The sequence below is a fragment of the Buteo buteo genome, chromosome 15, assembly GCF_964188355.1.
Source record: "Buteo buteo chromosome 15, bButBut1.hap1.1, whole genome shotgun sequence".
In the NCBI taxonomy this organism is placed as follows: Eukaryota; Metazoa; Chordata; class Aves; order Accipitriformes; family Accipitridae; genus Buteo; species Buteo buteo.
In genome coordinates this window covers 22,036,382-22,142,903 of record NC_134185.1, presented here as the reverse complement: position 1 = coordinate 22,142,903, position 106,522 = coordinate 22,036,382, and the positions used below count along the sequence as shown (strand labels likewise).

Sequence of the window (106,522 nt, the reverse complement as noted above, 5' to 3'; positions counted from 1 at the left end):
ATGTCTCCCATTGCAAGAGACATCCCATATTCCATAAGAAAGTGTACTGCATTGCATTTTAAAAAACAGCTCTAAAAGATTACCATTAGCATCATTTAACTGCAGTGAAAGCATCACAAAGCACTTAAGGCTACCCAGAAATGAGCACCATTTTATTTATCCAGTTCTGAACATAAGGATGAATTACTTCAGCCTGCATTATTAATACTACAATCATGAAGGAACACAGTGGACCAAATAGTGCAATGCTTGGTGAGAACACATCAGCATTGTTTGGAAAATACGTGCATGCACACGTATATACATGTAAATTCATGCATATAATATGGTGTATTAGGTAGAATGTACTACATTTTGAAAGGTTTGCACATGATTGAGAAAATGAAGCTGAAATGGTGTATCCAAATAAACTGGGGATCCAGTGGCTCCAGTGAGGGAAACAAGACAACGGTGGACTGCATCCACATCTTCAGGAACACAACAAAACCACGTTCTTAACTGTTGTCTGACTTGCAGCCCTGTGGAAAGAGTAGAGGTTGGCACGTATCTGGCACCCATTTTAAACCGTAACATATACTTCTCGGAAATAATACAAGGCAACTTGAATAGTGAGGAAGTTAGCATCGCCCTCCATCTCCCTTTCTGTCATGTTTGTCAGTGTCCGGGTTTTGGCTGGGATAAGGTTAATTTTCTTTCTAGTAGCTGATATAGCGTTATGTTTTGGATTCAGTATGAGAAGAATGTTGATAACACACTGATGGTTTCGGTTGTTGCTAAGTAGTGTTTAGACTAAGTCAAGGAATTTTCAGCTTCTCACGCCCAGCCAGCAAGAAGGCTGGAGGGGCACAAGAAGTTGGGAGGGGACATAGCCAGGGCAGCTGACCCAAACTGGCCAAAGGAATATTCCATACCATATGGTGTCATGCCCAGTATATAAACTGGGGGGAGTTGGCCTGGGTGGTGGGATTGCTGCTCGGTAACTAACTGGGCATCGGTCAGTGAGTGGTGAGCAATTGCATTGTGCATCACTTCTTTTGTATATTCCAATCCTTTTACTATTATTAGTATTGTCATTTTATTATTATTATCATCATTATTATTTTCTTTCTTTCTGTTCTATTAAACTGTTCTTATCTCAACCCATGAGTTTTACTTTTTTTTCCCCAATTCTCTCCCCCATCCCACTCTCAAGAGAAGTGAGTGAGCAGCTGCGTGGTGCTTAGTTGCTGTCTGGGGTTAAACCACGACAGTCAGGAGAGGATTTTAGCCTTCAGCCCCAAGAAGGTTGGGCTGGCACACTGCTTGAGCATTAGACTACACTAGTTCTCTTCATTTCCATTAAACTGAAAAAAAATACATAAAATAACTCCTGTAGAGCTCAGTACATGATCTTTTTAGTAGTCTAGTATCTAAGGATTCTCCCAAACTTGAATATCCCAGAGCAGAATGCAGTATAAAGGCCACTAATGAATTAGGTGTCAAATGCCCCCCAAAATATCTAAAAAAGTTCTTTGAGCAAAACCAAGAATACACTTGCCACAAAAGATGGGTGTCCATATTAGTACAATACAGGATCAGGCTTTTGTTTCCTCTCTGTCTCCAGCTCAATAGATCTTGTGTTAAATATTTAACTCACAGAAAATTGATTCTTTCAAATCACAAGAAGGTAGATGATTGGGGTTTGAAGCTACATGGAAAAAAAGTCCTTGAACACAGGTTTCCCACATCACAAATGAGTGCTTTTACTCAAATCCCAGTGTGGCTGCTGCTTTGGCCATGTTTCAGAATAAAGCAGTGACATTGCTGCTACCTTGCCTGTAGTGCCCTTCCTGGGAAGCATTTCCAGCGTGACCTGCTGAAACTTCCTTGGTTAGGTTAGGCATCTCAGGAACTGTTTTCAAAAGGGTGGGTTTGGATTCAGGTGCCTACTTTCTGCTGAAACTCACTGCAAGCACCTAAAATCTCATATACATTTGCCTATAAAGCACGGCTGAATTCTGAAGCAAAGGATGTAAGTTTAAAAGAATCATTAACAGGTTTTTATTCTTGCTTTAACATGAAGTTTATTGATAATTTTCTCATCAGTGCTGGTTCTGGTTAAGGGGAGAGGAACTTCACTCTTAACCAGGCCACAGAGACCAAGAAAATGACTTGGCAGCCCGAAGCCAACCTGCGACCAGGCAGAACGCAGGACATGGGCAGTGCTCCCCTGGGCTCCCACAGGAAATCTGTCCCACGGGTGTTTTCATAGCACGCTTTCCAACATGCACAGGCAGGCTTGACATCCATGCAAAATATAACTCAAAATGCAGCTAGAGGAGGCACAGAATGTCAGCCTTTTGACTGCTAACTCAGTGATGAAAACATTTGGGCAGGACCGGAGAGACCAGGATTCAGTCTCCTCCTCCAAACGTTACAGGAAGCAACTTTCAGATGGAAAATAGAACACTTCCCTCTTTCTCTCTACCTTTTCCTGGACATTAGATAACAAAATCCTAATCTTTTTCTGATCCAATAAATATCAAAATCCTCTCTGTGGGGGAACTAAGTGCAACTGGGAGAACTATGGCAGGAAAGCTGGAGAATACAGCTTCTTCCTACCACAGTCACACCACATCACTAATGATAACTGAGCTCTTGGAATAAAGAGATGAGTGAGCAAGTTTTGACTAGATCAGGTGGAGAAGGGAACTGAAACCCATCTCCCCCTTCTGCCATGGCTACTTCATTTCAATAAAAAGCAAAGAGAATAAAAACTGTTTGCTTGTGTATGGGAGGATAGGAAGGTGTAATATGTCTTCCAATAAATGACAAACCATTCTCAGTTCTTAAAAAAAATCAGTTATTCTCATAAGTGAGGTTCCTGGCAGTGAATTCAAGCTGACAAGACTTCTGCAAAATGACAAGCAAAATCATGGCTAAGGTTTGCCCGTGTATCCTATTTGCCTCAGAGGCAAGCTGGCTGTCACCTCAGGTACGGGTATTTTGGATTGCATTCAGTCCTAACTCTTCCTGGGCATTGGATAAAGAGCATAAATGTCTACCTCAGGACTCTGGGTTCTTCTGCAAAGGCGACTACTTAAAGGTTTGACATGCCGCCCAAGCTCTTAATTGGATCTAACCCTGTAATTTGTTCCATAATAGGATGAGCCAGCAAGATTATTTACAGCACAGCATGAAAGCAAATGCCAAAGAGACAATGCAGCAGTACAAAGTTGTTGTATTGATTGTATAAATTGCCTCATTCAACAGCCTTAGGCTGACTATGAATATTTCAGTGTTGTGCATCTCTTCAGTTTCACATCTAATGTGTTTCTTGAGTAAACAAGTGATGCTTGGAAAAGACTTCCTCCATTATAAACAAAATAAGACATGGATTTCCCAAGAAAGCTCAGCAGCAATCAGAGATTTTAAAATTAACTGAGGCATAAAACACATCTTCAAAATAATTCTGTAATACCTGATATGTTTATTCCACTGAATTTAAAGGAGGTAAATGTTCTCAAAATATAATGCTACTAGTACAAAAAAAAAAAGTTATTGAAAATCCTGTGATACTGAAAGAAAATGAAGCTTCAAAATGGCAGTGCTCAGACAGCACTGGGATCTTGTTGTGCTACTACTCTGCCCAAATGACCAAGAACTTAACAACAGGTTCCAGAAAACATGTGGAAGAGTGCTGCTGGATGTTTCAGCGTGTTACTCTGTCGCTTTTAATCTTGTGTAATGGTGTCACATAGTTTTGAGAGCCAATTACCAGCAAGGACCTCATTCACACGTTGTGACTGGGGATGAGACAAGCAGGTGTCCACCCTAACAGTGCACTGGAGGAACAAGGTCCTGCCTAGTAAACAGGCAAGACATGTAAAACATGACATCTATGTGTATAACAGCTGTGAGAGTGTGTCTGCCATCCAAGCAGATACCGTGGGTGCTGAAACTACTTTTTGAGCTGAAGGTTCAACCGTCTGTGCAAGGGGAGAGAAAAGGCTGTGAAGTCAGACACTGTTATATCATGTCACCAAGTACACACGTGCTGGAGATAGCCATCTGTAATGGGAAGACAATTTTCCTCATGGACTCTCTGGCTAATTTTTTTCCATTCTTGGTAAAAATGTTTATACAGGCAGTTAGACCTCTCAGAACTTAAGCACAAGTATCTGCATATTCAGATCAGCCTGAGGTATGCAATGTACAGAACTACTGGATAGCATGACCCTAGACAAAGAGTGACCCAGAGAAAATCATCAGGAGCGAAACATTTTAAAGTAACCTCTGTTTAAGTCTTGATTTGTGAGAGATGCAGAGAGCTTAGATCATACATCCCAATACTCAGAAACCAGCTCTGGAAATGTTTAACTGAAAAATTTCTATCTACCTCTATCCACAGAATGGGACTGACGATGCCTACAGAAAACCTTAAAACTTTGGATCACAAGCATGGTATATAAAAGCCAGCTTTTATCATGAGTACGTCTGAAGCTGGCTTGACACTGTGTGAATAGCAGATTACACGTTACCAAAAAAAAACCAACCACCTTACAAAGGAAACATTCAACTCGGTCAGGAAAAGAAACATGCTAGCTTCTTGCCACCTACAGGTGAAACGCTAAAATCCTCGTGGTCCAGCAGCTAACTACATCTCAGACTTTGGAGAGCAGATTGCCTCAGAACCAGAACTGACATTAAACATGAACAGAACTGGGATTCCAAACTTTGTGCAACTTATGGAATCTTTTCTGGTTTTATTTTAATGTTGAAGCATTTTAAATGCTTCATTTTTTATAATCAGTCCACTTGACAAGGCTTTGTTTGGTTGGTGGTTGGGTTTTTTATGAATAATAGCTGAAAGCTCTCCTTTTTTTTTTTTTTTTCCTAGTCCCACACCATGCTTCTGCTAATTACCATTGATTAGGAAACAGCTTGCCAATTAATCCTGACAGGGTAATCATCAGTTTGATAGCATTGCATGTCATCCAAAAGGTAGGGAGAATTTATTGTTAGTTTCAGACAATTAGCGAGGGGCTGGCAGAGTTCACAATTGCCTAAAAGCTAAATGTTCCAGAACTGCTGAGATAAATTATTGAATCAATTAAAACACATGATTGGATGTTTGTAAGTATATTTAAAGCTAGCAAACAAGCTTTTAGCTGTCATGGAGTAGAATAAAAAATTAGTGTGGGGGGGGAAAGACTAGCAGGCTTTTTTGGGGGTTGTGTTTGGGTTGGAGGTTTGTTTGGTGCTAGGTTTTTGTTAAGCTGTTGGGAGTTTGTTCTGTTCTAGTCTGCCATTAACATTAGTTAAATATAACTAAAAGCTAGTATTGACTTAAAGCAAAAGCATCTGGTAAAGAGTAAGACCTAAAATGACTTTCCTTCCAAAGTGGTTAACTTTTCTAAAAGGCAAAGAGGTTGTTGTTGCTAATGCTATAATTGCAATATTGACAATTGGTGGGCAGCAACTTTTCTCCTTTTTTACATTCAGCTGTCCCTGTCATGTTGGGCAGAACCTTATCTATGGGCTGGCTTTCCTAGGAGTTCCTGCACTGATCCTTCTGCTTGTTGGTTATGCCCTGAATAACCAGACTTGGAGGCTGGTCACAGGCAAAATTTCTCCTCTTCAGGAAGGGACTACGCCAAACCGGTTACTGCAATGCAAACTGACCTGCTTTGTCTTGTGCAGTATCACCGGGAGAGCTCTGGTTGCTCCAGTAACATGGCTAGCGGTCACCCTGATAAATGGCTCATATTATGTCTGTGCTATGAGCGAGTATGTCTCTGTGCATTATTATGGAGCTAATCCTAATGTTACTGCTAGTGAACGCAGAAGGATATTGGCTGAATTTCCATGCAGTCAGTTAGTTCCTCTGGAGCTGACCCGGGCGAGAGATGAAGTGATTCTCCTACTCCGATACCAGTCACAAGTGAGTAACTCATGTTGCTTATGTTGCCTGTGGATCTAATGATAACTGGAGTTAATTCAGTAGGCAAAGTGTTAGGATAAAACAGGATCAATATCTTCTGCCTTGAGTGCCAAATCTCTGTGAGTTCTGAAGCCCACTTTGTTCTTGTTTGTAAGTGGAACCGAACTCTAGGTGTGTAAATTACCATGCCTAGTTGCCCCATTTGTTACCTGCTACTGGAGGATATATTCTTCCTTGCGTGGTATCTTGAAAAGTGCTATCAAGTAAGACAAGTTCAAGAGCCAGGGAGGGTATGAAGTTTCTTCATTCAAGCATAGAAACGTGTGACTAAGGGGCCCAGGCTGTGAGCTCCACATGAACTAAATTAAAATCTTGGTTTAGTGTCAGACTCAACTCTAAAAGCTTACATACTGAGTTAAACAGGCTATAAGCTAATATAGGCTAGGAATTAGATGGCTTCTCTTCTCACACTAATAGGTGTGGAGGCAAAATCCTTAACAAATTATACAACAGAACGTCCTTAAATTTGACAGAAGCAACTTTACTACATGGCTACCTCCAGTAGACAGGGTTTGATGGCAACAGACCCTTACCAGGCTTATACCTTTTTAAACTTATTATTCAGGAAAAGCAAGTAAAGATCATCTTACAGATTTTCTGATGCTCGGGCATTACCACTGTGAGTATTTTTCAGCTGTAACAGGTTTTTTTTTTCCATTTTCTTTTTCTTCGTAAGGTGGCTGGCTGGCTTCTGATTGCTGTGGTAGTCATCACTGTCTTCCTGTCTTACTGCCTGGCAAGCTGTTTCTCCCCACTCAGCTTTCTACATTTCAGATACTGGAGCAGCTATGTCCATAATGAGCAGCAGCTCTTTGATGAAGCAACAGACCAGCACTCCAGGCTCTATGCTATGCAGCACGTAAAGAAGTTCTTTGGCTTTGTCCCAGGGAGTGAAAATGTAAAGGAAATCCGTATCCCATCTCTCAGAGAGTGGCAAGCCATTTCTGGACTGGCCTTTCTAAAACGGGTGGATGAGGAGCACTATGACTACAGCCTCCTCCATGACTGGGCACTCAGGGAGTCTGAGAATAGAAAATACCTGAAGATTGATGAAGACCCCGTGATCAGAACCCAGCTCTGAGGTCCAAGCCCCCACCAACACCTTGTACAAAAGCAGGAACATGTCTAGCTCCACATCAGACCTGAGCTGCTCTGAAACTTTCTGATGCCTTATGACATTGATATGTAAAGTATGCAAGCAAGTATATCTTGTTAATGTAGTCTTTTAGCACATGCCTATAAACACCTTTCCTGACGGTGCCTGACTCCTGTGGGATGTCTAGATTAGGGTGGGCTGTTTCAAGCTGCAGCTCTCTGCTTTCTAATACTTGTGGTAAAAGGATGAGTATGTACTGGGAGAAAAAGTTATTCCCAAATGCTTTTTCTTTCCTCGCATTAAAAAAATCTTTAAAAAATTTATAGCTAGACTTTGATTGGATCCTATATGTTGCTCCATTCTGTACAGAGCAAAAGCAGATATCCAGCTTTGTCTTAGTGACCCCCTAGCAGAAATGCCTTATTTCTCCCCTTCCACATCTTTTTTTTTTTGTATTATGTGACTAAAATGTACTGAGCTAACAACAAGCTAAGTCTGTGGCTACAGCAGCAGAGAAGAAACATATGGGGAAACTTCAGCAAGAAAGGCAGTATCTAGATCCAGTGATGAGAGAACTTCCAATTCTGGTATGGAGATAAAATGCCCACTGAGAGGCACAGGATGGAAGGGTGCAACATGTAGCAACTGTATGAACAAACACCTTCATGTGGAAAACAGTTCAAATGTATTCTGGCTGAAAGCAATAGCAAGGTATTTAGATATAGACTTCAAAATCTCTCAGGTGTTTGTGTGCATGCCTACTGCACCAATAGCAAATCAGGATGGGAAACAAATCTCACTCTGTGCAGTAAGGTTTGTTTTGCCTGGGACAAACTTACAATTTAGTCATACTAATGTGCCCATAAATATTACTGTGATTAAAAACTACTGAATTTAGTGAAAGAAGGCTTAATGATTTTTTGTCTGTTAATTCAGTGTGGTATGATGTGATGTTACTGCATCTCGTCTCCTCTCTAACTCCCTGTGCCGACGTTTCTAACTCTTAAGGGGGGGGAAATGTATACTGTAGCTTCTCCTAATGCTTCCTGTATTGCCTTGCCATGTACATGTGTGTGTTACAAAGCCATATGCTAGATTATAGGATGCTATCTGCTGTTAATAAATAACCCCAGACTGTTGAAGTGGAAAAATAGAATTATTTACTACATTTTACTAGAAAATGCAGGAGCTAGAAGTAAGCAGAATTGCAGATCTTAGTAAATGTGTTTGGTCCTGAAGGTTTAAACTTCTAAACAAAAGCAAGCACTTTAGCAAATGCAAACAATGTATGTGCTGAAAAACTGGAGAATGATGCGTATTTTACATCACTAAACAAATTCTTACAAATTCCCACATATGTATTTCATCTGAATCCTACACTTTCAGGTATGTGGTGGGTTGACCCTGGCTGGAGGCCGGGTGCCCACCAAAGCTGCTCTATCACTCCTCGCCTCAGCTGAACAGGGGAGAGAAAATATAACAAAATGCTCATGGGTCAAAATAAGGACAGGGAGAGATCACTCAACCAATTACTGGCACAGGCAAAACAGACTCAACTTGGGGAAAATTAGTTTAATTTATTACCAATCAAATCAGAGTAGGGTAATGAGAAATAAAACTAAATCTTAAAATACCTTCCCTCTACCTCTCCCTTTTTCCCAGGTTCAACCCCCTTCCCAAATTCTCTACCTCTTCCCCTCCAGCAGCACAGGGGCATAGGGAATGGGGGTTGGGGTCAGTTCATCCCATGTTGTCTCTGCTGCTCCTTCCTCCTCAGGGAAGGGCTCCTCACACTCTTCCCCTGCTTCAGCATGGGGTCCCTCCCACAGGAGACAGTCCTCCACGAAGTTCTCCAACATGGGTCCTTCCCATGGGCTGCAGTTCTTTGCGAACTCCTCCAGCATGGCATGCTTCCACGGGCTGCAGTCCTTCAGGGGCAGACTGCTCCAGCATGGGTCCCCCGCGGGGTCACAAGTCCTGCCAGCAAACCTGCTCCAGCGTGGGCTCCTCTCTCCACGGGGCCACAGGTCCTGCTATAAGCCTGCTCCAGTGTGGGCTTCCCACGGGGTCACACCCTCCTTTGGGCACCCACCTGCTCCAGCGTGGGGTCCTCCCCGGGCTGCAGGTGGAGATCTGCTCCACCGTGGACCTCCCTGGGCTGCAGGGGGACAGCCTGCCTCACCATGGTCTTTATCACCACGGGCTGCAGGGGAATCTCTGCTCCGGCGCCTGGAGCATCTCCTGCCCTCCTTCTGCACTGACCTGGGGGTCTACAGAGTTGTTTCTCACATATTGTCACTCCTCTCTCTGGCTGCAGTTCCCGGGTTTTTTCCCCCTTCTGAAATCTGTTCTCCCAGAGGCACTACCACGTCGCTGATGGTCTCGGCCTTGGCCCTTAGGGGGTCCATCTTAGAGCCAGCTGGTACTGGCTCTGTCAGACACAGGGAAAGCTCCTAGCAGCTTCTCACAGAAGCCACCCCTGTAGCCCCCCTGCTACCAAAACCTTGCTGTGCAAACCCAGTACAAGTTAATATAACTGCACTGTTTATATGAACTCCTTAGGAAGCAAAGTACCTCTGTTAGTAAACACAATCTCTAATTTAACTTTAAAAATCTTTATGGGTTTTTTATTTAAGTGAGATGGAACACTGTGTAATCTGGAATACATGCAACTGATTTGTGTATCAAAGTTTTGGCAAAAAAATCCCATACTGATGTCTGGATCCAAATGACAAAAAACTAACTGCTGTCTTTATTCTGTGTGGGTTCTTTCCACTTCTTCCCTTGTTTTACAGTACCACTATAAAATAACGCAATATTTGCGTGTGAGCTGCCAAATTCTTTTAACTTCTTGCTAAACTGATTTTTAAATTAAACCTCATGTTTTCCCTTTTTTTGGAAGTACTATTTGCCCTGTATTTTTTTATAGTTTATGATTTAAAATACTGAGTGGAAGTACTAGCTGTATCTGTCATTGTGAAGTCAGCCTGCCAATACACAAACAGGCTATCCCCCTGTTAGCATATATTAATCCTTAGTACTAAATACAGCTGTAGTACTATAAGTGATTTGGTGCATTTCCCTTCACTCTGCTTCCTGAAACATTTCATGGATTGGTAGTGAAGGCACAGCTTTCAAAAGAATTCATGATTACAGAAAAATCAATGAGTTGGTACTGAACAGCCTAACTGTGCCTGCTAAAACCTGAGTCATTTTACCCAAAATCAATTTAGAACTGCAGTTTGCTCACTTGAAGTGAAAATTATTCTCTTTATGTCCATGGTAAAAGTATTCTGCAACTCTGGGCTTGTAAAATGCACCTGTGGGAAAAGTGTTGGCCATACGCCCAGGAAACAGATGCACCTTCAAACTACCCTGTGTACCAAATATGCATCAGGGTCTGCTGTTGTTTAACCCTCAACAGTTTTAAATTCTTCCTTGCAGGTAGCCCTCAAGTACGGGAGCTCCCAGTATTGCAAGCCTTGACGACTCCTGTTCTGCACTTATAAGATGATGAAGCTTATGCGGTGCAACTTCTGAAATCACTGTGAACGCTTCCTGTAGAGTTTGCAGGACCTTTTTAACTCCAAGCTGTACCACCAACGCGTTTTTCCAGCTGCATCAAATGAACCTCCAATTTCAGGCTGAAACAGCATTCGGCTGCCTCCACGGCACCCTTATGCTATTCCTAGAGCAACAGTTTTGAAGCCGTTTGCTGACCCCTGCATATTTTCAAGGCAAGAATGCCTAACAGTGAATACCTGCCCACCAGCGATGCACTTTCTACTGGGACTCCGAAGCCTGCCTCTCCAGCTGGGAGCCCGCATACCTTCCCAAGCCCAAGTGACGGAGCCCGAGTACCTCAGCTACTCAAAACACCGCCCCTCCCGGCAGGGCTGGTGAGGCCAAAGACAGGATTTTTCTAGCGCGTCAGGTACAGGTGGGTAAACACGTCGAGTCCCTTCTGCCCAGAGCTGAACGCCACGCACCGAGTACTAGAATTAACCGACCAGAGGGCGCCCGCCCTCGCTCGCTCTTTGCGAAGGCAGCCGAAAAATCATTAGGGCTAATTAGCTGCTCCCTCACAGCCGCCCCTCAGCTCCAACCGCGACCGGCCGCCTCGGCCACGGGCGCGCGACCTTGCCCCGCCCTCCCCTCCAGCCCAAAGGCATCCACCGCCGATGGAGCGCTCGACCGGCGCCTAGGCATGCTTAGCCGATGCCGGAGGGGAGCGCGCATGCGCGGGCCGGCGGCTGAGCGGCGTGGGGCGGGGGTCGCTTCGCGGTGCGGGCGGCCCATGGCCGTTGGCGGCGGGGGGCGACGATGACCGACTACAGCGAGGAGCAGCGCAACGAGCTGGAGGCCCTGGAGTCCATCTACCCGGACTCGTTCACGGGTGAGACCGCGGCGGGGCCCGCGCCGAGCTCCGCCGCAGGGCCGCGGGCAGCCGGTCTGAGGGAGGAGCGGGAGGCCCCGCCGGGGAGAGCCGCCCCCCCGCGCCGTGCCTGCCCGGGCTGCCTCGCGGGTCTCCTCGCTTTTAGCTGCGGGGGCTGGGTTGGCTGGGTTTTTCGTCTTTTACCTTTTTTTTGTACCTGGAGAGGCTGGTTCCTCTGCGAGCGCGTTGCCAGTGGCCGCCTCGCTCCGTTGCGGCACCATTTGTGGTGGCGCAAAAGCAAGCTTTAATCTTGGGGTGCAGTCCGCCGTATTGCTAAAACTTTCATGTGATGGGTACACTGGTTCATCAGATTTTCAGGGCTTCCTAGTTACCGTCGAACAGTTACGAGTACCTACCGTGCTAGCTAATCCAACGTGTTTTATGGTGCTCGGTGTCCAAAGAATCTTAACGGTGAAAAAAACTGTGCATTTTCTGTTTCCTTCCTGCACAGTATCTACCCTGCCCAAAGTCTCACAGTATCTTACTTGGCAGTAACTTCATCACACTGACATTTGGCCATTGCTTTAATCTGAAAATCTTTTAGGTTCTTCACGTCTATGTTAAAGGGAAATGAATTGATCTCTGGTAGCTGGGCATGCTGAATCACTGATACTGATACAAAAGTAATATACTTTGATATAGGCTCTACTCTGATGCTTACTCTGAGTTATTGTTCATTCATGTAATGCTCATATGCCCGAAAGAAGAGGGAGGAAAAAAGATGGTAGTAGTAGTTGTAGTACATTAGCAGTTAGGCAAATTTCACTTAATGCTGTGAGAGCATATATACTAGATTGGACGTAGGTTATAACAGTGATACAGAGCAGCCCTTATTTGAGGATATGGTCTGCAACCCACAGTTGTGCAATGAGGTTTCTAGTCTGTGAAATTTTAGATCACAGGGCTTGCCTTTTGTGCGACTCTATAGAGCCACTTGTTGTCTGTCTTCTAGCTGCCTCATTCATGCAATTTCATTCTCTTACATTACTTGGGTAGCATGTGCTTGAAGGAAAGCACTATGTACTCCTTTTTTGTTTCAAGAAGCATTTGTTACATTAAGCTGTCCTAAATATAGAAATAGGTGCAGATATACTGTAAAAATAGTCCAGGGTCAAGAGCGCACTGGGTCCTCATCACGCATATCTAGTGCAATAAAGCAAATTAGCTTTGGGAGCTTTCTGCACACATTTAGTGTGCTAACATAAGTCATTTGATGGTAGGTAGACTTGCACTTTTTGGAAAAGTGAAACTTCCAAAGGGAAAACTTTACAAAAGAGAAACTTTTTTGTATTGTTGATATTATATGCTCTCATTCAAAAAGCACTCCAAACATCATATCATATGGAAAATAGCTTTTAATTGAAAAGTATTTATTAATAGGGTAAAAAGGCCCTTAACACTGTATCAAGAGCTTCCTTGCTTCATTAGTCCTTGAGAAGTTCAGTTTTAATGATATGAAGAAATAGTTGTCTGATTTAAGGATTCTCTCTGTCCCTTTGTTGTTTGTTTGTTTGTTTTGAACAGTATTGTCAGAAAAGCCAACGACTTTCACAATCACTGTGACATCTGAAGCGGGGGAAAATGATGAAAGTAAGTTGATCATGTCTTAAATAGGACAAGTTTCTGTGTAAGCCTAATTCTGTCGCCAATAGCTAGGTATACCTCCACTTAAGTCCTCTTAAGAGCCTGATCCAGCAAGCATTCCTCAGAAAATGTAGTTCAAGGATTCTGATGATCTGTGTTTAGTTTACAGAAATGTTGCACTGTCTCACTAGGGCTACTTTCTGACATACTGAATCTCAAATGCTTTGCAGCGTAGCTTCAAAAAGTATGGGTTGTCATCGTCCCCATAGGAGCTTACAGCCATATTGTGAGGTGATTATTTTATTTTTCCTAGCAACTGTGTGTATGCCAGCTACACAGGAGAGGTGAGTCTGTGTTGTGAATGTGCAGCCCTTAAGGAACAGTTCCAGAGCAATGAGCTGTGGGTCCCAAGTCTCTATGTATTTATTGGGAATCAGTGGTTGCATGGGCTTGTTGTAAGCAATCCTTGCTCCACGTAAGTTTGAGAGCTGCTGTTCTGGGTTACTGTACCAGAAGGAAGAAACTGGTGCTATCCCCTTCAGTTTTAGAGGGGTGAGTCTTGCTCGGACCAGGTGTCTGTGTTGAAGAGACTGCTGGGCTGCCAGAACTGTGAGTCTGGAACTGAAGGAAACCTCCTCCCTGGTATTCTGGCAGGATGCGTGAAAGGAACTTGATTCTCTTTTGCATTGTTTCTGTCTTATGCTAGCTCTGGGTGGCTTCAGGTTGAATGCATTCTCCTTAGGCAGTTCTCTGCTTAATGACTTCTACGGGACATTGTGTACTTGTCATATGATTTATGTGGAGCCCTGGTACTCAACACAAAGGTTGATACTCCAGCCAGGCAGACAAAATTTAAAGCATTAATATGCTGAGATTCTCCTAGATCTGTTGTTAGGACTCTTTCTCATTCTCTCCACCTTTAAGTGGAATATGAGGGGGGAAAAAAGATTACTGCTCTACTACCCACCATACCACAGAAGGTTTTCCAGTCTTTCTAAAGACCCTTCAGACATTAGTAGCCTGTGATAGTTTATGTAAGGGTAGACTTCGTCATCTTAATTTCTCTGTTTGTATGGTTTTAACATCTGTGTAAGATGACTGTTCCTTTAAGACAAGAATACCTATATTTTAAAATCTTTAGGCTGCTGATGCAATAGAAAAATATACAATTAAAGTTATATGGAGTTATCACCATAAGAATATGTGGTTTTTGTCTTGTAGCTGTCCAAACAACCCTTAAATTTACCTACAGAGAAAAATATCCTGATGAAACTCCACTTTATGAAATTGTCTCGCAGGAGAATCTTGACGATAATGATGTCACGGACATAATAAAACTGCTAGAACAACAGGTAAGGAAAATGGAATATCTGAATTCAGCTTGACATTACTTCACACTTTAGCCAGAATTTCTCTCTCTGAAGAGAGACGTACCTACTACTGATTTGAAACCTATTCCATACAGCAGGGACAGACTTTGAGGTTTGAGTTTGGTAAATGACATTGAGGTAAATTATATTAATGAGGTAAAATACAGGGCCATTTCAGTGTGCACAGGTATGATAATGAAATGGAAGTGCTCTAGGGCTTCTGCTCTTTTGCAGTTCTAGCGTAAGGTGAATTTGTTTAACTGTATATATAGTATTTGTGGAAATAAGCCACTTTTATTTGGAAAGATTAAAAAATGCTACATTGATTCTTGATTCTTTTTAATAACATAACTGCTGGGGGAGGGGGTGGGATCTCATCAACACTTGGGATCGGTGAGAGTGCATTGTGAAAGAATGAGAAGGAAACACTTCTTTGGTTTCAGGAATTCTTGACAAGTCCTCTCTGCCTTAAAATTGCCATAATATGTTCACTAGGCATTCTTTCTTTTCAGTTTACGTCATCTAACCTTCCTTCCATTGACTGGTGTTCTTTGTTTTTCCTGGGAAACTGTCCCACTTCAAAGGGGCATGTAATGGGATTAAGGAATAAGACATTTCAGGAGAGGAGTGGTTCGGAGTGACTGTTGTCTCTTATGATATTCAAACCTTGGAGTTGTATTCCTACTACAGGTTTTGTTTTATTGATGAAAAAGCCTTCCAGATGTCTAGAATATGTTGATAACCTGAACACAGGTGTTCATCACTGGTGTTTTGCTGTGTACCCATTTAGGGGTAACTTAACTGGATTAACTGGCCAATTGACTTGAATTTTACAGTGAGCTTTTGAGACTGGTGCAGAATGCCTCAGCTGTGTTATCTGCATTTGCACAGCATACTGCTTTCTAAACATATTTATGCATTCAGCTGCTGAAGGTTTGAGGTTCTCCTGTTTGAAGTTGCATTCTTTGTGTTGTAGGCAGAAGAAAATTTAGGAATGGTAATGATCTTCACTCTAGTCTCAGCAGTACAGGAGAAATTAAATGAAATAGTGGATCAAATAAAAACACGAAGAGAAGAGGAAAAGAAACAGAAAGAAAGAGAAGCAGAAGAAGAAGAGAAAGTATGTAAAATAATGTTTTCAACTAAAAATTTCCTGCTTTTTTTAAATGTGTGGGTTTGACGCAGGAGCAATTCTCATTTGCAGTAGGAGAGGAACATCTGTCCCGAAGTTGATGTAATTAAAGCTTAAGAACTAGAAGATTCTTTAGTGCACTTAAGTGATTTCCACCCCCCCTTTTTCTAAAGTAGTCTTTTCAGATAAGTATTGCATGTTCACAGTCCCTTCTAGCATTACTTCGTAGGCAGGGGCAGGGATTTTTCCCAAATGGAATCAAAGTTGCTGTAAGCTAGTTTTTTGCTTGAAGAGGCAAGAGGTGATGGGGAGTAAAAAAGGCTAGAACATGGCATGCTGCACACAGACTGTGTGGTCTGAGGAAGTCTCTCTTCCTTGGTAGACTGAGTGGGTAGGGTGGAAGCAGCAGGACCAGTCTTCAAGACTCGTTTGTCCTCCCTGCACATGTCCTTTCTACTAGCCACTGTGGAATAGTTTTTCCATTCATGGAATGTGCTGTGGTAAATGCAACTACTGAGTCTTCACTTTCTTCCTCAGAAATAGCTAGAGGGTGATAGGACTTGGAAGGTTCAGTATTTCTGAAAATGGCAGAAAAATAGCTGGAAGAAAAGAATCCTTTTTTCTGTCTCAACAAGGTAGAAAGGTTAATGTGTTTTAATGGAAAATATTTCAGTGTAGATTGCACTTAGGAGTTGATAAGAAGTGCTGCCTACTTATGGATAACTTGTATTAGGAGTGTGTTGCTGACTATTGCACTTTAGGTCCAAAAGTAATAGGCAGGGTTTCTCCATAAGAATTTCTACCTCAGTACAGCTATCTGAAGGGAGAGTCCCATGACAAAAAACATTTAAGAATGTGTTCTTCATATATTCTCAGGGTTAGGATTAATTTCTCAGAATACTTCACAGCAAGCAGTGCTACTGGAATGTAGTAATTTAAATAATGAAGAGAATGTGCATCTTCACTCATAGCTTTGCAAGTTGTTTGCAGCCTCGTTTTCTGTTCTTTCAGCAACGTTTTCATGGCACTCCTGTTACCATTGAGAATTTCCTAAATTGGAAAGCGAAGTTTGATGCAGAACTCCTAGAAATAAAAAGGAAAAAAATGAAAGAAGAAGAACAAGCGGGCAAAAATAAATTAAGCGGTATGATTTAAAACTGGTCCTGAAGCTTTTGCAATGTTACCGGACTATAACTATAAGCCTAAAAGTAATTTTAACACTGAGTGATGATGGTAGTAAATAAACTCTTAATGCAGCATTTGATTGTCCTCCTTGTCGCATGAAGTCTTTCTGAGGGCTGATTTGGGGCTAAATGCAAAGCTAATAGATTGAGGTTTTCTTTTGAAGTCATTAGGGTTCCCAAACTGTGAGTTTAAGCTTCTTCGGTTTTGTGCCAGACAGTATACCACTTGGAGCTGCTGCTGACAAGTGTTGTTCTGGCAGAAGTAGTTGGGGTTTGTTAAGCAATAGAAAGAATCTACACCAGACAGTTTATTGATTTGGCCTTTATTGTACTGGATAGTAGTACAGTGACTTCAGATTATTCAAGCGCATGTAGGAGTCTGGGATGCTGTTGCTGGACTGAAGCAACACAGAGGCTGGCTGCTGCATATGACAAGCTTACAATGACTAGTGAGAATGGCTCTGATATTTCGGGGGAGAGCTTGTCATAGCAGTGGTTTTGGTCTCTGTGTTTTGCAGACTGTAGTTTGTCCAGCAGAAAGCAAACTCTGTATCCAGTGGTCAAAATGTGTAGGAAATTACTTTTCTTCTGAGAACCTGGAGGTAAGAGTTAAATTGTGGGCATCCTCTTCCACACTCTCCATGGCTTAGCTTTGGGCTGGTTCCCCTGTGATGTTGGATCTACTTTTTAACCAGATTGCCTGAGAAAACGTGACCAATGTGATCATGCTGTATCACTCGTTTCTCCTCCCTTCTGAAGGCTTTTGAAACTTTTGGCTAGTTTTGATGAAATTTGACAGACAGATGGAAATTTTAATGGTAGTAAGTTTCATGAAAAGCTGTACAGGGCAGGGGACATGCTTGATTACCCTCTGAAGGGAATGCATTTGGGAATCTGCAAAGATGATGTAGTAGAAATTGGGTTTCTTCTAGTTTTCATGTTCTTAAAACTGTGTCTATTTTCCTTTAAACAAGTCTAGTTTATAGAAGTTTATTTACAAAACTAAAAACAGGCTTATTCTCAGGTGTCATGAGTGAAACCCCGTTAGAAGTAAAAGGTGTCTTAAATGTTTTACCATGAACACCAGCCAGTCTTGTTGGCGGAAGCTTGCATAAGCAGTGCAAATATACGTGGAAGATGAGTAGCTTATGTGTAAAGAGACCCAAACTTTTCTTCCCCTACCTCCCAATTAGAAAGGCTTTACTTTGCCTTGTGTGATGTTTCCTTCACAGATGTGTGTGTAGGAGCTGGTGATTTGTGTGTAGATCCAAGTTGCTTTTCAAATGGGGAGGATATATGGAAAAAGGTGGAGGCGGCAGCTAATTTTCTTTCTAGTTCCCGCAGAGGACTTCTTGTGGAATGCAAGATAAGGACTAAAGCAATAAGGACTGAGCAAAGGCTGTGGGACAGTATGGTGTAAATTTTCCCACCCCCCATTATTAAAGCTGTAGTAACATTAAAGTGACTATAAGAAACAGTGACCCATTTCACTTGTAAGAGGAGGAAGCCTGTTGGTGTGGAGGAATCCTGGATGAACAATCAAAAAATCAGAATGGGGAACTTAGAAAAATGAGCAGCTTAACAAAAAAAAAAAAAAGACAGCTCAAGTTGGTTAATTTGAAAAGCCTAAAATACATGTGCTAACTATTGTTACCTTAGGTTGATAGCTATTTCAGAATTCTACTTGCTTATATATTATTTTTTTATTTTATTTCTAGGTAAACAGCTGTTTGAAATGGATCACAATCTTGACACCTCTGACATCCAGTTCTTGGAGGAAGGTAAACTTCTGTTTCCACAACTGAAAGACAGTGGCTTAAAATAGGTCAAAATTCCTAAGCAAATTCTGTATTATATTTCTGACTTAACACCTTGCCTCAGTATCACTTTTACATTGGAAGAATTTTCTAAGAAGTACTGTTTTGCAGATTGAACAGAAGTGATTTTAACTTCTTTCAAAAACAAAGTTGATTTTATTTCTGGTGCTTCTATTCAAGTGTTTGGACTGGAAGCAAAACAAAAACCAAGCAAAGTAAAACAAAACAAAAAAACCCACAACCAAACCCTGCTTTTTGTCTTTTTAATAATAGCCAGCCTTCTTACCCCCAATTTTAAGCACAGATCTTGAAGTTCTGTCTCATTCTCTTTGAACCTCAATACCAATAGTCATCTTGCAGGTCAAATTAAATGCTATTTGCCTCTGTGCAACCCAGTTCTTCATGGTTTTGTGCAGATTTGTCTATTATGTTACCGAAAATACCTGACCTGGTGCCAGCTGAAAATTTTCTAGGTCTGTGCCAAAAGATGCTAAACTTAGAAAATCTGCTGGAGATAAATCAAATAAATCTACTCAGTCACATATCTATTTAATTTTCTGTACTGCCTCTTGGTATCCTAGTCTAAAAGACTGATTTTTGAATTAAGACAATTCTTTAATGTAGCTGCATTATCTACTGGTGTTGCAAAACACACATGCGGAAGAGAGCCAAGAATTTTCTCTGCAAGTAACAATTTAAAAAAAAAAAAATTGTTTTTGAACATCAGTGAGTATAAACTTGAAATGGCAGTAATGGGGGAGTTGAGTTTCTTTTAGTTAGAGGCCATAATTTAACCTTGTCTTCCTCCAAAATGCCTAAAGTGAAGATGGGTTGTTGATGGATCATTTGGCTGTCTCAAGGGAGGAACAGGCCTCTGTATTTGGGCTCTGTGCCGAAATGACTTGGGATTAATGTATTAACTTTTAATCCTGTTGCTGTCGGTGATTAAAAACTCCTGTTCTTATTGCTGTTTGCATTTTATCGTAAATGCAACAGGTTACTAACTGCAATTTAATATTGCAATACTGTGTAATAAGTAATACTAGTTTTCACAGCTTAAGCAGGATAATGGCATTATCTTTTAGATGGAAACGGTTGTAAAGGCTCTTTCAAATCCAGTGAAAGCGTAGAACCTTACTCAGTGGCCAGAAGATGCCGCTGTTGATGCACACAAATAAAATAGCGGTAGTCCTCAAGTTTTATCCTTAGGTCAGCATCATGTCTTTCAGAAGAAAATGTGAAAGCATGCAAAGCTTCATCTTGCTTTTAAAATTTAAATCTGAAGGCAAATGTGTGTATGTAGGCATATAAATGGTGTGTAAGGGTTTTTTTTTTTATAAACCTTATGTGTTTCTGTGGCTGATAGTTGTAACTGTTCCAGCTGTGAAGTCCTGAGCTCCTACTTTGACAGTACCTGAGAGAAAGAATCTCTGCTTCTAGGAACTATAAATGTTCATTTCATTCTCCCAATGGATTCTGAGGTCCTGTGTAACATTTCTCTTGACTGGGTTTTGGTATGAGGAAAAAAGCTTCACTTTAGTTGTGAAAAACATAAAATGTGGTGTTTCCTTTTCCATATCATTTGATATATAAAAAGCCAAGTGAGTTAACAGCTACCTACATTGAAGCATGAATATGAATAAGTGTTGTGTATTTTGTTGTTCAGGTACTGTTTTCCTAGTTGCATGAAAATAAATTATTTTTCTGTTCTTTGCAGCTGGAAACAGCGTGGAGGTTGATGAATCTTTATTCCAAGAAATGGATGATTTAGAGTTGGATGATGAAGAGGATGACCCTGACTACAACCCTGTTAATTTAGACAGTGATTAGACTATTTTGAACTGGCTCTGTCATCAGTATGGACATATGTAAGGAGAGAGGGGCAGGCGGAAAGCCACAGCATCTGTGGTTTTAGTAATGTGTATTGTTTTTCTTTTTTTCCAAAGAAAAAAACCAAAATATTTTAAATCCAGGAGAATGGTCTTCTGATGACTTTCATCGTAAATAAATTTACTTTAATATTTCAAATGAAAAATTTGAGGAATATTGATCTGTCTGAAAATGCTGTTCTATTTTCTCTTATTTTTTTTCCTTTCCACTTCTGTAATTATCCTTTGAAGAGATATGACAACACGCAAGATGGAAAGATGTTATAGCAACCGCTAAACATACCTGTGTCTGAAGGCTGAGCAGCTGTTTTGCTGTCTTCCACCTGGGATAAACATGGGCAGCTTTGGTGAATAAAAGGGATCACATACTATGCAGGGTTTTTTTTTTTTCTTCTGTGGAATTTTGTAACACTTCAAGTCAGTTCTGGTGCCCCAACCTATCAGCTGTACATAGGCAGCACTAGTCACCTTTTTAGTAAGGCTTAGCCTTATTAATGATTAATGGAAATCATTTCCAAACTACTAGAGTGAAACCTTTTGCCATAGTTGAGGACAATAGTTTCAAAATGACTAGTTCAAGTCTGTAGGAAAAAAATTAGAATGAGATAAAGTCCTCTTAAAATGTTTGGTTGATTTGTTCAGAGAGGGTTTTGTTTGTTTGTTTTTTGAACTTGTGCATCAGTGAACTTCATGGGGGGAAAAAAGGAACCACCCTAGGAAAATTAGTTTGCTTTTGGCACCAGGCTATTCTGAAACACTGTCAGTGGAGTGCAGGTTACAGTACCAGGATTTATAGGGTTCCTATAGGTTTGAATGTGATGGGTGTTGTTTTAGAAGCACCTTGTTGGCAGGCTATAAAGATTAGGTACAACATACAGTAAGGCTACACATCAACTCATGGATGTTAACCATCCTGCAGAGTTGGTTATGGAGCTAACAGCTTGATGTTAGACTCTTTCTCCCTTCCCACCTCCAAAAAAAATCCCAAAACGCTGCAAGAACTGTGCTGTTTAAACATGCTGTGTTTGAGACTGCATCAGCTAGAAGGTTGATGGTATGGATGAAGGTTTCAAAAGACAGCTCTCCAAATAGAGAACCACCAGGCACCTCAATGATTAAACACTGTGTGCTGAATTTTAAAATACTGTTAGTAGACTGCCTTAACTGTGCCAGCTTCAACCTTTGAAGAGGATTGCACTGAAGTGTCAGTGCTTAGAGGAATAATAAATTTATGAGCTTTAATATTTGGAAATTCTGTATTCAAAATGAGAAATTTCATTCCAGAAATAATTTAATGGTGTATAAGAGTCTCTGCTCATATCACTCAAGAACATCTGTTTAGGATGATCTCCTCTATCATGTTTCAGTAGTCTTTTCTTTTTGTATTCAAGATGAATGAGTTTCTAGTAGATAGAAGTAAATGTTCAAGTACCCTGTAAATACTTTTATAAATTAACCATGTGCCTTTGTTCCTACTGTCCTCTATTTGATCTTTTTAATTTTGGCTACGAAGAACTCTAGATGAGCGTCTAGGTTTCAATGATAATGTATATTTCAAAGCAATAAGCAGAATCTGTGTTCCAGCAAAGTTACCAAATATATTAAAAAAATTGTGAGCTAGTGTGATATTAAACCTGACTTTTCCAAAGATATGGTTGGATTGAAAGCTTCATAGTGACTACATCCAGCTTCCTGTGTAATTGCTAGGATGCTTGAAAATGCCCTTCAGTACTGAACTTAGTTTACTTCTGGTATGTCTCAGTTCAGCTGCATAAAAAACACTTAACTCCTAAGGCCGCTTTCCATTTTCAGCTATCTATGTTTAAAACCTGCATTTTTTCATAAAAGGAGTGAATTAGTTCTCTCAGTCTGGACTGAATGCAAGAATGCTGTGTAGTCTGAATGCAAAATGTGGTAATCTGAGAAGTTTTTCCAAGTGGGTCACTAGCAAGAATCATCTATGTATGAAAAAAAGTTTCTTGTTAACTATTTCTAGATCAATGAGATTTTCTAGTCTGTTTTCACACTAACATATTTGTTGGTTTTCGTGCAGAGGATGTATAGCTTAAAAATGTTAAAATTATGTCAACAAGTTAAAATGTGAAAATATGTTTTCACTGTTACACCTTATATTTCAAAGCAGAGGAAATAATAACGGTTGAAGCGATAAAAAATTGTGTAAAGTCCGTTCCTCCAAGTATTTGGAACAAGTTTCAGTGATGCAATCTGAACTTCAGATTTGTTTAGCTTTTTTAGCAATTAACATCAGTGAAATAAAAGGGAATTTGACTAAGAGTAAGCTTGGCTATGTTTGCGTGATTTAGTTTGCTAAAATGGACTGAGAGAAGGTTTTTTTGGTGCAAGAAGTTTAGGTGACATATTTAAAGTTTACTCATGCACTTTGGATTAGATTGAAGTCTAATTCATATTAATCTAATAAAATTCCATCGATAAACTTTGATGGAATTCTAGTAATTCAAAATCATGGTGCTGACAACCTTGCTTTTATCTTACTTCTAAGTCCAAAGCGTACACTGTAATGCATGTAGAGAGATTATTACGAGTTGCAACACTGCACTATGACCAGAGCTAATTTAATTTTGATTGTGCTGAACTTTTTGAGTAGTTGGTGCCTGAGCTCTATTAAAATTCAGAGGATGGTGCCCACCACATTGAGATGCTGTAGGAGTACAGTCTTGGGCATGCTGCAAAGCCTAGGATTTTGCATCCAAATTATGATTGCATTGTGATCTGTTTAAGGCAAGCAAAACCTAAGGGTGTTATATGTCTCTTTTTGCCTTCTGTCTTGCCTGCCTTCCTATTTTGGCCAAAAATGGGGAGCTTGAAGTACACTTCCTGTGGGGAGAATAAACGTCAGTCTTTCTCCTAAGAGACTTCTAACCATTGGGCTGCCTCCAGTTTTTAAACTGTGTGGTTGCTGAAACAAATTCAAAGCTTGTTGGACCAGACAGCAGACTGTGCCTGGATCCAGGATGCTGATACCCTAGATCCTGAGCAAAGAAGCGACTGTCACGTGAGTGGTCTCTCTTGTGTTGCAGAATCTGAGAGGGCTTGAAATATGTGTTTTGCATTTTTTTTTATTTTATTTTTTTAATCGGCCCCTCAGTGCCTTGCTACTTGGTTGAGAGTAGGAGGGAGAGGGCAGAGTCTTTTCAAGTTTAATTATTTGACATAACTCCATTTATTGCCATTAACTCAGTTTTACTTTCTGCACTGCAAGTTCATGAAATCTGCAACTGATAGAGTGAGCTGATGCCATTGGGCTGTGGCATACAGTGTAGCATGAGGTTTATGTGGCTTTTATTACTGTGCTGGGACTTCCCATCATTGGAAAAAGAGTAAAGATCGAGGTCCTACTTGTAATCGGGAATTCTGTTTGTACTTATGGCAAACTCAGCAAAAGGCCTGCATTAGGCTTCTGACTTTGAACTAGTTTTACCTTTTCTGTGGCCAGGGTAAATATGTACAGGTAGAAAAGGTCATCGGTCCCCTTGTGGGAAGTTCAAACTCAAAGGTCAGGGGATGTAGTTGTTACATAAGTCAAGTAAGGGTTTGTGTTTATCTTATTTTCTTGCTATTAGGGATACAAAGTTCCAGAAGGAAAGATGATCTGCCTGTACAGTTGAAGGACATGAAAACATTCTTCTTGTAGGCTAATTATATGAGGTCACCTTTGCCTACAGAAGCAGCTAACTACGCAGTGTATGAAGTAATTCTGCCCAGGAAAAAAGCAGGTAAAATGTATTAGAATGCTAAAAATATGTGGATTGAAAAAGAGAAGAAGGAGCTGGTCCCTTGGGACCAGTGAAAGAAGCAAACAAACAAACAAAAGCCATTATGTGAACTAAATGGATATTTTACATTTTTGAAACAATTTATGGGAAAGCCAAGGTTAGATGCTATTTGTCAAATCAAAATGATTGTTTGGAGTGGTTTTGAAATTAGAAGTTGTATCCTGCTGTGGCTGGTTGTTAAGACATTGATTCAGTAGCAACCAAAAGCAGTCGCTATAGTTTGATCATGTAGACAATAAAAAAGGTATAACTGTCTACAAAGGTGAATATATTGTAGACCAGATGCATGTCAGGAGTGGAGTTGTTGAATTAGCAAATTTTTTTTTTTTGAGTTCATAGAAAACAAAAATCTTGAGATATGTCTCTGTACTTACCTTCCCAGGGGAAGCCTATGGGCAAGCTGCTGCATGGAGTTGAATCACGGACAGGTTAAACTGTGATAGTGAGTCAATGAATGTATGAGGAAGGTTGTAGTCATAGACAGCTGGTAGTTTTTTACATCAGTAGCTCCAGCAGATCATCAGGTGTGACAGAGTGGATGTTCACTTAAAAACTGCTGTGACTATGGCTAGTGTTTTGTCTCAATATTTCAAGTAGCAAATTGTGAGACCTGACCTCGAGAACCATAACAGACAATGCAATGAAGTGTTTCAGTCAATAGGCAACACCAGATAAGGCAACTTAAAGGTCACTTTAATAGCAAATGCTTGAGTATTGGTGTTTACCAAGGAAATAGGAACTCAAACGTATCAAAGCATAACCATGCAGAAGCTGGTCAATCTTACTTCCAGTCTGGACATAGAAGTTTCTACAAAATAAGCCTCACAAAATGCATAAGTGAAACATTTTTCAGAAAGTTTTTAGCAACACCAATCTATCCTCACTTGGTTGTCTACAACTCTGGTATTATTAAAGCCAATGAAAAAAAAAGCAAACATGAAGAAAGGAAGTCAGTTTACTCAAAGTTAATTAAAATACCTTGTAAAATTACAAAAAGGAAGCTAGTGGAATTGAATAGCTTCCTCAGACAACACATGTTCGTGTGTTGTTATTGTTTCTATAACATAGCTGAAAATTGATGTATTTTCTTCTTCCAGAACTTCACATATGCCCATCCAGTATAAACACAAAAGGATGCTGAAACTCAAAACCAGCCTACATTTCATCATTAAGATCCCAGATGAATTTGATGGGCAGGGTCTTCATTTTCTCTTTAAGAACTTTGTCAAACCTTTCACTCTGTGCGACTGTCATGATGTTTTTCCAGTCCCCAACAGTGCCTGAGGGAAGAGGCAGCAAAGGAAGGTGAGAAGCAGAACATGCACCTCTCTGAAGCCTGCTGCAAACAGTGAGTGCTAGTGTTGGGAAGCACCTGGCTTCCTCAGCATTCCCCTGCCAAGCGAGGCTCTGTGTGCTCCTTTGAGGACATGCTTCCAAATCTAGGTGCTGTGAATAAAACACAGCGTAGACGTATAATCCTGACTTCTCATAGAAGTTACTCAACTCATTTGTTTTGCTGTTTTACTGATTCCTTTGAGATCAAAGAGGAAATTATTAAAAGTAACACCTCTCATTTTTCTCTCAGTGTACCACTCTAATCCCTGGAGGTTTCCTCCTACACTGAGCATTAGGACATCTTAGCAATGCCCAGGAGCCCAGGGATGCCATGTATGGACTTGGAGGGTAGTTAGTCAAGATGGTCTGTGCTCACACAATTAAGGTGACTCGTGCCTTGAAAAGGAAGAAACAGTAAAAAAAAAAAAATTATTATCTTACCTCTGGCTTGGTACAACCCTTAAATCCTTTCCTATATCTGATGGGCCTGTTACAACTGATGTTACATTCAGTAAAAATTACCTTTTCATTATCCTTAGGAAAATAGGTAAAATCACTGATGCCACAGCAATAAAACTCCACCTCTTATGAATTTAATTTGCCACTAACCTGAACTCTCCCTCTCAAAAATGGGGCATTCCAGCTGAGACCAGAAATCCTAGGTTCATCTCACACCAAGAAGCGTGGGATTAAACAGTTGTTGCATCAGACTGCTTCCACTTTACCTTTTCGTAGAAAACTGCCCTTGTCTTTTGCTACCATGTCATCTGGCAGGTTCTCATAGTTTGCTCTGGGATCTTTTCTCATGTTCTCAAATGCAGCTTGTCTCACAACGCTGTCCAATTCCTCTTCGCTCAGCTTCCTGCCTAGGAAGTTGCAGATCTTCAGCACAGCGCTTCTGAGATCCTGCAATAATGTTACTTTGAAGAGTCTTGATGATGCAAAGAACTAAATGCATACAGTAGTACTGGAAAGTATTTTACCTAGTAATTGTCTAGCAATTTATAAGACCTTGAACCGACGCAACGAATGACTTCATCCTCTCAGAAGTCTCAATTTGAATTTAATCCACAATGGATTAAGCATGTTCCAATACGAAGTGTGATTATAAAGAGCTGTCTGAAAATGCACTCAATATAGGAAGAGAATATCTTGAATACAGTGATACTAACTGACCTCACCTTTTTCATTTCTTCATAGGTAAGGAAGAGTATATTGAAATCCTCTGCATGACTGTACCAGCCTTCAACGTGATCCAGCCACGAACTGGCAAGTACTTAGCAAGGGAAATTATTCAAAAAAATAAAGAGCAATACTATTAAAAGCGAGCAGTAAAACAGTAAAATCATTAGTCATTTAGGTCTTTAAAAGGTTTTTTTAAAATAATATTTTTTGATAATTTGAGGGACGCATGCTCACAGTCTTTGTGACAATTCTCTGAGCTAATGTGGCAAACCCCCTTTTGTTTCTAGTAATCTGAACTAATACTGGCAGAAGCAAAAAGCTTCTCTGTCTTTGCTGCACGGTGTCTATTCTTACGGTTTCAGCTCCACTAACCAAGTGCAGAAAGAGATTTTCAGTCATAATGGTTATATTCTGAATCATCATCCAATTCAGATAAAATAAGCAGCTTGCATGTTGTTGGGGAGCAACAAAGCCATGATTATGCTACTCCCTTTGGACCCGCTTTCATCAGAAAAATTATGTCAAGCTCAGACAGCCACCGCAGCTTTGGATTCAGGTTACAGCATAGCTGAAGATTCTCTAATTTATATTTATTGTTATAATTAATCTCCATTCAATCTGCAGTCATGCAATAGTATTTGGGCTCCTTAGTAAAAAAGATATCCTACCTTTGCCAGCTAAAAATCTCTCCATAAAATCGTTAAAATCTGGTACTTCCTCTAGTGTGGAGATGTATTTGGAGAAGTGGTAGTAAGAAACCATAACATCCTTAGGGTTCCTGGTGACATAAATAATCTGTAAAGCAATAAGAAGACTAGTCTTAGAGATATTAAAGGACTCCATTACCCTGACCATCAGTGCATTTTTCCATACAGGTCCCGCTAAAAATGAGTGAAGATGGTTTGAATGTGACAATCATTAGGTAAATTCTGGATAACATAGTGCTGTCAGTTTGTTTATAGGTGGTGGTATTTCTGTAGTTGCAGTTGTTCAGTGCCTGCAGCTAACTCTCTTCACAGGATCAGTGTTACAGGCTTCAGTGATACTGTTCACTTGTGCAAGGCAGCCAGAACTAGAAGATCACTATGTTGATTCAGCTTCACATTTCTGTGTACAGTCACGATGAAACAAAGAATTTCTTGTAAATCCAAGCTTTGGTTGTGTTGACAGCATCAGTGCTCTGTGATGCTGGCCCGTGGTGCTGGTGCCAGAGGCAGCACACAGGCAGATTTTGAATGACATGTAGGAGGGAGCCCTGGCATCTTAAGAGAAGGAGCTGTTACAGGCAAGGGTTATTTTGGCCCCTGCTGACTCCTGACAACACGCTGCTGCCTCAGGCACAGACCAGGCACCAGCAGTGAGATGGGGAGCCTTCTGCCACTCAACTAGCAGCATGTGCCAGCTTCTACTAAGTTTCTGCTCCTTAACACTTAGTGTCTAATTAGGGAGAGAAAATAGAGCCTGGCATGTCGCCCTTATGAGGTTACAAATATCTGCAGGGAGAGATGGAAGAATCATGCTCTCGGACTGCCTTTCTAACTGGGTAAAATGACTACTTTTGATTCCTGCTTAATTGAAAATTTATCTAATTATCTTTAGTAAAATCAAACCCGTTAGTTCCATGGCATATAAAATAAGGGTTCCTAAATACATTGCAGGAAAACCCAATAAACACCTAGGTCAAAAGCTCTGACCTGAAATGGTTTGACACAAAATACGAACAACCTGAGTGACATATTCGGGCAGAGGTGGAAGAGATCCACACCCCCAAGCAATATTTTTCTGAAGTCACAACAATTTCTGTATTTTCTGACATGCATGCTCTATGTGATTTTGGGGCAATTTTCTCATTATTTGTTGGGCATCATTTGGATTTAAAATCTTCTGCATGTGAGCTTTCTCTTCCGAACTTCACTGGTACTGTGAAGAAAATGGTGAGCACATTGCAGTTTCCTATTACACCTGTATCTCTGAAGACAGTACCAGCAGCACTAAGAGGTTGCCTCTAAGGAGGCATTTTTCGATGGGAGACAGGCCCTGAGCTATGGCACAGTTCATGATGGAGAGTCCTATTCAGAAACTCACAGCACCGAGGAGCAAGAAAAGGCAGTTCTCAAATTCCCTCTTAACATACTACAGTCCCGTCCTACTCATATTTTCAGTGGGAGACTTTTTTTCAGACTTCACTGAATTGGACATTTTCACAAGAGGAAAATCAGTGCCTGTCTTTGACCCTGGCAGATCCTCCTGAGAAGCACCACCCCTCTCTCTAACAGTGTTGGGGACAAGAAATTTGGCAAAAGGAAACAGGTGAAAGGGGCTTTAGAATGTCCCTTGCCTCCCCACAGATACAAAGCAGGTTATATTTATACTGAGACATGGGGAACTGAAAGAGGAAAAAGATAGGATTTGCACCAATTCACTGGGGCAAATTGGCATGATTGGTTTTAAGGAAATTGTAAAAATAACATCACTTACACATGTTCTTTTGTTTCTCAGGTCTCTTGGAACTAAGTAGTAAGGCAGGTGGGTGGCAAAAACACGAGGCAAAGGAAGATCTGCATAATCAATGTCTCCTGTCTTGTATTCCAGCCATGGGATTCTGTCCATGGTCGCCACATTTTCTGTTCCATTACGGTGGCCTTCATGAATTATTAAGCTCAAAATGTTCTGAGTCCACACAGTTCCTAAGAAGGAAACCTTTTTATTTGAACCTTGCTTGATTTTTTTTTTTTAATTAAAGGTAGTATATTGTCATAAACAGAGACCCTGCACAGCTATAATGAGTTTCACTTTGTGAATACAAATACAACTTCACATACTGAAGAAAGCAAACATTGTCTTGGTGACTGCTGAGTGCAGAAGAAAGCATATTGTTGTTTCATCCTTGCAGAAAAGCCATGGTCAGTAACTAAACCTTCAGTTCCTTCACCCCATATACTCAACTTCCACACAAATTATGTCTGTCCTCACCCTCTTGTGGCAACATGAATTGCTGCATTTCTGTGGGCCATGCACCTAAAAAGATCTCATACTGAGTGGATCTGGAAGAGCCCTTTGCTTCCAGAACTCCTGCAAAGTGTTGTGAGATGTCATGAAACAAACAGCTGATAACACCATGCTTGTAAAGCACAAGCAAATGCTTGTGGCAACAGGCTCTCTAAAGTTCCTTGCGGAAGGTCTGACACCTGGGTCACAGCTGCTGGCAAGGATGACCTAGAGAGGCAGGACCCTGAAGGTGGCCGACTGTTGTGCCAATATGTGTTCATGTGCCAGCTGGTAATGGTGGGAGGCAAGTCCTGAATGATTAGCCCACTTGGGCAATGAGCAGAACTGTTTAAATCCAGGTCCTCTGGCCTTCTCGGCACTTTACTAGTGCTGGTTCCTTTCGCCTTTTATACCATAGACCAGTAAAGGTGGACACGTGAGAGAATTCAAATCAATGCAGAAAAGCATTGAATTATTGCTGTAGGTTACCCTGAACAAGCAGAGAGAAAGGAAGGTGTCTGAAACTGAAGCCTAGTTGTTAAGACCTCACCTGGGAAGGAAGCTCTTGGTTCTGGAAATTAGACAGTGTGCATGTTGTAGATTTAAAGTCACTGGGCAAGAAAAAGAAATAGCCCTAGGATTCAGAGGAACAATACCCAGTGATTTCACAGCTGTGCTGACCGTCTTGCTCTGCTTGGCGTTACCAACCTTGACAATTTTTCTGCACAGTGGTAGAGATTCAACAGAAGGATTGGAGGGTACCTTAGATTGATAACTGGTGAGGAAGAATGAGGATGGTGGGACAGGATAGAGGAAAAGGTGTGAATGACAGAGAGATAACGTTCTGTGTAATTCATAACTCAAAATCATCTTCCAACTCCGTCCCATCCCAGGGTAGCCTATCACTTTGCAACACGAAAATCCTAGTTCCAACGATGTGCTCACCTCACTGCCATAGCATCTTTACCCCTTAAACACTGCCTTCTCATCCTCCCTTTCTGCCTTACTTGGACAGCTCACACCAGTGCTGCCTCATAATGAGATAGCAGCACCTGAGCTCCCTGTCCCCTCACTCTGTCACCCACAACCCCTCTATGGGCTTCTCATATCACATCTACCTTCACCACAACCACACCTGCTGCTCCCTGCCACTCCTTCTGGGCTTTGCTCAAGAATATCTTTCTGCCTCAGGTATTTCGCTGAATACCTGAGGGAATAGTGAACTCCAGCAAGATGTTCAGTGATCCTAGGAAAAGGATGTATGCTAACAAAACACCAGTCATGTTATCCAAAGGCTGCATCTTGGAGGCCGCCGAAGAAAACCAAAGGATAATGGCAGAGGTTCCCAAGAGCACAAACGGAAGAGCATAGCAGAGGCCTTGAAACTACAAGCACAGATTGGTACCAGAGATGTCAAGGCTTCAGTCATAAATCACTGCTTAATGCATGATCAAGTCATTAATTACTAATCACTAAACAAATACAGTCTTGAAAAACAGGTAGACAGGTTTTAGAGTGTAAAGTGAGCCTGTATGGAAACATACAGGTCTAGGCATGTCAAGGCGTTAGATTCCATGTAAGATGACAGTGAAGCCAGGTGGTTGCTCAGTTGCATTTTCTTCAGAAATAGGAATGCAGAATTCATCACACTAGTGTCCTGTATTGCTATGTAGGTAAATAGTACTTCTTTATCCTTGAAAGGAGGTATATATCATTGACTCACATTTGCTCTGGTCTCCTGCTTGGTTGTAATTTGGATGCAGCAACCCCCAAACCATCTTCCATGTAAGCCCACAAATCATTCCAGATATCCCACATTGACCTCCAACAGTCCTGCACCCAGCCCTACCAAAACTACATATGTGTTTTGTGAGGCAAAGAAGGTCAGTTTGGTTTGTGTGTAGCTTGCTCTGATATACCTACAAGACTGAGTCCAAGAACAAGGTCGACCAATTCAGTTGGACACAAGCAGGAACCTTGTGTCTGGCTGTTCAGGCCATGGCTACACAGGGTTTGTACTTAATGCTACACTGCATATACTCAGAGATAATACAGATCTAAAAGCAGACTAACAACTCGAGGTAATTCTGCAGTTAGATGGCTGAATAAAGGCAAACTTTTCCCCCCTTTAGAAGCAATTCCATTCTTACCTGATTTTGGGTAAGTAGCTAGAAATATGTCACTATCTTTGATTTCAAAATCCTCCAGGGAAGCTACGTACTCAAGTGAAGTATTTTTTGCAGCAAAATAAAACCCTTTGTATTTGAATAGATATTCTTTTGATGGTTCCATTGTTAATCTGTTGTCCTTATAGGCAAATAACCTGCAGTAAGAAAATACAGAGTTATCTCCTTTTCTTTGCTTGTCATCTCACAGAAACAAACAAACAAATAATTCCAACAAAGAATCCAATGCTGGTAAATTTTATCAAAATGCATTTCAGCAAAATTCTGGAAACAATACACTGAAATTTAGCTTTCAGATTTTCACAATAACATCACTCAGGATACATTTCTAATGAAAAACAAAGAAAGGTGTACAGCAATACCCTTTACTCATATACAAGTGTATGCTACACTCATGTAAAAACTAATGTAACTGAAGGCAACCTATGTAAAAATTGTTTGTCAGGATTCCTCTAGGATCTGAGGGACTGCAGAGTTTTCTTTGGGATGTCAGTAGCTCTTGAACAGCTCTAGCTTAACTACCAAGCTCTCTTTCTGAATTTTGTGACTGATGCTGTGTTCAGAAAGTCTTAGTACAATTTCTGCCTCCTTCTACTTATTCTCTGTCTCATTACCAATGTTTTTGCCATAGTAAGCATAATTTCTGCAAACTAGGATGGGTAATCCTGAACACGTGTTATTTTACTTAAACACACCTACTTGTTTTATGAGATTGTTATCTTGTGTCTTCTTAACTCCATTGCCATATATTTGCCAGGAAAAGACATTAATCATTGTTGTGGTGACTAGGGAAGGGCAAACATTTGGGGAAGAGTAACAGAGAGACTGAAGAGAGAGACTGACACTTGTACCTGAGCCAGCTACAAATGGAGCATCTAGGTTTGAAGGTTTTGGTCTGTGTCTGTTCTGCAGTCTTTGAGTTGAACAATACGTCCATGGATTTCAGTGAGCTTAACATGCCGGTCTCTGCCTCCCTGCTCTGTAGATGAACTATTTATCAATACCATTAGACAATGTACCAGCCTTGGCAGGAATGACATAAGCAAGTTCACTCCCAGACTTGGATATCACAAGCATTATCTTATATGGGTTAAAATATATTTGGAAAGAGAGACTTTCCTATCTGGAATTTTGTCGGGGTTTCTGTCCCCTGCCTTCCCCTTGCAATGTGACCGTTCCCATGCCCTCTTGGACTGCTGCGTTTGCTATTGCTTCACTGTCGGGATATCACCACGGCTCCACCGTCGGGGTATCGCCCTTGCCCAGACTTGTCGAGTGCGCCGATCGCGCAAGACGTACCAGCCAAGCGATCTGAACTACCGCAACAGGCGCTCCTTGGAAAGGAGGCCGCCCACCCCACCTGTTATCACTAGCGTCTCTCCAGTTCGTGCTCTCCTTCCCCGTTGCCTTCCCGCTCTGTGAACCACCCCGGCCGGGCGCCTGCTCCCCGCCTGGCCCCGCACCAGCAGCGCTGCCTTCGGCGGGAGCGCTGCCCTCGGACCCCCGCCGCCAAGGACGTGTCCTCCCGCTCAGATGCCTCAGAAAGCCCCTGGGGATGGCTGACGGCTGGCAGGGCAGGGGAAGGGCCACAGCGGCCGCTGCCACGACCGGGGACACGACAGGGCCGGGTTACCTGCAGCGGCCGCAGGAAGACGCACGGGCCTCCCTCAGGTGCCGCAAAGGCTGTGGCAGGCCCCGGTCTAAACCACTCCTTGGGCGTGCGTTTTAAGACAAACATATGCCTTTGGTCTAGGAGGTTAACCAAATTCAGCTTCTGTTAACACCCGTGCTTGGTGCCGTCAGACAACAAAAAAATCCTCTGCTCTGGAGGGATGCACAAGCTCAGTTCTACTGCCACAGACCCGTGGGTGAAGAAATGTGGCTGGATGTCTCCTCCCTGGGGGTACCGACCCCTGTGCTCGCGTTGTCCTCCCTCTACCCATGCCGGCGGCGTGGGCCATGGCAGGGCAGCCAGGGGAGCCAGGGGAGCGAGGGGAGCCACCGCCGCGTGTGGTGGGGGGCTGCCTGCCTCACCTCACGGCGACAGGCGCTGCCCGCCTCAAAGCCTGTGAGGTGCTTCACTGCGTTGCACTGACTGAAGCAACCCCCGACGGATCGCAGCGCTAAATGGAGAAAAAGCCACGTTTAGAAACCAAGGGATTGGTACATCTTTAAATTAAAGTTGTGGTAACGAAGCTGGGGAAGTCCTAAGGATGCGAAGATACGGAGAACGAGTGAAAAGTGTTGCTGATACGGGAGAAAGAGCAAGGAATTTGTGGGAAACAAAAAGGGGACACATTCAATGCACAGCATACAGAAACCTTGATCTTGTTCTGTCAAAACCATGATTTTTTATATCATTTGGGGACAAAGGTTGTTGCACTGCTTGTTTCTTACCAATGTATGGATATACCATGAAAAAATATACCATGGACAAAAAGCCTTGCCCTGTTTCCTGGAAAGCCTATTCATGATCTAGTGTATACGACAGGAGAAAAAAAAACAACATTCAGGCGTGCTCGTACCAGCCAGCTACGCATCTCAAAAACACATCTCAAAAATCTCTGTCCAAATGCGGACACAAAGGTGTCTGCCAGTTATTCTCCTAAATCCACAGTGACCACACACTTTTACTCTTAGTTAATTATCTCACAGCTACGACTCCAATTTCTTTGTGGAGTGATACAGAAAAGCCCATGTGATACTTCGGTTTCCACACCAGCACTGAGATAACCCTGCCCTGGACAGCCGTCCTCCTCTCAAGCACAGACCAGCTCTAGCCCCTAGTTCTCTGCAACTCTTTCTGCCAGTACATGCCAAAATGGTCTACAAAAGAGGTCTATGTACAATTATTACCATTTTACTGAGAGGGTAATAGAGCATGATTTAACTCACAGATATACTGTTCTAATAATTTCAGGCATACTTACCTCCTCTGCTCTCTGTTCCGTGCCACGGAGACTACTTCCCAGCTCAGTGAGCGTGAGTAATTCTAGAGAACTGTGAGCCGTCACACTTCCTTTTTAACTGAGATGTGAACCTGTGGACACTGTGCTGGTTGGCTTGCTTTCAATATTTGCTTATCTTGAATGCAGACAGAGATTAGAGAACTAATAAAATTCAAGAAGAAGTGAAAGCAGTCCAGGCAGGTTTTTGAAATTATTTAAATGCTCATTTTGATTTCTGTTCCTTCTTTTTTTGTCAACAGCAACAGAGGAAGATTGGAGAGGAACAGAAGTAAGTAAAATCTTTTGCTTTTTGCTAGATTTGGGGGGTTTTTTTCTCAGCTTTCACTGAACTTTTACACAAATTGTTTTTTATCTCCAAGCTAAGTGTGAGAGTAGTCCCAAAGAATAGCCTGAATCCACTATTCCACTAAAGTGGTTGATCAGACTGGTCCAACCTGGTCTCAGAAATGAGCCTGGAATGAGCTACTTGGGTTAATCACATTTATGTGTTCATGTTAAATTTTTGTGTGAGGTATTTTATAAGTGAAATAAAATAATGTCTGAGAGATTTCTCACTGAAACCTGCACTCCAATAACATCACAAAGAAGAACATTTTGTTCCCCAGTTCTGTGTTGTGTTTTGTATAAGATTACTTTTTAACCTGGATCAATTCCCCAGGTAGTCCCTAAACTTGCACAACCGATCAGTCAGGTTGGTCAGCATGTGAATGAGCCAGAAAAAGGAGTAGGGCTGAGGTTTTTTATCAACACAGAAGAAACCCTTACAGTGACAGATTAAACCTGTTCTGCTTTGCTTTCTGCTCCAATCAGGCACATCCCTGGTATTTTGTAACTGCAATTTCTATTCAAAGTGCTTAATAATAATGAAAGACAACAACTATTGATCCCCACACTGGAGGTGCTTAACCAGATGTTCCAGCCCCTGGAACATCGCTCTGAAGAATGCCAAGAGTAACAGCTATGGTCCCACATCAGCTTCATGAGCTAGCTGGAGAGCCAGCAAGGTGTGGTTAGGGCAAGAAGCGATATTTTCCAGTGAAAAGAAAGAGCGTGTAAAGCCATTTGGCCTTTGGACAGATAGCGGGTGGGGAAAGCATATGAATCCTAAGAATATTATAAAACGTCAGCATCCTAAAGTTAGGATTTGTCCCTGCTTGTCAGTAACACTGAATTACAATCCATCTGCAGTTAATTGAACATAGGTTTCATGTATATTATCTTTTTTTCAGGATAAATAGTCCACTGCAATATTAATAATTAACCTTGGGATCCAAATACCTAACATATACTTGCATTGTAGGTGCAGCTGCACAAAGTTCAGTGGGAGACTGGTAAAGGAAATGTACGGTTTGTTGTGTAATTTAAACAAACCCAATGTTCTTGGTGCTGTTAACATCTTATGTCCTTCTCTGGTTGTTTCCTCTGGTACTTCGCACCAATACATTTCTGTACATACTAATCATAGTTCTTTCCAAGCATCTACAGTGACAGCAAACTGGTGTAGCTCTGAAGTTCCCTATACAGACAATAGACAGGTCTCCTGCCTACCTATACTGTGAAATTAAAGTGTAAAGTAAATACCTAAACTAGGCACATGGAATCCCATAATAAGTTTCATATAAGTTACTGCAAAATACATTCAAAATGTCATAGCAAAAAGGGGCAAACTAAATTAAACCACTTCAACTCTCATTTTAAGAATCTACATAGGAACAGGTTGTTGCCCACCAGCTGCAGGGGAAAAAAAAAAAAAAAAAAGGTTTGTAAGGCATTCCTTTATTTTAGACATGCCTCAGGTACTATTACATACTAATAACATCGCGTATTGAACCTTATTGCACAAATCCATGCCGAAGATACATGGTGCCTGAGTTACTAGAGAAGCTTCTCATAAGTTAGCATTACCTAAGGGCCACAATCAGTGTGGAAGGCTAAATGTAGCCATTTTTCATGCACACTGTCTGCTCTCTCCTACAGGATTTCTGTCATGGTCATTCTCTGTCTCCTTCTTTCTTTCACTCCTGTAATTTACAACTGAATGTGTTTTACCTGTGTGTCTTGTATTCAAGTTCCCAAGTTCAGCAAAGTGGCAGGGGCATTTTAGGTTGCCACAACAATTCTAAAGCACCATGAAAAGGACTTTTCTTTGGAAGATGAGCTGTTTGGGTAGTTTTGTTTGTGTATCCCCACTAATGCACCAGAGCAGGATTCCAGCAAAGATTCTTTTAAAAGTGCTATTAATTTGAGGGTACATTTTTTCTTTCTTTGAGAGATAGTTTTCTCTCTGATAGCCATTAGTTTGTGTTTTGTCCCCAGAGTTTTCTAGCTAGAAAGAGGGAAGAGTTAGGTGCATTTTACACTGCAGAAAAATGAACAGGGTGAAACCGAGGCATGAGAAGTTTTGGAGAGTTACAGGGACAGTCAAAGCTAAACAAATGTGTATGCTGCACAGTGGGAATCACACACTTTCACATAACACTAGTGGTATGTGAAAAGGAGACGTTGCCAGGGCAAAATGTGTAGGCAGTGACAAGGAGGATTGGGCTAATTTTCCTTGGCAAAGGATATGGAATGGTGAACCAAATAGGTTTACCATTTGGTGAAACAAATTCTGAATTTTCTACTATTATGTGTATTATTTCTGCATTTTAACTTGTGTTTATATGTTACTTTTCTTCTGGGAAAGCAAAGTAATTGACATAAGTTTCAGTGATTTAGCTGCGGGCTAGCTGCAAGTGCTTGCTTCTTGACTCACGCACTCCAGAGGGTATGTCAGTAAATATGAATTTCCATGCTGTTTTCAAATGGATCAAAAAAACCTAGAAAACAAGCTAGTCCAGCTAAAAAAAATGTGCTTGATCACCCTAATATTTTTCAGTCTTTAGATACAAAGTCATTTTACAAAGTTAAGCTCATAGGGAATGGGTTGAATCTACAGTAACACCTTCGTAAGGGAAGTGTGAGAACCAGGACAGGAGGTAGTCTAGAAAAGATCATTTTTGTTAAATTTTTTGCTTAATTTTTTACTAGACCCTGACCCCCTCCTTCAGTACATTACTAGTTGATGAAAGTCAGAATTCTCAAAATACATAAAATGAAGAATAATATGAGCTATTTAAGCAAAGCAAGCTAACAGTCCGAGCATGGGATTCCTTTGTTCTAGTTTCAAAGATAATGTCTTCTTTTTGAGTATGAGGATTTAACTAGTTCTGCATTATAACCCATTTTTCATAGGTTCTGCTTTTACTGGGAGATCAAAGTCATAACCAAATTGAAAGATAAATGATTTACAAGAGTGTGCTAAATTTTGAATAGAGAATCTGAGAACACCATGTCCATGAAAGCAACCATCAACTGGAAAACAGCTTTTTAAAAACTATAATGACTTTTTTTCAATAATTTGAAGTACTAAAATCTACTAGGGTAAGAGGAAACTGAATGTTAAAAATTATAAGCATTAAATGTTGTAAAATGTGTCTGACCTAAGAAATGTGACAAAACCAATGATGTGACAGTAAGATAACCTTTGAATTAGGCCTAAACCTCTCTCTTTTAACAAAGTCTAGCCACTTACTTTGGCTAGAGGTGAGCACTGAACTCTCCATTTCACACAACACTGTGGAGCCATCTCCTTGCACTTCCTGCCTTACAGTAAAATATGCCTGTGGTCACAGTTATCCATGTATTTAGTTCATATTTGTGTGTGTGTGTACATGTTTTAACAGAAATAAAAAAAAACAAACCTTGAAAAGGCCAGGGATTGAAGAACATGATCTTCTTTTCTCTCAGTTGCAGTAAAGACCTCAAATCCTTCCAATTGCTTTGCATGACCAGTAGCTGAAAAGCATTACACCATCTACACAGTTTTTCTGTATGCACAGCAAAAATTATCAGCTAGATATCTTATTATTTCCGTCTTGGCTGTTCCCCTCTAAAATTTCTGTATCTTCTCCACAAGCCTCCACCTCCTCAAGAAGTAATTCAAGTATTGCTGGTTTACACTGTTGTAATGTTGTTTGCTCAACCCTGTTACACTTTCTCATATTCAAGGTATTGACAAGCACTTGTCTTTTACAGCTCTAGTTTTCTCCCTTTAGCCTGATTCAACTTCCAATATATCAGCTTGACACTCTTGTTTGCCATTTGAATAAAAACGTTTCTTCTTCAATCTGTTTGGAAAGAACTCAGAGTTTGCCATGGGATCATTTTTTCATATCTTTGGATGTAACCTGTTCCTGCCACAGTCTCTGGTTCACCTTTTATTCAGATTTTTTTCTTCAGAAAAGCTGTAGATTTTCAACACAGCATCTCGCAGATCCTGCAAAGGAAGAAGTAGATGGGGGCTGGAGGAGTATACCATTAAATATCCCATTATACTCCATTCAAGACCAGGTTTATCAAGGCACTTTGACATTTTACCTCTCGGTACCACTTTGAACAAGGCCAAGTGTCAAAAGCTATATTCTGGAAAGAGGAACTCTTTATGTCTCTGGATTAGAACCAATTACTGGAAAAATCCTTATTTGCTTAGTCTGTCTACTTTGAGACTATTCTTCTCCAAGTGAGGTGATGGGCTAACACTGATTCTGGTCTTTAAAATCTTCAATTTTTTTTCTCAAAATTCTACAGACTCTCCAGTTTGCTAAACCACTGCAAAGGACACAGACTTTTTTCTGTGGAAAGCACACAGGCTTTTTTCTGTGGAATTTAAGGTAGGATGCCACAAACTATATTATAGGTGACATAACACACAAACACCAGAGCTGTAATCTTGAGGCCACTAGCTGGGAGGAATGAAAAATACTACCCCATGTAAACTGCTGAACGTCTAAGAATGAGGACAAGACTCTGCATGTTTTTCACTGATAAGTCTTGCACACTGTGATCCCACTTAGAATATGATTTGTCCTATGTTATCATGTAGCCAACAGTCCAGTTAAAGTTGCAGCTCATTGCCTACATTGCCCTGTGAGTTTGAGGTGAAAGGTAAATGAGAAAAAAGCTGTAGTGATATGAAATTACATCCCTGTGAGGAAAATTATTGCCTGAAAATTGCACACAAAAGAAAATCGCAAACTGCAGAGGATAGAATTCACTCCATAGCCCTGCTTCGGAGGATAGCAAGGGCAGAGATCGGAAAGGTGACAAAAATCCTTGCTTATTTGTTTGTGTCACTATCATACAATTATTTTTATCAATTATAGCTTATTTTGTTATTCTTCTGTTACAAATGATTCACATCTTTTAACAAATATATTCCCCTTGTCAATACTGCCCAGTTCATGGATGGATCATATCATGGATCTGAGGCTGATACAGCCATAGATATGACTTCAAATATCCTCTTCCTTACCCGCAAGGAAATTAAGAACGGGAAGGCAATGAATATCATTGCACTTGTATATTGTTTGTAATTTGCTCACATAACATAGCTACAAGAGACTGAAATATATGAAACTCAAGTAAGTAAGAGCTGTTGATCTGATTTGCATAAAATCTGGGTTTTTCAAAGTTTGTGGAAAAAAAGAAAGATGAGTAACAGTACCAAATAAAGAACCAGGTAGTGACATTTGCAGAAGAAATTTCTGCTGGATTTAGATGCGGACTCCTCCTTGCACTCTAACACTTCCACAAGAAGGAGGATGTGAGATCATTCCTCACCACATCTGTCACCCCACAACCCTCCTTCCTTGTCGGTGCAAAACTGTAGGCATGATGCACCCAATAAGTAGGTAGCTTTGTACATTTACATAGCTATACGAGCTGCAAATGTGAACCCACTGTGATTTATAGTATACAGATACACGAGTAAACCCTCGGCAAAAACAGCTGCTTTATCAGACCACATCCAAAAGAACAGTAACTTGAGCTGAAACTTTTATTTGTTGATTTTGGTTTTGGGCTTTTTTGTTTTCTTTCTTCTGTTGTCAGGCTCTGGAGGTGGAGAAGGGAAGGGGAAGAAGCAAGGCTTCAAAAGCTCCTACATCCACCATTCACATGGAGGAGGAGGAGTTTATGCTGGGAACATGTGTTAAGTACAAGGGCTGATAATGCAATACCTCTAAACAAGTTGCAGAAATAACATTCTCTCCTACCCCTCTGCTCTCTCCTTTCCTGGAGCTAAATGGTAAAGCAAGCGCATAGCAAACAAATGAGGTGATGGTCCATGTTATTTAAAATAAATCCCTGCCATAGATTCTTAGCCCTTATTTCCATGCCTTCTCTTCTTCAGAAAATATTAAACTCAAAATATTCGGAGCCCACATAGTCTCCTGAAAGAAAATAAAGGCCCCTGAAGGCTATTTATGATCATATTATTTATTTAGGTGCAATAATACCTCATAAACACATCATTTAACAGCTACCTTTGGTTTGAGATTATCTAAATCAAAGTACACATTTAAAGGTAAAAAATTAATAAACTCTTGGAATTCATCTGTGCAGCTAGAAAGTATTATCTTTTGGCAAACTATGACAGCACTGCACATTAGCCGTGGCCTCACCTATCATCTGACAAGCAATATGTTGCCAGCCTCTGTGACAGGGCAAGAGTGACAAAGAACTGAGATTTCTCCCCAGTTCCTCTCTGTGCAGAGGTATCTCTCTACATAGTACACAGAATGGGTCACTGTTGGGCATGGATGTGCTGCATGAAAAGCAGGAAACTTGATCAGGGAGTGGTTGTGTACCGATGTTGTGTTCCTTCCTCAGGCAAGAGCTTTATGATATTTCCTCTTCTATTTATTTGGGAGAAACTTAGTATTTTACACAATAGTAACTGCTTTGCTTAAGTGACAGTGGATAAACCCTTGTCTTTTCTCTCTTCAGGAAATCCTCCAGATTTGGTTTCTCTAACCCGATTATGCTTTTGAAGGAATGAATAAAGATGACTAACCTATCCTTAAATTTTCTATAGACACAGATAGTCTGCAAGAAATTTTTTCTTTTAAACTCAGGGAAGATATATCACCTCAAACCATTAATTAGATATGATTTAGAAACAGGCACAAATTCTCCATGAGGGTGAATTTATCACCCAAGATGCTAGAATAGGCAGAGATGAATGCTGACTTTGTGCTGACACTACAGAGTAATGAAGAACTGATGTACGACACCTGACAGCTTTTAGGAAACAAATGCTTCCCAGCTGGAATCTGAGCCCTCTCAGCACTTGCTGCTTAGCAATACATATGGTATGAAGAATACTGTTTTTATAATTAGGGCTCAAATGGCAGTGGTTCTTCATAGTAACACCCTTCTCTAAACTCTTCATCTCTAGAATCTGACTGCCATTAAAAAAAATATAAAAAACCTTTATTTGCTGTGCTTGCACGGAAAACACAGTGTAACCCATGTAGCATTGTCTGAACATTCTCTGTGTATGAAGACTATTATGATATAACCATGAGACGGAATTAAAACTTGTCACTTCTCTGCAGTCTACAGATGCCTCCTGCACAACTCCCTGGGATTCCCCCATGCTACCTGCAGAAAGGAAAGGAACAGTGCTGAAATAAAATGCTCGAAAACACCCCGTACAGGTGAACTCTTGTCTGCACAGAGGAAATCATCACTTTCAGGGCTGGAGGGTGCAATGAAATTCACTGCCAGGTAGCCTAAGAGAATAATTAGAATGCGTTAAAATTGTTTCTGTGAGAAAAACCTAGGGGTCACCAAAATCCACATTTTTTCACTGGAACCTTCGATTAGGAACATGTAATCTGAAAATGCTTATCTATAAAGCAATGTGAATTAGAATTAAACACTAGAATTAGCAGAATATTACTAGCATACTAGAATTAGATTACTTGATTTTCAAAATAATGTTCACATTAAAGTCTCTATAACTTCCTAGTATTATAGTATATAAAAAAGTACTTGGACAAGTCATATCTAAGATAAATTGAGCATAAATAGACAAAAAAGAATGAAACATTTTGCCCCCAAAATTTTGAATTTACAAAGAGTTTTGACATTGTTCCCAAGGAGAAATGAACACATTTTCAAAATCATGGTAAAACAGTTACAGCTTCTGACAAACCCGCGTGGCAATTATCACAATAATCACCTGAAGCTTTTCCGAGAGTTAGTTTACTCCATGTAAAGAATAAACTGCTTCAGCACTCGCTGTATAGCAGACTCAGGAGGCCTTTCAGTAATCAGTTTATGCTCGGTCTTGTGTATGTTCGCAGACACTCCTTCACTGCTTTTTTCAGAGAACACAATTTGCAGCTGAACATGAGCAGCTAGGACCCCCAGCAATGACAAGTCTCTGTGATTTACTTCTGATTACAAAAGTGTACTACTCCTTCTGTTGCCCTGCTGCCTGGGAAGAGAAAAGCGGATCAAAGTCCTTCTTGGAATTTCAGAAACACGCCATCAGTTTCTTCACCCAAGTGGTTAACCAAATACTTAGGGTCTTGCAAATAGATCCAAACAGGATCCTGTTGTTTCTCTGAGGCAACTATTTGCAAAGAAGATAAAAAGTTGAGCTTCTGTGAACCGAGGGGAGCCTGGTGATAAGAGGCAACATCCCTTAAACAGTTATTTTAGTTAGCATTGAGCCCAAATGCACTCGTTCTCTCTCAGGGCAAACTTTTGGTAGTGATTCAGGCTGTAAGTCCTGGATCTCATTAGGGTTGTTTTAATGTTTTATTACCCCCCAGACTTCTTTCCAGTGGTGTCCAGCTAATGTTTGAAAGTTACCCCATTACCCTGCCCCAGCTGCAATTCCCTGAAAAGGCTATTGTTTGTTCTACCATGATTACTTTGGTTGGTTGGACCTTTACATGGCATTCCTGGGGTCAAGCTGAAACAAGTCACACCAGGAACTTGACCTTAATAAACCTGTAATTAGGCCTGTGTTGCTCTGACAATACCAGAGTGCTTGTTAAAAAAACAAGAACGAACAAACACAAAAACAACCCAAACAAACAAATAAAAAACCCACAATAAACCAAAACAAAACACAACAAAATCTTGGAGGACCATGGCATAAGTTCGTGCTTACACAAGGAATCAAGTATCTCAAATTGCTGGTTGCTGTCCAGGTGGTGCCAGGAACTGCCACTGCCACTGCAAGAGCTGTTGCAGAGGCATCTTTGGCTGGATCAAGTGAGCCTCCCACTCTTCTGCTCACTTATAATCTAGCTGCTCCATGGCAGTTATGGAGAAATCAAACACCATGTACAAGCCATTACAAACAGATATTTCAAATTTGCATGTTAAAGCATTTCACTGAAACACCAGCTTAGTCCCAATGGCAGTTTGAACACTTAAGTGAAGAGCTGGGGCTGAGCTGCAATTCCTGCTTCTTACACTTACGCATCGGGGTACAGCGTCAGATGGGTAAAGAACACACTCAGTCTGGAATTAGCAGAGGCTTAGCCAGGAATAGACTCGGCCCCAGTCACAGGGCAGGTGAGGGAACAGTGCAGAAGAGATTGAAGTGTATCCGTGAGAAGTTAAATGATCGCATGGCTGCAGAACTTCACATGGCTTAAGAACGTGTGCCACACAGACTGGCGCTAATAGGTGAGCTGATGGTCCCCCAATTCCCAGGAACTCTGTGCCTAGTCTTAGCCCCTCCAGTGTCCTAAATATTTCATCCCTTCACAGGTTACAGGCCACTTCTACATACCTACTGAAATTAATATATTTTCATAAGTGTTTTACTTTCATGCATGTTTCAGAATTTTTTTTTTATTTATGGGATTGTAATATCTTTACATGTTCATGTGTTTCACTACTTCCAAAAATTACTAGTTCTTATTGCCAGAGCATATTAAACTTGACAGAAACAGGTTAATGGTAAGACACCTACCTCTAGATGTCAACATGGAAGAGAGCGTAAACGAAAGGGAAGCATCTAAGCTCCAGCTACAGTAAACAAATGCTACGGGATGATTCAGTTGCTTAAGCAAAGTAATCTAGTGCTATTTGCAACACACTTGACCATCCCTCCTAGCCTCCAGTTGCCCTGCTGGAGAGGCATTACAGCCAGAGCAGGATGTCTCAGGTACAGCAGGGTGCCTCAGACACCCAAGATACTTGTTTCAGCAGCTAGCTCCAGTCTCTTAAATGGTGCTAACCCTGCACAACAAAGCCTCTAGTCAACAGTCAGTTCAAATGTCCTTTTGAGATGCCTCTGAGACCCAGGGGATATACATTATAAAACACAGACAAAAATAGAAATTAAAGGATGAAATACTTATTTTAAAAAATATTTTTTATTTTTTCATGGTACAAAATAAGTATTTTCTTTCTATACCCAATGGATTCTCCTGCACAGCCCCTAAAGCACATGCACCCCACTTTGGACACCACTATCTTAGACCTCACAGCCAATGCTAACACTGAACTACCTCGTAAGCACACATGTTCATGTTTACAAGTTCAGTAGTAAACTAATACCTGGTGGAACAGACTGTATTGTGAAATCACTGAACTGTCTCTGTACTTTGCAAATAGTTGCAGGAGAATTTGCTGAGGCATAACAGATATTTGTTGATCAAATTTGGTAAGAAATAGGGCACTGGCCACAGAGGCAGCATAAACATATTTACAGAGGTAAACCATAACCAGGTACTCCAATAACGTAATTCCATATTATCTTTATCCACTGCTTCCTGACAGTTATCTACAGTGCATAGTTTGCTATGGGATGGTAGGTGTTGCTTGGTAATTTGAGCAACTAAGAAAATACCAAATTTTCTAGTAAGACAAGGACTGTAATACTTCAGTTACAGATTCAACAGGAGGGCAGAGTTTTGATTGAAGATCAAAACTACAGGTTCACTCCAGTGTTGTGCTTCTCCAGAGCCCCCAGCTATTTATGGAGACATAGTTTAAGTCTAGGAATTGTTGAGTTAGGGTCACAGTCTGCAAGTTTAATGTTTTGCAGCCAGCAAGTTCCAGAAAGAGGTAATAAAGACATCCTTTAAGGAATCTTCTCTGATGTTAAGACCTGAGAATCATGGCAGCGAGCCTAAAAATAGGTGGGGAGAGGGGAAAGAGAATAGTTTAATGAACAAAAATACCACTTTAAAGACCATTTTCCAAATCAGTAGTTTAGTAAGCTTAACAAGTATAAGGGGTCATATTTCATCTTAATTACATAGGAGCTTTCAAGACAAAATTCTAAATAACTGATATTTTTAAATATAAATCAAATCTTTGAAAAGAGGAAACAAAAACCGAAACCAAACAAAATCCCACACACAAATCCCATACAACACTCTTCTTTTTACTGTATCCTGAATTTTAAAGCTTTTGCCAGCAGGAGGAAGACAGGATGGCTGTGTTTCACTGATATTTCTGACATGTTTGGGGCCAGAAAACACTTAAGACAATATCTCATTTCAATATACAGATGTTAAATACAGTTGAGCAGGTGACTCAGTCACCAGTTATTTCCTAGTTTACATAGAAGTCTGTCCTGAAGCTTGAACACACTGAATGGTGCTGATAAGACACCACAGAATTGGAACATTGGTCCTCAGAATCAATTTGTTAGTGTAGGAAAGAGAAAGCTTAATAAACAAAACTTACATCTGACATTCAGCTGAAAACTTCTAAGGTCTTAATAAGTTACAATGCCCAAAGTGAAACATGTGGATCTGATTTATAAAAATGCCAACAGCTCAAACATACAAGTTGCTCAGAGCTGCGTTTTGAATATATGAAGTTCTAAGTACTTCCAGAAAGCAGAATGCACTAGTTCTAATGTCAAAGCTGCGGAGACATGGGATGGTTAGGCCTCATTATCTGCACACCTTGTTCTTCAACTGTCAAAGGCTGACAGACACCACATAGCTTTACAAAGTTGCAGTAAAAACCCCCGAAGATAATTTTGGAATACGAATGGTTTGCAAGTACCTTATATGCCCACAATAAGCTATTTAGGATAAAACATTGTAAGAAAACAAAAAGAAAAAAAAAGCCTAATTTACATGTGCAAACAGCTGCAAGCTTCATGAAAGATTTAGACGTTGTCAGTTACATCAAGGTGGCATGCACTTACATGCAAAACTTCCTTGGTCTTGGTATCCTGTGATTACTCAATTCACAGAGAATAAGCAAATAGTAGCAGAGAAGAAGAACGAGGAAAGTGAGGAGATGAAAATTCACTACACAACCACATATGCATATGCATTTGACTGTTAGAGAAGAAATGCAGATTCTCTTAAATTTTCTTAGACAGAAACTATTTTCCGAAATACTTACAGCTTTCTCTTCCAATGAGAGTACACCATCTATAGCCACTATCTGGTATTGCTTTTCTTTTAAGCTACCCACAAATTTCCGAAGGAGTTTGAGACTAGTACCATCACTGTTTTGTTTTAGCAGTTTCTGCATTTCTTGTGAAGGGCATCCCGGGTCAAACAGTAGCAAACATAAGGTTTTGTTCTTCCTCTCTTCTATTCCAACAACTGTACGACTATGACCTAATTTCAAAATAGAGTTTCAGTATTTTAAAACCACATAAATCCCAGTCCTTGTAGCATACTACTTATTTTCAGATCAAGGAAGATATTAATTGAAATTGAATAAGGTAGTTATAAGTAAAGAGCAGATGTCAAAAAGTTGAGATCCCAGTCACACCCAGCTCTTCCATCCAATAAAAATACAAATTTTAATATTGCTCTTACTAAATAAAAAATAACAGGAAATAAAGCCATGCCTTCATTTAAATGAAGAAGGAACATAAAATGCTGCTCTGAATTGCAGCACATATAAAGAAAGATAGAGAAGAGAAAGAAACCAGCATATTGTGATACTGACCTTGATGTTGCAAGTAGATAGGTGGTTTGGAAGTACACGCTACCTTTGCACCACCTTCATTATCTGTAGAATAGTAACGCAAAATCCACTCGAATAAACGAGGGTGTGTACCCATAGGGCCAGTTGGTTTGTGAAAGTCAATGATTTGACACCTACAGAACATTTAGAATGAAAACAACAATAAAATTTCAAGAGGTTGTTTGTTAAAACAACTTTTTCACCTCTCAGTCCTTTCCTCCTGCAATTGTAAACACAGTAATTCCAGGCGTCAAGCAGTCATTACCACTGTTTTATGTTTTTTTAAATACAGGAGTATGGGACACAATTACAAAGCAATGCAATATATACTGTTCAAAACTGGAAGATTTATTATGTAACAAAGAAACACTCTGTTCAGTCTAACAAGAACTTGTAAAACTTGCAAAAATTAAAATGTTTGATTTTTTGTGTGTGATACATGTACACTAGAGAATCCAATTAACAGCTTTCAGAATTATGCAAGTTAATAGTTGAAATTCAGACTCTTCTTGAGAATAAACTTCTAAAAGAAATTAAGTTTTTAATCAACGTATGATTTTATGCATACATGGCATCATTGTTCATCAAGTCTCAATGATCTAAGCAGTTATTCAATTTATGTACCTGCACAAGTAGTTACACAGGTTTATACTGCGCTAAATCACATCTGTTATAGGTTGATTAAATTTAAAGCCACTAAGGTGGCTTTGTCATCACACCATTCGCAATTCTGACCTTTAAAGGTACAGCACTTGAATCAGCACTTAAAAATAAAAACAACAACAACAACAAAAAGCAGTATTTACTTTATCCTGAGACTGGTTAACAGTGAATAAATTTCACATGCTCCTATCCATGCTTTGGAACCGTGTAACCTGTTGTTGAAGTGAGATGCCCCATGAGGATCAAAGCCTTCTCTCCAGGCATCTTCAATCATGGACTGAATCTTTGGTATACTAGGAATTAGTGTAGTATCTGGAACAGAAAAAGCTTTTGAATTGTGGCTACAGTTACTGAAATAGTGTATTAATTAAAAATATTCAGCTTCTTTTACTAGAGGCAGTTGATGATACAAAGATGCACCAAAAAACCCTAAAGCTAAAACTTCAACCACATCATGCCTTGCCAGTATTCACCCCTCTGATTCTTTCCACAGCAAGTTCCAGTGGTATAACAAGCATTTAATAGGTAACATTGATGTAATAAGCCTTGCTGTGTAAATGAAAAGGTAAACCATCAGTCAGTAGGTTGTCATCCGAGGTACGTGAAACAAACAGGCAGCTTTTTGTTTAATACCTCTCAAGCAGTCATTATACAAGCTGTTTTGCAACAGTGAGGAAAGGAGCATTTGGAAATTCCTGTAACCGCAACCCCAGCCTCTGTCGCCCAAAGATGAGTGGAAGTGATCTACTCCTGTTGAAAGCCATACATGCCTCACATCTTTGTTTTCGTTCTGATAGTACTTGCACAATGCTTCAATGACTCCTAAAAGAAGACCAAATATAAAGTTTATCTGTAAAATGAACTACAAAATCTGCCAGAAAAAGATTCTTTCCCCAGCTTGGAACAGATACAGATTATGACAATTTATTTTAAAACTTCTAAGTGATCCTACATTACATCTAGAACCCAAATCACAAAACCAGTGGACACTGCACCTATTTCATTTTGATAGTCTTTACTTTGATGAATTTATGTACTATGAAGCTTTCAGAATTCAATCTATTTTTTCCACTGCTGCTACACAATGACAATTCTAAACTAAACAGCTTGGGCTACGTTATAAACTGTGATAAGCACAGGAACTATTGCAATGAAACAGGAAAAGTAATGTCACCAATAAAGCATTTCTATGCCACTGCCACCTCCAGTACAACATCCCCATAAAAACATGGAAATACTGATGCATACTACGTAATCCTTTTATTCCCCCCCAAATTATTTGCCCTGGAGAAACTAAGACAAGAAAAGGAATGGCACAGAATTTGAGAATAACTGTAAATATGTTAAAAAAAAATAATCTACTGGCAGGATATTCCAAATCCTCCTTTGTTACATAAAAGAACATGCTTGGGAATGCTCTCTCCAATTTGTATATGTAAATTCTCAAAGGCCCTTTATTGCCATGCTATCGTGAAGACAATCATTCCATAGCCATCATTTTCTGAATTCCTCTCTGAAGTCTAAATCATTACCAAGAATGAAAACTCTAAATGTATTATTTCCACTCAATACATTTTATAGAAGAAATTTTCTCTTACCTGTCAAGAGCCAAATGAAAATTTTGTAAGCTAGAACCACTAGCAACAAGCTAAAAGACTTTTGAACTGTGGTCTTGGCAAGCAAAGACAAGGAAGGCTTTTGAAAGGGACATGGAAATGCATTGGCACTGTATTTTTGTACCAATTATAAAACATTTCAAAGAAGATGTATCAAGTAGATGTCTACTCCTCCCAGTCCTCTCTTGGACTTTGTAATCAGGTGAACACTGTGCTTACCTGGGACCAGCTTACATGATACTACAACTAACTGAAACACAAGATAAATAGCTGCTCTAAATTTTAACAACTACGCTAGCTTAGGAACCAATGAGTACTAAGTAATAAACAAGCATACACTCAAGGACAACCAACTTGTAATAAGACATTTGCATCTTTTGATACATATGATAATGGCTTTAAACTGAAAGAGGGTAGATTTAGATTAGATGTAAGGAAGAAGGTCTTCACTGTGAGGGTGGTGAGGCACTGGAACAGGTTGCCCAGAAAGGTTGTGGATGCCCCATCCCTGGCAGTGTCCAAGGCCAGGTTGGATGGGGCTTTGAGCAACCTGGTCTAGTGGAAGGTGTCCCTGCCCATGGCAGGGGGGTTGGAACTCGATGATCTTTAAGGTCCCTTCCAACCCAAACCATTCTATGAGTCTATGATATTGTATTTGGGCCCTTAACCAGACAACTTTTTTCTACGGAACCTTGGAACCAAAAGAAAAAAAAGAAAAAAAAAAAAAAAAGTCTTCAGGTTAGAATAAAGATTAGAAACATACCAAGCTCTAATTTGCTTATTAGTTTAGGACTAAAATGATATAGATTGATCTAGAAAATAAGGATTAGAATTAGGATGCAACTAATATTAAACATCCAATTACATGCTTTGTTAAAGACAGGTTTGGTCACTACAACCTAGGTCTAAAAAGTAGTCTTAGTTGTATACGATTTCAGCATTTTTACCTGAGGTCTTTGTCTTCCCATCATCTATACCAAAAGCCAAACATTCCATCATGTCAGCTTTTCTCTTGTGATATTCAAAAGGCTGCATCCTTCCTCTATTAACTTCCCTTTCCATATTCTTTAGGAATTGCTGCTTGTAGCCTCCAGAGTTATCCAAGCCATACTGTCTCTGTTAGGGATGGAATGTACATGATTTAAATCACATTTTTTAAAAATTCACATCTAGCGATTTCGAGAAGCTGCATGTACAACCAGCAACTTTGAAAAATAGTGAACTGTGAGATAAAAACTTCAGATTTGATATTTTAGAGCTGAAGGCCAAGCTTCACTCCTCAGTAGGAACGTGGGACTAGGAAAGCCACACCTGGAAGAGCAGGCACGTCCCTATGCTCCCTCTTGAGCAGAGAGCCATTGGCACAGAGACAGTCAATGGCCAGGAGGTAGTGAGAGTGGGAAATGAGCTATCAGGGCTGTCAGATGGGAGGGAGAGGGGAGCAGGACCTAGCAGGGCAGTGGTCACTGGAGCAGGTGATGGTATCCAGCAAGAGGATAGCCAGGATGCTCAGGGCATCAGGCACTCTCCCAGGGATTATGCTCCAGGCTGCACTGCAAGGCAGAGCGCTAGAGCTGAGCAGAGCACAGTACGAGGTGAGGCGGCAGGCGTGCTGGGGCCCCCAGTGAGAGCAGTACAGCATGCACAGGGAGCACCCAGCCCCAGCCTGAGCCAGGTTGCTTGCAACCCACTCCTGGGCTACTACTTCAACACAGCCCATCTGACTGCACAGCTCCGACCTGGTATGGCCATTCCAGGTCATTACAGTTCCAAGATACTCAGCTTCTAATGGCACAACCGTTCAAAATTTTACCAGTTAGAAATATCACTGTACCTGCAGCTTTTTAAATTCTTCCCTCTCTCTCTTCTCCTCTTCTGATCTCTGCTGTTTATCTTCTTCAGTTTGGAGCCATTGAGCCAGTTCTAGATCTGTTATGTTTCCACCTACCCAGGAATAACATTCCAAAGACAGAGGAATTGATCAGGAGGTTAACAATGCTTTGATGGATCATTTATTTAATTTGTAAAGATTCTTTTCTAAGCAGACGTACATAAACACAACTGGGCATTAATTTTAGGAGATGCATCCCACATTATTTTGAGCTATTAGCAACAAACACTAAACAGAACTGACTGCATTCAATCTCCCAAGACTCAGACTCTTGACTCGGACAAAGTTTATGCAGTTGCAGGAGCAATTACTTGGCAAATAATGCATGTACCTCTACTACTTAGGAAACAGCTTTTGTTACTATGTTTCACTTCACAGTTAGCAAGAAGTCCCAGTTTCTTGAATACCACGCAGTTATTACCTTCTAGGATCACTGCCACCAGTCTCATAACAAAGTGACAAAACCAAATTTAGGATCAGTGAACTGGATAGGGAATCTCTAGGATTTGATTAGCCATGCTAATAAATAAAATTAATTTTGATTCCTTTACTTTATCGCTATGACTAATGAATCAGCACAAGCATTTAGAGAAAAGAACTGAGAAAAAAAATTGAAGTTTTCATAAGCTATAGATTTTCAGCTCATCACACTGGAATGTGCCACTCTAAATTCCATGTATGTAAACCTTCTACAGAGCTAGGAAAAAAAAAATATATAATATGGCTGTCTTTTAAACATATTTAATTGGAAGTTTTAGTTTTGGCTAACATATAGTACATTTACTTAACAAGCATGCATAGACAAATGTTTCTTTTAGTGTGTGCAATTAAGTAGAGCACTTGGGCAAATGATAGAACTTGCTATTAACTGTTACCTTCATTATGTATGTGTCCAGTTCTCTTTTTAAATAAGGACATATTTAGTTTAAATTTTGTCTGAGATTCTATACTGCAACACGCAAATACTTGTAAATGCTTTCAAGTATTATCAAGCCTGTATCCTTTCATGTACCTTCCGAAAAGCTATGTTCCTCTAAGTGTAAATCCACATGTTCTTCAAGAATCTGAATGTTTGTACAGGTAAGACTGCACATTGGACATTCATACAGCTGTTCACCATTTCCTGTGTCTGAAAAAGAAATGCAGTTTCTTGATCAATGCAGTTCCTGAGTTTTGTGAGAATCAACCCCCCAACTGATACACAGTCAAAGATAAATACACAGGAATAAAATTTGTGTTGCCATTGATACTCCCCAATGAAAGGCAGCAAATTCTAAACAGCTGTAACTCTCTTAACAATTTAAGAATTTGTATCTAAATACCTAACAATTTTAAGACATATTTTCCTTCTTTCTATTAATCAAGTTTTGCCCCATTTAATTTATAGATCACAATTTTCTGTGATAATATCTGTATTAAGAAATGCTTAGTCTGAAATATCAAACCAGTAATGAAAATATCTGTCCTGCTTACAGAAGAGCACCTGGTTACAGCACTTTAATATTCGTGTGATAACACAGCAGTTGGTGAGCAGAAAGAATAAAGTAAAACGTGTTGTCACTCTTACTTTGTTGGTCTTTCTGCATCTCCTCAAATAAATATTCTTTCTGCAGTTTTAGTATTATTGTTGAAGAGTACCATATAGAGTAGGTAAGGTTCAAAACAACTTCTGGAGATCACATCGACCCTCAAAGCAGGGTCAAATTAAACAGGTTAAGTTATATAGGGCCTTTTCCAGTCAGTTTTTTTAATATCCTGAGCTGGGATAGAGTTAATTTTCTTCCTAGTGGCTGGTACAGTGCTGTGTTTTGGGTTCAGCATGAGAAGAATGTTGATAACACACTGATGTTTTCATTTTTTGCTAAGTAGTTTTTAGACTAAGTCAAGGATTTTTCAGCTTCTCACGCCCAGGCAGCAAGAAGGCTGGAGGGGCACAAGGAGTTGGGAGGGGACACAGCCAGGGTGGCTGACCCAAACTGGCTGAAGGGGTATTCCATACCATGTGACATCATGCCCAGTACATGAACTGGGGGGAATTGGCCTGGGGGGATTGCTGCTTAGGAACTAACTGGGCATCGGTCGGCAAGTGGTGAGCAATTGCATTGTGCATCACTTGTTTTGTATATTCCAATCCTTTTACTATTATTATTATTGTCTTATTATTATCATCATTATTATTTTCTTCCTTTCTGTTCTATTAAACTGTTCTTATCTCAGACCACGAGTTCTACTTCCCCTCTCCCCCCTGATTCTCTCCCCCATCCCACTGGACAGGGAGGAGTGAGCGAGCAGCTGTGTGGTGCTTAGTTGCTGGCTGGGACTAAACCATGACAGTTGGAGGTTTTTTGTTTGGTTTTTTTTTTTTTTTAAGAAAAACATATTTTTAACCACAGACTATGCAGTGTAGTTGATTATACTGCCACATTCTGCATCCTCATTCTCATTTGTTTTTCTTGTCAGTATATATAGCTTGTTACATCAAGAATGCTAGTCTTCTAAGAGAGTTACCCACTAGCAGAGATGCCATTACTAAGCTTCTGAAATAGCCACCAGCAACTTTGGACAGCTAGTCAGAATAAAACTCTGAGCTTAAAATAAAAAACAGTATTCAAATAAATAGCTATTTTCCTTACTCCAACTCTGTCCTCCAAGACTTCCTTGTGATCTCCAAACCAACGTTTAGTACTTCAGAGTGCTTTGGTGCTGGATTTTTCCTAGGTCTCTACTTTTAACTGAAAATTACCTTTCCATAATGTGTACTGCAACTGCTCTACGGGATCCTGTCAAAGACAAGACTTCAGGAGGCAAGTCAAACCTTTGTGACCAAACATAGGTCAAGTAGATAAAAACCGTGTCCCTATCACACAAAAGCTTTATGATTTGCTTTCACTGATACGGACGGTATATTCTGGGCACGCAAAACACTGCGGGTTCGTCTGCCTTGGCGTTTGTAGCCCTGCTCTGGACCAGATTTTTCCAGTGACGCCCCCACGGCCTTCGCTCACCGTTCCCTCTCCCAGCGACTCCTCTCCACCGCCTTCACCCACGGCCCCCCCCCCGTGCAGCTCTCCAGCTGCCCCCGCCGGCATAGAAATGCAGCCCAAGAGGCGCTCCGGCTGCGGCCCCGACGCGGTGCACTCGCCCCCGGCCCCGGGTTCTCCGCTCCCCGCCCCGGGCGAGCACGGCCAGCGCCAACCTCCGCGGGGCCCAGCCGCGACGACCCCCCCCCCGCCGCTCACCTTCGCCCGGGGCGCCCAGCAGGACCCCGTGCCGCTCCCTGACGTGCGCCTCCAGCTCCCGCCCCGCCGCCTCCCCACAGAAAGGGCACTCGGGCAGCCCCTCGGCGAGATCGGCGGGGGAGCGGCGGCGGCGGGAGCCCGGCGGCCCCGGGTGAGCCGCCTCGACGTGTCGGCGGAGCTCGTCACAGCCCGGAGCGGCGGCGGCGGCGGCGGCGCAGAGCGAGCAGCGGGGCTGGCGGCCCAGCTGCGCCCGCCGCCGGTGCCGCCGCCCCGCCGCCTCCGGGGCCAGCGCCTGCCCGCAGAGATCGCAGGCCAGCATCGCCCCGCCGCCGCCGCGACCACCACCACCGCCGCCGCCTCCCCCAGAGCAGCGAAACCGTCGCACTCCCGACGTCACATCCTGCCCTGCCCCGCCCCGCCGCTGCCTGCCGGGAAGCGTCGTTTCCCCGCCCGGGGCGGGTGCCTGCCCTGGCGCGGAGCCTGCTGGGAACGGAGGGGGCCCGCCCCCACCCCCCTCCCCGGCCAGTGCGGCGCGCGGCGGGGCGGCGTCCGCCATCTTGAACTGCGAACCGGTGCCGCGCTCCGGAGCGGAGCGGCGTGGGGCTTTCTCGCTTGGAGGGCGGCAGGGCGCCGTGCGACTCCGCTTCGATGGGTAAGAGCGCTAAGAGTCGGCGGGCAGGGGCAGGAGGGGCCGCGGTCCCCTCCGGGGCACCCTCGCTGTAAGGCTCCCCGGCGCAGGCCGGTCTCCTGCCTGCTCGGGGGCGGCCGGCAGCAGCGGGGCGTTGCCGAGCACGGCAGCTCGGTCCCCGCCGGGCGCGGCGGTCGGTGCTGGGACGGGGTCTTCCTGCGCTGTTCGCCGCCGCTTCCTCGAGTCGAGAGGGCTGCCGTCCTCCCTTCCCTGCCGTGCCCTGCTGGTGATGGAGGGAGCTTTTCCGCCCCCCTCGTCAAGGGACGCGGGTGAGGGGCTTCGCGGGTGAGGGGCTTCGCTAGCCGCTCCCTGTGGCCGGGGCGGGTGTCCTCTCGGCCGAGCAGCCGGCGGGGGTCTGACCCGGCCCTGCGCCGGGGTCTTGGCCGGTGCGAAGCCTGCGGGCAGCGTCCGGCCTCCCCCCGCGCTGCCGGTCGGGGAGGGGGCGGTGGTACAGCAAGGCGCCGTATTTAGGGAGCCTGCTGTAGGCAGGGAGGGGAAAAAAAAAACCTACCAAAAAAACTATTAGTAGGCTAGGTCTTAGCCTAGGCACAACAAGTGGGCGAGATGCAGGATGTGGAGGGATTTAGTGTGAAAACGAGCGTGGTTTTGCAGAGCAGAAGCGTGAGCTTCCTTGGATCTAGATGCAGAAGTCGTGAAGCCTGAATAGATCAGGGACTGCTAGTCTTTTTGCCCTTATGACGTCTATACCAAAACTCTTGTGCGGGGAATGAAGCTATAAATTCATAAGCTTTTCTTTTTGAAAACAGTCTTGATGAGAGCTTCTTCCCAGTTGAGCTTCTGTAACGCTATAGAGCCAGTGACCTAAACTGGGTTACTTTGCATGTGCGCTTCTCTTGTTTGGTTCATTGCTTGGCCTGACAGTTTATTGGTGCAACTAAATTAGCAAGGCATGAATGATTAAGGAAATGGTGATGTTCTAGGACTAGTTAAGCCAGTAGTGTTGTTGGAAAAATGATGTTCTTAAATTGTGCCTCAAAAGTTAACATGACAATTACTAGAAAATTGCCTTAGATGGTGGCACGCTTAGCATTGCAGTCCAGAGATGGCAGTAGTTTACTAAGGTTCTTGTGAAGCAAATGCATTTGGGTGAAACAGGCTGCTGAGTCCTTGGAGTGTCTTGTTGAGGTCAGCCTAAGTCTGCAGACTGTTTTCCTCTCATAGTTTGTGTTTATTGCTCAGCAGTCCTTGGTACTACTGATATTAAAATAAATAAATAAATAGTCCTGTCATGGAGGTTGAGAGAGAACTGTGCACAGCTCAAGAGCTGTAGTTCAGTTGTTTTCTTGTTGTGGAAGAATTCCAGACAAGTGAGAGTTGGTGTAGAGTCTTAAATCATATTTTTGACAGTTATTTCTCAGATGAAGGCTACGGTTTTAGCTTTCAAACCTAGTACCATGCTATTAACAACCTTTCCAATCAGTCAGTTTGATCATTTAAGTGACAGAATTATGTTTTATCACTTTTATCTTTTCACAACTGATATGCCTGAAATGACAGTCAAATTATAATCCCCTAATCCATCAAAAGAGCTATTAATTAGAATGAGTCAATCATTTTGTTAGTTTAAAATGGAAAAGAGTATGCCTGTCTGGGTGCTACTGACCCTTAATTTGTTTTTTTGCATACAGTTTAGAAGGAAACACAGCATAATCTTTAGGTCCTGTGTTATGTTTGCAAGTTAGGCATCTTAAAAAAAAAAAAACAACCAACTCCCCCCCCCCCCCCCCCAAAAAAAAAACAACCCCAACAACAACAAAAGAAACAATGCAGCAAGATTTTAAATGAAGCAGTAATTACTGCAGGTTTTGTTCTTGGATTTGTCCTTACTTTTTAATACATTTAATGTCTCTTATGAGAGGAGAAAGCAAATTCCTTTACTTGCTGACAGAATCAAAATTTAGCAATGTAATGTTTTTGCTTTTTGTTTCTCAGTTTGTTCATAAGACCCATAATTTCTTTTTGCACTAGCTTATGCCCTTTAATGAAGTATCTGATCCTCAAGATGAGCTGTAGTTTAATCTGCAGTTCAGAAATGCCTATCTAGGCAAAGGTTTTTCTCTGATTTCTACCTTAGAGATTTTTGTTGATGAACTGGGTATTGCAAGCAACTACAGGAATAGATGTAGACACTGCTGCTGTAGATACTTTTGTAGTGCAAGAGATGGCAGGTTTGCCTTGCAAGGTTTGGCCTTTTGCACTAATTTTTCTTTTTTAATAGACAACATGGCAAGCCCAGGTAAAGATAACTTCCGAATGAAAAGCTACAAGAATAATGCACTGAATCCCCAAGAAATGCGCAGGCGAAGAGAGGAGGAAGGAATCCAGCTTCGGAAACAGAAAAGGGAAGAACAGGTAAGTATCTTGGTGAGCTGTTAACTGTTAAGTGCTTGTGAAGCTTAATTCAGATATGTGAAAGGACTTGAGCAGTCTCCTCCTGTGGAGCAGAATCCAGAGTGCCAGGCTGAATGGCTGGGTTCTGTGCAGTCTTGGGGAGCACCAGGTGGCTCTTGATAGGATCAAAAAAAATGAACAGAAGCCCTCTTAAGTCAGTAGGGCACACAGAGGAGAGACCCACATTTTAAGTTTAATCCTTAGTCTAGGTTTAAACATGTAAGACTGGGCTGAAAGGATAGTCTTATTTCCAGTAAGGATTAGAAACCTTGCATTCTCTTCCAGAGTTTGGGCCAAAATTGTACTGTTAGAAGGGAGAGGGTTATTTTCATCTTTGAAGCCATACTTCAAATTGCCCAAATAGCTTTTCTACAGTAACTTAGTAAAGTAGCTACCGATTAGTGATCCCTGAACTATTACATATAACATTTGCAGTTGTCCTCACTGAATTTTTAGTGATTGGAGTACATGGAGCATTGTATAATTTAATGGTTTGTGGCAGTTACTTTCCTGGCAAGAAACTACTAAACATTTTGGGAAAAGGAAGGAATGTAGTTTGTTTTTCTGCTTGGTCTAAAGTGGCTGAATTTGTCTCCCACAACCTAGAGAGTGTCCCAGGCACTGATCTACAGTCTTCTCTGAGGTGGGAATGCTTACTCTTCTCCTGGGAAAGTGGTGCTACTGCATGGAAAAAGAATTTAAATTAGTTGGGCCAGAGAGGTAAGAGTAAGAAGTAGTGTGATACTGGAGCATTTACCTGTGAATGGGTAACTGCACTGCAGTTCCTGCTGAAAGTTTTGTTTGTGTATTTTCTAGTAGATAGTCCCGAGATAAATTATGAAAATAATGGGTGTTTCCTCTCCCATGCTGACTGTTGTAACAATGAGAATACTCTTATGTTCTCCTTGATCTTAATCTGGTGGACTGGTGTTTTTCAGCTCTTCTTGAACTGTGGAGAACAAGTTTATGCAGGGAGATGAGACTGCTTTTGCTCCAGAAAAAATTATAACTGGTAGATAGGCCATGATCCTAAACAAAAAGAGTTTATACATTTCAACCAAGAGTGTCTGTGTCCTCGTTAAGTGCTGGAAAGAATGGCTGGTCTTCCAAAAGAAGAATGTTGTTTCTTCCTTTGTGGGTTTAAATGCACTTAAACCTTGTTTATGTCAAGGATTCTGCAGTTGTTTTGTGTCCAGGATTGTGCCCAATCCAGAAGTGTGTTGAACATTGAGAGAATGCCTTGGTTTAGGTTCCTGTTTGAAATATGGGTAGATGTAAAACATGGAGTTGCTTCTGCAGTTTTGGGCATGTACAATAGCAGAAATCTAGGTGTCTATAGACACCTAGAGGACAAAACCATCAGGATTTAGTAGGAGGTTTCGTTATTATGCTTACAGGTATCATCTTAGTCAGCGGACCGAGATTCTAACATTTATTTTTAAAGATGCCAACATAATATTCTTAGAATTGTTAATTACAGTAGTTCTAAGTGTAGTACTGGATTAAAGATAAAAATATAGGTTTGGTGTCTAGAAGAAAACAGGCTGATGTGAATGATCTGCTTGTATGCAGAAAATGAAGAGGCACTCATTAAACATACCTTATTAAATACTACAGTGCAGGTATGTATTTTGAGTATAGGCAGTGCATGCAGCCAATTGTAAAGTGATTTTTGGACATAGAGAATGTTTAATGTTACATAATTTGGAAGTTCACCTTGAAGCTATGCTATTTTTTTCTCCAACTATATTAAAATAATGTTAATGTTTTAATCTTTCTGCAACTGTATAAGAAATATAGGTGCTGTTTAATTGTTATGCAAAGACAGTACATAGATCTTAGACCTTCTGTTGAAGGAAGGAATGCAGAGTGCTGAAACACAAGCTTTGGCTCTGTGTTGATGATTTTAGCTTATAAACTAAAAAAGGAGGAAGTAGCTTGTAGAATACTGTTTCCTGCTTAAAAGTAAATGCTAATTATGAGGTATAAAAGACTAAAAGTAAAGAGTTCTATGTGGAAAAAATTTATGGATCTTTGCTAATTAAAAAGAAAATCAGTTTTTAAGTGTCTCTCTGAAGTGTTGCAGTGCAGTTTATCAAAGTACAGATACAGTAGTGTTTTTCTTCTTTATGTTCTTTAAACTTTCATGTAGAATTCCATTTGCATGGATGACTAGGAAAGTGAATAGTTGAAATACTTTGACTGGTGAAAGCATTTCTTCCAAGTGTATGTCATCATTACCCACTCTATGGTAAATTCTAAAGTCTCCCAAATATTTCTTCTTTGTTTAGCTGTTTAAACGCCGAAACGTTTCTCTCCCGGGAAATGAAGAATCTATGGTAGAAAGTCCAATTCAGGATCCTGATGTCAGCTCTACTGTACCTATTCCAGAGGTAATTACTTTAGAGTGTGTTTAGAATGTTATCGGTTAATGTGCATAGTACTAGACATAAGAAATCCTCTTTTAATTTTTAGGAAGAAGTTATTACAGTAGATATGGTGCAGATGATTTTCTCAGATGATCCTGATCAGCAACTCACAGCGACTCAGAAGTTCAGAAAATTGCTATCTAAAGGTACATAAATGTTGCCTGATTTTTTTTTCATTCCTTCTGTGTTGTTAGTACAATTTTTAGTCAGAGAGAGTCAGTTAACCTTTAGTTTTATTTTACTTTACTTTAAAATAGAGCTTGCTGAAACTTCCAGTTCTGTTTATAGAGAAACTGTGCCTAATCTCTTCCGACCTAATGGCTAAATACAGAAAGCTTCATTATTCTAATGTTAAGTCTTTCAGACAAAGTAACAAAAGCAAGGATATTTTGATTGAAGTGTTCAGGGCAGTAACTAACGCACACTAACATTACTTAGAATACTTGTTGCAGTACTTCAATTTCTGATTCACATTCTGTAATTGAGGGGAGAAAAATTTTCTGGCTGCCAAAGAACAGTTGTAACTTGTTTTTGTTGAGACTGTAAGATGTGCAGACTTGAATCAATGCCAGCATTTGTATGGCATGATAGGTAAAAGTATGCTTGGTCATTTAAAATAGTGGAAGAGAAATTATGATTAGGTACTGATCTGAGCTACTGATTGAGGGAACAGTGTTTTGTAATGTGTTACTAATATGCCAATAGATAGTAGTATGTGTTACTATTGTTATACATAGTAGGGTGTTTAGTAAATTATAGCACTTTACAGAGATGATCCTGCCAGCTTCTAAAGTCAGAAGTTTAGCTCCTTCCTTTGAGATTAAAATGATTGAATGCTAAAAATTATGTTAAGAACTGAGAATTGTATTCGTGTTTTGTGTCATACTGAAAAAGTAATTTATTTGGTCTTTTTTTGTTAGACTTAAACAGATTTTTTTTTTTTTTTTTTTTATTCCCTAGAGCCTAATCCACCTATAGATGAAGTCATACAAAAACCAGGAGTAGTACAGAGATTTGTGAAATTTCTAGAGAGGAATGAGAATTACACTCTGCAAGTGAGTTTGGCTGATACTGATTGGGGCTTTGCAATGGGATTAGAAACCCTCCAAAAGAGCGTTGGAAAGCATGTATTTTTTGTTTTTGTTTGGTTTTTTTAATAGTAAAATTTAACTATGTTTAACCACTGAAGCTGTAAATTTTAGTTGCCTAAAATGTCAGTTGTTGCCACTGAACTTGTCACTTTACTCTTGCGAATTTCATAGTAGTCTTTAGCGTTATGTATTCAGCTGGTCAAATACTTGGGTGTTGAAAGCAGAATGTGTTCAAGGGGGTTTCCAGGGTGGTATATTAAGATCATCAGCCCTGATGTGTAAGCAGAATCTGTTTTGTTTGTGTTGAATATATGGTAGTATTTTTCAGTTGAAATTGTAGAAAAGGAGAAAAAAATACAGGAAACTGAAAGGCTTGTATGAAACCCTTTTAGAAAATCTTTGAAAAATATATAATCAATGATAGGAGTGACTAGTTCTGTCTATTCATGGTAGCTCATGGAATGGCACTTAGCCCTTGTGTACATTCATACTGGAAGAATTAACTTAAACTTAATACAGAGTAAACAGAAGGGATTTGTACTAGTTAATAGAGATTTGAAATCTTCCTTACAGTTAGTGCTGCAAGCTTACTAAAATAGAGGTTTTGTCAATGCCAATTATTTTATTGTATAGAAAGTAAAATAATAGTAATAATTGCATTTCAGTGGAAAGGAAAAAAAGTTAGAAAATTAACCTCTGCAACTCTCATGTCAAGCTGTTTTCATGAGTTTAAGTTTTACTGTGAAGTGGTTTAACATGGTCGTCTTTGTGCTCCTCAACAGTTTGAAGCAGCTTGGGCTTTGACAAACATAGCATCTGGAACTTTTCTACACACCAAAGTTGTAATTGAAACTGGAGCTGTTCCAATTTTTATTAAGTTGCTTAGTTCAGAGCATGAAGATGTACAGGAGCAGGTAACTCTTTTCTTGAGGTGTTTTATAACTACTTAAAATTCATTTCTGAGTGTCTTTTTGGGGATGTATATGGTTAGAGAGTTTTTGAGCCTCATCTGCTCATTGGCTGAAGGAGGATAAAAATTTACCTTCGGTATTTTTTTTCCCTCATGTCTTTTTTTTTTCCTCTGATTCTTTCAGGTTTCTTTGAATCTGTTTTTTATTTCATGTTATTGAGTAGTTTGAAGGAAGCACTTTATTTCTATTGTGGCATTTTCAGGTGGACAGGAACTAAAACACTGTAATAGAAATAATAGAGTAGAAAACAATGTGAATTTTTTTTCCCCAGGTTATTTGCAGCTTTATTTCCTATATCCTTCTGCTCTTCCACCTTACTATGTTACAGTCTTCATTAACATTTTCCTGAACTTTGGGGTTTTTTTGTTTGGTTTGGTTTTGGGGGTTTTCTGTTTATGTTTAAGAGAGGCTGTAATTTGCTAGCTTTTATTTAGCATGTTTGTAAGTTTGTATAGTGAAAGTTCATGATTTAACTTTTTTATTCCTCATACATTGTTTGCAACTTTGAGTCAGTTTTATTGAATCTATTACACATAGTGAGCAAATGTTAATATTTAAAAGAGTGTGTGCATCCTTTTTATTGAAAAGCACACAAATCAACATATTTTTGTATCAGAAGACTTACTTTCCCTGAAAGGATGACTTCAAGTGTAGGTAATTGACTTTGTGTGAATTCACAAAAAAATGCAATCTAGAAGTCAGTAGTCTTCTGAAATTTTATATTTGGAATGATACTGCTTTTTTTTTATTTTATAATATTTGCTGTAAAAATGTATAGACTATCTGTAAAAGTTGATTGGCAAGCATGTATAAATTCACTTGGATGCTTTGCTTTTTAAGGCAGTGTGGGCTCTTGGTAACATTGCTGGTGATAACGCAGAATGCAGAGACTTTGTTTTGAACTGTGGAATATTACCACCCCTTTTGGAGTAAGTATTGTCAATTAGTTCTATAACTATAGTGTACAGGTATACATAACTGTAAACTTCAACTTTAAAATTTATTTGAAAAGAGTATAAGCTCTTTGGTAAATTGAGAATGTTTCTTTTTTTTATTATATTGCTATGAAGCTGATGTTTTGGATTACCACAGCTTCATGCATATCTTTAATTAGTCCATGACTGGAATTTTTCCAATGTTTGCAAAAGCAGAGAAGTGTTATTTCACAGGTATGAAATTTCTATACTGTGCAGAACTCAGTTGCCAGAGTTCTGGATCTATAGGGTGAGAGAGGTGATTGAATTCATACTTGCATTTGTGGGACTCCAAGTGGCTGGGCAATAGGCTGGTTTTCTCACCTTTGTCCAGTAGCTCCAAGCTCCGGTACTGCTATCTATCCATTTGCTTGTTGAAATGAGCTGGCAGAGTAGTTGTTACACGAGCTGTGTTCCACCAGAAGTTTTCTCTTCACTAGGAATATCATTCCAGCATTTACTGTATGCCTACAATAAGATGTAAGGTAGCTTCATCACAGGGAAAAAATTTACACAACACAAATTTTGTTCAATTTATTATTGCTTAAAATAATGAATGTCTTAAAACATTTGTAAAATAGCTTAAAATAGTAGAGGAGACTGTAATTACCTTCCTCAAGCATTTAACAGGTTAACAGTTTTAGATATTTTGGTATGTATCTGAAACATGAACCTGATTTTTTCAGGTGTTGAATCTTTCGCATTCTATTCAAAAACAGTAAAGTGTTAATTTTTTTAGAAGATCTTTTAAGTTCTAACTTTTTATGGAACTATTTTTATTATTATTCATTTCATTCTCTGAATGAAAACATCAAAGTTAATTCAAGGGAGGGTTGTTTCTCCTAGCCCCTTCTCAAGACCCTCAGAAAAGATTAGTTGAATGATTTTTCATATGAGCAATGGTTTACTTTATATGTGTATATTTGGTTTGGGAGTGAGATATCCACACAAAATAATCTATTCTGATTCAGTTGATTCTAAGAAAATTTTGCAGCATGTAAACTATGAAGAGAAATAAATTGAAACTAGTGCCCAATAATAGAGTATCTTTTCCTGATTTGAGGTACTGTTGGTAATAGACATAAAAAGACTTATGTTTTCACTAAGAAATGATTATTTTTATTATTGCTGTTTCTTTTGGACAGACTGTTAACAAATTCAAATCGTCTTACAACAACTAGAAATGCAGTCTGGGCTCTCTCAAATCTCTGTAGAGGAAAGAACCCACCTCCGGACTTCAGTAAGGTATAATAAAATATTCATTTTGAGAAGTCAGAAAGCTGAAGATGACTTATGTTTGTAACATGTCATAACACACAGAGTTTTTGAATCTGGAGATAGACTCAATTTTTATCTTTTTAATGTAATCACACGGTCTTGTCCATCTGTTGTATCTGCAAAAAATCATCTACTTTGACACATATCAGCAATAAAATTAAATTACTTAAAAACTTGAGACTGTAGTTAGTCAGATGCAAATAGTCATTCAGTGGTATGAAATTATGGACAAATAATACGTTCAGCACTAAACCTCTTGGGGGTGTATTTTCTCCAGATCTGTTTTAGAGGATGTGAGTTATGATTGAAGCTTTTTTAATTTTGTTTGTTTGTTTATTTTATGATTGAGAGTGCATGCTGCAGGAATAAAATTTTGAGTTTTCTGCTCTGTCAGATGCAGTTAAATCAGACTATGATGACAGAAGTGATTTGCCTGTATGCTCTCCCCTTCACTTCCTCCTCTCTCCAGTACATGGTTGTAAAGAGAGGAAGACTGTAGAGGCTAATAGGAGTGTTAGTTCCTTATTTTCAGTATGAAATTAATTTCTGGTAAGGTTAATGACATTAGAAGTTTAAAAGAACTGAACATTGGATATTCTAGTACAAGAGTCTGAGGTTAAATGATCATTAATGATAATCTGGAGAGAATTTATGTGTCTTGAAGTTTACCTCATAGGGTAGTAATTACTGTCATTGCTACTTAATAATTCTTGGAGAGATATTAACAAAAAGGGGTGATTTCTGGTGTCAATTAATTGATCACCTCACAATTGTTCTGCCTAAGTTATATCCTTCAGTAGTGTCTTGTTCTGGTAGTAAAAAACCAACAAGATTTCTTGCTGCTTAAACACAACTTCAGTGGAAAAGGATGCCCCGTAAGCAGCTGCTAAGAAGAATAGCTCCTTTGCTTTTTGCCCTTTGCAATAGCACCAGTTGGACACGTAAAGGAGGCTGAATTGCACAACTTACGTAAGATAAAGAATTAAGTTCTACAAAGACTATGAAATTCCCAAACTGTACAGCTGAAACCTGTCAGGTTCCAAGTGGTGTTAAGATGGTCTAGTTTATCTGGCTCTGTGTGGAGCTTGTAGGAGGTTAAGGCCAGAGACAACAGTTGCAGTGAGACCTGAAGTCAGACGTTGCTTGTTTGATTTGATTCAGTGAACGTTGAGTCTTCTGTGAATTACTCTGAGTTTCTTTGTGGTTAAAGCAATTGTAAATTGGTTATTACAAATAACCTCCAGTACTCCTACAAAGACGGCAATATCAAAAAATGTTATTACTTTGAAATTCTGTTCCCTGAGTGATTCAAGAAAGCATCAGTAATTCCTGATCATCTGGTTATCTGTAAAAGCAGATGGTTTTTGTTTAAGCTGAACAATTATATAGCTAATATAGTATCTCTAAATAAATAGGCTGTGAATCATTTATCCAATTTACCAGTTTGAATTGGGTATCTAGTTTAATCAGGAAGTGTTCCACGTAGGTCCTGATTCATTAATGACCTCATGTGCTTTGGCAGTAAATAGTTTTGCATCTTTTTGCCTTTGTAGAATGTTCTCTGAAAGTTGAAAAATACAAACCATCTAATTTTATGCAATATTTTTCTTCAACCTAGGTTGCTCCTTGCTTGAATGTTTTATCAAGACTGTTGTTTAGCAGTGACCCGGATGTATTAGCAGATGCTTGCTGGGCCCTCTCTTACCTTTCAGATGGTCCCAATGATAAAATTCAAGCTGTTATTGATTCTGGAGTGTGTCGAAGATTGGTAGAGCTGCTTATGTAAGTCTTCTCTTCACCAAATACATGTCTTGCAGTACTGTTAATATTAATGAATTAAAATTTAGTTGTTTTTTCTCACCTCAAGCGTAAATTTATTTTGTGAGAAATGATGAATGTGAATTCAGTCTGAATCCTTTTAAGTTGCTTGCTAAGAGTTGCTTGGCTCCTGGGATTTTTCCTGAGATTGACAGTGGAAAAAAAGTTTTCTCCAAAGTATTTCTTTATATTCTTTAAAATTTAATGTAGGATTTCGTTTACATGAGGGAATAGAAAGGTGAAGACTGAAGACCAAGCTTGAATTGTAAACTAATTTCACAGCTTTTTTTTTATTTATTTCATTTTTGCATTTTGTTTTCTTGCCTTTCTAGGAGATGCAGTTGCAATACAGACAGTTCTCGGACTCACGAAGTCCAGAGGCAGGCTTGTGCCACTTTTGAACTGTTCCAGTATATTTGGTTTATGGTTCATTATTTTCCTAGAAAGGGAGGCTAAATCCCTGTGTTCACATGGGGACTGCAGAGTAGGTCAGGGGTAGTAGTTCCCAGCACTGACAGCTCAGCACAGTTCCCTGTGAAAAGCTCATTTGTATAGCTGTCAGGAGAGGGTGAGGTTGCTTTCTCTTCTGTAGAAGCTTTAGGACAACTAAGTAGATTTCCTTCCCCTGCATCTCAGACAGTTGAATATGGGAATGCAGGCTTCATGTACTGGCTTCTAGGGTTATTGACTTACAAAAGGGGGGAGTTGCATTTACAAAGGGGGGCTACTAAGTTTTAGTATACAGCTAACACCATCCCTTTTGTTTCTGTGTCTATTGAATGATGCAGGTTCCAGTATTGTATTCAATAATACTTGAGCTGGGTGAAATGAATCTGCTGGACAGATGGATTAATCTAAGTTGTGTTGTTCCGTAGAGATGCCCTTTCCTTGAATCAGCAATTCAGTTGTGGGCTTGCAGTTGTCAAATTTGGCTAAATAAGGAGAAAGTATAAGAAGTAATGCAGTGTTTTCTATAACTAAAAATTTAGCACCTGAAGTAAAACATTGTTCACTGAAAATGCAAAATTATACTTTTAACACTTGGTAATATCAAGCGATTTAATATTTGTCTCCAGGCATAATGATTACAAGGTGGTATCCCCTGCATTAAGAGCAGTTGGAAATATTGTTACTGGGGATGATATCCAGACACAGGTAAGACTAGTTGATTGAAGAAAAATGAATTGGCAGGACAGAACTTTGTAAAATTTGTGACAAAATACATGTCCAGTAGAGGTACCTGCCTATGTTAGTGAAAGATCTATATTGTTAATTTGACAGTTTAGGCTGCTATTTTAAACATTAAATTACTGCAAGAAAGAACACTTTTTTTTACAGCACTGTATGTAGTCAATTGCTTCATTCCTGTATGGTACTTTGACTGTTGCTTCCCATTTTTTATTTTTATTTTTTATCCTTAGTGGGTGTTCAATTATTTATTATAGTTCCCTTTTTAAAGTCTTCAAATACAGTCAAAGTTTTCACTTGTAAGCATCAGTCATACTTGATTTGTCCATGAATTTGCATGTGATAGTCTTACTGATGCAATTTGTTCTAAAGATTTATTTTTTAATTTCAGGCAATGGAATTGAGTTTGAAGCAATGCAGGAAATACTAAGACAGGTCTTGCTTTAAAGAAAACTGTGTCTAAAAGGCTGACAGAACTAGTGTAAAGGGAAAATAAGGAAATAAGTTAATTAAATAATTTGTTGTGAGCTTTATAGGAGAGGATTTTGTCAAGGAATTAAATAGAAAACATCTGTCTTAAAAAACAAATGAACAACTAACTATACAAATTAGATTTACACTTCTCAGTTATTCTCAGTTGTTCATATTCTAGCCTTAAACAGCCTTATTTAGTCTTGCTGTTGTCAGTCTTCTGGTCTGAACTTAATTGAGGGCAGATTGCTGGATTGTCTATTCACACACTACAGCATTGCACACTTCAATTTTGCAGGTTGTTATCTATGATACTTCGTAAAATATAAATGTGTTGCAAAATCTGAAGTCATCTCGAAAGTGCTTATATATAGATAGTACAACCCAATTTTCAATTCTCAAATTGTTTTAGGTGATTCTAAACTGCTCTGCATTACCCTGTCTCTTGCACTTGCTTAGTAGTCCCAAGGAATCTATTCGAAAAGAAGCATGCTGGACTGTTTCTAATATTACTGCAGGAAACAGAGCTCAGATTCAGGTAAAGCCTGTATACTTGTTACTTGGTTGGTTTGTTTTCATTTTACTAGTTCACTTGGTTTTTCTTCACAAGGAGAAATAAGTAGATACTACATTGCCTCTGCGTTATTTGTTTTAATCCTGTCTATAATTTTACCTAATTTAAATGTTTTCTTCTAAATTTTGAAGATTATTATAAATAAATTCATAAAATAATACTTTAAAAATAGCTGTCATGATTTGTACTAGAGAAATGGCTTAATTTCTCTCATGGGGATTTGGTTGATGCTTATAAAACAAATGAAAGGATACTTCTCTTCGATCTGATGTCAACAGTTATTTTTCCCTGTGGGAGCATCATCTACTGGTATACTCTCTCTAATTTTATTCTGCATTGTAATATGCATGTTAAAGTAAAAAGCAATTCCCCTTTCTTAAAAGTTGAAACAAAACATCTTGCACAAATTAGTCCAGTGAAAAGTGGACAATTCTACCAATTTGGAAATGCTGGAACGTTTTGCTTGGGTAAAAAACCTGCATGATGCCATCAATATTGAGTTGTATTCTTGTGGAAACTATTAAATCCTGACTGTTGCTCCAGGTGTCTGGAGTTACCTGAAAAAAGGTTCTGGTCAATAAAAATGAGAATTCTGAATCAGAGTACATGTTTCAATATGACTTTTTTTTTCCCCTCTACTTCAATCAGAGATTAAAATGTTACTTCTTGATGTCATTTAAAATATGTAATACAGTCTTCAAGTATAGACATAGTCTTTGTATGGAGGCTCCAAATGTGAATAAATGGACAAAGTGAAGTTTTGTTCTGAGGCTTGATCTCCAGTTCAAAAACTCAGGTTTAGTGCTTATGTCATATAATTTTTAAATGGGCCTATCCAGTAAGCAGTATTCTGTCCACCAGAGACAGAGAAATTAAAAAAGAAGATATTCTGATGGCTGCTGCTGCAGTGCAATGTTGGAATAGTTCTGAATTTTAGTTTAGAATTTCTAGTTTGTCTGCCTTCTAACAAAACTTTGTTTGCTTTTGTATCAATGGGCATCACTGACTCTTGTATTGAAGGATATTAATGTTTTTTGTGTATACTGAATCTTTGTTAATTGTCGTAAAATATTACAATTTCATCTCGTAGGCTGTTATAGATGCAAATATTTTTCCAATATTGATTGAAATTCTTCAAAAAGCTGAATTTCGCACCAGAAAAGAAGCAGCATGGGCCATAACTAATGCAACATCAGGAGGAACCCCTGAACAGATCAGGTAAGTTTGTATATGTTACTATTTTCTCTGCCTAAGTATCTTCTCTGAGGCATTTTTATTTCTGCATTTGAGTCTTGATGAACACAGCGATAAAATCCTAAACACAACTGTAATTCCTTGAAACACTGTACAGGGACTAAATATGTAGGAATTCCAAAAAATGAGTGAAATACGTGCAGTAGACTTAATAATAAATTGACCGATACTGCTTTGGTTTGGTGGTATTACACCTAAAGCTTTCACAGGATTATCTTCCAGAGCTGATACTATATTGTCAAAGAGAATTGGAACAGTTAATGAACAGTTTCAGTGTTTGAAAATGGAAAACTTTGGGAGAGTTGTTTTGAAAACTTGTGCAATGGGATTGTATCTTTGTGGAGAGACTTCAGGAATCTTAGTAGTTTCTTCACGTATTTTATACTTATTATCAGTATTATTTTAAAGCAGATATCTAACCTTTTTCAAAATCGAGTTTGATTAAAATTTTACTGTCAGCAGCTATTTATGTGATGCAAAGATTGGACTTCTTGAATGACTAGACGATACTCTGGTTTCTCTGAATACTGTCAGCATAGTGATCAGTTTGAATCAGTAGTTGATAAATGGATTTATAAATGACAGTGTATTGTTTGGAAGCCAGAACTGAAAGTGATGTGATAACTCTTCTAGCGCATTTGGGAGATCTATTGCAATAAGTGCATGCTTATTTAAGATGTAAACAATCCTGGGTTTCTTATAATGACTGTTAACAGAGGTAAGGAAAGTTTGTTCCTGTTTTTTTTTTAATTATTATTATTTTGATTGCTTGCATAATGTAACATCTTAAAACTTAGTGTATTTTAAGTAAGTTTTAGTTCAGGATCTTCACATAGTAAATGTGAATGTAATACCATACAAGTAGCTTCTCATCACAAAATACAGATATATTATCTGTGTCATGAAGTTTTAGCCCTTTTAATGTCCTCACAGTACTACTGTCTAACTGCAGGATAATTTAAAACCACTAAATAAACTATGTTTAAGCAACCTTTTTATGCAGGCAAACATTACTGTCTTCATTTTACTTACACACTAGAAACAAGGACACAGATTCTGATTTTCAAAAGTTCATACACAATTTTGTGCAAAATTGGAAAAAGGAGTAGGATACTAAGAATCCCAATATTTTTTTATATTTACAGTGTTGTCCTTCCATTTATAGTAGGTAATGTTAATACCTTAATGGACTACTAGTGTGGACTACATTAGCACAGAGCACTCTAACGTATTTACTCAATGGTTTTGCCACTACAGAGTTTCAACTGCCTGAGAAAAGAACCTATTGCTAAAGCTAACTTTTTCTCTTACATTCAGTTAAACCCATCTGAAGATTGTAAGTGAGAAGAAGTTGAAAAGACTACAAATTCCACACTCCAGTTAGGAATATGCACATTAAATTTTCTCATTAGGATAAATTAGAGTATTTATTCAATTTCAGACTAAGCTTGTCTTTGTGTTGTTGCATGTTTTAGAAATTTGTTTCAGCCACTTTTTTTAGCAAAATTAAGGACCAATAGTGATAGACTGGTATGTCAGAATAAATGTGCTGGATTATCAGTCCTTTTTTTCCCCCCACCCCCTCTCTGTTCTTCTGCTGTTATAAAGGTATTTGGTAGCACTAGGTTGTACCAAGCCTCTTTGTGACCTCCTGACTGTGATGGATTCAAAAATAGTACAGGTGGCTTTAAATGGACTTGAAAATATTCTGCGTCTTGGAGAACAAGAGTCTAAGCAAAATGGAATGGGCATTAATCCTTATTGTGCCCTTATAGAGGAAGCATATGGTAAGAAATTACTTCTTATAAAACTGCGTACCTGAACTTAAACAAAACCATTGTGAACCATTTTGAAATTTGTAGGGAAGTTTAATATAAGAACTACTTCAAGCGTAAGTGAACATTAAGTATCATAAATTAAGCAATGTAACGTGGGAGAAGTGGTTAAATGCAGAAAACCTGTGAGCATTTGTCTGTGGTCAGTTTATTAAATGTCCCTATAGAGAAACATTCTCAGAAAAATTTAACACACAGGTGTCCTAGTCTATTGGAGCCATGGCTTGCATAAGTTTATCAGTCAATCCTAAATATAGTCTTATTACTTTAATATATAGTCCTGTCTGGTATGGTTTCATTACCAACAGGGATGCAAGATCAGAGTTTGTTTTACTTATTCCCAAAGTCGGATCACTTTTTAGCATAGTAAATATCAGTAATAGCAAATCGACTTCAGATCATAAAATTAAATAAGTTTGTACCTAATTTGTGAAAGTATTTTCTTCTGTTTCTTCTTTTAAGAGTTGTTGAATTAAACCACCTTTTAAAGGCAGAGTATCAAAACTAAAATGACTATTTGTGGAATTTCACAACTAGATGCTTTTGATTTAACAAAACTAATGTTAAAAGTGGCTTTTAATGAATCTGGCATTATTTATGGAGGGTTATCTTTTTGTAGCTCTGACAAAACAAAATGGGCAGACGTTTGTGTTTCAGAAACTGCTAGTAACAATTCTAGTTGACCCCATTACATCTGATTAGATGGTACTAACTTTTCTGTAAAGAAGCCTTTAAGTCTGAATTCCATGTTAGAGTTTCATTTCTAAAACCAAGTGCATACTTAGACTTACTTTGCAATCTAATGTGTAAGAGGAATAAGTATTGAATACTTTAATGGAATTTATTCTGTTCCAGATTTTGAGTCCGTTCATAATTTCAACTATTGAATGCCTAGGTTCTTTTTTGCCTTTACCAGTTAAGTGTAGGCTTCTGAAGCTGTAGAGCATAAGTTCAAGTAGGGGAAACAGCTAATTATATCACCCTCATTGCTTTGGCCTCTGCAGTGACCAGAAGGGTTTGTATGAGCTCTTCCTAATCCAACTTAAGTGAAAACTGAATTATCTTAAATAGCTAAAAAGGAGTTTTGAATCAACGTAACTGACCACCAAGCACTTAATTCTGCCAGCAGAGCAGAGGTTATGTTCTCTAGCTTGCAAATAATAAGCTTTTGGAAAGATAGTATCTTCAATCTTAAAATTAAATTTGAGTAAGATACCAGACTGTGCCCAGTGATGACTCCATGATAGGGGATGGAATTTAGATTTGGGGAAGACTGAAAGAGTAAAAGAAAAGAAATGGGGATATTGGAAATTGCTATCCTAATTCTATACAGATTCAGTTTCTTTCTAGGCGTGGCATGTTTCTTTGTAGATACTACAGCCTCCTCCTTAGTTTAATTGATAGTCTTTTAGCATAGTTTTAAAATTAGTTTGGACAGCAGAAAGTGCTGCAGAAAATGAAGACTAAGAAATACATAGGCTGGGAAATTAAGCACCAGTGATATTGAATGAATTGAAATGATTTGGGATTGCATTTTTCTATCTAAGAAGTACCACTATACTATAAGCTATAGTATAAGCTGTTTCCTTTTGAATACATCATTCATTTAAGCAACTTGATTTTGAAAATGTTTTGTTTTGAATTTAGGACTTGATAAAATTGAATTTCTTCAGAGGCATGAAAACCAAGAGATCTACCAAAAGGCTTTTGAACTCATAGAACATTACTTTGGTGTCGAAGAAGAGGACTCCAGTATTGCACCTCAGGTGGATGAAAGTCAGCAGCAGTTTGTGTTTCAACAGCAGGAGGCTCCAATGGAGGGGTTTCAGCTGTAAACTACTGAAGACAAGCATAAAATGTAAACACTTGTAGGGGTTTGGGTTTGGGTTTTTTTTTCCCCCAGAGGTCTTTTCTTTATGGCCAAAGTTAGAGGAAAAGTTGAATATGTTTTGCAGAAATAGATGAAGAAGCAGCTCATGCACTTTTATATATTGTGTTAGATACAACTGTTCTTTGTTTTGTATTTGTGTTTTTCATTATCTCTTATGTACAGAAAACAACTGTGAGTAATCATGTCTAAAGCATTAAATGTGATTTAACAAGAACTGTTAAGCTAAGACTTGGTAGGACTTTAGGTAGTGGTTCTGAATTTTTCATGTAGTCTCAAACTGCGTATCAGCAATACAGTTACTGACAGTTGCATTTTTGGCAGTAGGCTTGACTTGCCCAGTCTCTATCAAATCTACCTCTTGTATTGAAGCAAAACCATTGCTTCAGAACTAAGGCATGAAATAAAGATGAGCTTGTAAGAAGCTGAATTGGAATGTGAAAAATATTTATTTAAATTGTGAAACTTTTATGCATTACTTACTTTATAACACACTGTTGGAATTTATTTATAAAATGTATTTAAAGACATAACAGACATACATATATAATGCTAATTACCTAATATAATATTGAATATATGAAAAAGCTTTTTCTGAATTATGTGGGAAGAGGACTATTTCAGAGGTTTTCAGATTGGAATCAGCAGAGAGCTTGCAGGTCATTTGATGCTGGCTCTGTAATTAAAAGCTGCTAAATGGCATTAAAAGTCAGCCACAAATACAGTACTTTGCAGTGGAAGCAGTTGCTGTAGTTACCACAAGAATGCTGGCGATTATGAATGACAGAGATGGTGATTTGCACAAATTGCCAAGCAGATGGTCTACAGCTGTCTCCTGTCAAAATGTGGTAACACCATTTTAGTTTGAGAAACTTTGCAATGTTTGCCTTTCTAGTACAGTAGCTTCTTAAAAGTTTTGACAGTAGGTGTTATTTTTTTGACCAAATACGCTACTGCCACTTGAATTGTTCTTTAAGTTAACTAACTCGATTTTCTTTTGGTAAGACAATAGAAATACTGCAGTGAAGAATGAATAGTGAATCACTCCTTTCCAGTTGAAGGAAAAGTTTGTTGTACTGTAAATAGCATTAAGTATGTGGACACCGAAACTAACTAGAAGTTATTGTCATCTAAATATTTAGGCTCTACAATATACAGTGTTTGCTGTTAAACACTAAAAGAATTCTAATATTTACATTAACAGTTTTGAATACGGAAAAACGTATGCTCTGCTTTGACTTGCATATAAGTAGTGTTTCTGGTGTATTAGTAGTATATCTCATTTGGAGAAATTAATACTTTGGGTTAACTCTGAAGTATGATTATTTTTTATTACCTGTAATTAATGTATTAACATCAAACTCCTGGGTTAAGTGAAATCTTTGACATATGAGAGCATTTCATGCTTCATAAAAAGCTGCAGTTTAAACTTCAGATTACTTACCCATGGCACTGTGCTTGTCACTAAACAGTATTTTAATGCACTGAAAAATACAGGTTAAAGGTGGTATCATTTACAGTACCATTTTATATTTAGAATTTTTTTTACATGCAAGTTAAGATTCTAAGATGTTTCACTTTGATGTTACAGCAATATATACTATATTGTAATTGAATGTGGGACTTGAAGTGGATTTTCTAAGATTACTGGTCAGTTTTGACTAAGATGTAACTGGGAGGGAAGAAACCTCTTTTTGAAGTCTTTTTAGTGGAAGATAGAAGTGTAAGATGTATATAGGAGTGCTGTTACTTTATGAACTCTGAATAATGAGATATTTTAGCAAATGACACTTTAAACCTAGATTTGTACAGCATACAACAGTTTTGAATAGTGTGATAATGAGTACAGCTGCCAAATTTTCATATAATGTTAGATGATTGTATTTGTGCCCTTTCTACTCTCATAGTTTTAGGTTTTCATATACTGACCTTCCTCCTTACCCGGTCCCCCTGCCCCATCTGTTCAAAGTACAGGGTAACGATCATGGAAATCTACCAGGATTACTAGTAAATGCTGAATTTCAATGTTCTTCTAGTGTAAGAAAATTATTCAGGTAACAGGGTATTCCATGGTTTCTAACAACCTTGTTTTGATAACATAACCAGCTGTGCCTGCTTTTATTTGGAGAACCCTGTAACAACTGCATTTATAAGCCTCTCTAAACCAAATCTGAACTATAAAAATCTTGATTAAAAGACTTGAAGAAAAGAGGGGACGTTTAAAGTATTATATTTGTTTTGAAAGAACGTCTTCAGTTTTGTGGATATATTATTCTATATGTGTGAATGGTTAGTGACTGCACTTTACGCATTTAGATAAACTATATTTCATGCCTGATACATTTAAATGTAATAGTTTAAAAGGGAACTAAAATTGATGGACTTTGGCTAATGAAAACCATTATTTAAACTCAACATTTGGTTTACCCTAAAATTGTTAAAAAATAATAATGAAAATTCTTCTTCAAAGGATATTTTATCACTGGGTTTACATCACACTTTGTTAAAAGCACATAAATGAACACTATAAAACTAGAGGTGATGACTTAAGGTCAGCTCTGGTATAGTCATTAGGGTATAATATGATGATGCTTAAACAGATGAAACCAATGTGGAGAAAAAAACCCAAAACTGTGAGAAGAAAATCTCTTTAAGTTTGGTATTTTATATGGAATCTGAAGTGCCCTATCAGTTACAAAGTCTGTTTCAAAATACAGGGGTTTGGTTTTTGTGAGTTTGGTTTTAATTAAAAGGGTACCATTTGTTCTGCTTAAATGTGAATACTAACTAGCTAATCTATGCAACTATGCAAAGCATAAGATTATTTTTTTTAGTTCCCTATTCTTGATACACTGAATCATATCTAATTTTTTCATTGTTGCACTTTTGTCTGAGGACTGGTTCATACAGCTTTTTAATTTTCTAGTATTTGCTTTAAACACTGTTGCTAGCAGCAATCAGAAAATAGTAATAATGTTGGCACAGAAATAAGTTAGCTGTAGAACAAGTTTGCAACTGGAAAATATTTATTGTCGGGTCTGTCTTTAAAAAAAAAATAAAATAGAAAAGATGCACTATTGTCTTTCCTCCACGGTTGGTTCTCAGTTGGTTTAAATTTATTAAATTGTACAACTGAGGATTTTTTTTATAGGTCTGTCAATTGATATATGAAGTTTAACTGTGACCTCAAGAGTTCACTGAAATCTGGAATGAGAAATTTCAGTTAGTTATGGCACAATATCTTCATACAATGTGTGGAAAATAAAATACCTATACTAACTTCAGATAGTAATAGTGCATCTTTAAATCCAGGCCAAAGGCCCATTACTGTAACAGAACACATATGAGTAGTATGCAATATTATGGAATGTTAAATCTCCAAATACCATACAGAAACCAATAAAACCTATTTTACAGATGTTTATTGTATTTATTTAGTGCTTCAATAACTGTGGCTGCTTAAACTAGAAAACGCAAATGCCGTTTTGAATACAGCATTGAGGCAAATGAGTTCAAACTGGCTGATTTGTGTGCTGTAAAACTGCATTGTCACTGGACAGAAAACTTTTTGGTTTTAAATATGTTTTGTAAATACCTATCCAACCATACCTGACATCCTTAGGAAACTACCTCATCTCCTTTGAAATTAATTACTGCTTTTAATCATATGCAGAACATTCTAACTAATTTTAATTGTATGCAACAAGTACATCAACTATCTCTGATAAAAGAGACCCTCTGTTTCTTTTAGCGATGCTGTAACTACCCTTACTGGCTCCAGCGTGGGCAATACCACAGTTGTCCATTTATTGGTGAAATTCACTGATCACTCTCGCCAACAGTTAATTTTGCTCCTACAAGGACATTTGGCATTTCATACGAAGTTACTTTGTCTTCGACTCCGCTGCTAGCGCGGCCTCTTGCCGCCACTTGGCCTTCTTTGCCAAGTTCCAGCTCGTTAAGGACTCATGACGTGCAGCAGCCTGTGGAAGTAAAACATGGAGTAGCGTCATAGGAGTAACGATGTGCCTCAGGGAAAGCTGCCCAACCTCGGGAACAGCCAGCAGCTACTTACATGGCAGGGGTGACAGGAACATAGGTTAGCTAAAACTAGGGTAGGTGTAAGCTGCTGGTGTTTGTTTAGGTTTGTCTACTTTTCACAGAATTCATTTTTAAGTATGCTATGTGATAATGAGCTAGGGCTGTACTCACCTTTTTAGCTGAGGCAATCACTGCAAAACAGGCAACAACTGAGAGTCCAATCATGATGTAACAAGCTTTAACTCGAGCTTTGTTTCTTGCCCTGTCCAGCATCTCTGGCCTGCAATGAAAGTTATTGAATTGAGTCATTACAAAACTGTGAAGTATCTCTTCTTCAAAGCATCACAGATGTAACATCACAATTGAAAAATGAAAATAGAATTGGCTTCTAAAACAAGCATCTTCAGCTTGCTAAGATTGGTTACATACCACCCAAGAGCTTTGCATTTTCTGACACTAATCTGTTTCCAGTGGAAAAACAACATTTAATGGATTTGAGATGATCTTTTTTTTTAAGCTTAAAAAAAACCAAAAACAAACAAAAAACTGCTTATGCAATAAATATTTGCATCTAAATACTTGGGGTAAATACACCAGAAAGCATACCTTATGCTCAAACAGTAAAAATTAAGGGGTTTTATCTATTTTAAACAGATGGAGAAGTATATGTTGTGTCACCCAGATGTGGTGAAAGCAAGTTCCTTTTATTCAAAATTAGCTTTGGAAATTAATTACTGTCATATCTAACCTGTTCAGGTAGCATCCTGTATACTGTAGGCTAAGGACTTTACCTATTTGGATAGGTGATTAAAACAGAGTTTGTACTGCTACAAGTTTTTAGTTCTTTAGAAAAGCAGCAGCTTTATTTAGAGTGGGCAGCTGATGTCAGCCTTCTCACTGTTACAGGAACACCCACCTAAACAAGAACAGTCTACGTGATCATTTTTGCTGGTCATCAAAGGCGAAAGGAATGAAAACTTCTGCCCTGTGTTTGGCAGTAGCTGCTGCACGAGAGGCATTGTACGGCCCAGCAAGCTGCGTTGGTGCAGCTCCCGTTTCCACCCTTCTCCGTTGTGAGCAGGCTGCATGCCCCTGAGAACCAGCAGTACGGGAAATCTCCGTTACCACTAGAATTGTCTCAAAACTTTCAGCCAAGTCTTTTTCTGAGTCAGACATTATACTTGGGATTACAGTTTTTAAGATGTTCATTATACTGCTGGCTGCGCGCTATTTTCCTTTCATAAATCACCTGGGAATGCTTTATCTCTCTCTATATATATTCATAAAATATAGAATATAAATATACATAATATATAGTTATGGTTTTATACATACATATGTAAAAAGGACAGTTGCATAAAGAATTGATTTTACACTGTGAGTAAAGATCTTGTAATGATCTCTTTTCCCCCAAAACACCTTTAGCTTTACTTTAAAGAGGATGAGTGGTGGGATGGGGCAAAGCTGGGGTTCTTACAGTGGAAGTTCTGCCCGTGGAAGCCTGTACGGAGGCTTAGGGCTGCAGTGCTTCTCTCGAAGGCTTAATGCAGCGGAGGAGGGCAAGTGTGAGGAGCGGCTGTGCCATACTAGCCCCTTCCCTGCCAACGCACACGCGAGCACGTGTTCTGCGTGCCGCCTTCCTTGCAGGTGGCTGACAACGCCTGCGGTTCCACGTAACTGCTTTTGTTTTGTACAATGGTAATCATCATCGTTAAATCAAACCGCACACTGGACAAGCACACGAAATCATTAATCCGCTAATCCATTTGTAGCGACAAAAGCAAAACCGTGAGTGTTATTAGTCTGGCTTATTAGCCTAATCTTATTTCACAATGCACTAATTGAAACTCTTCTGAAGCAGATTTTCACTTTCTCCCTGCTTTCTGCCTCTGCTTTAAGGAAAACAGACCTGATTATGTTCTTCCCTAATTGCACATTAGGGCCTTTACTGCTCAATCAAGACTGGGTAAACCTCTACTGAAGTCAGTAACAGCTGTTTTTAAAAAGAAACAAACCACAACAACCTTGAATAAAGACTGCATATTTGACTCTAGTATAAACTATCTTCAACAGCTAGATTGTGTTCACAGGTAATGATATCGCACAAATTTTTTTTGTTAATAGTTAAAGCAGTGACACAGTTCAGCTTCAATGTCTCACAATTAACTTCTTCTAGTATATGACTTATGATCTTACAGTTCTTACAGTTCTTACTTTATGATCTTACAGTTCTAAAAAGACTTTGCTCACCCAGAAAGCTCAAAATGGTGACACGCACTTGCCAGGCCAGCTACCGCTCAGAAATGAGTGATTTGTGTGCATGTACGTGTATGGACTGGCAAATGCATGTGGCTTTATAAATGCCTCCTGACGACTTGAACAGCTTTCAGAGCTTCTGAGACTTGTCTGAACCCTTCTCTAGGGAAAGGTGGTGAGTCTAACATAGCGCAAGAGAGGTTAGACCCTTTAGAAAGCCACCATCCAGCTCAGCAAACACCAGAGAAACCGTCAGGAACCAACAAGAACAGGCAGAGGATACACCCGTTGCTTGACACAGCCTCGCACGCCGCTTATGCTTAACATACCACACAAAACAGGGACGTACTGTGATGATAAAAGGTAGTGTGTCCTGGAGAGGGACGTCTAACACACTATCTAACATCCTACAAAAGAGGCAGCAATTGGCATTAGAGGGGTTTCATGTGTTCAGTGACTGACTCCCTCGGGGGATGCTAACTTTCAGCGAGTCAGAGAGCCACCGAATCAGCGTGGTTTGGATGGAAAGGGACCTTTGAAGATCATCTGGTCCAGTGGGTCAACAAGAATGGGAGGCTAAGGCTATGTCAAGCACTTGGTTGTCCTTGGTGGGGGATGTTTCTCTCATAACCTCCTTCTCTATTTTTCCTCAAATTCTATAATAAATTGTGATCTGCTGAATGTCATCATCCAGTAACAGTCAGCTCCCTTAGAGCCATTTATGGGAGCTATAAACAGAAAATATTGTTTACCAATAACATCCTTCTCTAATTACACATTAGGAATAAGCAAAATAAACAAGCCAGTACATAAAAGTAACCAAGGCTATCTCCTCAGATGGATCCAGTTCTTAATCCCAGGCTCTGGGGACCCCAGAAAGGAACATTTTTTCATCTTAACCTCTAACCAGGACAGGAAATTCTTTTGCCCTCTAGTTTGTTTCCAAGTTTTCAGTGTTGAAGAACCGACCGGTTCAAACTCTGTGGAAAAGCTTCAGATCTGGATCAGGCCACCGCCTTCCCTTCAGCTCCACGTTCCCCTTGGACAAGGGCAGCGCACTTACGGGATCCTCGGAGGAATCTCTTCTTCTGTCTTGAAACGTCCGGTCCAGAGGAGGATTTTTTTGTCAAACTTCGAAGGTTTGTAACTTGCAACCACCTTGTGAGCCTGCTCAGCTTGAAGATAGGAAAAAAACCCCCCACTTCGTCAAACCGCACGCTAACTGCGAACGACGGGCCGTAGTAACGGCCGAAGGGGAAAAGCCCCCTGCCCCGTCCCGGTGGTCGGCAGAGTCACTCCGGCACCGAACTTCCCCACCTCCGCCCGGCAGAGCTCCCTCCAGGCGGTTTCCCGACCCCCCCCCCCCCCCCTCCGCTTGCCGGGATGCTCTCCGCGCCCCCGCTGCCCACCTCCCCGCAGCCCACCCGTGCGGCTCTCCGGGGCCGGCAGGAGGACGCCCGGCACCACCGGAGCCGCAGGTGCCTCCCGCCGTGCCGACCCAGCCCCGCTCCACCGCCGCCCCGTCCCAGCGGCCCTTACCGCGGCTGGTCCCCGGGCTCCGGGCGGGCTCCCCCCCGCCGGCGGCTCCCCGCGGCGGGGGCAGGCGGAGCGGCGCGGCGGACAGCAGCCGCCCCGGGCGGAGGCACGCCGGTAGCATAGCGAGGAGCGGCCGGGACGGACCCTCCCGCTGCGGCGGGAGCGGTCGCGATCGCGATGCCGGTGCCGCGGGGGCCCTTCCAGCCGCGCCCAGGGGCGGGGCGGGGCGGGGCGGGGCAGGGCGGGGCCGCCGGCGGCTGAAGCGGGAGCCGGTCGTTGTGGGGAAGCATCCTGCTCACCTAAGGCAGGGGATGTGCCGCCTCTCCAGCATCGAAACTCGGCCGCTGGAGTCAAAACGCGGTTGAAGAAACAGCCGCGGGGCTTCAGCTTCAAGGGTTGGAGGGAGGTGGAACCGAGTCCCGTAACACAGACCTGCCCACGGCGCTTCTTCTGTCGTTTTACTGCTTTCGGAAGGTCCAGACGTACCGATTCTCCTCACACGACTTTGTTTACTTCAGCTGAAAAGCGCTTTTTTTTTTTTTTTTTGCCCTTTCACGTCCTGAACAAAGTAAACCTTTATTAAGAATAAAATAAAACGAAAAAATCAGTACAAACATATCCTTGGGAAAAAAAAAAAATCAGTAAGGTCAGGACAGAACACCTATTTAGTGAGCAACAGCCCGTGTCAGCACAATACTAGTGACAGTGTCTCAACAGAAGCGTGTCCAATGCACCAAACAGTGGAAGATTTTACATCCATCAACCAGTACGCCTGCGGGTGGACAGAGGAAGCCCCGCTCCCCAGGGATGGATCACTGCCCGGCAGCAGCTAAAGTCCTGCGCACGAATGAGGAGTCTTGAACCGTTTGTGGCCAAAACCTCCAGTTATCTATTTTCAGGAGCAGAGCCAGAAGTAAGCAGCTTTTTCGGAAAGCAAATTTTTGAGTAGAGGAACTCAGAAATTTGTCACCAAAGTGAGTTCTAGCATTCTTGATATTAAAACGTTTTTTAAATGCTGTTTGGACAACATTTTATTCTGGAAAGATATTTAAAAAAGCACTTTTGTTCCAGTAAGTAGTCCCATGTTGATGTTTTCTTATTCACACATGTGCAGTTTCCATTCCAAAATCATTAAAGAGATAAAATGTCCTTATTATTGGTAAAACATCAAAGCCATTCCAATCCATTTAACTCAGACCAACTCTGTTTGCAAATAAGCCACTCTCTATACAGAAAACCCAGGTGCCTGAATCAAAGCTCCACACTGTCCTTCTAAAAATAATGAAAAGGAGGAGTATGCACCTCCTTGCACAACCCTCCCCACTACCCTACCCCGAGCAGCTCTGCTGTATTTCAGAATGTTGTTGGGAAGGTGAAGACACGTCAATAGAAATGATCTCGAGGGTGATACTGGGGGTATAGTCTGCCCGTAGCCCCTTTGCCTTTGCCTTCTTCCTGCTCAAAGGGAGCGGCGTCGTGTCAATCAGTGCTCCTTGTCTCTGGAGACACACACAGCTGGGAAGGGGAGGAAGAGTCAGCACATCTGGGCTGGGCTGCTCAGCATCAGACGTTATGGGCAGCATCCCAGGCACTGCTGTTAGTGGCTACTCGTGCTGGTAACTCACACATTTAGAGTCATTGTAGTTCCAATGGCGGTCCGCAGAGCTGCTGGGAGGAAGCCTGGAGCTCACATTAATAGTTCCCAGTGCTCACCAAAGAACTGCTCTAAAGATTATGGGCAGCTGAAAGGCATCTGCACAGCTAGAGCTACTGAAAGAAATTATGCCCTGCAGGAGAAGACTTGAAAAACTTGGTGACTTTCATAGTCTTTATTCTCTCCAAAGATACTGTACACTGTGTGATAGAGGCTTCAGAACACAGCTTGGTCTAGCGTGTCTTTTTTCTGCCCAGTCTAGCTAGCAAATCTGTTACATCCTCTCAGCTCCACCGTTGACTGTGTTTTATGCAGAAGACCTGAGTAGCTGGAGAGGCAGATGTAGCATGTAGGACTCCTTGGAAATTCTGCCATTTGTGAGGTCTTTAGTCCTCAAGGATACCTCCGGAGAGATCCTCACATTGCTGTCACCAAGCCCTGTTCCTCAAGACACTTTCCTCCTTGTCCTGTAGAGGGGATTGCCCTACCATACTTAGCTTTCAACCTAAAGGACATTTCTAAGAACCCGTCTGAGATCTACAGTGGAAACACTGCACAGGTGTGTGTACTGCTGCTCTTCAAGGCTAAATCAAAGTTCACGGGTAGAGGTAAGGAAACTAAGTACGCAAGCTCAAATTTAAATAACAATATGGCTTTAATCATTCCCTTTCATATACCTTCAAGACATGATACACCCAACATTTTTGAGAACAATAAATACAGGTACAACATTCGAGCCAAATTAACTTTTCTAACCAGCTGAGTGCTGACAGTCGTTGTGCAATGTAAGCTTTGCTTCTCTCTTTTAGGGAGAGACTTCTGGCTGTATCGGTAGCCAAATTGCAGGAATTTTAACCTTATCGTACATAACTTCATATTCAAAACAGTATTCACAACTACTGATGTATGAACAGCATTCATCATATAAATATATGTCCATAAACCTTCATTCTTCCAATCAGCTACAGAACTTACATAATTACTCAAATATGTATGTAAATCGCACCCTTGCCATTTAAATTACTTTTTAAATGTCTTCACAGATACATAGTACATATATGGTCTACATGTCATGGTAATTTCATTGCCTGAGTCCATTGTTGAAATGTGATTTATAGCTATTTTTAACAAAATATGAGTAGAAAAATCATATTGATAAGGGTTGCAACATATAAATAGCAATGATAGAAAAATAGATATATTGTACAAAATAATACAATATGCCTGTGTAACACCAAATCTACTAAACTTTATTTTGGCCTGCCACAACATCCAGTTATTCCAGATCTAAACAGAAGCATGGACAAAACTCAGGGAATTTAGTATTATTTCACAGTAACATGGCACAGAAGTTAAAATAGCAAAGTTTCTATGGTCTGGGCTTTATGGACATGGAGAATTATTTTTCACGGTCATGGACTGGCAACATAGCTCCGCTGTTTAGGGTTTGAAAAAACTCTGTGGCACCATTGTCCAGACAGAAAAATTCCTCCTCCTCTGAACATGCCTTTTGCCTCTCATACAGAAGGCACAGCATAGCTGTACTGCTGGAGCTGCAGAGCAGAGACTCATCCCGTGCAATTCATGCAGTTAATTCTTGTGCTATTTCTGTGTATCAGAATGGTGCATTATCATTTTCTTGTTGAAAATCAGATTTTTAAAATACGTATCAAAAAAGCTAAAATTCCCAGGATGCGCTCATGCTGATCCTGGTCATTACATTATTTATGCTAATGAGAGGAATCAATTAGCATTTATCATTTTTGACATTACGCATTGACATTACATGCTCAACTAAAAGGACACCTGGGGACAAACGTAGTGGGTCCTCTCTCCTCATGCACCAGAGGAGGTGCATGAGGTGAATCAGTGTATTTTCTCTGAGTATGGGGAAAAAAAGTAGATGAATATACAGATAACTACAGAGCTCCAGAGAAATTCTTTAATTTTTAGATAGACCGTCTCTAGTTCATTATCATCCTGGTAAATACAAGGAACTTTAAAAGTTACTGCAGCAATCCTCTGGAATGAGATGTGCAATTTGGGGGAGAAAAAAAAGAAAGGATTCACTGATACGAGGTGAAAAGGGTTACTTCTGGATGTTCAGGAGAATGGAAAGCCTATCTTAAAAGTGGAGACTAAAGGACTGGGCTTGTTTATCCTAGCAAACAAAGGCTGGGAGAGGGTTCTGTTTGATCTGTAAAACAGAGCCAGGTGGGAAGAAGAGCTCCTTAAACAATTGGACATCAAAGATGCAAAAAAAAAGTGGGCTAAACCCATATGTTCCTGCCTTCGTTTCAGTGAGAAATAATAATTTCCTGATGCTTCTGCCTCACTTGGGGGAGTGAGAGTGCAGAAGAGATTCCTGATGGTCTACATGGGGGGGCCAGGGAAGGGAGGGAGCTGCTGAAGGGGACTGCACCTCGTGGTGCCCACAGCAGCAGGGGCTGGACTCTGTGAGCAAGGCAAACCTTGCAAATCTGGTAATGGATAACTGCTTAAGTACTGGAGGAGAAGGCATTTCGTGTGGCCTGCTCGCCTTGGGGATGCCAAAAGGAAAAAGACCTGAAAGAGAACTGGCTCCCTAAGATGCCTTTTCATCTTCTAGTACTTTAACGCTGGCCAGTCATATGCTGGAGAGTCTTTTCCTGGCCACAGTCCTTGCGGTATTTTTAGGAAGAGCTTTCCCTTTTCTTAGCGTCTGCCCAGGCACTTGGAAATGGCAGTTTCCGTTCACAGAGTTTTTCTCAGATTTACGTGACTCTGAGATAGTGGCTCGGGAGCTGGAAGACTTTGAATCCAAAGAAATCTGACTAACAGCAACGCTGCTTGCGCTCTTGGAGGAATACGTGTAAATCATTTTGAGAAAGGCAGATTTTGTGTTTGTTTCTTGCTTGTAAATGATGATATAGCACTTTGGAAGAAAAGTGCAGCAGAGAATTCCATAATTGGATATTAAAATGACAATGATTTCCACTGCTGGCAGGTATTTGCCAAATGTAGTTGCATAGACAGGGATAAATACAATCCATGCTATAAAGTAAATGAGCATGCCAAAGGTGATGAATTTAGCTTCATTGTAGTTCTCTGGCAACTTCCTACCTTTAAAGGCAAATATGAAGCAAATGAAGGCTAGGGCAGCAATGTAGCTCAACATAATTCCAAAAGCCACAATAGAACCCTCATTGCACTCCAGAATTATTGCTCTTGGGATGGAGAAATTTTGCTTTACAAAAGGTGTCCTGAATATTAGCCAGAAGGTGCAAATGATAACCTGAATTCCAGTGCAGGTGACTACAGTGGGAATAGGTTTATACACACATTTCAGGAAATTCTGCAGCTTGGGATCAAAGCTGAAGGCTAGTAAAATTTTTAGTGACTTTATTAAAATACATGAAATGCAGAGTGCAAAACTTATACCAAAGAGGGCTTGCCTAGTTTTACACTTGAATTCTGTGGGTTCATCTATGAAGAAGACGGTGCTTAAAAAAATTAAGAAGTGACTGAAGAGAATAATATAGCAGACAGTTAGACCTCCAGACGCCTTTACAACCGGCGTGTTCAAGTTTTTAGTAAATATTACACTAATTGACAAAACCAACACAACCCCAAAAGCGGAGAGGAGGAGGAGGAAAATAGCAAACCAGTCGGTCCAGGCGAGGAAATGGATTGTTTTTCTGTAGCATGTGGTGCTGTTGACAGGAGCCCAGTAGGTTTTGTTGTTACATCGGTAGCAGTAATCCATATCTGAAAGCAGAAGACGGGAAGATAACTTAGAAACCCGAAGTAAATAAACTGCAAAGCGGATTATCGAGGCTTGAGATACAGGAGCCATGTGGGAAGGGATGCTAAGGGGAATAGACAGGGATGGTTCCTTCCCACTATTGCTGTCACCGTCCAGGTGGAGGAGCTGCAGGGCAGCGGTGGCAGAGGTGACAGCAGTGACAGAGGTGACAGCAGTGACAGAGGTGACAGCAGTGACAGAGGCAGAAGGAGCAAAGGACGAAGGGGTGCCAGCTGGGAGCAGGGGCTGCCAGCAGCCAGGGGCAAGGGGGGGCAGGGACAGGGAGAATGACCAGGGTCCTGAAAACTGCCTTGGCCATCGCTGAGCAGTGATACATGTCCTGGCCAGAGCTCTGGACAGGCAGACCTTAACTGAACAATGGCTTGAGATCAAATCAATTATCTTACAGAAATTTGAACTATGTTTCTTTCATCTACTTATCCCAGCAAGGAAAAAACTCAACTGTCTCTTTACAGTCAGCTTTTGAAATGCAGCAGCAAGAATAAACATTCCTTTAGATCACGCTTTGAAAGGTTACTTTTGCCTTAAAATTCCTGTCCTCTGATATGGAGAAATTTCACAATTATTTGAATTAAAAAGATAAAATTGAATTTCCTTCTGCTCTCAGGATATTAGAAGTACATTGTACCCCAAATTTCTTAATTCCATCTCTCTCCTCCATATTTAATTTCCCCCTTTAAAAAACTTTGCTCAAGCCTATAAATGAACCAGTGGTAAAGCACACATCAGATTTGATATTAGAAAATATTACCGTACGGTCATATCAAACTTTACGGATTCCCTGGCAAGCTAAAAAATATCCTGGTAAGCAAAATACATAACCCTTGAACTTCATAGAGTCATATAATGTTTGGGTTGGAAGGGACCTTAAAGATGACCTAGTTCCACCCCCCCTGCCATGGGCAGGGACACCTTCCACTAGACCAGGTTGCCCAAAGCCCCATCCAACCTGGCCTCGAACACTGCCAGGGATGGGGCATCCACAACCTCTCTGGGCAACCTGTTCCAGTGCCTCACCACCCCCACTGTAAAAAATTTCTTCCTTATTGAACTGGGTGTACTGCAGAAAGACAGGGAAGCAAGGCTCTATTTTAATGAGAGTCAGTCTCACCGATAAATCAGCCAGACTTTCCATCCTAACAAAGAATAATGCTAGTCAACTGGAAAGTCTAATTGCTTTACATCTGGTCTTCTAAAAAGCATTTAAGTTTTATAGGCTGAACACTCGTATTTGGGAAACTGAGCATAAATATTTCAATCCCATTCCAAAGTTATACCCAAGGTTACCAAGGCACATTATACCCAAACAAAACAATTGTATTGATGTCTAAATAAACCTTTATTTGGATCACAATTCCTTACCTGTTTGATTGCTGTAATGGTTTTCTGGGCAGTAAACACACTCGTAGCAGCATGTGTGTGGACTTTCTGTAACCTTTTTCATCTGTCCTGGCCTGCAGTGCTGGGAACATGTCGACTGAACTTTCTGCAGTGTGCAGAGAACAGAAAAAAACCAATCAGCTCAGGCACAACTAACTACTAAGAAACATTAAAATAAACCTCCAGTAATTCTGCAATTTTCACTTTCTTTTTGTATCTAACATATTTTAAGGAAATCTGAAAACGATGCTGAAAAAAGACTTTGTAGGCTCCATGTTTCTTGTATTTTCTTCACCCAGTCAGCAAGTGACAGGATGGGGCATTATCTACCTGATGATTTTATTTTTTGGCCCTGAATGCCAATCAGTGGAATTGTCTGTACCTTTAAAGTGCAGATCAAAGTGTCTCATCCAGCGTTGAACCTGGAATTTAGACTGCTGAGGCTCAGCTCCAAAGAAAGCCCAGAAGCATCTGATGGGGGAATTTGAGCCGACTACTTCACAAGTGAGATCCCGAAACCCTGCTTGGCTGCTCCGAGCCCGGAGCAGACACCTGGGCTCGGGGAGACACCTTGGTGGGTGCTCTGCACTGCAGCTCCAACGTTCCTGACCCTCGGCAGCTCATCCCTGGGTCATGAAGCATGACTCTGGGGTGTGCGATCAGGGCCTTCTCCTGAGGTCTGAGTTCAGGTCCTCTTGCCAAAGACAATTTTTTGTAAAATGGAGAAGCGGTCCTGAGGGACGCTGCTATTTCTTCTCCCTCCAAGATGGTGCTCACAAGGAGGTGGAGGCATGTCCTTGCCACCCTGGGCAGTGCCCCAAAGACCAACAAGATCTGAGGTTTTCTTCTGTCCTCAGCCTTTTCTAGCAGCTGAGTCCACACGCTGAGACTCGAATTCAGCCCACCTAGTAAGCAGCCTTTCCCTGTCCCATTAGTGGTGAATACTCTGCAGCACAGAACTGCACAACGAACGAAGACCTCCACCCGTGCACAGAGGACAGGTTGTCCACCTGGAACTGGCCAAGGCCACCCACTAGTCCTGCCAACACCAATGCCGGGGCTCCGGGTGGTACCACCTGCCTCAGACTCTGGTAGTCACGCTGAGCCCAGCTCTAACAGGACAAAACTAACAGCAACAAAACTTTTTTTCTTTTCTTTTTTTTTTTTTTTTTAAACAGTAAAATCAACAGATATGAGTCTTCATGTACAAAACAAATGGTGGTGGTACGTAAGACGGAGGGCTTTTTTACATGGTCATTTTTTATTTTAAAACCCCTTTTCAAGATTCTGGAGTAGCATCCTTAGCACAGACATAACTTCTTATTTCAGGAAACCTCCCAGGAGCATTTTGAAGAAAGAACTCAATTTCAAATCACTGAGCCTGCTTATAGGCTAACATGCTTTTCAGGGTGCATGAAAGTGGTCGAGTATACCCAGAGAGGGTTCTTCGTTCTAAAAGGAGAACATGAAACCACAAGAGAAATTTCTAGCTGACACATACTTCAGTTGCAAATACTGGAGGGAGAAAAAAAAATGAAACAAATTTCACATGTTATGTCAACAAATTAAAAGTTACCTTTAAATCCAGAAATTCTTTTTTTTTCTCTTCATCCTTGAAGATAAAGTGACCTTTCTCTGGGTCATATTCTGCCATAGTGGTGATTTCCATGTGGCCATCAATTTCTTTCCAAAGAATTACATCGTAACTGGTGCTCATATCTCCATTGGAGTCAAACTTGATTTCTTTACCATCATCAATGACTGTAACTTTTTTAAGTTCTTCAAGAAGCTGAACATAAGTATAAGGAATGATAACATACATCAGTATCATGTCAGTGTGATAAAATCAATTGTTTAGCATCTGTATGATAACATCAAGATAAAAAGTAATGTTGCTTTTTAGGAGTAAAAGAAAACTTAAAATTAAAAATCATCTTTATAACTGTTTAATTTGATGTCCAACACAGAATTACATTATTCAGACAATCCTGTTGACCTTAAAAATCTATTAGTAATAATAAAAAAATCATCATTTTTTAACTCTACGCAATGTGTACAAATACTTATGTTAGTATTTTTTTCCAGCCTTGGAAATTTTGGTACGATGATAGGAAAGAAAAGATTTTTGCTTGCAAGAACTAATGGCCTTTTGGAACTCCCCTTCTTGTAAAGAACAACCATGAGTGATGCTCCTGTTGTTAATTTACTGTCACCAGAGCTGATCTGGGCAAGATTTGCTTCCAGAGTAACCTCCTGCAGCATGTCTGGAAATACCTAACACTGTTTTCAGCTGTGACTCAGACTGATGTTGTGTGTTGCGAGGTGAGACTCAGAACTGTTAAACGAACAATGCACGCCAGTTTTCTCAGATGAAGAAGTGATCAACAGCGCAATGGCAATAAACAGCAAGGCCGTATTTGACAGATCATAGGAAATATCAAGACAAAGATGCTTTGATAAGGCAACTATCCAGCTTCATATTGCAACCCATTCTGTTCAACAGGGAGAAATTTCTGTCTCCCTCATCATAAACAGCCAGATCAAAAAGTTCTGTGTGAATCTAGAAAAGGACAGGTTAAGGCACATATAACTCAATCCCAATTCATGGGGAAACCATAGAAGGACTTTCATCAGCTACCACGATTCTTAACTGAGGCAAAGGCTTTATCCTTTTGCCAGCCTAATGATTTTTGGCAACAGGGATTAATTAACAAGAAAAAAACCCAAGGTTTTGGTGAAAGGCTGAATTTAACTGCCCTTTGAAAAGCACACTCTTAAATGGATCCATTTGTGATATTTGTAGCATTTCACGAACACACTGACAAGTATATTACTTCAATAGGCTTTGGCAAATATATGTATATAACACATCTGGTGTCTATAACATGTCATGTTTTCATGTATAACATGTAATTTTTTTGAGAGTTCATATACCCTCACTGCATCTCTACCAATTTATGAAGAACCAGAGTGTGCTTCTAGCCAATATTGCATGTGAGTTGGATGTTGCATAGTGGTGTGGGACTGAATAGGAAATTTTTAATTGTATATATTCAGGCTAGTCATTTAATCTTTCTCTTCTCCACTTTTCCAGTTTCTCTAACAATAAGGGAACAACAGAGCTTTTTGAATACGTCTTGAGATTCAGACAGAAGGGGCTAATAATTAGCAACATTTTGATGTAACTGATGGTTATTTTTGCAAAGTCTGTAACACCAATGACTATTGTTTCTCTGTATGTGGAGATGTGTGATATGGATTAGTTGCATCCTAAGCTTTTTATATATATATATATATATATATCTATCTCCATTTCTAGAGGGTTTAAACTTACTATAGAGGAAATTATGAAAACAGCACAGGGGGAATAACTATCTTTTTCAGTTTTTTTCATGAGTTCTTAGCATCTTAACAGGACTTTTAATTTGGGTGGTTTGGGATTTAATTCAGCAATGATGTAAATGCAGCTCCATAAAGTTGCATTCCCTGTAAAGCAGCCCTGCATTTGTCCCATTTGCATTTACAAATTCACGTAAGAGTCTGATTGTTACTGGTTTGGTTTTTTTCAAATCCCCTATCTTGGTTTGACCTGCCCTGACCTAGGATAAGAGGTCAGAGCAAGTCAGAGTGCTTCAGTGGTTGTTTGACTTTTAAATGAACTTTTGTTTAATCCTCTGAGTAAAAGTGTGTAAAAGTGAATACTCCTGAGCAGGTTCTTAGGTAAAAGGTCAGGTCAGGTTTACTTGTCTGATTTTTCCCTCTTCTTTTCCCACCCAGTAGAGTTTGATAACAAGTACCTCACCCATCTTAAAGATTGTGTCTAATTTTTCTACCAGTCATTTTGGTATAAATCAAGATCAGGCAGAGGAATAGCTTGTTGCTTTTTAACTTTCAAGTAAAGATTCATTATAGAGGAAAATACCTGAATTCAGACAAAGCAGAGACAATGGTGAGAGAGAGAGGAAAATTGAAACACGCTGGTGAATGTTCCTATCCTGCAATACCCCCATCTCTCAAGAGCACTCATCGCTGTGTATTACAGTGGTTTGCAGCAACAGGACCAACCACTAGTAGCTGAATAGCTGGTAAGTCAACTGTAGATTGACAGTATGTTTTATTCTATCCCATGAGTAGCTAGCAAGATGTTCCAGCAAGGAGCCAACAGACTGGAGCCTTCATCCAAGCTGGTGCCTACTCTGTGTGCTCTTTGAAGGTGATGGGGGAAGTGATAAGGTCACTAATGAAGCCCAGCAGCTAAAGAGCCCTTCTGCACCTGTGGAGTCAAGCATTTACAGCCATTGCTATTGTACCCACGAAGGAGGAGATGGTGGGTATGTAGTTACTCACCATCAGTTAGCTATCTCTATGTGAATGTAATAATCATTCTCTATCTACAGCAGAACACAACCATGGCTTAGCAATGGGAACTTCTGCAACTGCATGTGCCAAAAAAAGGGAGACAAAACTGGAGTCTAGTTCTCATTGCTGCAGCAGTTAGGTACTGCTGCTCTAGCACATAGTCTGGGATTTCAATAGGTGAAGAAAAGCAGGAACAGGAATAAAAAGTCATTTAGTAAAAGGACCAATCTAGTAAATTCAGGAATGGGGGAGGAAAAATGAGATGAAAATTATGCGGAGAGAATGAGACCTGAAAGAATTAACATCATACCTCCCAGGGAGTGAAGGCAGAGGGATCCTTGCAGTTTCTGTCTTTGCACTGCCCTTTAATGGCGTGAGCAATGGCATAGATTGCAAGTATAGTACTATGGATAAATCCCGATTCAATGTTAGCATTCAAAAAACCATCTCTCCAGATCTGATGTTTATTCTCAACATTTTGCAATAGATCATCCTGGGACTGGTTTGAAATGCACATTTGAAAATCATGATATTCCAGGTGTGCACAGACTGACAAAAGCATAATATATTCACGTAAAAACATGTTGTTGTCAGCAGGCTTTTCATGAAGGTTTCTCAGAAAATCTTGAAATGTGGAGATGTCTCCGCTTTTAAATCCAAATCCCACAATGGTTCCCAGCTGTCTGATATTGGGAATTGTACTGATTTTGACTGCAGCTGACCAGTTATCACTTGCAATCCAGATTTTATTTACATTCCTCTCAATTGCCTTCTTAAAGAGTCTGAGCACGTGGACCTGTCTCATAAAGACAACAATAACATTTACTCTGGTTTCCTTGACAATCTTCTCAACTGCGTGATCAACTTTTGTGTGAAAGCTGTTGTCAGAGAGATAGGCAGGCAGCATTTCTTTAAAAGCTATGCAAACGTTGTTTGCCATGGCCTGAACCCCAAAGCTCTCCAGAGCGAACCGCCCGTTGTCATCATCAGTGGCTATTACTCCAATCCAATTCCACCCAGACTCACAGATCAAGTGGGCCATTGCTCTTGTCTGATGAAAATCACTGGGGATAGTCCTGAAGAAAGAAGGAAACCGGATTTTGTCACTGAGGATTTCAGCTGATGATGCAGGACTGACCTAGGAAGAGCGAACAATTCAGTTACGGAGGCAGTCTCCTCCAAAGGACACCAAGAGATCCAAAGCTGCCATGATTGCTCTTCCATCCCGCCTGACCCAGGCTGCCTTCTGCTGCAAGTGAGCATCAACAAGGTGCAGCCAAATGGGGCAGGCTCCCTCACCCTGCTCTTAGGATGGAGGCTCATGCCCTATTTTATATGTTCCACTATTTTCATCCTCATCCATATAATCACTTCAGTGAAGGTAGAGTATAAAACCTTTCAAAATGGATATGACAGTTATGCTGGTATAAGGATTTTGTTTTACTCTGTTCAGATACCATCAACATACTATTGAAAACAATATTTAAAACATTGGAAGCATCAGCTATTGTTTGAGGAGTTATTCAAATTGCTAGTACTCTTACATTTTGCAGTATTTTTCTACCACTGAGTATGTTAGCATGGCTCACCCACATATATATTTTCTCTCCAAGATTTAAGTATTATATTTTAAAAGGATCATTAAGTCTGTTAGAAGAACCTCCCAGAAAAACAAGCAGTAACGAATATTACAGAATGCTATAATTCTTTCATATAAAAGATTTATTGCCTTTTTCCTGTGAATGAGCCAGAAAAAATGTAAATGGAACATTGTTATTTAAATCTCTCTATTTTTAATCCTTTTCTGTTTGTTTGTAGGAGCTTTTTTTCCTACACTTATATTTACTATATTGCTTGACACTTCTTAAAAAAATAAATCTAAGCTTTCCAAAATGAGAGTCACCTCTCTGGAGGGGATACCAAATCTTACTGGTATCAGAAGATTACAGATGTTATTGATGAGAAAAATCTGCTGGGTCACCTTTTCCATCTCTACATCCCAATGCAGATTTGTTTCATCACTTGCCTTTTGATTACATTCAAGTGTGGCGTTTTAATTTTCATACTTACTATAGCTCCTGTGGTAGAGCTGGAGGTCATAATTACGTCCTATCATTGCAGAGGAAAAGATCCAGTTAGAAGTTATGTTTAGTTCAGATTTTATGTCTTTTCCACATGTTCGGTTACTATGTTGCTACTTTGCAGTGAGGTAATTTATGTCAAATTGCCAAACCCAAGGTGCAACACAGGATAGTGTGGAACTGGATCTCCTTTATCCATGTTGGTCCCAGCTTTGACCCCAACTCCTTGCAAAGGCAAAAGTAGAAATGTAAGCACTGGCCTAAGTGCGAGTGTTGGACTGTACTAATCCTAGAGAGGTCAGAAATTGAGAAGGGTGTTTGGGGAAGGACCAGTGTGGATCTAGACAGTTTATTCTTTCTCTTCTATAACTGCTTGAAGAGTAACAGGAGTAAAACTGTGTTTTAGAGCAATATTTCTCACTTCCCTGTCACAGTTATAACGGACTCCAACATCTCATCTCTTTCAGGCAGGAGAGAATTTCAAAATTTCTGGCCAATTTTTATTTGGTTTTTTTTTGTGGTTTTTTTTTCCAACTTGAGATTGGGTATTGTCCTATTCACCACCAGCCAGGCGAGCGGGTGTGACTTTGTTGCCTGAACAAAGTCCTTGAGTGTCATCCAAGGCATGCTGGACCAACTGGCACAGCCGGGCAGGAGTGACTAATGGCACCGCTAGGCTGACAAGAGACCAGCATCATCCTGAAATAGCACTCGGAGGCATGTGCCTCGGGCATATAAAATAGCCCTTACTGCCTTTGTTTAGGCAAGTGAGTCAAGCTGTCCATTTGGAGCTCAATCCCACCCCTCCTGATGTCCTTAGGTTGAGCCAAATCCTGCCCTGTAGCAAAAGGTGGCTTTTGCAATTCCTATGATCAGTGTTACACCTTTATTCTAAGCACAGTAAACTTGACCCTCTGTCCAAAATGAAGTAATTCCCTCAAACCTACCTGTGGGATTAGTTGCAAAGCCAACAGCCTTGAAACTGCCATCGACACCTCTGAGTAGCTGGCTCCAGTGACTGCCTTAACTCTCGGGACATAGTCTGAGTAGTTGCACTTGAACTCTACAACATCCTCAGAAGAATTGAATTTAGCCAGGAACCTCAGAGCAGACGCCATGGCTTTTGTAACTTCTGCACATGTGTCATAGATTTCGTAGCCCAGAGTAACTCCAGATAACAGCGTTGAATTGTTGATCGTTTCAATAGCATGTATCATTGCAAGCGTCTGAAGAAAAATTTGAATTTCGAAGCTGTCAAACACAGAAGTTTTGTTTTAGAAAAAACATCGCTGGGAACAAGGCTGAAGCAAAGTCCGTTTTGAACATATCCCTTAGAATTTGACAACTACTGAAAAGAAGTGATGGATAGTAAGTTTTGTGTGATTTGTTTGGGGTTTAGTGTACAAAAGATTAGAAACCGTATATATTTGTCTCACCTAACTGGGAGATTAAGCAAAATAAACACAAAACTTAAAATACACCTGAATAAAAGTGTTTTTCTGAAAAAAAAACCCAGGCACTAAAAAATTAATTTTCATGTTACATGCAAATTTGCAAGTGATGTCTTCAGGAAGCATCTGTCAAAAGGAAGCTATTCCAATTTACATCATCTGCTCAGTAAGCTTTTTAAAAAATGTATTTACTTTCATCAAAAGCATGAAACAAAGAAAAGAAAAGACTAAATATTCAGAATAGAAGAAAATATTTCAGTGGTTGAGGTCTTCTAGTGGTTGCATCGACGTTCCTAAAATCTTCTCTAAACCTGATGAAGTTAGTACAGCTATTCCCCTTATCTCCAGCGGATATTATAACAGATGCTTAATCAGAAGCTAGCATCAAATGTCTGCTATACAACCAACCCTCCTCTCAGGCAAGCTTCTCTGAATTTTACAGCTCTTGCTAACTAAATTAAATTTCAAAGGGACCTGAGACAACTTATGACTCCGTAGAAAAATAATGGAAGACTGACAAAACTACGACTTGAACATAATTTTGAAATAAATCCAGATGGATACCTGCATGTCCAGCTGATTACTAGATTCAGGGATTAAGTTGCATGTAAAATTCATATAAAATCTGAGGATTTGCACCTGTATTAAAATTAAAGAAAATGCATATTTGGAATTCCTGGGCTTAGGTAAGCTGTATTATACTTAAAATGAAGTTCTTCACCAGGTTTCCTTTGCATTCTTTCCAGAAAAAACGGATGTTTCAAGCACAGTAGGATTTGGAGCCAACAAAATAAATATTCTGATGCACAGTCTGAAATTGAATGCATACATGATATGGTGTTTATATATAGTCTATCCTGTAACATAATGCCACAATTAGAATACAAAGTGTAATAATTACAGTAACTATAACAATAATTACAATCTAGTCAGCAAAAGTACTGTTCCAGATTAGAACTGAGCTGCCCTGTGAGGTGGGGGACATACTTTAGTATGTGCTTAGGTAAAATGGAACAGTCTGCCTGTGTTCAAATCATATAGGTGCAACTTCTTAACAAATAATGAACAACTGCACAGCAGAGTACTTCAGACATAGAGCAACAAATTAGCATTTACATGGAAATCAAATTATTTTTCAGCACAAACCTCCAGGTCTATTTGATTATATATGAAGACTGAAATAGGATCAAATGCTCATTCCCTTCCTCAGGCAGCCACAGTATTTTTTACTGTAACTTTGCCATACTTTGTCGTCCTGTTTTAATTTATGTGATGTCCAAGGTCTTTTTAAAGACTAAGAAATGCAAGAGAACCAGATTTTGTTGATCTTGATATAAGAGGTACATGGCCAATGTTAGTGATCTCTTCTTTGCTATATATGTAATTTCCAGTATTACTCACCCAGCACAATTCTGAATTACTGGCTTGATGGGATATTCTTCTGGAGGCAGCATTTCGCTATGAACTGCAAACAAGCCTCCAATAACAATGTCCCCCGGAGAACTGGCACCCACAAAGTCGTCAGTATTCTGGCAAGAAAAAGCAATATCAGTGCTGATCACAAAGCAGGGAATCAAAAAGCTAGCGAATGCCATGTTTCTGTTTCACTTGCTCACTACCAGCTTTAAGTCAATTAAGGGAGCTGCAGGGCCAACAAGGGCTCCTGTGTCACCTATAAACAGCAGCAAAGGAAAAAGGCTGCACTCAAAAGTTAGTCACACCTCATAAGGTGCTTGTATTTGCTTCACTGGCTGAGGCTATTTTATGAAGATACTAAAGCAACGCTGTCACATAAAACGTAAGGGTGCAGGGGTGTGAGAGTGAAGAGAGAGGGAGAAACATAAATGAGTTTACAAGGAAATGTTGGACATAAAATCTGTTCTGCTGTGTTCAAAGTTTATTACACCTTATCTGAAACACATGGCAAATATTTTGGTATAAATTTGGGCTTGTCTTGAATACCTTCCAACTGAGTGCAGGGTGCGAAGAAGCAATCATGTTATATGGTAATGATATTGCTGCGACCATATTTTAAGGGTCTGGTCCAAAGAGTACTGAAAAAAGACCGCCCCTGCCACAGCGTGCTTTAGATCAGAATCTGGTCCAAAAAAACCCAACCCAGAACTATCAAAAGACTGCTTTTCTCTCAACCCTTTTCTTATAAGTTTTAAAAGCCCTGTATAAAAATGGTTTGGATAAGCTAATATTCACGGTTCTGATGCACACGCAGCTCGCAGGGACTTCAGTGGGCTTTGGATCACATTCTGTATTTACAAGCCAGGCCATGTCTGCTGCCGGTTGACCTGATAAACACAGAACAGTGGGAAAACATAGTACTAGTGCTATTTTTTTGGCAGGAGGGAGGCACGCTCTCTTCCAGCAGCACCCGAGCAGCAGCTCCTGTGCTGGCGGAGGACCGGGAAGCAGCTGTTCTCAGAGCCACCGTTCCCCCCAGATTCGCAGGAATCGGATGCTGCGCCAGAAGGGAACTGGGGCAAAAGAGAAGCAGAGGCTGGACTCGCAGCTTTCATAAACTCCAACCATAAACACCTCTTTAGGACAGAACATGACTGATGCTACTAAACAAGACCAAGAGACAAAGATCTGACAATAATCCCTTTCTGTTCTTGACATTGGCTTATTTCTCTATTTTCTTATAATGGTTTCTTCAGATTTTGCTGCTTTTAGTAGTATGCCAAAACACACTCAGAGAATGTGGTCAGTCATAGTGTTTATTGTCTATGATTATACTATAAAAAAAGCTGGGTTTTACACAGAAAATTTTAATCAAGCAAAAAAGATAAATGGGATGTTTGTTACTTATTCTTTCTGATAACCATAAGGCACACTATATAAATTATTTGAATTATTATAGTTTGCCTTTTTTTCTCACTAGTCTCCTTATAGAGTATCCATTTACAACAGAGATATTTCTTGCAAATGCAAATGTTAATCCCCAGTTAAGTCACCATTCAGCCTCCTCTTTGTTACAATATAGCAGCTTGTGTTCCTTTCATCTCCCATCTTTCTTTCCATGTGGTTTTCTCACTGCTGGGTCAGGGCACACAGTAAACAGCTGCCTGCATTTTCTTTAATGTATCTGATCACATGTACTTATGGGCAAACGATGACACCAGTTTAGTCTGCTTCTGCACTAACTTCCAGTTGTTCCAAAGGTTTTCCTCTTGATTTATAGCAACGTATGGGCAGCCAGACTCTGGCCCCGAGTTATAAGACATTCACTTGCAAATATTCATGTACCCATCCCTTTCCATCCAGGTAATGCACCTTAAAGCCTGGCTCATGGACTCTGGTGTTTCTTTTTCCCTGACTCTGCATATAACTTTGCATATAAACCTCCTGCCAAATGATACTTTATGTCCTTAAAGAGTAAGATTGGAGCTAGTCATTTCCTTAAGAAAGCCACAAGAATATTCAGTCAGCCATAGGCTTCTAGTATAAAATGTAACTTTTAAGGACTTAACACTAAGTATTGCATTAAGGAGTCAATGGAAATACAGTACTGATAATTTGAAACTGTAATTTGTTATAATTTATGATTAGAAGCAGAAAAGAAACTCTACTCTGGCCAGTCTCTAAAAAGCTATTAATTTCTATAGAAGAGGATTTTACCTACAAACAAAAATCCTTACTTGGTCACTTTGGAAAGTGGAAGTTGACAAAATAAACATCACATATAATTGGTGCATAATTTCATGTTACTTATAAAAACACCACAAAATGCGGTATGCTTCAAATTCAACTACACTGAGTTTACATCACAGCATAGAGTATTTTCACAGGGAAGCGTTTTTATTGTTTGTTTTCAAGACCTATAGCTCACAATTATTGCTAGTGATAAGAAGTACTTAGAAGTGTTACTGAGATAGCTCAGCCTAATCTAGTACTGCAGAATTAACTGGAAGTGTTTGAAAATGCCCTTTTTCATTGACACTTATGTACCAATAGAAATAAGCGTATAGTACAAAATGTTCTTTGCTTAAAATTTAGTGACGTATTATTGTAACATCGCTAGACTTTCACAGTTGCCTGCACAGGAGTATTTCCTGGCAGGTAGAATCATGCATAAGATTCAGGGGAAGTCCTGCAGTACCATCATCTCTAGAAAGCAGCCTTTAATGGACTGTGCAAAGGCAGAAAACAGGACTTACCAAACACAGAGCTATTCTGAGAGCCACAGATGAATTCTAAGAGGCTTTGGAGGATCTGGTGGGAGACAAGAGATACTCTGGTAGTATCTCTGTATGCCCCAAAGTTACCTGCTGCCATGCCAAAATGGCTACTTCTTCCACCTGGGCTTCAGCTTCACTTTGAGAAGAACCAGAATAGGGCTTTTGGAAGATGGTCCTGTCAAGCTCAGCGCTAATCTTGCAGGCGAGTTCTTGTAAATTTACAGCGAATAAATTTTTGGCAACACTGCCACACTTATTGAGAGGCTCCACAATCCAAAATGTGTGAAAAGCCAAGGGAACTTTGGATATTCTCACCGTTATTCAAAGGAGTGGGATAAGCCCTCCTCATTCCTGGCACAAGGGAGATTGCCCTGTTTGGAGAACCCAGCAGCATTCAAACAAAATCCTGTCATTTGTAGGGATGCTGATGCTTGTGTAGGTTAAGAGTGACCATCCCTTCTTGGATTGTTCCTAGGGAAGACACAAGCCACAAAGAAAGGAACACGAGCCATAATTTTAAAGCCCTGAACTGAGTGGTTTGTTCCCAGTTCTAGCACTGACCTCTTATGCCAGATCTGCACAGAATTCTGCCGTGACTTCCCAACCCTAGTCAGTTGTTCGCAGTCAGGTTTCTGAAAGCCTCCTTCTCACTCTCAAACGAAGTAGTGCCAAAACTCCTTGGAACTCTAGATGTAACCTTCCTCTGATTCCTGTAATATCCGCAAAATAGAGAATAACACTGCCTTTCCCTCCAGATCATAAACGCTTTAGAATAACTACTGTCCTTCACTCATGGCAAACCCCCAGTTTGTATGGGGTATTTTGATACAAGTAATTAACAACATAACAGCAACAAGGCAGAAGAAAACAAGCTAAACTAAGCCAAATCCAAGTATAAATCAGGGCTGCAATAGAGGAACACGCCTTATTCTTGTTTTACTGTAAAGAAGCTGTGCATTTTCCCATCAGCCTTCACGTTTTGCCTTGCATGAGGTGTCTATTTTTAAAAAGTATTGCTTTTCACATAACAGCCTGGCAGTCCTGTAAAACACTGTGGTTGCGGAAGCCTTAACCCAGCAGGGAGCTGCTCAGAAGAAATGCCTGTGCCTGCTGCCACCCCCCTTCTACCCAAGAGCAGATAGGATATCCCACCGCTTTGGCCAGCAAGCCACCGCTCGGTTTGCCTTTGCGTCGGGGCAGTAACCAGCACGTTTGAAAGGCTCCCAGGGAGCCCAGCTGCTCCCTCGTGGTCTTCCTGAAGTCCATGGGAGCTGCTGTGCCTCACAACCAGGGCTGAACGGCCAGCTGAAGGCTGGTCTACGGAAAAGAAAACCAGAGAGTCGAAGCGTGAAGCTCAGTATATACTGACTATGAGTAGAGTTTGGGAACGCTTCAAAAAACAGAAATACCGGGCAAAAACGCATGTGGAACTGCTCTCTAAAATCACCACTTAGAAACCCTCTGCAATTGGAAGCAACCATTGTTTCCACCAGGGAAGCCAGTATGCTAACATCTTCCAGGCCAGTAAGAAGGAATTGTCCCCTGTGAAATCACTTTATTTTCCATGCAATCAGTTTATGGAGCCTTTTCCTTTCCACAAGATAGACTGCATCTATACTAATAAAGAGAGTAGATAGTGCTGAGGTCAAAACATTAAGAAGAGTAAATATTGGTTAGGATTGCCAGCTTTCTAGACCAACAGAACCATTGTATTTAACCCAATGATTTTGGATTACTCAGTTTCTTTTAAGGAAGTTTAAACAATGGAGAGGAAGAAGAAAAGATAAGCAGGTATTGCATTACTTAATTTTAATTATCTTTTTAAAAATTCTTCTATTTACTGGGACCCTACATAACTTAATATTAAATATTAAAATTAAAGAATGGGAAGGATATTACCCATTATTTTGATTTGTGGTCTGTTAAAAAAAAAACAAACAACAAAACCAACTTAAAAATTAAGAAAACATCAACAGCGAAATGGAATTTGGATGGAAGCCAAGTGGTCACATTAATTTCTGAGAAACAAACTAACTCAATTTTCAAGTTCATTGGGTTTGTCCTCTACAGCGTGTCAGCTGAGCTGCATGATGGGGAGGACAAGTTCTGTTTTTCTTTATCAGGTCATAATATTATAAATTGTCTCCTGATGTTCTCTGAAAGTTGAATTTTCCCCTGATGTAAATAGCCTTGTTGGGGTACTTCCGATAGAAAAGTGATATGCTGGAACATCTGCCTAGAGGAGGGCTGTGACAGTGCCTTCAGCCTCCTGTCTGGACTGTCAGGGCAGTCCTGGGCAACCCCACAGCAATTTCTTTTTCAGAAACTGTTTCAGTCAATAGTCAGTGTTGTGCATGCTCAGTGCACCTCTGCTGTTTATGCTACAATAGAGCTCCAAGAAATTAAAGCAGAATTGTGAAGGAAGGAATACAACTAATTTCTAATTTTTTTTTTTTTAGTTCAGAGCAGAGATTTTTGTTTCATTTATCTTCTCTAGTATTTTAACATACTTAGATTAAACTTCAAGTCAAATATAATTTTGAAATGAAAGACCAAATGGATTTGACTTTTCTGATGTTGAGGACAAGTATTTTTAGCCATTCCAAAATCGAATCTGTCTATACATGAATGGTTTGGCTTGGTTTTTTTTTTTTCAAATAGCCTAGCAAGGCTTCTCCTATCCCACACAACCAAGATGATAGTCAGCTATCAGGATGGAGTCAGGATGGATGCAGGACAATTTTTCATAAAAGCCAGCACGGCAGGCATGACCCAGTTGATCAAGGTGCTATTTTCAGAATTCTTCATCAGGTTTTATTTCTTTCCTTTGTTCCACCTCCTCTTCTCTTAACTGGAAAACAAGTGAGCAAAAATGTCATTCATCTATTGACTGTGCAAACATTTAGGCCCAACCTGTAGTAAAAGGGCCACCCAGAGGGAAAGAAAACCTCTAGCCTAGATATTTGGGCTTTCTCCCAAGAGGCTGGAGGTCCAGCCCTTCTGCCGATGACTGCTCACAATCCTATAGGGAGACCTTTGCTACATAAAGGAGGCGACTCACGTCTTTCTGCTCCCAGTGCCCTCTACTCATTGCAATGTCATTGACGATTTGTTTGAGAAAGTCCTTCTAGCCTGGGCATTAGAAACCCTCCTCAGAGAGACAGCATATTCAGAAACTGCCGGGGGTGTATTGCCTTGGATATTTGGCATGTTCTGGAAATGCCTGTCTGCAAGAAAGTCAGGCTGGAGATCATCTCACATGAAAATACTGATGGCAAGCAGGTATGAAGTTAATGCCAAACCTCTCAGCGTTATTAACACTGAACACACCTTAAAATAAAATTAGGTTTACAGGGATTTTGAGTTTAAAAATACAAGTGGTTACAGCTTTTAGACATACCCTGTTGACTGTGGGTGATCTGAGGGTCTTGGTTTTGGATATAGACTGTTAAAGGACAGCTAGCCTCCAAACAGCCATCTTGGTGACCTTGTGCTTATTCTCATGGAATCACTTTTGTAAATAGTACTTTGTGATCTTTTAACTCTTACAGTACTTGTCCCACATAAACTCCTTTAAAAATATGAGCACATTGCTTCAGTCGTTTTGGAGCTGAAATAGAAATGATGATATTAAATAGTAATTAGAATAAGAGAAATGAGAAAAGGTTCAGTTTCGGGAGCAGGGACAGAAAGTCAGGTGGACCCTACTTTTAAGGGGATGCCTTCAACACTAAAAGATTATAATGGAAATGCTTGCTTTCTCCCTGGCCCAAGCCTTCAATTACTTTGTGCAAATATCAGTATAGGAAAGAATGAGAACTAATTTGCTTCCCTTTCTCAGCATAATTTATCAAGAACACTTTTGCAAAACATGGGTCTAAACCTCTTCCGATAGAAAAAAAAATAAAAATCACATCCGTGTCTCCCAAATGTGCTGGCTGACAGGATCTAGAACGGGACACCAGGGAAAGGGCTGGTTTTCACTTGCCCTGATTTTGTATGAGTCCCCGACTTGCCACTGTCCTGAAACCGCATATCTGAGCAAGTGCATATGCGTTTACCTTCTCCCTGAACACTGAGTAATTGGACAGATAATTTGGGGCTGGACTAGATGGTCTCCAGAGGTCCCTTCCAACCTCAATTATTGTGTGATGATGCTACTTCCAGCGGGGTTTTGTGGGAAGGGCTGGTGCCCATAGGTGCCAAACTGTAGAAGACCTGAGTGGGATTAGAGGCTCCCCTCAGCACTGGCTAGGCAGTCCTGAGCTCAGCCAGCTGGTCTTGGTAGGACCCTGGCTTTGGGAACGTAAATCTCCTTCAGTTCATACAGGAGGTAAGCTGTTAGGACCTCCTTACTCGGCTGTAAGGAGCTCTTCAGGTAAGGGCCAAGATTCCTCAAGGTAGATATAGGTTTTATGCCTTAGTTAACTCCATTTGGGTTTGATGATTAAATACATTTAACATTGACTCCAAAACTTTTTCAACCCTAGGACTGCAACTCTCAACTTATTTTGTTTTATTTTTGAGAATTGATTCAAGGTTGCCATTGTCACCTTTATTCTAGACTTTTTTTTATTTATTTTGGTTTTCTTTTGAGATCTTAAAAGATCTCAGCTCACCTTACAAGCTTTAACTGATTGTGTTATAAAAGTAAACATACATCTGTGAAGAGAGTACAGGCAGAACAGGTGACACTCATAAAAATTCCTTTCAGATAAGGAAAAGAACCCCAAACAGCAAATCTGCAGGAGTCACTCTGGAGACTGGATTCAATCTTCAGAGTTAAAGACTGGGGGGAAAAAAAATTTCCACAAATTAAAACCATTGGGAATGGTTCCTGCTAAAAAGTTCACTCTTAAAATCTTGCAGAATAGCATATCACTCTAAACACTTCCTACAGAATATTGTGCACTGTTGGTTAAGGAGAGCTTACATATAAAAAAATACTCCACTTTAATGAGAAAATCAGAAATAAGACTTTGCTTTAAGTCATTTGTGCTCCCTGACAAGAAATTTTCTTTGAACACATACCACAAGAATGGATAAAATCATTAATCTGCAGTTACATTGCCAAGCATTCTGCTTATCCACAACTTTTAGAAATACAATACAAAGTAGTTAATAGTACATAAAACCGTGATTGATCTTAAGTTTGGTATTAAGTCTCTGCAATAACCCAGGCTTTAAAGCTGAGGGCAGTAGAACAACTAACCTTACCTTCATTAATTGGAAGAAGAAACAAGTTATGTCAGCAGCTATCCAAAAGACAGCAAGAATTGACTAGAATCAATGAGGGACAGAAAGAAAAAGGCATTAGCCTGGTGAATTTTTCAGCTTTATATTTTACATCTCTCCAGAGTAGATTTTCAGGCATTCGGTTTCCTGCAATTGTCAGGTACTCCCATTGTGATCTGTGTTGATGAAATGGTTATTGCCACACTGCAAGACAGAAATTGTGTGATTTCATAGAAAAGTAATGAAGTTTTATTTGAAAAGGAAAAAAAGTTAGCATTTTCCTAGAGGTATATTTAAATATTTGTATTTTCAAAAGGTTACTTCCTTTACCAGTGTTTTCTGTTAGGTGGACCCACTTTAAGATCTGAAAGGATAAGCATAACACCTTGTACTACAAGTTAATCTAAAGATTTCCCTTGCTTCAACAGCAAAAGGGTTTTATATAAGCTTTACAATCCAGAGGGGCAGAGGGAAAAAAGAGC

General features: G+C 40.1%; 7 protein-coding genes across 8 annotated transcripts; 3 read left to right on the top strand and 4 right to left on the bottom strand.

Moving 5' to 3' along the window:
- The first annotated feature begins 5,365 nt into the window (after nt 1-5,365).
- On the top strand, nt 5,366-7,064 carry CALHM4 (calcium homeostasis modulator family member 4). The gene is made up of 2 exons (XM_075046385.1): nt 5,366-5,923; nt 6,660-7,064. The coding sequence occupies exons 1-2, from the start codon at nt 5,366-5,368 to the stop codon at nt 7,062-7,064; spliced, it is 963 nt and encodes a 320-aa protein (XP_074902486.1).
- A 4,247-nt stretch (nt 7,065-11,311) lies between these two features.
- Nucleotides 11,312-22,790, top strand: RWDD1 (RWD domain containing 1). Its single transcript, XM_075046760.1, has 7 exons — nt 11,312-11,475; nt 13,039-13,104; nt 14,320-14,450; nt 15,445-15,588; nt 16,612-16,744; nt 18,503-18,565; nt 20,319-22,790. Exons 1-7 carry the CDS (start codon nt 11,403-11,405, stop codon nt 20,429-20,431), a joined length of 723 nt encoding a protein of 240 aa, XP_074902861.1. The 5' UTR covers nt 11,312-11,402; the 3' UTR covers nt 20,432-22,790.
- A 2,197-nt stretch (nt 22,791-24,987) lies between these two features.
- On the bottom strand, nt 24,988-35,053 carry LOC142039642 (amine sulfotransferase-like). Its single transcript, XM_075046384.1, has 7 exons — nt 34,930-35,053; nt 31,964-32,136; nt 29,304-29,512; nt 27,494-27,620; nt 26,822-26,916; nt 26,366-26,546; nt 24,988-25,585 (listed from the first exon to the last, which is right to left on the bottom strand). The coding sequence occupies exons 2-7, from the start codon at nt 32,103-32,105 to the stop codon at nt 25,461-25,463; spliced, it is 879 nt and encodes a 292-aa protein (XP_074902485.1). The 5' UTR covers nt 32,106-32,136; nt 34,930-35,053; the 3' UTR covers nt 24,988-25,460.
- Nucleotides 35,054-42,901: 7,848 nt separating this feature from the next.
- On the bottom strand, nt 42,902-55,541 carry ZUP1 (zinc finger containing ubiquitin peptidase 1). Its single transcript, XM_075046757.1, has 9 exons — nt 55,179-55,541; nt 52,952-53,068; nt 51,883-51,992; nt 50,996-51,164; nt 49,066-49,254; nt 48,576-48,744; nt 47,752-47,903; nt 47,194-47,414; nt 42,902-45,955 (listed from the first exon to the last, which is right to left on the bottom strand). Exons 1-9 carry the CDS (start codon nt 55,495-55,497, stop codon nt 45,908-45,910), a joined length of 1,494 nt encoding a protein of 497 aa, XP_074902858.1. The 5' UTR covers nt 55,498-55,541; the 3' UTR covers nt 42,902-45,907.
- A 140-nt stretch (nt 55,542-55,681) lies between these two features.
- KPNA5 (karyopherin subunit alpha 5) lies at nt 55,682-74,774 on the top strand. 2 transcript variants are annotated; one of them, XM_075046753.1, is made up of 14 exons: nt 55,682-55,830; nt 58,106-58,239; nt 60,570-60,671; nt 60,754-60,853; nt 61,668-61,762; nt 62,581-62,712; nt 63,610-63,698; nt 64,889-64,988; nt 66,640-66,803; nt 67,916-67,994; nt 68,911-69,036; nt 70,163-70,290; nt 71,935-72,113; nt 73,809-74,774. In XM_075046753.1, exons 1-14 carry the CDS (start codon nt 55,827-55,829, stop codon nt 73,994-73,996), a joined length of 1,620 nt encoding a protein of 539 aa, XP_074902854.1. In that variant the 5' UTR covers nt 55,682-55,826; the 3' UTR covers nt 73,997-74,774. The 2 variants fall into 2 exon arrangements, with proteins under 2 accessions (XP_074902854.1, XP_074902855.1); XM_075046754.1 differs by lacking the exons at nt 55,682-55,830; nt 58,106-58,239 and adding an exon at nt 58,883-58,998.
- Nucleotides 74,480-82,066, bottom strand: FAM162B (family with sequence similarity 162 member B). The gene is made up of 4 exons (XM_075046756.1): nt 81,886-82,066; nt 81,410-81,521; nt 78,262-78,370; nt 74,480-78,032 (listed from the first exon to the last, which is right to left on the bottom strand). Exons 1-4 carry the CDS (start codon nt 82,001-82,003, stop codon nt 77,934-77,936), a joined length of 438 nt encoding a protein of 145 aa, XP_074902857.1. The 5' UTR covers nt 82,004-82,066; the 3' UTR covers nt 74,480-77,933.
- Nucleotides 82,067-86,162: 4,096 nt separating this feature from the next.
- GPRC6A (G protein-coupled receptor class C group 6 member A) lies at nt 86,163-98,207 on the bottom strand. Its single transcript, XM_075046383.1, has 6 exons — nt 98,014-98,207; nt 96,109-96,412; nt 93,391-94,218; nt 90,298-90,510; nt 88,704-88,827; nt 86,163-87,283 (listed from the first exon to the last, which is right to left on the bottom strand). Exons 1-6 carry the CDS (start codon nt 98,205-98,207, stop codon nt 86,163-86,165), a joined length of 2,784 nt encoding a protein of 927 aa, XP_074902484.1.
- Nucleotides 98,208-106,522: the final 8,315 nt, after the last annotated feature.

Excerpts from the sequence above, each read along its gene's own strand:
- CALHM4 (XM_075046385.1), top strand. The coding sequence starts at position 5,366 with ATGACTTTCCTTCCAAAGTGGTTAACTTTTCTAAAAGGCAAAGAGGTT. Across the intron at positions 5,924-6,659 it reads TACTCCGATACCAGTCACAA|GTGGCTGGCTGGCTTCTGAT; the intron begins GTGAGTAACTCA and ends TTTCTTCGTAAG.
- RWDD1 (XM_075046760.1), top strand. The coding sequence starts at position 11,403 with ATGACCGACTACAGCGAGGAGCAGCGCAACGAGCTGGAGGCCCTGGAG. Across the intron at positions 11,476-13,038 it reads CTACCCGGACTCGTTCACGG|TATTGTCAGAAAAGCCAACG; the intron begins GTGAGACCGCGG and ends TGTTTTGAACAG. Across the intron at positions 15,589-16,611 it reads AAGCAGAAGAAGAAGAGAAA|CAACGTTTTCATGGCACTCC; the intron begins GTATGTAAAATA and ends CTGTTCTTTCAG.
- LOC142039642 (XM_075046384.1), bottom strand. The coding sequence starts at position 32,105 with ATGGAACCATCAAAAGAATATCTATTCAAATACAAAGGGTTTTATTTT. Across the intron at positions 29,513-31,963 it reads AGCTACTTACCCAAAATCAG|GAACTGTGTGGACTCAGAAC; the intron begins GTAAGAATGGAA and ends TTTCCTTCTTAG. Across the intron at positions 26,547-26,821 it reads CCTATGAAGAAATGAAAAAG|GATCTCAGAAGCGCTGTGCT; the intron begins GTGAGGTCAGTT and ends ACATTATTGCAG.
- ZUP1 (XM_075046757.1), bottom strand. The coding sequence starts at position 55,497 with ATGCTGGCCTGCGATCTCTGCGGGCAGGCGCTGGCCCCGGAGGCGGCG. Across the intron at positions 53,069-55,178 it reads GCTGGGCGCCCCGGGCGAAG|ACACAGGAAATGGTGAACAG; the intron begins GTGAGCGGCGGG and ends TTTCTTTTTCAG. Across the intron at positions 51,993-52,951 it reads GGAACATAGCTTTTCGGAAG|GTGGAAACATAACAGATCTA; the intron begins GTACATGAAAGG and ends ATTCCTGGGTAG.
- KPNA5 (XM_075046753.1), top strand. Across the intron at positions 64,989-66,639 it reads CACCTCCGGACTTCAGTAAG|GTTGCTCCTTGCTTGAATGT; the intron begins GTATAATAAAAT and ends TCTTCAACCTAG. Across the intron at positions 72,114-73,808 it reads CCTTATAGAGGAAGCATATG|GACTTGATAAAATTGAATTT; the intron begins GTAAGAAATTAC and ends TTTTGAATTTAG.
- FAM162B (XM_075046756.1), bottom strand. The coding sequence starts at position 82,003 with ATGCTACCGGCGTGCCTCCGCCCGGGGCGGCTGCTGTCCGCCGCGCCG. Across the intron at positions 78,371-81,409 it reads GAGATTCCTCCGAGGATCCC|GCCAGAGATGCTGGACAGGG; the intron begins GTAAGTGCGCTG and ends CTTTCATTGCAG. Across the intron at positions 78,033-78,261 it reads TGATTGCCTCAGCTAAAAAG|GCTGCTGCACGTCATGAGTC; the intron begins GTGAGTACAGCC and ends TTACTTCCACAG.
- GPRC6A (XM_075046383.1), bottom strand. The coding sequence starts at position 98,207 with ATGGCATTCGCTAGCTTTTTGATTCCCTGCTTTGTGATCAGCACTGAT. Across the intron at positions 94,219-96,108 it reads CTTTGCAACTAATCCCACAG|GTCAGTCCTGCATCATCAGC; the intron begins GTAGGTTTGAGG and ends CGCTCTTCCTAG. Across the intron at positions 90,511-93,390 it reads CTGCCTTCACTCCCTGGGAG|CTTCTTGAAGAACTTAAAAA; the intron begins GTATGATGTTAA and ends ACTTATGTTCAG.